At 46.1% G+C, this 144,179-nt stretch overlaps 1 protein-coding gene across 1 annotated transcript; it reads right to left on the bottom strand.

Annotated features, from left to right (window-relative positions):
* Positions 1-32,309: 32,309 nt before the first annotated feature.
* On the bottom strand, positions 32,310-118,178 carry LOC309546892 (uncharacterized protein). The gene is made up of 6 exons (XM_082246586.1): positions 118,097-118,178; positions 91,875-91,931; positions 76,856-76,957; positions 65,580-65,702; positions 46,785-46,904; positions 32,310-32,717 (listed from the first exon to the last, which is right to left on the bottom strand). Exons 1-6 carry the CDS (start codon positions 118,146-118,148, stop codon positions 32,602-32,604), a joined length of 570 nt encoding a protein of 189 aa, XP_082102712.1. The 5' UTR covers positions 118,149-118,178; the 3' UTR covers positions 32,310-32,601.
* Positions 118,179-144,179: the final 26,001 nt, after the last annotated feature.

Genomic DNA, 144,179 nt, shown 5'->3' on the forward strand with positions numbered 1-144,179 from the left:
GACAAAGGGGGTGCCGTATAGAACCCTGAAGAATAGGTACAAAGGGGGTGCCGTATAGAACCCTGAAGAATAGGAACAAAGGGGGTGCCAAGTTGGACCCTGAAGAGTGATTTGCAGTGCAGTACAGTTTTGTTAATTCTTCTTCACTATAGTGGCAAGGTGAAGCAGCCGCCTTGCCGCACTCAGCGTTGCACAGAAGTCCCAGCAATTGTGCATAGTTTGTTCAGTTGGAGTTTCCCACTCATCCCTTCTCCCATCCCAGTTCTCTAATAAAACAACAAAAACCCAAAACCCCTGGACTGTTTTCCGACCGAGCCGAGCACTTAGAATATACTATTTTGTCAAGTTGTTGCTATGGGTAACCCAGGGGAGTCCATAACCAGCAGCTCCTATGGGAGTAGTGCTACATAAAGTACTAAAATATTGGGTACAGCCAACCAAAAAATGGGCAGCAGGGGTCTTCCGCCTAATAATCGTTAAGAAAGAAAATCTGTTTTCTGGGGAGGAAAGGGCATAAGAGCCATGTCAGGGGAACTTCATTGTGAGAGAACACATTGGTCAGATCTACGTGACACTTATTGCAGCTGCTACATAGAGGCGAGGTGATGTTACAGTATATACACGGCGTTGTGGTGTCACCTTCCTGGAAATGAGGGTAGGAGGCCTGCAGTATAAGCGAAGACAATAAAGATGTGTCACACTTGCTACACTGAAAACAACTTCCTGAGCTCTGCAAAGAGGAAATAAAAGGTGACAATATCACAAGAAGTGTGTCTTGCAGAGAGCAATATGACTGGGGGTGAGAATACACAGAGCTTCTGTACATGAGTATTGGTATGATGGAAGTCGGGTTGGGGGACACAGGTTCTTAAAGGGTATGTAAACCCCAACATGGAACTTCTCATCTCTTTGCTGCCTTTGGATCTGTTAATCAGAGTGTAGCATCAGGTCAATTAAACTGCTGGGATATTGATCTGGTCAGTTAAGTAGCAGAGGTGGTTGTTAATCAGTTTCAGCTGCTTTGGTGTTAATGAAATTAACAACAGGTGCACTAGATGGGCAACATCAGTATTAGTCTCTGCACCAGAGGAGATTACACTCTAATGTCCGTAACCTACCCACCGTAACCTACTGTGTCTGTAACCTACCTTCCCAGGCGGATGGGTGGCTTAGGTATGGTCAACCCGGTGGTATTTTTTTCTCTGCTGTTTCTGAAACATAATTTTGGTAACATGCTGGCAGAGGAACCGCCTGGGTGGGTTGGTATTTTTCAGTCCTGGTATAGGCTTTTTCTGCGAAGTTGGGAGGTGGGCCTGGGGGTCTGACATGGTAAGCTCCCGGCTTATGGTGCTCCGTGTCTGAAGATGCTTCGGCAGTGGCGAGTGAAGATGGAGGAAATTAAGTCTCTTCCTAGGAAGGCCCTGGAGAAGAGGGTTGTTGAATCTGCCTTTAATGAGCCACTGGCCTTGAGGAATTGCCCAGGCCCTGTTATGAGGGAGGGTCTGCGTTTGATTAATCTGGAGAGAATCCCTTTGAATTTTCGGGATTTGGCCTGGCTCTCGTTCCATGGCAGACTCTATGTGAAGGTCAACTTGAAGCATCGCTCTGCGGAGAACCGTGGTTGTCCAAGAGTGGAGTGTGGAGGTGTGGAGGAGATGATGAACCATTTCTTGCTTCAGTACCCCTTCAATATAGAAGTCTATAAGGGGGTGGGTGGGGCTCTGGGTATCCCTTTCCTTTCCCGCTTAAGTTATGCGGAATGGTCCTATGGGTGTTTTGAGACACATTGGGATTTTGATTTCGAGACACTTTTTCTAGTTAGCTTAGAATGCACGGTGTCAGGTTTCCACTTGCAAAAAAGTCCTTCCTGTCGAGGTGGTGGTGCACAACGTTCGGGGTCTTGAGAAGGACAGGTGGCAGCCGGGAGCCTGGGCAAAGGCGTGGAGGAATGTCCGGTCCCCGTAGCTGCTGTCTGTCAGTCTCTGGGTGTGCGGCCTTTCTTTCTGTTCTTTCACGTCCTCTAGATTTTTATGAGATTGGATTTTTGAAAAAAGACTGCATGCACGGGATAAATGCGTAATCGTTTCATAGCCTGAGGGGGTGTTTAGGTGGTTAGGGCTTTGTTGAGTTTAGTCATAATAGTAACAATTTTCTGTTTCAATGCTGATGTAAGCTATTTTTGTTTATATATTTATTTATTTTGTATATAGGTAAATAGGTTTTTATTATGCTTGTGAGATTTTTAATAAACACTCTAATGTCCCCTCCCCCACAGTCACACACAATTATTATTATACATTTATATAGCTCTGACATATACTGCAGTGCTGTACAGAGAACACTGAGCCAATCACATCAGTCTCTCCACCAGGTGGTGCTGTTCTGCAAGGTGCTGCTGGTTCACTCTGCTGTGGTCTCAGCTGGGAGAAACATCAAGCCTGGGGCTTTCCTACAGGCTTCTTCCCAACCACAATGCAGCGGGTGGGGGAAGATAAAGGTGGAGGCACTTAGGCCTACACCATGTGTTTAAGCTGCAATGGATCCTGGGCTTGTCCCTATGGAAGGGGAATCCTTACCAGCCTTCCAGGATAGAGTGGTGAATAGACTTCGCTGTATTACTAAGGAGGAACAGAAGCTTGCTGTCCTGAAAGCAGATTTCAGGAAAAATAAATCTTTGCACCGTAAGGCAGGGAGCAGTAAGAGGGAAGACTTCAAGCTGAAGTCTCTGGAGGAGGCAATAAAAAAGCAGGAGAAGTTGGTTGCCTCTCTAAAGGAAAGCAGCGGTATGTTCAAAGAGGGGTAGGAGAATGAGGAGAGAGTCCAACAGATGAAAGAGAGTGCCAATGTGAGTACCAGCCAGAGGGTGGATGCCATAGCAATGGCGACAGTATGGATGGGGGGTAAGGAAGTGGCTTTACATGATGGCTCCAGTACTACCCCTGTCTCAGGATCTGTTGTGTCTGAGTCAGTATTGCACCCCTCCCTTCCCAGCAGCCTGGGTCATCTCAGGAGGAAGAAAATGGCAGATTGCTGCAAGCCATTGTGGAAATGGAATCTCTTTTATGTGACAGGAAGTTTCGGTTTTCCACCAACTCATCAGATAAAGATGGAGGAGGAGGATGTCGTCCCTCAGTCTGTAAGGGAGAAAGTTGTGCAAATTTTTTAAGTCTGATCAAAATGGCGGCAGTGCTACAGTGTCTGCAAATGGAGGACATGCTGGAACTGTTTGTGTTCAGAAAAATGCAGGTGAAGGAGTGCCTATGGAGAATCTCAGTGTGTGGAGGACTTTTCTGTGATTGCTGCTACAGACAAAGAGATTGCATCTGTCAATGGATCCTTGCAACCGGCAAGGAATGCAGGAAGAGATGGCAGGAAGCCAGACAAAGAAGTTCCTGTTGTCTGGGAGAACAAGGAGCAGGTGTCCCGCATGGACAGTAAGACTGCAGAGCAGGAGTGCCGTATGGACACTAAAACAGGTGGTGTTTTTTCTAAACAGAAGACTATACCTAATAACAGGACTGCTGGTATTTATGGTACTTCTGGGACTATGGTGAGCGACTGCAGTGCTGGAGGGTAGAAGGGAGGATCAGGTGGTGGGTAATTTACCAAACCTGATTGTAGAGGTTCCTAGGCAGCCACTAAATGTGTCTGAAGCCCCTAATTCTGTGCCATCTGTCCCGGGTAAGAGCTATGCTAGGGCTGTATTGGGACAAGTTCATGCTGCTGCTAGAAGGGAGCCAGTTGTGGGACTTTCACCTAACGCACCTTCCTTCCGCGGATGATCTTTGAGGTAATGTGGTACAGCTTAGATGGGAAGGAGGAGGTATTCCACCTATCAGGAAGGTGGTTGTGGATGGGATCCCAGCCATGGGATTTAAGACAGAGGATATTTATGCTCTCATTAGTCCTGCAGGTTCCTAAGAATATGAATTGTCATTTATGCATCCAGAATCACTGGGTCTGTTTTGGGAGCGGTATGAGCATGTATATAGGGGCCAGCCGGACTGGAAGGGGCTTGTCCCCAAAGTTACCTTACGACATCCATTGATAAAGAATGTCACTATCTTGACTAGGGCTGAACGATATTTGGTTTTCACATGGACATTGAGTGCAATGGTGTAGGGAAGTATCACAGGTTAAGAAGACAGTGTAGAAGACAGAGAAGTCGGGACTCACAGTGAGTAGAAGAACACGGCCTGACATCCGTCCCCTGACATGTTCAGTCTGCCCTGGAGCTAGTTCTCCTGACTGAGCAGTGAGCGCCATGCGCAGCGGCACAGCAAACCAATCACGCGTGCCTGCACACATGGTTCTGATTGTATGGTACAATCAGAAGGCTGCACTCAGTGGCGGCCGTTGCGTTGGGGGGGCGCAGGGGCGCGTCCCCCCATCCATGCATCCGACCCCCTAATCTACATGCGGGGCGCCGGACGCATGGAGTTCAATGGGGTTTTTTTCTCTCTGCATTGAATGGGGGCACACTGATCTCTGCATTGAAGGGGGCACACTGATCTCTCTGCATTGAAAGGGGGCACACTGATCTCTCTGCATTGAAGGGGGCACACTGATCTCTGTGCATTGAAAGGGGGCACACTGATCTCTCTGCATTGAATGGGGGCACACTGATCTCTCTGCATTGAAAGGGGACACGCTGATCTCTCTGCATTGAATGGGGGCACACTGATCTCTCTGCATTGAAAGGGGGCACACTGATCTCTCTGCATTGAAAGGGGCACACTGATCTTTCTGCATTGAATGGGGGCAAGATGATCTCTCAGCATTGAAAGGGGGCATGCTGGTCATTCTGCATTGAAAGGGGGCGCGCTGGACACTCTGCATTGAAAGGGGGCACGCTGGTCTCTGCATTGAAAGGGGGCATGCTGGTCATTCTGCATTGAAAGGGGGCACGCTGGACACTCTGCATTGAAAGGGGGCACACTGGACACTCTGCATTGAAAGGGGGCATGCTGGTCATTCTGCATTGAAAGGGGACATGCTGGTCATTCTGCATTGAAAGGGGGCACGCTGGTCATTCTACATTGAAAGGGGGAACGCTGGTCATTCTGCATTGAAAGGGGGCACGCTGGTCTCTCTGCATTGAAAGGGGGCCCGCTGGTCTCTCTGCATTGAAAGGGGGCACACTGTGCCTTGATTACTGAAGGCCCCGTTCACACTTTCGTGACCTCAAAGTCACGCAATTTTTACAGCATTTTTTGCCGCAAAGCAAGGCCTATTACATTTTTCTGTTTATAGTAATTGTTTACTGTAGCCTGGATTGATGGCTCTCAATATCGCAATATATATCGTTGGGAAAAAAATATTGCAATGTCATTTTTTTTCAATATCGTGCAGCCCTAATCTTGACAGGGAATGAGTCTATACCCCCCAAGGATTTATGGCTCTGATTGAGGAGTTGAGTTTTGGTAAAACGTTGTCCCCTAAAAAAGATTGTGGATGATAAAGGAATCTAGAAGGGTTGATGGTGTCAATGAGGTTGCGAGTGTGTGAGAATGTGGTCCAGTATTTTCTCTCCTCTGCCTTTATTGGTAGAGATAGGCTTACCATATTCTACCCTGGTCAACCTAAGCTGTGCCATTATTGTGGTGCCAAGGGACAATTCTCCTCTTCCTGTCCAAGTAGGGAGGGGGGTAAGCAGGCTTAGAAACGTCTACCTCAATCATCCTGATGGCAGTTCCCACTCCACTGAAGGTGGCGACCAATAATGTCACCAGCATAAAATCAGTAAGTGCTCGTAACATGGCCTTATTTTTGCTCAGCAGGTTTGATGCTGATATTTTCTTTTAGCAAGAGACTCAGTTGTCTAGTTCATCTGGCGAAGAAGGAGTGGAGGCGAGGACCCTCCTTCTGGTCTCTTGCGGCCGAGCCTTACACTGGAGTTGTGGTACTTTTTTCTGGCATGGTAACCTGTCTGCAGATTATTGAGGTAGAAATGGGGAGATGCATGGTCTTGGAGGTCTCCATGGGGGGCAGGATCTGCGCATGATTAACATCTATGGCCCCAGACAAAGTGGGACAGGAAATGCCTCTTCATGAAGATCAAGCCTTTTCTTTTTACAGCCCAGCAAGTTGTCATCAGTGGTGATTTCAACATCTTTATTAGGACTAAGGACAGGAAAGGAACCGGAGCCAGGCTGGACTGTGACGGCTTTTTTTTAAAATCAAATAGCTAGAGAGGCAGGTCTGGTTGATGTGCACATTCACTGCTGCCCAGACGACACGGGATTCGCTTTTCAGCGAGGTAGTAGTCAGAGTAGGATAGATAGGTTTTCTTTTTAAAGGGGAACTCTGCCTTATCGGCACCAGTGTATCAGGCGGTGGAGTTTTCCGATAACAGTATTCTGTCTGTGCTTCTGAATAACCATGATATACCACCTAGGGAAAGGGATACCTGGAAGCGTAATTCGGCACTCCTGGATGATGAGAAGGTGAGTCAATCCTTTGAGGATTTCTTTCAGGCACAGGGATCGATCATGGACTTTTGCAGCAGTAAGTCCGAGTGGTGGGAGCTTACAAAGCAAAGGATCGTTGGGTTTTTCAAGGCCATAGGAAGAAATAAACAGCTTGATAAGTATGTCACTTACGAGCGTCTACAGAGGAAGCTTGATAGGCTTGTCTCGAATAATGGAGATCCGGGGATGATCTCTGAGGTTAAACTTTTTCTCAGGGAGTGTCAATATGACAGGCATGCCTCTTGGTTCTAGAGAGGGATTATGGGAAATATCACTCGCCCGACCGTTACCAGAATTGCAAACAAGGTAGAGCAGTTAAGTCAGTTGTAGGCCTGGTTGACAGTACTACTAAGTCCAAGTCCAAGTCGGGGATCCTGGAAATCGCCAGGTCATATTATGCTGACCTCCTGGGCAGGAGGGACCTTGATCGGGCAGGCATGTCAGGTTTTTTGGATTCTATTCCAGGACTGGGAAATGGCAGTTCTCTGGTGAGTTTGGCAGAGGACATCACTGCAGATGAGGTGGTTAAGGCTGTTGATAAGCTTGCCATTAAGAAGTCGCCTGGGCCAGATGGATTGACAGCTGAGATTCATAAGCACTTTAAGGTTCCTCTGGTATTTTGTGGAGGTTTTTATTGGCTGTCTGAGAGAGGGTTCTCTCTCTCCCTCCATGCGACAATCTGTGGTGATTCTTCTGTCAAAGAGTAAAGATTCTTTAAGAATTGAGAATTGGCGGCCCATTAGCTTTCCTAATGTTGATAGGAAGATAATGGCAATAACCATTTTCTGGAATTTATCGTTTGTAGCGGGCAATCTACTTTCTCACCACCAGCACTGTTTGGTTCAGAGTAAAAGCACTTTTTCAGCGGTGTTCGCTGTCTAGGAGGCCCTGGAATGGTGCAGGGCTTCAGGCTGGAGAAAGTACTTGCTGGAATTGGATCAGGCTAAATCTTTTGAACAGGTCAATCATGAGTACCTATGGCTGGTTCTTGGCAAGTATGGCCTGGAGGGGGGCTTCATCAATTGGCTGAAGACTTTGTACAGAGGGGCTGAAAGCTTCATGCTTGTGAATGGTTGGATCAGACAGGCCTTTGAGGTTGGCTCAGATGTGTGTCAGGGGTGCCCTTTGAGTTCTCTGCTATACGCGTTTGCAAATGTTACCTTCATCAGGAGGTTAAAGAGCGGTTCGTTGTGTGTAGTGCCTTTGGGCATTCCTGATGAGCCTCCCTTGAGGGTTGTAGTCTATGCTGATGAAGTGTCTGTTTTCATCTCTTGAACAGAAGAAGCAGAGGAGGTGGTCTCTGTGATGAAGCAGTATGCTGAGGCATCTGGCTAAAAGATCAATCAGGATAAAAGTGAGGTTTTCTGGATGGGAGAGGAGGGCAATGGCCTTTAGTTTCCCAGAGCCCCGGCAGGAAATTAAAGTTTTAGGCATCAAATTTGGTCCCCGCGATTACAGCCTTGCAAATTGGGAAAGCAGGCTACAAGATGCCAAGGTTGCCAGTTGGAAGGAATGGAAACTCTCTTACAGGGAAAGGATTGACCTGATTAAAACTTAAGGCCCGTACACACGTACGGATCGTCGTCATACAAACGTCGGCGGACGAAAGATCTGCCGATTGTACGCGTGTTAGTATGGTGCCTCCGACAGCTGTCTGCGCACAATCCGCGGACAAGAGTCTTTCTTGCAAACATGAAAATTTTTGTCTACGGACACCAGAACGGACGATTGTTCGCCTGTCAGTACAGAATTCTGCCGACACACAGCTACAAATCCCAACACGCATGATCAAACCAAATGAGTTCCCGGAAGAATTTTCTCTAGTAAACTCAACATTTTATTCAGAAAGAGCTTTCGGCTCGCGGCAGTCCAAGAAATAGGTGAAATGCGGAGCACATGCTCATCTTGATAAATGTGAGAAGAAGGAAGATGCTGCTCATAATGCCATACTTTTTCTAATAAAAAGGCATGTGTTCTGTTATGATGAAGATAATGTTTGTCTATTCTATCTGTTCTATCAAAATTTATAATTAAATAATTTGAACTCTTCACCATTATTATTTTTTAAACAGCAAAGATCTAACTATTGATATGACACTTTATTCATGTATGAATTAATGTCTAAAACATATTTTTCAGGTTATGCACAATATTAAACATGTTAACAAATTCAGATAGGCCATTTTTTATTTTCAATTTTCTTTATTTTTTGTATCTCAGAAAAAAAAACATGAAAACATTAATACTTTCCGTATAATAAACTAAACATAAAAAAGGTCCATTTGGACAAAATTAAAATAGAAACTGGCAAACAGGGGTAAAATAAATAATAGGGGGTTACAAAAATTAAAGTTGCTGGTAACTGAAATCAGGTTGCCATGAGGGCAGGTTTGGATCCTGCTGGCCATATTGCCACTGGCCATGTGGCATTTGGCGAGGTGGTGGGTGTTGTGGAGGTGGAGGTGGAGGTGGAGGTGGAGGTGGAGGGCACGGGTGCTCCTGGCATGCATGGCTGTGCTCATTAAGGATCCCGTTTTCAGCCTTTTGCAGCACATCAAGAATAATTTTTCTGGCATACTGACACTGCCTGTGGTCCACCTTATCCAAAATTTTGGCAGTCATGTTGCCGAAGGACTCATTGGCCTCTGGTTTCCTACGGAGGGCTATGGTGGCCTCCTGTATGAATTCATCTGTGATGTCGTCGATGTGTTTCCTCTTTTGCCTCTGTTTGGCAGGAGGAGGTGGTGGTGGAAATAGTTCCACAGGCTCCTCAGGCTCCACAGGCTCCCCAGGCTCCTGGCTGCAACCTGGCTCCTCCTCAGTGACACTTCCCTGTTGATGAAATGAACAATTGATTAGAATGTTATAGTGTATATAAAAATGCATGTTTGTTATATTATTGTGAACAAATAGCAGACTTTACATACAGTGGCGTATCTAGGGTCTCCAGTGCCCTTGTTGAGAAGCTGTATTTGGCAACAACCCCCCCCCCCCCCCAAGATCAATGTAAAAATGTAACCCACCCCCAAAAAAAAAATTAAAGGGCATTAAAAGTTTCTCATTTGCCCCTTGTTTGCCCAGTGTAGAGCTCTCTAGTGGGCAATCATTGTCTCAGGTGTGAAAAACAAGAAAGAGAGGGTTGAGAGCTAGAGAGAGGGAGAGAAAGAGGGGGTGTGAGAGAGAGAGGAGGGGGGTTGCAGAGAGAGAGAGGGGCCTGAACTTGCAGAGTGCTTGATGTAGGGCATTGAGGGTGAAGCGGTGCAGGAAAACAGGAATAAGGGAGCCACCTGCCTGGATGGATCATTTGCAGGAGCTGTTAATTTTGTATTAAAAAAGGTTGAGCCAGAGGAATGCTGAGGCTCCAGCAGTGTTTGTTAGGACCAGAGGTGTGCTGGGGATGCAGCACTGTTTGTAAGACCGGAGGTGTGCTGGGGATGCAGTGAGAGGCAGTCTCAGTCTCCTGGTTTTTTGGCTCAGCTGCTCTCAATGTTTTACACCTGCATGAAGCTGCTCTCAATGTTTTACACCTGCATGAATCCGCCTGCAAACTGGGGGTTCTGGGGTGTGCAGGCTGAGTGGATTGTTCAAAAAAACAATAAACCAATGCCAATGTTTTTGTGACCCACCCCCCTTGGCCTGCGCCCCTGGCGGTTGCCTGTCATGCCAACCCCTTGCTATGTCCATTTACATAAAGGGTCAATTATGGTTTACCTTATAATTTTGTTACATGATTAAATTTTAGCAGACAATATATTGTGAAATGCCATACCTGAGTCAAACTCTCCTCCAGGAAATCCTCATCCTGGCTTGGATCTACAGACACTGAGCCCTCTGCCGATGTAGAAGGCAGTGTTGATATGGATGGCCTGGATTCCAAGGTGTCTGCCAGGAATCGCATGTTATCATAGTACCACAGCCGTGGTACATGTCTCTTCTGTGCACCTGCTCCAGACTGGGTGAAATCTTCTATTTTTTTTACCTCCCGCCTGTAGGCAGTGCGAATGCTGTTTATTTTTCGCCTTACATAATCAAAATTTGCCCCAGGACAGACGGGCTTGTAGAAGGCCACCAAATGTTCCATGGCCTGTTGTTTTAGTTTTTTATTTTTATAATCCGCGGACTTCACTTGCCACAAACACGGCAGTTGCCTGTACTCATCAATGAAACTGATGAGAAAGTTGTGGGTGGTGTAATTGTCCACCATATTGCAGGACAGTATATGCCTGCAAGACACAACACAACACAAAACATATTAAAATAGCATGTATTTTGGCACATAATAAAGATATTCCTAATAAAAGCTGTATAGGGCCCAAAACACACACTTTCTATTAAAATAGTCGTACCTTTGTTTGTGGGGAAAAGTCGTGATTCGCCGCTCGATCGTGCTCCAACCCTCGATATGTCCGCTAGCGAATCGTCGGCCGAACGATCCGGCGTCCTTTAAATACAGCGCAGGCGTCAACTCCTCCTCCAGTGGCGGGCTTGTGCAGGGGTGTGTACGTGCCGAAGATCAGGCCTACATGCGACACTCACACCTGAAGCAGTGGAACAATCGTTTTTTAATTACGAACCATGTCTCAACAATCTGGGAGCTCAATTAGTGTGGGCCGAAGTGATTGGGCCACCCGAAAATCAAGGGCTACACCCATGTCAAAGGCAGAAATGGTGGAGATGGTCTCCATTTTAGAAAAAATGGACTATGATGGAAAGTTGGCAAATTACGACCGGCCCAATGCCAGGAAAGATGGCATCATGGATAAGGTGGTGGCCTGTTTGCAAAAAAAATTCGGTGTGGAGCGATCGAAAGATCAGATTCGTAAACGGTGGTCCGACCTGAAACACCGTGAGCAGGATCAGCTTTCCCAAATCCATCGGATTTTGAAAAAAAGTACGTTTTATTTTTTCTTTATTTTTTTAATCATGCAATATGTTTTTTATAATTTGGTGTATGTTGTATTAACATGTCTAGATTATAATGTCTATGTAAAAAGTTAGATTACTCATTTTAGTTGTCATGTCATGATTAGATCGATCTATTGTTGATGTTTTAGTATATGACATTAAAAGTCAGGAAGCCATAGTTAAAAATATATGTATTGTGTTGCAACGAACGTTCTTTCCTGCACGAATCTTCTCAGCAAACATTCCTATTAATCACAGATTATTATTCAAACCTTTAAATAGGAGAAAAACGTAAACTCCGTGCCAAACAATGGGAAAGGAGGAGGAGAGGTTTGGCAGCTCCATCGGCAGTTGTGGAAGAAGATGAGGACATGGGCCCAGATGGTGGCACAGATTCGACTAAAGGTAATTGGTTCCTATGCACTGTCAAACATTAATGTACCATATTTTTCGTAGATAACCATGTACATGTCTTCATATTTGTTACTAAAAGAGCTATCAAGCAGGGCACCATGTCCTAACAAATGTACCTCTTGTGACTTTTATGATATGGCCAATGTTTTGTATTATGTAGATGAAGACATTATGCCTGAGGTTATTCTGGTGGAGCCAACAAGTGACCAGACACCAGAGCAACAAGAAGGTTGGTAGTCACAGATTTTTGTGTAGTGGGATCATAGAAATATGTGTATTTGCAATGATTGTTTAACCTTATATTCTTGTATTCCCTTACAAATTTACATTGCAGATGTTGCATCATGCCAGGATGTGGCATCCCCAGCCAGCTCAGAACTCAGATCTCCTGGCAACTTGCCAAGCAGCGTGGAAGCCACTTCCCAAAATGTTGAGGATCCAGGACCAAGTGTCAGAGAGCCAATTGTGTGCCCACGTAGGTTTTTTCAGAATGATTTTTATCAGTGTTATTTTTAGCCTCCAATTGACAACACTAGTTCCCTATGGGAGCCTCTTTATTTGAATGGAAGTCGCACCGTAAGTCGGATCAGGATGCTCTGACTTGCGGGGCCACTTGCGTTGTGAAGATTTTTGAGGGGGAACTACACCAAAAAATTGAATAACCCACCGTGGGTGTCCCCCCAAGTTCACAACCCGGCCTTTTGTGTGTGGTATTGAGTTTGAGGGTATGCCCACAACAAAAAGACAGCGTGGGTTACCCCCAAAACCCCTACCAGACCCTTATACAAGCATGCAGCTTGTCAGGCCAGGAAAGAGAACTAGCAAGCGGACCAAACACCCCCTGGACCACAGCAGGACACATGCCCTCAACATGGGGGGTTTTGTTGCTTTGGGCCAGGGGGCCTCTGCACCGCACACCCAAAAGCACCTTGCTCCCATGTAGAGGAGGACAAGGGCCTCATCCCCACAACCCTGTCTGGTGGTTTTGGGGGGTCATGCGGCCAGGGGGTTCCTAGGACTTTGGAAGCAACCTTCAACAAAGGGTGGCCCCCAGATCCCAGACCCCAATCACTATGTGAATGTGTATGGGGTACATAGTACCCCTACACATTAACCACATAAATGGAAGTGTATGTGAATAACGACAGGAGACGTTTATGAAATGTTCTTACATATCTTCATCCGGTCTTCTCCACTCTGCTCTTTGGATCTGCTCCTCTCCACTCTTCTGCTGTCCAATCTTCTGCTCTTATGTTGTCTGCTCTTTTGCCCTAGGCTCTTCTTCTTCCTCCTGTCCTCCTCCAATGCTGTTGCCGTGCATTTTGCCCGTCTCTGTTCTCTGTAGCTTAATATATATACATTACGACCATGCCCTCACAATGACGTCATCATGCGTTCACACCCCTAATGAATATATAGTAAGCTCAGGAGACCGGCAGAATCATCAGCAACAGGATCAGAGGAGGACAGGAGGAAGAAGAAGAGCCTAGGGCAAAAGAGCATAAGAACAGGGTAGGTATTAACTCGAGAGTAATTAAAAATAACCTGGACACCAAATGTTTCTCTATTATGACCTCATGTAGGTAATTCACATTGACTCAGTTGTATATTTTTTTACAGATCATGATTTACCTACTTGCACTTTAGCAAAACTAACCCGTGAGGCTCTCCAATGTTGCTCAGACCTCGAGCAAATCAAGGAAACAGCAACGGCATTGCAATCAAAAATGCGAGATTTTGTCGACATGATTGCCAAATTTTAAAAACTTTTAAATACATTTTTTATGTTTTTATTGGTTCCTTTTATTACAAATGTTTTGTAATCTTTTATGATATCTTGATGGCACTCAGTTGTTAAGAGTGTACCCACGTTTGGGAAAAAAACTTGAAAACACCCTAACCCTAACCCTAACCCTGTGAATGTTTCTTCAAAAAAATTTTGTACATTCAACAATGTGTGTTCCATTCTTTATTTGACTTTCGTTGGGGGGTCGAGATCTAAAGCTGTGTAAAGAAGCATTACATGTATGATGGCTGTCCTATTCCCATATTTACATGTTAATGAAAGCATTTTGGACACTGCCATATGCGAGTTGCTGGAGGTGTCAATGAAATGTTAAAGATCCCAACCGTTTATACGCATATCACAGTGCGATCTGACATTTCATACAGGATCGGATCATACAAGTGGGAACGACTGTGCAATCCTATCCTGATGCAGCTGAATAAATGCATCATGTGCGACTTTTGTGCGAGTGCAGTGCGAATTGAGACATACACTTTGTATGGCTACATTCACACTGAACACGCACACAAGTCGCACATGACCCTTTATTTCTGATGTATCAGGATTGGATGGCACAGTTCTTCAGACTTGTGTAATACAATCCTGTGGAAAAAGTAAGTGGCGGGTCACCCTTATGCGATGCAGGAAGGATGCAAAGTCGCAGACTTCCCGCATCGCATAAGTGTGACTCAACACTCAAGGTACTAGCAGTCCTAGGATTCAATATGGCATTGATATTGGCAGTAGAAATCAGTGTAGGGAGATCAGTGTAATCTATAGTGTATTGCTTGTTCGTTGCTCTAGTTCACTTTCCATTACTTATATATATTACACTTTGAGATGAACAATGATCAAGTTTCACATAACACTGACATATCCTAACATTGGTGGGCAGTGAGAAGGATGTCATAAATGAACACAACATAACAGGTGTAGGTACGTTGTTAATACCCTAATGTATTATATTAAATATATAGTATGGGCAACTTCTGGACAAGAACCACCAATGTAAGGTGACATTAGATGAACCTTGGGTGTGACCTAGTTCTCAATGTGACAGGGTTTGTGTAAATTTTGTGGGGTGCAGAAGGCCCTTGTATTTACACCACTGGCTCAAAAATAACACATGGCCATCATCACTTTGGATCAGCTGGTGAGAGACTACAGTAAAGAAACACACTGATGAATGTATTAACCCTTCCAAAGTCACACATATATAACACATGATTAACCCAAATAATTGTGTTTGGCATATGTGCCCAAATGATTAGAATCCACAATACAGAATCATTGCAATTTTGGTTTAATGTGTTGAAAAATAAGATATCTCTGACATTTATCTTGTGTGTCAAATCTTTAACAAGATTAATGTGTGTGTGACAGTGATTGCTGCCAGGACACAGCTCCTCTCCCCACGAAATAGTCCAGATATTCCTGGCGGATCTGACGGGCCCTGTGTGATGCCAATGCTGACCGTCGAACTTCCATTGACGTCATGGACTCCACTTGGTTAGAAGGTTGGGCCTCTCCACTTGTACCTGGCATAGCAGGGTCAATATCCAGTTGCTGCAATACATAATTTTGTGCATTCCTGCGTAGGAAGTTGTGCAAAATGCAGCAACACAAGACCACATTATCCACTTTGTACAGTGCCAGGTTTATGGACGTCAGGAATATCCGGAACCGGTTGGCCATTATCCCGAAGGCATTCTCCACAACTCTGCGAGCTCTGGACAACCGGTAGTTGTAAATCCTTTGGTCTGGGGTGAGGTTCCTCTGAGGGTAGGGCTTCATGAGATGCTCCCCAAGCACAAAAGCCTCATCTGCGATAAACACTAAGCTCATACCCTCAACAGTTTGCTCCCTGGATGGCAGGTTCAGAGTGCCGTTCTTTAGACGACGAGCGAACTCCGTCTGATCAATAACTCCCCCATCCGAATTGCGGCCATTTTTGCCAATATCCAAAAAAATAAACTCATAGTTTGCATTAACTATGGCTAGCATGACTATACTAAAAAAACCTTTATAATTATAAAAAAATGTGCCGGAATTCGGAGGGGGGACAATGCGGACGTGCTTCCCATCAATAGCACCCCCACAATTGGGAAAATTCCACTTCTCCAGAAATTGATCAGAAATCTCCAGCCATTGCTCTGCGTTTGAAGGAAACTGTGGGGAAAAAATAAAAATAAAATAATTAGTGCTTGAGCACATCACATTATTAATTACACACACAGTTGTCTGTTAAATGCTTATGCAACTTGTTAAAAAAATAAAAAACAGGAAGGCAAAGGTTTGGATTTGGGGATGTAACATCTACATACATTTATTTTCAACCTCCTATTGTTCTTATATTGTAAAGGGCCATACACACTATAAGATTCTCTGAAGACTTTTTCGTGCAGATTTACCTTTTCTATGTAGTGCAAGGGCCTACCAGATTGCATAGGATTTGAAAGTGTTTGTTGGACCTCATATTATTTGGTTTTGGTAAATCGGAAGGATAAATTGTTCTGACAATATTCTAGTGTGTATGGCCCATTATACTCACCAGCTAGAGCTGAGATTTACAAACTACGGCCCTCCAGCTGTTGCAGAACTACACATCCCATGAGGCCTTGTAATTCTCTGACATTCACAGACATGACTAGGCATGATGGAAATTGTAGTTCGTGAACAACTGGAGGGCCATAGTTTGAAGACCTCTGAGCTTGAGCTTTGGTATATGCTGACTTTGAGATTTAGCATGTGGGTGGGGGATGGGTAAGTAAAACTGGGCATTTATACATCAATAAGGGCTTGTGGTCAGTGAAGGTTTTAACATCATTACATAAACATAAACAATCATAGGTGGGAATGGATGGACTGATGTATTTTAGATAAATCATAAACTAGGTAATAAAACATTGGCCAAGGAATAATTGTTTGAGGGAAAGCAATAAAATTTGAAAAATTCGACATACTGTTAACAGGCAATGCGTTTAGGGACACATAGGAGAGAATGGTGGGGTGGTTAGTGGGTAATTTTACAAATGGTTAAAGATAATCTACATCTTTACTACTATGTGCATGCGGACAGAGGGTAGTTTACAAATAATGGCCTGTATCAATTGCTGTACATCCAAAAACATCATAATTCGGGTGAAACGACTAATACATGTAATGTAATGTAAAAAATCAAACATACCTTGATATAATCCTTCTGCAAGACCTTGATGATGGCAGAGCAGGTCTCAGGGATGATGATACCAAGTGCTTGGGGGGAGATGCCTGTGGTGAACTTCAGATCCTGCAGGCTTCTCCCTGTTGCAAGATACCTCAACGTCGCAATTAACCTTTGCTCAGGAGTAATTGCAAGCCGCATACAAGTATTCTGCTTCAGAATATAGGGGGACACCAGGGCAAGAAGACGGTAAAAGATGGGATCCGTCATCCTCAAATAATTCCTGAAGTCATCAGGATTATTTTCCTGGAGCTCCCTCAGCAAGGACATGAAAATTGATCACGGTTAAGCAACCAATTTTTCGTCCAGGAGGTCCGCTTCTTCTTCCTATTGCTCGTACGTCGTCTCAGAGCCAAAACTCCAACACTAACGACAGCAACGGACGAATTCACGGTCGCCATAATAAATTCTCGAACGATGTCTCGGAAAATAGCGAAATGTCGTCAACCAAACAAATGCTACCGAAATCAGCGCGAGATACCCAGAAGGGTCACGGCCAAACACTCACTTCCTCTTTTGTAGCGGCGAACGTGCGTGGAACGTAGTGACGTCATTTTCTGTCGGCAGACAAATGTCCTGGGCAAGTTTTGAGCACTTTTCAACAGACAAACAACAAACACGCCAGCCGCGAACATTTGTAGGACGTTCTGTCCGCCGACGATCGGTACGTGTGTACGGGGCTTTACTTGATCCCGGTTTTTCTGTATTCAGGGTCTTGAGAAGGACAGGTGGTGGCCGGGGGCCTGGACAAAGGTATGGAGGAATGTCAGGTCCCCATACCTGCTGTCTGTCAGTCTCTGGGTATGTGGCTTTTCTTTCTGTCCTTTCACACCCCTAGATTTTTTATAAGAATGTATTTTTGAATAAAAGCTGCAGGCATGGGATAAATGTGTAATCATTTCTTAGCCTGAGGAGGTGTTTAGGTGGAGGTTAGGGCTTTGTTGTGCATTATAATAATAATAATAATAATAATAATAATAATAATAATAATAATAATAATAATAACCTATATCTTGGTTTGTATATTTGGTTCTGTTTATGTTTTCTGGCAAAAAAGCTAGTTTTTTTATGCTGAAGTAAGCAACTTTTTGTTTGTTTATATATCATTTATTTATTCTGTATACAGTATCTCACAAAAGTGAGTACACCCCTCACTTTTTTTGTAAGTATTTGATTCTATCTTTTCATGTGACAACACTGAAGAAATGACACTTTGCTACAATGTAAAGTAGTGAGTGTACGGCTTGTATAACAGTGTAAATTTGCTGTCCCCTCAAAATAACTCAACACACAGCCATTAATGTCTAAACCACTGGCAACAAAAGTGAGTACACCCCTAAGTTAAAATGTCCAAGTTGGGCCTAATTAGCCATTTTCCCTCCCCTGCGTCATGTAATCATTAGTGATACAAGGTCTCAGGTGTGAATGGGGAGCAGGTGTGGTAAATTTGGTTTTATTGCTCTCACTCTCTCATACTGGTCATTAGAAATTCAACATGGCACCTCATGGCAAAGAACTCTCTGAGGATCTGAAAAAAAGATTTGTTGTTCTTCACAAAGATGGACTAGGCTATAAGAAGATTGCCAAGACCCTGAAACTGAGCTGCAGCACAGTGGCCAAGACCATAAAGTGGTTTAACAGAACAGGTTCCACTCAAAACAGGCCTCACCATGGTCGACCAAAGAAGTTGAGTGCACGTGCTCAGCGTCATATCCAGAGGTTGTCTTTAGGAAATAGATGTATGAGTGCTGCCAGTATTGTGGCAGAGGTTGAAGGGGTGGGGGGTTCAGCCTGTCAGTGCTCAGACCATACGCCGCACACTGCATCAAATTGGTCTGCATGGCTGTCGTCCCAGAAGGAAGCCTCTTCTAAAGATGATGCACAAGAAAGCCTGCAAACAGTTTGCTGAAGACAAGCAGACTAAGGACATGGATTACTGGAACCATGTCTTGTGGTCTGATGAGACCAAGATAAACTTAGTTGGTCCAGATGTTATCAAGCGTGTGTGGCGGCAACCAAGTCAGGAGTACAAAGACAAGTGTGTCTTGCCTACAGTCAAGCATGGTGGTGGGAGTGTCATGGTCTGGGGTTGCATGAGTGCTGCCACCACTGGGGAGCTACAGTTCATTGAGGGAACCATGAATGCCAACATGTACTGTGACATACTGAAGCAGAGCATTATCCCCTCCCTTCGGAGACTGGGCCGCAGGGCAGTATTCCAACACAACAACCCAAAACACACCTCCAAGATGACCACTGCCTTTCCTAAAGAAGCTGAGGGTAAAGGTGATGGACTTGCCAAGCATGTCTCCAGTAGGGATGATCGAACTTTTAAAAAGTTCGGTTCGACCAGAACACCCGAACTTCCCGAAAGTTCGGCCCGGATTTCAGAACCCCATTAAAATCAATGGGACCCGAACTTTGGTAATCAAAAAACACCATTTTGAAGCCCTAAAACCCAATAAATGCCCCTAAGTGCCTAGGGTTCTGGGTCATGCCCCAGGGACTATTAATCACACAAAAAAAGTTCTTAAAAATTGTCATTTTTGATAGAGATCCAATTATTGAAAAAATTATTGAAAAAAAAAAAATTTGATTTCTTTGGATTTAGTGTCTGGGGGGTCTAAAAAGTGTACCTGTGAAGTTTCAGCTCTGTAGCATGTCCAGAACCTGAAAAAAAGTTTGTTTGTATTAGAATTAATATAGAACAGGTTAGTAGCTTCGCTACTTTTACACCCGGCTTTTTGTTGCAGGCGTTTATAGGGCTTTTTTGAGGACATGTTTGGAGGCAGGCATAACATCAGAACTTCTGTGTAGGGGTATATATATATATACACACACACACACATGTATGTATGTATATATACACATACACATATATAGGTGTGAAAGTAGCAGAAACCTATGCTTGCGCTAATGAAATAATTAACAGGCATATGGCTTCTCTGCTATAACACCTATATGTGTGTATGTGTATAAATACATATAAGTGTGTGTGTATATATACCCCTATACACAAGTTCAGATGTTTTGCCTGCCTCCAAAGACCCCCAAAAAATGCCCAAAAAAACGCCTGCAATAACACACCTGGGCGTTTTTTTGGCGCAGGCATTTTTTTGGGCATTTTTTGGGTGTCTTTGGAGGCAGGCATAACATCAGAACTTCTGTGTAGGGGTATATATACACACACACATGTATGTATATATACACATACACATAAATAGGTGTGAAAGTAGCAGAAACCTATGCTTGCGCTAATTAAATAATTAACAGGCATATGTCTCCGCTCCTATCACACCTATATGTGTGTATGTGTATAAATACATATAAGAGTGTGTGTGTATATATACTCCTATACAGAAGTTCAGATGTTATGCCTGCCTCCAAAGACGTCCAAAAAATGCCCAAAAAAACGCCTGCGCCAAAAAAAAACGCCCAGGTGTGTTGTTGCAGGTGTTTTTTTTGGGCATTTTTTGGGGGTCTTTGGAGGCAGGCATAACATCTGAACTTCTGTATAGGGGTATATATACACACACACTTATATGTATTTATACACATACACATATATAGTTGTTATAGCAGAGAAGCCATATGCCTGTTAATTATTTCATTAGCGCAAGCATAGGTTTCTGCTACTTTCACACCTATATATGTGTATGTGTATATATACATACATGTGTGTGTGTATATATACCCCTACACAGAAGTTCTGATGTTATGCCTGCCTCCAAAGACGCCCAAAAAATGCCCAAAAAAACACCAGCTACAAAAACGCCCAGGTGTGTTTTTGCAGCAGGCGGTTTTTTGGGCATTTTTTGGGGGTCTTTGGAGGCAGGCATAACATCTGAACTTCTGTATAGGGGTATATATACACACACACTTATATGTATTTATACACATACACACATATAGGTGTTATAGCAGAGAAGTAATATGCCTGTTAATTATTTCATTAGCGCAAGCATAGGTTTCTACTACTTTCACACCTATATATATGTGTATGTGTATATATACATACATGTGTGTGTGTGTGTGTATATATACCCCTACACAGAAGTTCAGATGTCATGCCTGACTCCAAACATGTCCTCAAAAAAGCCCTATAAACGCCTGCAACAAAAAGCAGGGTGACAGGGGTGAAGCCAACATCCTGTTCTGTAAGTGTTCTAAGAGAAACAATCTTTTCTCTATAGCGGTCACCCTGACATGGAAGGGTTTTGTCACCCTGCCATAACAGTCAGAGTCAGTTAACCCTACACTACACTACGGTCCTCTGGCACTTAACACTTTCCCTACAGAAACTAGATTATTAAATCTAACTATAGTGGAAAATAGTACCCTAACTACACTAGATATCCCTTTCCTCACACTAATAATAGCTAAATGACACTTTGTAACAGAAGTCACAGAACTGCTTCCACTCTCTTCCATGTCACTGTATTACAATGCTAGAGATTTGGCGGGGGCGATCTTATATACTGGGGGGCGTATTCACTAATGATTGGCCTCTGGACCCCCTAGTCACTCCAATCACATTCCTAGCATTCTCCTGCCCCCTCAATTGGCTTTTACTGATAGTTCTGGTCCAATCACGGGCTTTTAAAGCCCAGTTCCTGTCCCATTACATTTTGGTCGGTTCTGGTTGCCGAATTCAAAACTTTTTCAGCAAAAAGTTCGGAATTCGACCGAATTTCGAACAGTCAATGTTCGGGTCGAACCGATGGTCGACCCGAACCGTTCGATCATTCCTAGTCTCCAGACCTAAACCCTATTGAGCATCTGTGGGACATCCTCAAACTGAAGGTGGAGAAGTGCAAGGTCTCTAACATCCACCAGCCCCGTGATGTCGTCATGGGGGAGGGGAAGAGGACTCCAGTGGCAACCTGTGAAGCTCTGGTGAACTCCATGCCCAAGAGGGTTAAGGCAGTGCTGGAAAATAATGGTGGCCACACAAAATATTTACACTTTGGGCCCAATTTGGACATTGTCACTTAGGGGTGTACTCACTTTTGTTGCCAGCGGTTTAGACATTAATGGCTGTGTGTTGAGTTATTTTGAGGGGACAGCAAATTTACACTGTTATACAAGCTGTACACTCACTACTTTACATTGTAGCAAAGTCTCATTTCTTCAGTGTTGTCACATGAAAAGATAGAATGTGAGGGGTGTACTTACTTTTTTGAGATACTGTATATGTAGATATGTTTTTATTATTAACCACTTGCCGACCGCCGCACGACTATCTACGTCGGCGGTCAGCCCCTCACAGGCAAACTAACGTAGGGCTACGTTGCTTGCTTGTGAGGGTCTAGGGAGCGAGCGCGCGCCCCCCGGGGCGCGCTCCCGCTCCCGCGTGGTCACGGACCCCCCCGCGCGTGTGACCAGCGGACCCGATGTCCGCCGGTCACTCGGCGATCGGCGGGGGAGAGGGAGAATGTCAGGCAGCTTGTGTAAACAAACTGCCTGTCATTCTCTTCGCTGCAAAGACACTGATAAAACGGATCTGGTATGTAGATCCGTTGATCAGTGTCTTTACAGCTAGAGCCACAGCCAATCACAGTAGAAACCACGCCCCTAGGGACACACACAGCCCCTCCCTTCCAAATAAAGTTAACCCCTTCACTACCAGTGTATTTTTACAGTAACAGTGCATATATATAGCACTGATTACTGTAGAAATGTCACTGGTAACCCCAAAAGTGTCAAAAATGTCAGTCAAGGGTCCGATCTGTCCGCCGCAATGTCGCAGTACCGCAAAAAAAATCGCAGATCGCCGCCATTACGCGTTAAAAAAAAAAACAACAAAAATGACAAAAATCTTTCCCTTTGTTAGTAAACGCGATAACTTTTGCGCAAACCAATCAAAATACGCTTTTTGCGATTTTTTTTACCAAACATAGGTAGCATAAAATAAATTGGCCGAAAATTTTTAAAAATTTTGATTTTTACATTTTTTTTTGGGGGAATTTCATATAAAAAAATGTGAAAAATATTGCTATTTTTGCAAAATTGACGCTCTTTTTTTGTTTATAGCGCGTGATCAAAAAATCGCACAGGTGATCAAATACCACCAAAAGAAAGCTCTGTTTGTGGGAAAAAAAGGACGTCAAATTCGTTTAGGTACAGCGTCGCACGACCGCGCAATTGTGCGTTAAATTCACGCAGTGCCGAATCGCAAAATACCCCCTGGTCGGAATGGGGGTAAAATCTTCCGGGGCTTAAGTGGTTAACACAAATTTACACTCTAATGTCCCCTCCCCCACAGTCACACACTATTATTATTATACATTTATATAGCTCTGACATATACTGCAGTGTTGTACAGAGATCACTGAGCCAATCACATCAGTCTCTGTACCAGAGGAGCTTACACTCTAATGTCCCCTCCCCCACAGTCACACACCATTATTATTAGTATACATTTATATAGCTCTGACATATTCCGCAGTGATGTACAGAGATCACTGTGTGAAATCACATTGCGGTATGAAGTATTGTCAGGCAGTTTGAGGTTTATTGTTTTTAATTGGAATGAAGCAGAACAGAATTATTTCCAGCAGAATCCATCCAATGAAGACAATTCATCATTTACGGGGCGCATTTATCAAGAGGTGAAATCAGGTTGCCTTCCGCTCTCACCTACACGTCCTGTTTGAAGATTTTCTGTATTTCGGTGTGGAAATTATCATTCAAACTTTGTCAAGCTTCTATTTTTAAAATTATTTCCTGTTAAACTGAATTGCTAACTCTAGCCAAGACTTTTTCTTTTGTTTTGTACGGAGTGGGGGAGGGGTCAGATCTTCTGGCAAGATTTTCAATCCTCTTTGGGCCGCAAAAACGAAAAAACACGATGTCTGTTCTTTTCTGTTCCAGTGACACCGACACTTCCCGTTCTTCTACAGGTGTCACAGGGACAGAAAGTCAGGGAATACCTCTAATGGGGTCAATGACAGATATAAAAGCCTTCCCTTCTCCATCAAAAAGTAAAATAAAATGGACTTTAACATTTTTTACCATTCAGAAGAGTGTTTTCTCCAACCTCCTAATGGGCACTATTGAGCCTTCATCCACTATTGGCCAATATTGTTTCCCACCCCCTGATGGGCATTATTAGACCCTTAACACTACTGGGAAGTATTCACCCCCTATTACTACTTACTACTGTTTTCCCTCATCCCCTGATGGGCAATATTGCTCCCCTTACCTCTTATTGGGCACTACTGTTTTCCCCACCCCCTGATGGGCACTATTGCTCCCCTTCAACCACCACTGGATGCTTCTGTTTTCTCCCACCCCCTGATGGGCACTATTTCTCCTCTTGATCCCCTATTGGAGACTATCACTTTCTCCTACACCCTGATGGGCACTATTTCTCCTCTTGATCCCCTATTGGAGACTATCGCTTTCTCCTACACCCTGATGGGCACTATTTCTCCTCTTGATCCCCTATTGGAGACTATCGTTTTCTCCCACCCCCTGATGGGCACTATTTCTCCTCTTGATCCCCTATTGGAGACTATCGTTTTCTCCCACCCCCTGATGGGCACTATTTCTCCTCTTGATTCCCTATTGGAGACTATCGCTTTCTCCCACCCCTTGATGGGCACTATTTCTCCTCTTGATCCCCTATTGGAGACTATCGCTTTCTCCTACACCCTGATGGGCACTATTTCTCCTCTTGATCCCCTATTGGAGACTATCGCTTTCTCCTACACCCTGATGGGCACTATTTCTCCTCTTGATCCCCTATTGGAGACTATCGTTTTCTCCCACCCCCTGATGGGCACTATTTCTCCTCTTGATTCCCTATTGGAGACTATCGCTTTCTCCCACCCCCTGATGGGCACTATTTCTCCTCTTGATCCCCTATTGGAGACTATCGTTTTCTCCTACACCCTGATGGGCACTATTTCTCCTCTTGATTCCCTATTGGAGACTATCACTTTCTCCCACCCCCTGATGGGCACTATTTCTCCTCTTGATCCCCTATTGGAGACTATCGTTTTCTCCCACCCCCTGATGGGCACTATTTCTCCTCTTGATTCCCTATTGGAGACTATCGCTTTCTCCCACCCCCTGATGGGCACTATTTCTCCTCTTGATTCCCTATTGGAGACTATCGCTTTCTCCCACCCCCTGATGGGCACTATTTCTCCTCTTGATCCCCTATTGGAGACTATCGCTTTCTCCTACACCCTGATGGGCACTATTTCTCCTCTTGATCCCCTATTGGAGACTATCGTTTTCTCCTACACCCTGATGGGCACTATTTCTCCTCTTGATCCCCTATTGGAGACTATCGTTTTCTCCTACACCCTGATGGGCACTATTTCTCCTCTTGATCCCCTATTGGAGACTATCGCTTTCTCCTACACCCTGATGGGCACTATTTCTCCTCTTGATCCCCTATTGGAGACTATCGTTTTCTCCTACACCCTGATGGGCACTTTTTCTCCTCTTGATCCCCTATTGGAGACTATCGCTTTCTCCTACACCCTGATGGGCACTATTTCTCCTCTTGATCCCCTATTGGAGACTATCGTTTTCTCCCACCCCCTGATGGGCACTATTTCTCCTCTTGATTCCCTATTGGAGACTATGGCTTTCTCCCACCCCCTGATGGGCACTATTTCTCCTCTTGATCCCCTATTGGAGACTATCGTTTTCTCCTACACCCTGATGGGCACTATTTCTCCTCTTGATTCCCTATTGGAGATTATCGTTTTCTCCCACCCCGTGATGGACACTATTTCTCCTCTTGATCCCCTATTGGGGACTATCGCTTTCTCCTACACCCTGATGGGCACTATTTCTCCTCTTGATCCCCTATTGGAGACCACTGTTTTCTCCTACCCCCTGATGGGCAATATTGCTTCCCTTCACCCCTCTATTGGGCACTATTGTTTTCTCTAACCCCCTGATGGGCAGCATTGAGCCTTCATCCATTTTGGGCAATATTGTTTCCCCCCACCCCCTGATGGACATTATTGCACCCCTAACGCTGCTAGGAATTATTATCTTCCCTCACCCTCTGATGGGCACTATTTATCCCCTTCAAACACTATTGGGCACTATTGTTTTCTATCATCCCCTGATGGGCTCTATTACTCCCCTTTACCTCCTATTGGACACTACTGTTCCACCCCCTGATGGGCACTATTGCTTCCCTTCCCCTCCTATTGGGCACTACTGTTTTTCCCCATCCCCTGATTGCCACTATTGCTCCCCTTCAACCACTACTGGATGCTACTGTTTTCTCCTACCCCCTGATGGGCACTATTTCTCCCCTTGATTCCCTATTGAAGATTATCGTTTTCTACCACCCTGTGATGGACACTATTTCTCCTCTTGATCCCCTATTGGAGACTATCACTTTCTCCCACCCCATGATATGCAGTATTGCTCCCCTTCAACAACCACTGGATGCTCCTGTTTTCTCCTACCCCCTGATGGGCACTATTTCTCCTCTTGGTCCCCTATTGGAGACTATCACTTTCTCCCACCCCCTGATGGGCACTATTTCTCCTCTTGATCCCCTATTGGAGACTACTGTTTTCTCCTACCCCCTGATGGGCAATATTGCTTCCCTTCATCCCCCCTATTGGGCACTATTGTTTTCTCTAACCCCCTGATGGGCACCATGGAGCCTTCATCCGTTTTGGGCAATATTGTTTCCCCCACCCCCTGATGGGCATTATTGCGCCCCTAACGCTACTAGGAATTGTTGTCTTCCCTCACCCTCTGATGGGCACTATTGCTCCCCTTCAACCACTATTGGGCACTATTGTTTTCTATAATCCCCTGATGGACTCTATTACTCCCCTTTACCTCCTATTGGGCACTACTGCTCCCCCCCCACCCCCTGATGGGCACTATTGCTTCCCTTCACCTTCAATTGGGCGCTACTGTTTTTCCCCACCCCCTGATGGCCACTATTGCTCCCCTTCACCCCCCTATTGGACACTATTGTTTTCTCCCACCCCCTGATGGGCACTATTGAGCCTTCATCCCCTATTGGGCAATATTGCTTTCCCCCACCCCCTAATGGACACTATTGCTTTCTTTTAACCACTACAGGGCAGTATGGTTTTCCCCCACCCGCTGATGGACATTATTGCACCTCTTAACACTACTGGGGAGTATTGTGATCCCTCACCCTCTGATGGGCAATATTGCTTCCCTTCAACCCCTATTGGGCAATATTGATTTCTATCATCCCCTGATGGGCTCGATTACTCCCCTTCACCTCATACTGGACACACCTTTTTCATATCACCCCCTCACTGGAAACTATGGTTCCCCCTAGGCACTATTGTTCACCCCCCCCCCCTCATCTCCCTCTAGGTACCATTGTTCCCCTCCACCCCTTCCTGTGCATTATTCCCCCACCTTCTCTGGGCATTATTGCTCCCCTCATCCCCCATTCATTAGTGTTATCCCTATCAATGGCCCCATCATGCCCCAATAACAAAAATGCATTTTTTTTTTTTGCACCTTGGTGACCACCAAAGTCAGAACATATATCCTTCCATGGACACAAATACTGGGCACATTTTTCCTTCTACTGACTACCAATACTGGGAATATTTCAGCCTGTTACACCAGGCATCCCCAACCCCAAACCCCCCCCCCCCCCCAACCGCCACCAACGAGATTTTTTTTCTTTTTCTTCCCACAGATTTGAGCATATCTTTCTTCCCAGGGACCACTAACTCTAGAGCATTGCTCCCTTTGATGGACCACGAGTCATTTTTACCCATAACTGACACTGGGGCATTTTTCCTCCCACTGACCAGCAATGTACGGGTCCCTAGGATACCTAGTCCTTACCGCTATACTTTGTATACCATGGTGTAGTCTTGATTGCTACACTTATTACACTGTGTAGTACTTTATAAAGATCTGACTCTTGTTGTGTAGTGAAAGTATTTTTTTGGGTAGGCTCAGAGGGTTAGCTCTCTGTGTATATTCTACTTTTAGTCTTTTTGTAGGCGAAACTTGCCTAGTATTTATGGAAAACTTTGTGGGCACAAGGTCTAAACAGTATGTAGGCTCAGACTCTATTCAACCATGCTCCTTTAGGCCCAATATTTAGTGAAATTTAGCTACACACATTTTCGGGATGGTTTGCTTCACGAACCCCAAGTCTTCTCCATCCCAAGGTGTTCGTATTTCTCAAGTTCCACAGTTAGAAGATATGTGAAAGGTTCTAGTGCTGAATATGATTCCCCACACCCCCAAAGTATGTTCTGAGTTTATAGCTATCATTTTCAAATCCATAACTGTAGCAATGTATACCTTTTGCTTTGGGACTTGGCTAAAAAAATTTCAGTAGTCATCTGAAGTTTCCTGATTTCATTTAAACTTGATAAATATGCGCCCCTTTTAAACCAACCAACATAAACATCATAAACAGAAACCTAATAATGAGAAAAATAATTCAACTTAAAAAAAGTATCAAAGTAAATTTTTTAATAAAAAAATACGGTAAAGCATTCACACATGGTCCAATGTCGGCTGTCTTAGATATCTTCCTATCATAGTACACAAATCTATCTCCTTACAATATTTTTTTTCCCACCAGTTTCCCCCACTGCAACCTAACCCCATTACACATTTTATCCCATCCCCAGCCTTACCCCATCCCCAGCCTTACCCATTCCCCAGTCTTACCCATTCCCCAGCCTTACCCCATCCCCAGCCTTACCCCAAGCCCAGCCTTACCCCAAGCCCAGCCTTGCCCCATCCCCAGCCTTGCCCCATCCCTAGCCTTGCCCCATCCCCAGCCTTGCCCCATCCCCAGCCTTGCCCCATCCCCAGCCTTACCCCATCCCCAGCCTTATCCCATCCCCAGCCTTGCCCCATCCCCAGCCTTGCCCCATCCCCATTCTTACCCCCATCCCCATCCTTACCCCATTCCCAACCACACCCAATTCCCAACCTCACCCAATTCCCAATCTAACCTAACTATCAATCTCACTCCATTATCACCTTTATCTAATTCCAAACCTAATTCCATTGCTAATATCACCCCATTTCCAGCCTTACTCCATTCCCAGCCTCACCCCATTTCCAGTCTTACTCCATTCCCAGCCTCACCCCATTTCCAGTCTTACTCCATTCCCAGCCTCACCCCATTTCCATTTCCAGCCTTACTCCATTCCCAGCCTCACCACATTCCCATTTCCAGCCTTACTCCATTCCCAACCTCACCCCATTTCCAGCCTCACTCCTTTCCAAACCACGCCACATTCCCAGCCTCACTTCTTTCCCAACCTCATCCCATTCACAACCTTATACTATTCCCAATCTCACTCCATTCCTAACCTAACCCCATTCTTAACCAAACCTCATTCTCAACCTCACCCCATTTCCAGCCTCACCCCATTCCTAATCTAGTCCCATTCCCAACCTCACCCAGCTTCCAACCTAATCTAATTACCAATCTCACCCTCTTCCAAACAGATCATTCTCAACCTAATCCCATCTCCAAGCTCCACCATTCTCAAGATAACCCTAGTCCCAGCCTCACCCTCTTCCCAGCCTAATTCAATTTGCAGCCTAACCAAGCCTAATCCTATTTGCAGCCAAACCCCATTCCCAACCTTTTCCCATTCTCAGCCTAATCCCCTTCCAGCCTAATCTCATTTGCAGTTTAACCGCATTCCCAACCTTACTCCGTTCTTAAAGTTCCTTCATCTCTAATCTAGCCCCCTGCACCTTGAACTGCATTCCTCCTGAAGCAGAACTGAGGGGATGAGTGACCAAATCTTTACATCAGAGCAACCATGTCAGTGCTGGCTCTAGGCTGAGTGAAGCTGAGTGTTTACAGCGTCACCTTCCTGAACCCGCAGTGTTACTTAACACACCAACTCTGTACAGATTGTAACAGCAATTCCTGGTCTCCCCCGAGTGCAGGGGGCTGATATACTTCTTATACCTGGAAACTGGGGTGTTAGGGTATAGGGGACCATTTATAAAATGTCCAAACTGACTTTACACAATGTTACATGTGTGCACAACACAAGGAATGTTTTCTCATGGTGGGGATGTTTTCTTCACATTTTTGACAACATTCTCAATTTTTTCATTGTTTTTTTCTCTGTTATCGCTAATTCATCTTCTTTACTTCCACATTCGGACTTCCCAGGTCAGGCTTTGAATAGCACAGTGAAATGTTTAGGAGTTATATTCCTGCTTGTGATCCACAGGGGAAAGAGCGACAGATTAGCTGTAAGATAATTCGCCAGGACTGGCCGCACCTGTGTGATAAGCATCTTTTATTCTCTCTTTGACTCCTGGCCTGTATACTGCATATGAATAGATCATGCCAAGGCAGAGCCATGATATTGTCCTGGGTCAGAGAGGGATCTCTGTCATACAGAACCAGTATACAATACAGTCCAGAGTCAGAGAGGGATCGCTGTCATGGAGAACCAGTATACAGTCCAGAGTCAGAGAGGGACCGCTGTCATGGAGAACCAGTATACAATCCAGAGTCAGAGTGGGATCGCTGTCATGGAGAACCAGTATACAGTCCAGAGTCAGAGAGGGATCGCTGTCATACAGAACCAGTATACAGTCCAGAGTCAGAGAGGGACCGCTGTCATGGAGAACCAGTATACAGTCCAGAGTCAGAGAGGGATCGCTGTCATGGAGAACCAGTATACAATCCAGAGTCAGAGAGGGACCACTGTCATACAGAACCAGTATACAGTCCAGAGTCAGAGAGGGATTGCTGTCATACAGAACCAGTATACAATCCAGAGTCAGAGAGGGACCGCTGTCATGGAGAACCAGTATACAATCCAGAGTCAGAGAGGGACCACTGTCATAAAGAACCAGTATACAATCCTGAGTCAGAGAGGGATCGCTGTCATACAGAACCAGTATACAATCCAGAGTCAGAGAGGGACCGCTGTCATGGAGAACCAGTATACAATCCAGAGTCAGAGAGGGACCACTGTCATAAAGAACCAGTATACAATCCTGAGTCAGAGAGGGATCGCTGTCATACAGAACCAGTATACAATCCTGAGTCAGAGAGGGATCGCTGTCATACAGAACCAGTATACAATCCTGAGTCAGAGAGGGATCGCTGTCATACAGAACCAGTATACAGTCCAGAGTCAGAGAGGGACCGCTGTCATGGAGAACCAGTATACAATCCAGAGTCAGAGAGGGACCACTGTCATAAAGAACCAGTATACAATCCTGAGTCAGAGAGGGATCGCTGTCATACAGAACCAGTATACAATCCAGAGTCAGAGAGGGATCTCTGTCATACAGAACCAGTATACAATCCTGAGTCAGAGAGGGATCTCTGTCATACAGAACCAGTATACAGTCCAGAGTCAGAGAGGGATCGCTGTCATGGAGAACCAGTATACAATCCAGAGTTAGAGAGGGATCGCTGTCATGGAGAACCAGTATAAAATCCAGAGTCAGAGAGGGATCGCTGTCATGGAGAACCAGTATAAAATCCAGAGTCAGAGAAGGACCACTGTCATGGAAGACTAGGATACTGTCCAGCATCAGCTAGGCCACTGTCAAGGAGAACCAGTATAGAATCTTGAGACAGAAAGGGGGGGGGATGTAATGGAGGACTAGTATACAGTCCAGTGTCAGATGGGCTGCTGTCATGGAGAACAGTCCAAAGTCAGAGAGGGGCTGCTGTTGTGGAGAATCAGTATACAGTCTGGAATCAAAGAGGAATTGCTGTAATTGAGAACCAGAGAGGGACAGTTGTAACAGAGAACCGGTATACAGTCCAGAGTCAAAGAGGAACTGCTGTCATGGAGAACCAGTATACAGGTCAGAGTTAGGGAGGGGCAGTTGTCATGAATAACCAGTATATAGTATGGAATCATGAGGAATTGCTGTAATGGAGAACCAGAAAGGGGCAGTTGTCACAGAGAACCAGTATTGAGTATGGTGTCAGAGAGGGACAGTTGTCATGGAAAATCAGTATACTGTCAAGAGTCAGGCAGGGGCAGTTGTCATGGAGAAGCAGTATACAGTCCAGAGTCAGAGAGGGGCAGTTGTCACGGAGAACCAGTATACAGTCCAGAGTTAGGGAGGGGCAGTTGTCATTAAGTACCAGTATACAGTTCAGAGTCAGAGAAAGCAGTTGTCATGGAGAACCAGTATACAGTCCAAAGTCAGAGAGGGGCAGTTGTCATGGAGAACCAGTATACAGTCCAAAGTCAGAGAGGGGCAGTTGTTATGGAGAACCAGTATACTGTTCAGAGTCAGAGAGGGGCAGTTGTCATGGAGAACCAGTATACAGTCCAGAGTCAGCGAGGGGCAGTTGTCATGGTGAACCAGTGTACAATCCAGAGTCAGAGAGGGGCAGTTGTCATGGAGAACCAGTATACAATCCAGAGTAAGCGAGGGGCAGTTGTCATGGTGAACCAGTGTACAATCCAGAGTCAGAGAGGGGCAGTTGTCATGGAGAACCAGTATACAGTCCAGAGTCAGAGAAAGCAGTTGTCATGGAGAACCAGTATACAGTCCAGAGTCAGAGAGGGGCAGTTGTCATGGAGAACCAGTATACAGTCCAGAGTCAGAGAGGGGCAGTTGTCATGGAGAACCAGTATACAGTCCAGAGTCATAGAGGGGCAGTTGTCATGGAGAACCAGTATACAGTCCAGAGTCATAGAGGGGCAGTTGTCATGGAGAACCAGTATACAGTCTGCAGTTATAGAGGGGCCATTGTTACGGGTTGACACCGCTTCTCCCACAGGTAGATGAATCGCAATGAGTCCTCAGATTGGGTGGTGCTCTGGAGAGGAGTGGATAATCTATTCCGCAGGTGGTGGCACATCAGGGAACTCCGGCAGATTGTCCTCAGGAGAGGGAAAATTGTTGGCCATGTCCTGGGCATCCTGGGTGGCCTTGGAAGTACAGTTCTCCACATCTGCGGATGATGGAAACCAAATTATAGATTGAAAGAAGAGCTTGACACAGAGAGGAAGGAAAAAAAATCAGAGCGACAGTGGGGTGGGGGGGATCATTTTAGGCATTAGAAGAATAAAATCAAGCAGGGGGCATGTTTGGATTACAGCAGGATGCCAGAGATTTCATAAACCTAAACTGAGGTGCAGCACAAAGATGTGTTAACATTTGTACAACAAGGTAAAATTTAACACACCCATCTTGTGAGGAGTTCTCACATATTCCATTGAAATGTGGCATCCCATTCCCAACCTAACCCTTCTCATTAAAATGTGGAACCCCATTCTCAAACCAGTCCTATGCTTCTGTAATGTTGCAGCCCATTTCCAGCCTAACCATGTACCATGAGATGTGCCACCCTATTCCCAACTTAGTCTTGTCCTGTTTTACTGTGGTAGTCCCTAATTATATTCCATTGAAATGTAGTACTCTATTCCTAGTTTAATCACATTCCAAACCTAATTCCATCCTATTGAAACGTGGCTCCCCATTCCCAGCATATTACATTCCACTGAAATGTGGCACCCAATTCTAAACCTAATCCCTTCTGAACTTAATCCCATTACCTTAAAATGTGGCATCCCATTCCAAGTCTAATTGTATTCCCAATCTAATTCCTTTCCATAACAATGGGTCACCCCATTCCCAGCCTAATCCTATTCCCATTCTAATTTAATTCCATTGATATACGGCACTCCATTCCCAACCTAATCCTATTCCAATGAAATCTGGCACCCTGTCCCCAGTCGATTCTGTTTATATTACAATGTGGCACCCCATTCCTAGCCTATATCTATTCCCAATCTAATCACATTCCAAATCTAATCCCATTCCACTGAAATATGGTACCCACTTCCACATCTAACCTCACTCTGAACCTCATGAAATTCCATTAACATTTGACAATCCATTCCAAGTCTAATCACATTCTAAACCTAATTCCTTTTCATGAAAAGGGGCGTCACTTTCCCAATCTCATTCCAATTAATTATGGCACTCCATTCCCAATCTAATCCCATTCCCAAAATAACTTTATTCTATTAAAATATGGCACACTATTCCCAACCTAATCTGGCTACATCTGGAATGTGGCACCCTGTTCACAGATTAATCTGTTTTCATTAAAATGTAGCACCTCATTCCCAGTCTAATGCCATTCCCAAACTACCCTGTTCCAACGAAATGTGGCATTACATGCCCAACCTAATCCTGTTCTCCTGAAATGTGCTAACCCATTCTCACCTAAATACTTTTCCTTATTATGTGGCACCCATTGCCAGTCTAATCCCATTAAATTAGTGTGGGTATGTGGCGCGCTTCGGAAGTGAAAATAATTTCATTATAAAACAGTGTGAATATATATATATATGATACTTGAATAAAACCGTGTTCTTATTTGCTGAAAATAGGTGATCACTTAAAAGTATAGCCGTGATTAATTGTATTGCAAAATATAAATAAATAAATTCAATATGCCTCTGTATTGTGCTGACTGTATATGACAAAGTGCTGGGTGCTTATTTTCCAATAAATAAATAAAATTCCTGTTAACAAAATATTATTATTTCTTCAAAATCACTCAAAAGTGCTGTGTGCTTTCACTCTTCAATTTAAAAATAATAAAGTGCAGTGTTCATATTGTCCTTATAAACGAATCCAGAATAAAGTGCAATTCAATTCAGTATCTTCAAACAGAATAAAAAGTGCTCTCATGCAAAATAAAGGTGTTGTGACTTGCTGCCTCCACCAGGTGTCACATCTAGGTGTTCTGGACTCTCACCTTAGTAAGGTGTATATTGCGCCTGTTATATATAGCTTAGCCTCCGGATGGATGGTTAAGAGCTTTTTTTCCGTTCCGAAATCCTGTTATAACCTCGGGGTATTTCCTGTCCTGTCCGTTTCTGGGGGGTTTTACACTTTCTGACGTCTTTAACTCCTTATCGTACCTCGGGCTCAGTAAGCATAAAGGGGCATCATGGTGCAGTATATCAAAACCAATTTATTGTTAAAAACGTATGTTGCACTTACATTTAGCAAGTCTTTTGTTCGCAAGCAGAGTGTAAATACAGCGTTGGGAGCGCTTCGCTCCGATCTCCAACGTCGCTTCCGGTAGTCTGGCGGCTCCTCCTACGCGTTACATCACGTCACGTGACTTCCTCAGGGAGTGGCCTATACTGGATGTGACGTTTATTTATATAGGTCGGGCCGGAAGTATCGCCGCGGCCATTTTGGAGGAACTTTTGGTCGAAGTTCCGGCGGATATACTAACTCCGCCATATTGCTCTTAATACCAAGTGTATTATTGCTGATTTTTCTTCAATGTTTACACCGGAAATGAGGTTGTGGATCATGTTTCCTGTCTAAACAAATACATGTACTGCGTACACCAAATGGTTCACAGTCTGCTGATATCTATTTCGTACAGATAGAATATGCATATTCACGAAACATACAGCGAAGATAATATACATAGAAGGATATAAATAATCATAGAAAGTATAAATTCCTGAATAATCATAAAAGGTATAAAATCCATAAATTGTGTATGTTCCGTCGATTAAATATCTTCACAAAATGTTTTTTTATGTATATACCTGGGGGGATAGGGGAATATTATTCATTCTTTACTAAAAAACAAGGAACTCTGACCTTTCATTATTGTTGAGAGTAAATTAAAGGTGTGTTTGGACGTATGCTTTTAAAAGATAGGGAGTAATTTCTTCTTTAAAACTTTAAAACTTTAAAACTTTAAAAGATTAAAAATCACTAATAAAACAGTTTAAGTCGAAATCTACGTTAAGACCATTGGGTGTAAAAGAGTCCATTTTAAAAATCCACTGTGATTCAAGTTTGCTCAGGGTGCGAACTTTATGACTCCCTCTCCAATGTCTTTTGTAGGGAGTTATCCCCCAAAAGGTCATTTTAGAGGGGTCTTTGTGGTGATGTTTTGCAAAGTGCCTTGATACGGTGTGCTTGTCACTTCCTTTAATTATATTTTGCACGTGTTCTTTAATGCGAATCCTTAACAGACGTTTTGTTCTACCTATGTATTGTAGTCCACAACTACACTGTAGGGCGTAGACTGCCCCCTCTGTATTGCAGCAGATAAAATCTTTAATTTTAAATTTTGTTCCATTACTGGTAGATGAGAACTCCGTTATTTTCTGCTTTGGTTTTTTTGTTTTTGTACATGCAAAACATCTTTTGCAAGGGTAAAATCCCTTTCCGGTAAAAAAGGAAAAGGGTTTTTTTGGGGGTTCTATGATTGTTTTCACTATCTTATTTTTTAGTGTGGGTGCCCTTTTGTATATGAAGTGTGGTTTCTCTGGAATGTGATTCTTCAGATGTCTGTCTATTTTTAATACATGCCAGTGTCTTTTGAATATTTTCTCCACTGCTTTATATTGTGAATTGTAGCTCAATATTATTGGGATTTTTTCTGTATAGGAATTTTCCTTTTTCTTTGTCTTCAAGAGTTCTTTTCTCTGTGTATTCTTTACTTCAATTATTTTATTTTCCATGAATTTCTGTTCATAGCCATATCCAGAAATCTTTGGGCTAACGATTTAGCTTGCTCTTCAAAGTCTTTATCCTCTGTACAGTTGCGTTTAAGTCTTAATAATTGTCCCTTCGGGATATTCCACAACCAGTTTTTATGGTGGCAACTGGTAATGGGGAGGTAACTATTGCGGTCTGTACCCTTAAAGTGAGTTTTTGTAGAAATTTTTCCATTGTTTTGCGAGATATGTAGATCCAGATAGGTAATTTCTTCTTCACTGATGTTCCATGTTAACTTTATGTTTTTATCGTTGTTATTCAGTTTTTCTAAAAATTCTTCGAGTGTGTTTCTTGTACCCTTCCAGAAGATTAATCCATCGTCTATGAATCTGTTGTATAGAATCAATTCTGGTGGTCTATTCTGATAAATCGTCTCTTCTTCCCATTGAGCCATGAATATATTGGCTATACTCGGCGCGAACTTCGCGCCCATTGCAACTCCGATGCTCTGGTGGTAATACGTGCTATTGTACCAGAAATAATTTTTCTTTAGGCAAAAGTCTAAACATTTTATTATGAATTTCCATTGTTTGCAAATCAATCCTGTATACTTCCTTAAGGCCCACTTCACAGCTTCGCATGCTTCATGATGCTTAATGATTGTGTATAGCGAAGCTACATCTATGGTAGCCATTTGGATTTTTTCCTCTTGTTGATTTTCTTCCAATATTTGCAAAAACGGAAAATTGATATCAAATACTTACCGTAATTTTCCTTTCCTGATGGACTCCATGGCAGCATACGTTTGGGTAGGCCCCGCCTCCTCTCCTACCTCATAGGACCCCACTCCCATAAATCTTTGCTCTCTTTCAGCATCAGTGTTCTGTAACTAGCCTACTCAGGAATTGGGAGGGGACTCCTGCTGCCATGGAGTCCATCAGGAAAGGAAAATTACGGTAAGTATTTGATATCAATTTTCCGTTTTCCTGACAGACTCCATGGCAGCATACATTTGGGAAATAACTCGCTATACACTCCCGGGTGGGAAGATGCTGAACAAAGAAAACTTTAATTGGCACTGTCAACTGACAAGACTTGAACGCCAAAATTAACGGAAGACAAAGCAGCAGGTTCAAAACAATAATGGGAAAGAAAAGTATTAACAGATGACCAAGATGCTGCCTTGCAGATCACGTCAGGTGCGACGTGCTTGGAAGCTGCCCAAGACGTAGCGACACTTCTTGTAGAGTGAGCTGTAATCGCCTCTGGAGGAGCCAAGCCCTTTGCTCTATACGCCCATTGGATAGCCTGAACGATCCACGCAGCCACTGCTCTGGAAGATGCACGCATTCCCTTCTTTTTGCCATGTAGCAGAACGAAAAGGAAGTCCGATTGGCGGAAGGAGGATGTGGCCTCCAAATATTGACTTAGAGTGTTGCCCACGTCTAGAGGATGGACTGAAGAATTCTCATCAGTTCTGAAGGTGGGAAGAACTATCTCAGCATTTTCGTGGAAGACAGAGGTCACTTTTGGATTTGACCCTAGCATAGGGATAAGGACCACCCTGTCTTGAAAAAAGGTCAAAAAAGGTTCTTTGTGACCCAGATTGTGTATCTCGGAGACCCTCTTAGCAGAGGAAATAGCCACCAAAAATGCTGTTTTCAACGTAAGTTCCTTGACAGACATGGAAGCAACATCCTTTGAAGAAAAAAAGTCCAAAACTAAAGGAAGATCCCATTTTGGGAATCTTGGCCTTCTCTGAGGCCTAAGCCTGACTGCTCCCTTAAAAAATTGCTGGATCAGATGATGACTTGCCCACTGAATTCCGGTAAAGGCTGAAATGGCGGATACTTGCACCCGGAGAGAACTAACCGAGAGGGGCAGATCCAGACCAGACTGCAAAAAACTTAAAATCTGCTGAACAGTAGGCGTACCTACTGGACCTGACCCCTGGGCCTGATGACTCATGAACCTGGCCCATATCCTTTCATATACCCTGTTGGTGCTGGGCTTTCTTGAACTCATGAGAGTCGGAATCACCTCCTCTGGACATCCGAGAGCTTCCAACCTCCCCCTCTCAAAAACCAAGCCCTGAGGTGCAGCCGTGCAGGGCATGGGTGCAGAGTAGGACCCTGAGCCAGAAGGTCCGACCTGAGAGGTAGAGGGATTGGATCCCTGAAGCTCAGAAGGGACAGCAGGGGAAACCATGGCCTGTTGGGCCAGAAGGGGATTATTGCCACGATCTCTACTTCCTCCATCTTCAGTCTCCGCAGGAATTGGAGTACTATTGGCACTGGTGGAAAGGCATAAGCAGACTGGAAGTTCCACCTGTCCGTGAGGGCATCCACTCCGAAAGCTTGAGGATCTCTGAATCTCGTGTAGTACTTCCGAAGCTTCCTGTTGCGTGGACTCGCAAACAGATCCACTTTGGGTGAAATCCCCAGAGATAACACCCAGTTGAACACCTCTTGGTGGAGGGACCACTCGTTGTTGTCTAGTTGGAAACGAGATAGGAAGTCTGCCTCCACATTCAACACTCCCGGGACAAAGACCGCTGAGAGATTGGCCAGATGATGCTGAGCCCATGTCATGATCGGTTCTGTTTCTTGGAGGAGAGACATACTGCGTGTTCCTCCCTGCCTCTTGACATAAGCCACTGCCGTGGTGTTGTCCATCCTTAACAGCACTGAAGCCCCCTGTGTTAGATGGTGAAAAGCCTGGAGTGCTTTGAGGGCGGCTCGAAGTTCTAGAACGTTGGACACTACTCCGTGACCTGGGAAGTTCCATCTGCCTTGTGCCACTTCGGTCAGACAGTGGGCTCCCCAACCGGTATTGCTGGCATCGGAGGTTATCGTTACCCAGGAAATCGGAGCGATTGAGTGGCAGTTGGTCAGATTTGTACGGCGTAACCACCAGGGAAGGCATCCCTTCATGAATGGAGTCAGGTGAATAACCTGTGACAAATTCTCCGTCGTCCACTGTTGGAGAAACCCCTTCTGGAAGGGTCTCAGCTTCCACATAGCCCACTTCACCATAGGTGAGGTGGCTACAAGCGTCCCTACTACCTTTAGACACTGGCGAGCAGTAAGACGAGAGGCAGCGAGAGCGTGAGACACCCTTCTCTGGACTACAGGAATTTTCTCTTCTGGCAGGGAAATGGTGCACTTCACCGTGTTGAACAGTGCCCCGAGAAACACCAGCGACTGCGTAGGCACCAGATGGCTCTTTTCTAGATTCAGAATCCAACCGAATTCCTGAAGCGTAGATGTCACTTGCTCCAGATGTAAGAGTAACTGATGCTTGTCCTGGGACAGAAGGAGGAGATCGTCCAGATAATGATGCAATCTGATGCCTCTGGTCCTGATGAGAGCAACAACTGCCAGCAAGGTCTTCGAGAACGTGCGAGGCGAAGTTGAGAGCCCGAAGGGAAGACACGTAAATTGCATGTGAGCATGACCTACAGCAAACCGGAGGAACTGATGGTACTCTTTTGCCACAGGAACGTGGAAGTATGCGTCTTTTAGGTCGATCGATGCCAACCAATCTCCTGGGAGAATCGAATGTTGAATGGTGACTAGGGACTCCATTTTGAACTTTTCTTGATGGATCGACCTGTTGAGATAAGTGAGGTCTATTACCGGACGCCAGGTGCCGTTCTTCTTCTGGACGAGAAACAGAGGTGAATAGACTCCGAAACCTCGTTCTGCCTCGGGAACTGGCACAACAGCTCGCTGAACCAGTAAGGAGTCCACGTAGGCAAGAAGAATCTTCTTTTTCTCTGCCGAAGGAGGAAGCGAGGTTGCGACAAACCTGGGTTTGGGAGCATTGTCGAACGCCCACGAATGTCCCTGGGACACGATGTTTAACACCCAGGGATCCTGAATTGAGGCCGCCCAGACATCCCGAAATTGGAGCAACCTGGCCCCTACCGGGAAGGCCTGGACGGGCCCAACCTCAAAAGGATTTGGTGGCCTCCCGGTCACCGGACGAAGAGCCTTTAGAGCCTTTCTGGAAGGTGGATTGCCTTGACTTCCAACCTCTTCCGTAGGACTTGCCTGGTTTGTAGCTGCGTGCTTCCCTGGCACGATTGGCAGTTTGTCTTCTCGGGAAAGAGCGCTTCTGAGCGTCTGGGCGTTTATCCTGAGGGAGGAAACCAGATTTTCCACCCGTGGCCCGAGTTATGGCTGCATCCAACTTGTTCCCAAAGAGGGAAGAACCCTCAAAGGGAATTCGGCACCACGCCTGTTTGGAAGCAGCATCAGCAACCCAAGGTCTAAGCCAAAGGGCGCGTTTGGCCGTAACCGAAGCCAGCATAACTCGAGCCAAAAGGCCAATGGTGTCTAGAGACGCCTCCCCCAGAAAACCCGCAGCCATCTTCAGCTCCTGGATTGGGGAGCTCTGGAGCACTTCCTCCGAAACTCCTCCAAGGGTACCCTCCAGGGCATTAATCCAGACTTCCATGGCCTTTGAAATCGTAGCCAAAGCCAAAGCTGGCTTACAGGCCATGCCGGCCGAAAGATATGCTCGTTTAAGATCAGCGTCGATCCTCCTATCCAACGGATCCCTAAAAGAGGCTGTATCCTCCATTGGAAGGGTGACATGCTTGACCAAACGCATCACCGCTGCATCCACACTTGGGGAAGATTCCAGATACTTCACCTTATCTTGTTTAAATGGATACAGCTTCGCCATTTTTGTGGTCAGAGAATTTTTCCTTTCCACTTTGCTCCACTCTTCTGTAATTATATCTCCCAGTTCCCCTAGAAATGGGAAGTCCAAGCGCTCTTTGCATAGCTGCTTGAAGTATTTTCGCTGTTTTGGGGAGGAGACAGCTGGGTCCTCCCATTCAAGAGCTTCTCTCACCGCCTTCACAAGAGAGGAGACCTGGCCGAACTCAAATCCTGAACCGGAGTCATCTGAATCAGATTTGGACTCTGACGGAAGGATAGAAGGATGGCTGGGTTGAGAGGACTCAAAAGGATCCTGAACCAGAAGATCTCTTTCCGGAGAGCGGGATGGTCCTGCAGAAGTACTTGGCTTTTGTAACCCAGCTAAAGAGTCTTTGAGGACTCTGCGCACAACCTCCTCAATATGATGGTCCGACTTCTCCCTTTCACCCGTGGCTTGGGTATAACAGGGTTTACACAGAGAGGAGCCATCAGTTACTATGGTACCACAACCCCAGCATTTCTTGCCATGCGGGTGCTCTGAACGGCCATGATGTGCTGAACCAGAAGATTTGCCATCACGTCCCCTATTGTGGGGGGAACTGCGTCTGGACCTAGACGAGGAGTGCCGGTGATGCGACTTAGAATGTCTGTCTTCGCTGCGTGCGCTAGGCTGGTGTTCAGACCTGGAAGAGCTGGGGACAGACACATGCAGCGATATGTAAGGGAAAGACACAAAAAACCCCCCCCCTTCAATGCCCAGCACATACCTGGTATGAGCGGGCTGGCCACTAGGGGGTGGAGAAGCGTCCATATCGAAGCAACCGAGGGAGCGAAGAAACTCTTCACCACTATGCAAAAGGTAAATACATAGAGCTAAGCCTAAGCATGAATCAAAAGAAACTGCCAAAAAGCCTATTAAGAGTACAATCTTACCTTACAAAACGACAGTCAGAGTCTGGGGGAGGCTGTATGTGTATGCCGACCTTCCCACCAGCTCTGACATACTGAGGGATTTAAATATGCCGCCTCGCGGCCGCCGAACCCTACCGCGCATGCGCGAGTGACGTCACGCGTCACTCCCGCGCATGCGCACCAAATCTAGTGCCCGGCGGCTACTGCGCATGCACAGAAGCGCCGCGCAACCCGGAAGCGGCGGCCGCGATCGCGGCCGCGGCAGGACCGGGAGCCACCGGACTATACAGAGAAGAAAAACACGGCAGACAACAGCAGCAGTAAGTAAAAACGGCCTGACATATGCTTAAACAATACCACAGACTAGCACACAAAAGGCACAACCAAAAGAAATAAACAAATAAAAAAGGTCCCATCACAGGGCTTACCACCCTGCCCAAGCAGAGAAGGGTCCCAGAGGCACACCACCGGACTGTGTCTTCAGGCAAAGATAGGCCACCCGCGGCAGCAGGGCTCTCTCGGCCAGACCACAGCGATCCTGCTGAGGGTCTCTTCCATTGCCCCCTCCATACCCTGCTAATAGCCAGGGCTTATCGGAGTCTCCACGACCCAATCTGCTTCAAGGTATAGGACTTGAAAATAGTAGGAACATAACACCGTATGTATGAGGAGGACGAAAAAACAACACTGATGCTGAAAGGGAGCAAAGATTTATGGGAGTGGGGTCCTATGAGGTAGGAGAGGAGGCGGGGCCTACCCAAACGTATGCTGCCATGGAGTCTGTCAGGAAATATGCTTTGTGTCCTTAGTAAAGGCTTTTGTTTGCGGAATTATTGGTTGTAGAAATATGTCAATATATTGTCCTAATCTCATAGTGAGTGAGTCTATACAGTTGACAATTGGCCTCGGCGGGGGGTTTTCTCCATCTTTATGTATTTTGGGTAATGTATATATTAAAGGTGTTCTACAAGCTTCTGGTATTAAAAATTTTGCTTCTTTTTTGTTTAGTATCTCTTTTTTGAGTCCTAAGTGAATTAGTTGTTCCAGTTCTTTTTTATGCTTGTAGATAATTCCATCCTAATTACATGTGATGACACAGGGCACCCCATTCCCAACCTAATCCTCTTCCACTGAAATGTGGGCTTCCCGTTCCCAACCTCATCCTCTTCCACTGAAATGTGGGTTTCCCATTCCCAACCTCATCCTCTTCCACTGAAATGTGGGCTTCTCATTCCCAACCTAATCCTCTTCCACTGAAATGTGGGCTTCGCATTCACAACCTAATCCTCTTCCACTGAAATGTGGGCTTCCCATTCCCAACGTAATCCTTTTCCACTGAAATGTGGGCTTCCCATTCCCAACCTCATCCTCTTCCACTAAAATGTTGGCTTCCCATTCCCAACCTAATCCTCTTCCACTGCAGTGTGGGCTTCCCATTCACAACCTAATCCTCTTCCACTGAAATGTGGGCTTCCCATTCCCAACGTAATCGTTTTCCACTGAAATGTGGGCTTCCCATTCCCAACCTAATCCTCTTCCACTGAAATGTGGGCTTCCCATTCACAACCTAATCCTCTTCCACTGAAATGTGGGCTTCCCATTCCCAATCCAATCTTCTTCCACTGAAATGTGGGCTTCCCATTCCCAACCTAATCCTCTTCCACTGAAATGTGGGCTTCCCATTCCCAACGTAATCCTTTTCCACTGAAATGTGGGCTTCCCATTCCCCACCTCATCCTCTTCCACTAAAATGTGGGCTTCTCATTCCCAACGTAATCCTCTTCCACTGAAATATGGGCTTCTCATTTCCAACCTCATCCTCTGCCACTAAAATGTGGGCTTCTCATTCCCAACCTAATCCTCTTCCACTGAAATGCGGGCTTCCCATTCCCAACCTCATCCTCTTCCACTGAAGTGTGGGTTTCCCATTCCCAACCTCATCCTCTTCTACTGAAATGAGGGCTTCCCATTCCCAACCTAATCCTCTTCCACTGAAGTGTGGGCTTCCCATTCCCAACCTCATCCTCTTCCACTGAAATGTGGGCTTCCCATTCCCAACCTAATCCTCTTCCACTGAAATGAGGGCTTCCCATTCCCAACCTAATCCTCTTCCACTGAAATGTGGGCTTCTCTTTCCCAACCTCATCCTCTTCCACTGACATGTGGGCTTCCCATTTCCAAGCTCATCCTCTTACCCTGAAAAGTGGGCTTCCCATTCCCAACCTAATCCTCTTCCACTGAAGTGTGGGCTTCCCATTCACAACCTAATCCTCTTCCACTGAAATGTGGGCTTCCCATTCCCAACCTAATTCTCTTCCACTAAAATGTGGGCTTCTCATTCCCAAACTAATCCTCATCCACTGAAGTGTGGGCTTCCCATTCCCAATCTCATCCTCTTCCACTGAAATGTGGGCTTCCCATTCACAACTTCATCCTCTTCCACTGAAATGTGGGCTTCCCATTCCCAACCTCATCCTCTTCCATTGAAATGTGGGCTTCCCATTCCCCACCTCATCCTCTTCCACTAAAATGTGGGCTTCTCATTCCCAACGTAATCCTCTTCCACTGAAATATGGGCTTCTCATTTCCAACCTCATCCTCTGCCACTAAAATGTCGGCTTCCCATTCCCAACCTAATCCTCTTCCACTGAAGTGTGGGCTTCCCATTCACAACCTAATCCTCTTCCACTGAAATGTGGGCTTCCCATTCCCAACCTAATTCTCTTCCACTAAAATGTGGGCTTCTCATTCCCAACCTAATCCTCATCCACTGAAGTGTGGGCTTCCCATTCCCAACCTCATCCTCTTCCACTGAAATGTGGGCTTCCCATTCACAACTTCATCCTCTTCCACTGAAATGTGGGTTTCCCATTCCCAACCTCATCCTCTTCCATTGAAATGTGGGCTTCCCATTCCCCACCTCATCCTCTTCCACTAAAATGTGGGCTTCTCATTCCCAACGTAATCCTCTTCCACTGAAATATGGGCTTCTCATTTCCAACCTCATCCTCTGCCACTAAAATATGGGCTTCTCATTCCCAACCTAATCCTCATCCACTGAAATGCAAGCTTCCCATTCCCAACCTCATCCTCTTCCACTGAAGTGTGGGTTTCCCATTCCCAACCTCATCCTCTTCCACTGAAATGAGGGCTTCCCATTCCCAACCTAATCCTCTTCCACTGAAGTGTGGGCTTCCCATTCCCAACCTCATCCTCTTCCACTGAAATGTGGGCTTCCCATTCCCAACCTAATCCTCTTCCACTGAAATGTGGGCTTCCCATTCCCAACCTAATCCTCTTCCACTGAAATGTGGGCTTCTCTTTCCCAACCTCATCCTCTTCCACTGACATGTGGGCTTCCCATTTCCAAGCTCATCCTCTTACCCTGAAAAGTGGGCTTCCCATTCCCAACCTAATCCTCTTCCACTGAAGTGTGGGCTTCCCATTCACAACCTAATCCTCTTCCACTGAAATGTGGGCTTCCCATTCCCAACCTAATTCTCTTCCACTAAAATGTGGGCTTCTCATTCCCAAACTAATCCTCATCCACTGAAGTGTGGGCTTCCCATTCCCAACCTCATCCTCTTCCAATGAAATGTGGGCTTCCCATTCACAACTTCATCCTCTTCCACTGAAATGTGGGCTTCCCATTCCCAACCTCATCCTCTTCCATTGAAATGTGGGCTTCCCATTCCCCACCTCATCCTCTTCCACTAAAATGTGGGCTTCTCATTCCCAACGTAATCCTCTTCCACTGAAATATGGGCTTCTCATTTCCAACCTCATCCTCTGCCACTAAAATATGGGCTTCTCATTCTCAACCTAATCCTCATCCACTGAAGTGTGGGCTTCCCATTCCCAACCTCATCCTCTTCCACTGAAATGCGGGCTTCCCATTCCCAACCTCATCCTCTTCCACTGAAGTGTGGGTTTCCCATTCCCAACCTCATCCTCTTCCACTGAAATGAGGGCTTCCCATTCCCAACCTAATCCTCTTTCACTGAAGTGTGGGCTTCCCATTCCCAACCTCATCCTCTTCCACTGAAATGTGGGCTTCCCATTCCCAACCTAATCCTCTTCCACTGAAATGTGGGCTTCCCATTCCCAACCTAATCCTCTTCCACTGAAATGTGGGCTTCTCTTTCCCAACCTCATCCTCTTCCACTGACATGTGGGCTTCCCATTTCCAAGCTCATCTTCTTCCCCTGAAACGTGGGCTTCTCTTTCCCAACTTAATTCTCTTCCACTGAAATGTGGGCTTCTCATTCCCAACCTAATTCTCTTCAACTGAAATGTGGGCTTCCCATTCCCAACCTAATTCTCTTCCACTGAAATGTGGGCTTCTCATTCCCAACCTAATTCTCTTCAACTGAAATGTGGGCTTCCCATTCCCAACGTAATCCTCTTCCACTAAAATGTGGCCTTCCCATTCCCAACCTGATTCTCTTCAACTGAAATTTGGGCTTCCCATTCCCAACCTAATCCTCTTCCACTGAAATGTGGGCTTCCCATTTCCAACATAATCCTCTTCCACTGAAATGTGAGCTTCCCATTCCCAACCTCATCCTCTTCCCCTGAAATGTGATCTTCCAATTTCCAACATAATCCTCTTCCACTGAAATGTGAGCTTCCCATTCCCAACCTCATCCTCTTCCCCTGAAATGTGGCCTTCCCATTCCCAACCTAATTCTCGTGAACTGAAATTTGGGCTTCCCATTCCCAACCTCATCCCCTTTTCAATACAACGCAGTACCCCATTCCCATCCTAATCCCTTTCCATTTAAATTTGCCCCTCGTTCCCAATTGATAAATAACAGAGAGGGAAAAAAAATTTATAATGATGAGTGAGAGGAGTCAGTGGAATCTCTGCTGTGTCTCCGGTGGACAGGAGGGGAAATGTCTGCAGTAAAGAGAAGGAGGAAAGGCTGAATTGTCAGAAGATATCTCACCGCAGATCCCGTTGTCGTTGGTAGTCAGAGGCTCTTTTTTCCCGGAGTCACCTGGAAGAGTCCCGCTGCATTCTGCTGTCACATTCTGTGTCAGGGCTTCCAGTTCCATTTCCATCATCACTGGAAGGACAGAGATTATTATACATAATGGGGAATGATACAATGTAACACTATGACATCACTGGAAGGACAGAGATTACTGTACATGACGGGGAATGATACAATGTAACACTATGACATCACTGGAAGGACGGAGAATAATGTACATGATGGGGAATGATACAATGTAACACTATGACATCACTGGAAGGACGGAGAATAATGTACATGATGGGGAATGATACAATGTAACACTATGACATCACTGGAAGGACGGAGAATAATGTACATGATGGGGAATGATACAATGTAACACTATGACATCACTGGAAGGACGGAGAATAATGTACATGATGGGGAATGATACAATGTAACACTATGGCATCACTGGAAGGACGGAGAATAATGTACATGATGGGGAATGATGCAATGTAACACTATGACATCACTGGAAGGACAGACATTATTATACATAATGGAGAATGATACAATGTAACACTATGGCATCACTGGAAGGACAGACATTATTATACATAATGGGGAATGATACAATGTAACACTATGACATCACTGGAAGGGCAGAGAATAATGTACATGACGGGGAATGATACAATGTAACACTATGACATCACTGGAAGGGCAGAGAATAATGTACATGACGGGGAATGATACAATATAACACTATGACATCACTGGAAGGACAGAGATTATTGTACATGATGGGGAATGATACAATGTAACACTATGACATCACTGGAAGGACAGAGAATAATGTACATGATGGGGAATGATACAATGTAACACTATGACATCATTGGAAGGACAGAGATTAATGTACATGATGGGGAATGATACAATGTAACACTATGACATCACTGGAAGGACGGAGAATAATGTACATGATGGGGAATGATACAATGTAACACTATGAGATCACTGGAAGGACAGAGATTATTGTACATGACGGGGAATGATAAAATGTAACACTGTGACATCACTGGAAGGACAGAGAATAATGTACATGATGGGGAATGATACAATGTAACACTATGACATCACTGGAAGGACAAAGAATAATGTACATGACAGGGAATGATACAATGTAACACTATGAGATCACTGGAAGGATGGAGAATAATGTACATGATGGGGAATGATACAATGTAACACTATGACATCACTGGAAGGACAGAGAATAATGTACATGATGGGGAATGATACAATGTAACACTATGACATCACTGGAAGGACAGAGAATAATGTACATGATGGGGAATGGTACAATGTAACATTATGATGTCACTGAAAGGACAGAGATTCATGTATATTACGGGGAATGATACAATGTAACACCATGTGACAAAAAAAATGATAAAATGTCCTCTGGGTACAGTGTTGCATACCTGAGTAATTGTCATTCAAAGTGTGACAGCGCTTTAAGCTGAAAATTGGCCAGGGCAGGAAGGAGGTGAATGTGTCCGGTATTGAAGTGGTTAAAATTGCTGGCAAATTACATTTTATTGACAGGCTTCTTTCTTTCTTTTCTCTTAACCGCACACAGACTTCTCCAGGGGTCTGTTGTGTATTTTGAGGGCCTTTGGAGGACTTTTTGCATTTTTTTCATTTATTTTTTACTTGCAATAAATGTAAATTTTAAGGGGGACTCCACACAAAAAAAAGCATGAATCCCCCTAAATATCCACACCAGACCCTTATCTGAGCATGCAGCATGGCTCGTCGGGAAAAGTGGAGGACGACCATGTGGTTACAAGCCTTCAGCATTCGGGGGTGCCTTGCCAGCCCCCCCTCCCTCCCCCCCGGCAAAGCACCATGACCTCATAGTGATGAAGAAAGGGTGCCCAGTAGTGGGGGGGGGGGGGGGGGAGGGGCTTGTCTGAACCTGGAAGCCACCTTTAACCCTTTCACTGCCAGGTCCGTACAACATACAGACCTGACAGTGGGGGGGGGGGGGGGGCTTACACATCATCCTATGGCTGCATCTACCAGGATGGTGTGTGAAATTTGCCCATCTGTGGGCCCCCGGAGCTACATGGCGGGGTAGGAGGAGAGCTCTCCTCCCCTGCTTGCTGTGTCAATGATGTCACTTCCTGGTCCGCCTCCCGGTGTCCCCAGCTAGCATGGCTGGGAAGGGATGTATTGGGTGCGATCTGCATTGCAAAACATTGAGTAGAGCCCAGAGGAGACATTGGGGAGTATTTTAGACCCTGCATGTCTCATTAAAGAGAACCTGTTACCTAAAAAACATTACATAGGGGACTTTTTTGTCCCCCTAAAGTGCATCCAGAAAGTATTCACAGCACTTCACTTTTTCCACGTTTTGCTATGTTACAACCCTACCATGGATCCTGCTGGGTCCTTTGGACCAAGGCAGAACTTTGAAAAGGGCAGCAAAATTAAGCCAAAGATTTTTTTTGTCCAGCCGTTTTGTGTGTGACGGCTGAGTGGCCCAGACATGAACCCGATTGAACATCTCTGGAGAGATCTGAAAATGGCTGTGCACCGACCCTCCCCCATCCAACCTGATGGAGCTTGAGAGGTCCTGCAAAGAAGAATGGGAGAAACTGCCCAAAAATAGGAGAGCCAAGCTTGTAGCATCATACTCAGAAATACTGGAGGCTGTAATTGGTGCCAAAGGAGCTTCACCAAAGTATTGAGCAAAGGGTGTGAATACTTATGTACATGGGATTTATTCATTTTTTATTTTTAATAAATTTGCAAAGATTTCAAACAAACTTCTCTCACGTTGTCATTATGGGGATTGTTTGTAGAAATTTGAGGGAAATAATGAATTGAATCCATTTTGGAATAAGGCTGTAATATAACAACATGTGGGAAAAGTGAGGCGCTGAGAATACTTTGTGGATGCTCTGTATGCAATGAAAATATAAAAGTTAAGTAAAAAACGACCCCCACATAAACGCACATACGAACATAAACTCAGGCGTCGGGAGCGCCTACGCGTGAAAACGTTGATTGCAAAACACGTTACAAATCGCAGCGCACGCCGGAGTGAGAGCAAGAAATCCAGGACCAAACCTCCTCCGTAACACTAAACTGATGACCTATAGGGGGCTTTTGAAGCGCCACCTATAGAAAATATAGGGTACTGAAGTTTTCACCATTTCAGGAGCGCAAACAATGTTGGGTATCTATTTACTCATCTTTTATATTTTACTAAAAATGTAGGTAGTTTATTGCGCTTGTTTTCCCTAAAAAATCACTTCAGTGTGCTTTTTACCAGACCTTTGTGTTAATAACCTGTGACTTAAAAAAATTGGAACTACCACTATTTTATTCTCTAGGGCAGGGATTCCCAAAATACGGCCCTCCAGTTGTTCAGGAACTACAATTCCCATCATGCCTGGTCATGTATTTGAATGTCAGAGTTTTAGACCCCGTTCACACTGGGGCGACCTGTCAGGCGACCTGGTCGCTTGACAAGTTGCCGTAGGTCACCTGCCATAGAGAAGCTGTGGACCCGTTCTAATAGGAGCGACACAAGTCGCTCCGACTTAGAAAAAGGGTGCGGAGCTTCTTTGGGGCGACCCGGAGCGACCTGCATAGACTTCAATGATATGAAGTCCGTGCCGGCCGCTCCGAGGTCACGGTGCGAGCTGCGCACCGCGACCTGTGAGGTCGCCCCGGCAAGTAGCGTCGCCCCAGTGTGAACGGGGTCTTACAATGCCTCATGGGATGTGTAGTTCTGCAACAGCTGCAGGGCCTTAGTTTGGGAATCCCTGCTCTAGGGCTGTGATGGGGAACGTTGAGCACCCCAGATGTTTTGGAACTACAATTCCCACCATGCTCATGCACTCTGCAGTGTAGTTGAGCATCATGGGAAATGTAGTTCCGAAACATCTGGGGTGCCAAGGTTCCCCATCACTGCTCTAGGGTGTCTGCTTTCAGACAAAAAAAATGATAAAATGTCCTCTGGGTAAAGTGTTGCATACCTGAGTAATTGTCATTTAAAGTGTGACAGCGCTGTAAGCTGAAAATTGGCCAGGGCAGGAAGGGGGTGAATGTGTCCGGTATTGAAGTGGTTAAAATTGCTGGCAAATTACATTTTATTGACAGGCTTCTTTCTTTCTTTTCTCTTAACCGCACACAGACTTCTCCAGGGGTCTGCTGTGTATTTTGAGGGCCTTTGGAGGACTTTTTGCATTTTTTTCATTTATTTTTTACTTGCAATAAATGTAAATTTTAAGGGGGACTCCACACAAAAAAAAGCATGAATCCCCCTAAATATCCACACCAGACCCTTATCTGAGCATGCAGCATGGCTCGTCGGGAAAAGTGGAGGACGACCATGTGGTTACAAGCCTTCAGCATTCGGGGGTGCCTTGCCAGCCCCCCCTCCCTCCCCCCCGGCAAAGCACCATGACCTCATAGTGATGAAGAAAGGGTGCCCAGTAGTGGGGGGGGGGGGGGCAGGGGCTTGTCTGAACCTGGAAGCCACCTTTAACCCTTTCACTGCCAGGTCCGTACAACATACAGACCTGACAGTGGGGGGGGGGGGGGGCTTACACATCATCCTATGGCTGCATCTACCAGGATGGTGTGTGAAATTTGCCCATCTGTGGGCCCCCGGAGCTACATGGCGGGGTAGGAGGAGAGCTCTCCTCCCCTGCTTGCTGTGTCAATGATGTCACTTCCTGGTCCGCCTCCCGGTGTCCCCAGCTAGCACGGCTGGGAAGGGATGTATTGGGTGCGATCTGCATTGCAAAACATTGAGTAGAGCCCAGAGGAGACATTGGGGAGTATTTTAGACCCTGCATGTCTCATTAAAGAGAACCTGTTACCTAAAAAACATTACATAGGGGACTTTTTTGTCCCCCTAAAGTGCATCCAGAAAGTATTCACAGCACTTCACTTTTTCCACGTTTTGCTATGTTACAACCCTACCATGGATCCTGCTGGGTCCTTTGGACCAAGGCAGAACTTTGAAAAGGGCAGCAAAATTAAGCCAAAGATTTTTTTTGTCCAGCCGTTTTGTGTGTGACGGCTGAGTGGCCCAGACATGAACCCGATTGAACATCTCTGGAGAGATCTGAAAATGGCTGTGCACCGACCCTCCCCCATCCAACCTGATTGAGCTTGAGAGGTCCTGCAAAGAAGAATGGGAGAAACTGCCCAAAAATAGGAGTGCCAAGCTTGTAGCATCATACTCAGAAATACTGGAGGCTGTAATTGGTGCCAAAGGAGCTTCACCAAAGTATTGAGCAAAGGGTGTGAATACTTATGTACATGGGATTTATTCATTTTTTATTTTTAATAAATTTGCAAAGATTTCAAACAAACTTCTCTCACGTTGTCATTATGGGGATTGTTTGTAGAAATTTGAGGGAAATAATGAATTGAATCCATTTTGGAATAAGGCTGTAATATAACAACATGTGGGAAAAGTGAGGCGCTGAGAATACTTTGTGGATGCTCTGTATGCAATGAAAATATAAAAGTTAAGTAAAAAACGACCCCCACATAAACGCACATACGAACATAAACTCAGGCGTCGGGAGCGCCTACGCGTGAAAACGTTGATTGCAAAACACGTTACAAATCGCAGCGCACGCCGGAGTGAGAGCAAGAAATCCAGGACCAAACCTCCTCCGTAACACTAAACTGATGACCTATAGGGGGCTTTTGAAGCGCCACCTATAGAAAATATAGGGTACTGAAGTTTTCACCATTTCAGGAGCGCAAACAATGTTGGGTATCTATTTACTCATCTTTTATATTTTACTAAAAATGTAGGTAGTTTATTGCGCTTGTTTTCCCTAAAAAATCACTTCAGTGTGCTTTTTACCAGACCTTTGTGTTAATAACCTGTGACTTAAAAAAATTGGAACTACCACTATTTTATTCTCTAGGGCAGGGATTCCCAAAATACGGCCCTCCAGTTGTTCAGGAACTACAATTCCCATCATGCCTGGTCATGTATTTGAATGTCAGAGTTTTAGACCCCGTTCACACTGGGGCGACCTGTCAGGCGACCTGGTCGCTTGACAAGTTGCCGTAGGTCACCTGCCATAGAGAAGCTGTGGACCCGTTCTAATAGGAGCGACACAAGTCGCTCCGACTTAGAAAAAGGGTGCGGAGCTTCTTTGGGGCGACCCGGAGCGACCTGCATAGACTTCAATGATATGAAGTCCGTGCCGGCCGCTCCGAGGTCACGGTGCGAGCTGCGCACCGCGACCTGTGAGGTCGCCCCGGCAAGTAGCGTCGCCCCAGTGTGAACGGGGTCTTACAATGCCTCATGGGATGTGTAGTTCTGCAACAGCTGCAGGGCCTTAGTTTGGGAATCCCTGCTCTAGGGCTGTGATGGGGAACGTTGGCACCCCAGATGTTTTGGAACTACAATTCCCACCATGCTCATGCACTCTGCAGTGTAGTTGAGCATCATGGGAAATGTAGTTCCGAAACATCTGGGGTGCCAAGGTTCCCCATCACTGCTCTAGGGTGTCTGCTTTCAGACAAAAAAAATGATAAAATGTCCTCTGGGTAAAGTGTTGCATACCTGAGTAATTGTCATTTAAAGTGTGACAGCGCTGTAAGCTGAAAATTGGCCAGGGCAGGAAGGGGGTGAATGTGTCCGGTATTGAAGTGGTTAAAATTGCTGGCAAATTACATTTTATTGACAGGCTTCTTTCTTTCTTTTCTCTTAACCGCACACAGACTTCTCCAGGGGTCTGCTGTGTATTTTGAGGGCCTTTGGAGGACTTTTTGCATTTTTTTCATTTATTTTTTACTTGCAATAAATGTAAATTTTAAGGGGGACTCCACACAAAAAAAAGCATGAATCCCCCTAAATATCCACACCAGACCCTTATCTGAGCATGCAGCATGGCTCGTCGGGAAAAGTGGAGGACGACCATGTGGTTACAAGCCTTCAGCATTCGGGGGTGCCTTGCCAGCCCCCCCTCCCTCCCCCCCGGCAAAGCACCATGACCTCATAGTGATGAAGAAAGGGTGCCCAGTAGTGGGGGGGGGGGGGGCAGGGGCTTGTCTGAACCTGGAAGCCACCTTTAACCCTTTCACTGCCAGGTCCGTACAACATACAGACCTGACAGTGGGGGGGGGGGGGGGCTTACACATCATCCTATGGCTGCATCTACCAGGATGGTGTGTGAAATTTGCCCATCTGTGGGCCCCCGGAGCTACATGGCGGGGTAGGAGGAGAGCTCTCCTCCCCTGCTTGCTGTGTCAATGATGTCACTTCCTGGTCCGCCTCCCGGTGTCCCCAGCTAGCACGGCTGGGAAGGGATGTATTGGGTGCGATCTGCATTGCAAAACATTGAGTAGAGCCCAGAGGAGACATTGGGGAGTATTTTAGACCCTGCATGTCTCATTAAAGAGAACCTGTTACCTAAAAAACATTACATAGGGGACTTTTTTGTCCCCCTAAAGTGCATCCAGAAAGTATTCACAGCACTTCACTTTTTCCACGTTTTGCTATGTTACAACCCTACCATGGATCCTGCTGGGTCCTTTGGACCAAGGCAGAACTTTGAAAAGGGCAGCAAAATTAAGCCAAAGATTTTTTTTGTCCAGCCGTTTTGTGTGTGACGGCTGAGTGGCCCAGACATGAACCCGATTGAACATCTCTGGAGAGATCTGAAAATGGCTGTGCACCGACCCTCCCCCATCCAACCTGATTGAGCTTGAGAGGTCCTGCAAAGAAGAATGGGAGAAACTGCCCAAAAATAGGAGTGCCAAGCTTGTAGCATCATACTCAGAAATACTGGAGGCTGGAATTGGTGCCAAAGGAGCTTCACCAAAGTATTGAGCAAAGGGTGTGAATACTTATGTACATGGGATTTATTCATTTTTTATTTTTAATAAATTTGCAAAGATTTCAAACAAACTTCTCTCACGTTGTCATTATGGGGATTGTTTGTAGAAATTTGAGGGAAATAATGAATTGAATCCATTTTGGAATAAGGCTGTAATATAACAACATGTGGGAAAAGTGAGGCGCTGAGAATACTTTGTGGATGCTCTGTATGCAATGAAAATATAAAAGTTAAGTAAAAAACGACCCCCACATAAACGCACATACGAACATAAACTCAGGCGTCGGGAGCGCCTACGCGTGAAAACGTTGATTGCAAAACACATTACAAATCGCAGCGCACGCCGGAGTGAGAGCAAGAAATCCAGGACCAAACCTCCTCCGTAACACTAAACTGATGACCTATAGGGGGCTTTTGAAGCGCCACCTATAGAAAATATAGGGTACTGAAGTTTTCACCATTTCAGGAGCGCAAACAATGTTGGGTATCTATTTACTCATCTTTTATATTTTACTAAAAATGTAGGTAGTTTATTGCGCTTGTTTTCCCTAAAAAATCACTTCAGTGTGCTTTTTACCAGACCTTTGTGTTAATAACGTGTGACTTAAAAAAATTGGAACTACCACTATTTTATTCTCTAGGGCAGGGATTCCCAAAATACGGCCCTCCAGTTGTTCAGGAACTACAATTCCCATCATGCCTGGTCATGTATTTGAATGTCAGAGTTTTAGACCCCGTTCACACTGGGGCGACCTGTCAGGCGACCTGGTCGCTTGACAAGTTGCCGTAGGTCACCTGCCATAGAGAAGCTGTGGACCCGTTCTAATAGGAGCGACACAAGTCGCTCCGACTTAGAAAAAGGGTCCGGAGCTTCTTTGGGGCGACCCGGAGCGACCTGCATAGACTTCAATGATATGAAGTCCGTGCCGGCCGCTCCGAGGTCACGGTGCGAGCTGCGCACCGCGACCTGTGAGGTCGCCCCAGCAAGTAGCGTCGCCCCAGTGTGAACGGGGTCTTACAATGCCTCATGGGATGTGTAGTTCTGCAACAGCTGCAGGGCCTTAGTTTGGGAATCCCTGCTCTAGGGCTGTGATGGGGAACGTTGGCACCCCAGATGTTTTGGAACTACAATTCCCACCATGCTCATGCACTCTGCAGTGTAGTTGAGCATCATGGGAAATGTAGTTCCGAAACATCTGGGGTGCCAAGGTTCCCCATCACTGCTCTAGGGTGTCTGCTTTCAGGAAAATATATAATTTCCTGACAAACTCCATGGCAGCATACGTTCGGGTAGGCTCCGCCTCCTCTCCTACCTCATAGGACCCCACTCCCATAAATCTTTGCTCCCTTTCAGCATCAGTGTTCTTTTTTCGTCCTTCTCATACATATGTCTGATGTTCCTACTATCTGGTCCTGTATATCGATGGCAGACTGAGTTTTGGAGTCTCCGATAAGCCCTGGCTCTTAGCGGGGTATGGAGGGGGCAATGGAAGAGACCCTCAGCTGGAGCTGTGTGGTTTGGCCTAGAGAGCCCTGCTGCTGCGGGTGGCCCTTTATTGCCTGAAGGTACAATCCGGTGTTGCGTCTCCTGGACTCGGTTATGCTATCGGAGGGTGGTAAGCCCTTATATGGGACCATTTCTTTTTCCTCATTTTTATGCTTGTCTCTTGTTTACAATGCCTTTTCTTGTCTATGCTCATGTCTAGGGTGTTTTATGTTAGTATTGCTCAGGTTTCGCTAGTTCTGTGGCTTAGTACTTACTTATGGCGTTTCTTGGCCGCCGCCACGGTCCTTGCCGCTACTTCCGGGTCGTTCGGCGCTTCTGGGCATGCGCAGTACGCTCCTAGTTTCAGAGTCGTCGCGCATGCGCAGTGGTGCGGTCTGACGTCACGCGCGGTTGCGCAATACGGCGTGTCACGGCCCGGCGGTCTATTTAAACTTAGGGTTAGACCGGAGCTGGTGGGAAGGTCGGCATATCGGTAGCCTCCCCGAGACTCCGGTCCTGTGGTTAAGGTAAGAGTATTTCTTCCCCTGGGGGTCTTGTTTTTCTGGGTAATGGGACTGATGGTACTGTCCTCCTTCCTATTAGGATTCCTATTCCTAACTAGTGCATCTTGAGTTTACTCGAGCAATGGACTCGTCGCCGCCCCCCAGTGGCCAGCCTGCTCTTTCTAGGTACGTGCTGGTTTTAACAGTTTAATGCCCTGTTTCTCCTTTCATCTTTCTTATGGCTTGTTGTATATGTCTGTCTCAGCTCTCTTAGGTCTGATCAACAGCCCCGCTCACGCAGCGAAGATAGTCATGCAAATACGCAACACCAGCGCTCCTCATCTAAGTCTAAGCGCAGCTCCTCCCACAGCAAGGGACGTGAGCACCAATCCTCCTCGCACCATGGCAGCTCAGAACGCCCGCAGGGGAAAAAATGCTGGGGTTGCCGCACCCTGATACCAGATGGTTCCTCTTTGTGCAAACCCTGTTATACCCAAGCTACGGGTGAAAGGGAAGAATCGGACAAACATATTGAGGAGGTGGTACGCAGAGTTTTAAAGGACTCTCTTGCTGAATTGCATTAGCCAAGCACTTCTGCAGGTCCGTCACGCTCTCCTGACAGAGAGTTGTCGGTTCAGGATCCGTTCGAGTCCTCCCAACCCAGCCATACATCCATCCTCCCGTCTGAGTCCGATTCCGATTCGGAAGACTCCGGTACTGGATTTGAATTTTCCCTCGTGTCTCCGTTAGTTAAAGCGGTGAGAGAGGCCCTTGACTGGGAGGATCCTGCTGTCTCTTCTCCTAAGCAGAAGAAGTATTTCAAGCAGTTATGCAAAGAGCGTTTAAATTTCCCATTTCTAGAGGAACTGGGAGACATAATGTCGGAAGAATGGAGCAAAGTGGAAAGGAAAAATTCCATGACCACTAAAGTAGCGAAGCTCTATCCTTTTAAACAGGAAAAGGTGAAATATCTGGAGTCATCTCCTAGTGTGGATGCAGCAGTGATGCGTCTGGCGAAACACGTCACTCTCCCAATGGAGGATACAGCATCATTTAGAGATCCTTTGGATCGGAGGATTGACGCTGATCTTAAGCGAGCATACCTATCGGCCGGCATGGCCTGTAAGCCAGCAATGGCTTTGGCTACAATTTCCAAGGCCATGGAGGTTTGGGTTAATGCTCTCGAAGATACTCTCGGTGGAGTTTCGGAGGAAGTGCTCCAAAGTTCTCCTATACAGGAGCTGAAGATGGCTGCGGGCTTCTTGGGGAGGCTTCCTTGGATACTATTCGCCTTTTGGCCCGGGTTATGCTGGCCTCTGTTACGGCCAAACGTGCCCTTTGGCTTAGGCCCTGGGTTGCCGATGCTGCCTCTAAACAGGCTTGGTGTAGGATTCCCTTTGAGGGCTCTTCCCTCTTTGGGAATAAACTAGATGCAGCCATAACCCGGGCCACGGGTGGAAAATCTGGGTTCTTTCCCCAGGATAAACGCCCAAGCAATCAGAAGCGCTCTTTCCCAAGGAGGCAAAACACTAATCGTTCTAGGGAAGCGCGCAGCTACAAACCAGGAAAATCCTATGGGAGAAGCTGGAAGTCAAGACAGTCCTCCTTTCAGAAAGGCCCCAAGGGCTCTTCGTCCGGTGACCGGGAGGCCACCAAATCCTTTTGAGGTTTGTTCCGTCCAGTCTGTTCCGGTAGGGGCCAGGTTGCTCCAATTTCGGGACGTCTGGGCGGCCTCAATCCAGGATCCCTGGGTTCTGAAGGTTGTGTCGCAAGGGCACTCGTGGAAGTTCAACAACGTTCCCAAACCCAGGTTCATAGCAACTTCCCTTCCTCCTGCAGCAGAAAAGAAGAAGGTTCTTCTCAGTTATGTAGATACCCTACTGGATCAACGAGCTGTCGTACTAGTTCCCGAAGAGGAAAGGGGTCAAGGAGTATATTCGCCTCTTTTTCTTGTCCAGAAAAAGAACGGCACTTGGCGCCCGGTAATAGATCTAACTTATCTCAACAGATCTATACGTCGAGAGAGGTTCAAGATGGAGTCCCTAATTACAATACAGCACTCGGTTCTCCCAGGAGATTGGTTGGCATCAATAGACCTAAAAGATGCGTACTTCCACGTTCCTGTGGCAAAAGAGTACCATCAGTTCCTCCGATTTGCTGTCAATCATGTCCACATGCAATTTACATGTCTTCCCTTTGGGCTCTCGACTTCGCCTCGCACCTTCTCCAAGACGCTATTGGCAATCGTGGCTCTCATCAGAACCAGAGGTATCAGATTACATCATTACCTGGACGATCTCCTTCTTCTGTCCCAGGACAGGTCCCAGCTACTGCTACATCTGGAGCAGGTGATTCGTACTCTTCAAGAGTTCGGGTGGATTCTCAATCTGGAGAAGAGCCATCTGGTGCCCACGCAGTCCCTGGTTTTTCTCGGAGCACTGTTCAATAGGGTGAATTGCACCATATCTCTACCAGAGGAGAAGATTCCAGTGGTCCAGAGCAGGGTGGTTCTCGCCCTCGCTGCCTCCCAGCTCACTGCTCGTCAGTGTCTAAAGGTGGTAGGGACTCTAGTGGCTACCTCACCCATGGTGAAGTGGGCTCTGTGGAGGCTGAGACCCTTTCAGAAAGGGTTTCTCCACCAATGGACGACAGAGAACCTGTCACAGATTATTTATCTAACACCATTCATGAAGGGGTGTCTTCCTTGGTGGCTACGCCGTGCAAATCTAACCAACTGCCACTCTATTGCTCCAATTTCGTGGGTGACGATAACCTCCGACGCCAGCAGTACAGGCTGGGGAGCTCACTGCCAGTCAGAAGTGGCACAGGGCAGGTGGAATTTTGCCAGTCACGGAGTGGTGTCCAACATCCTAGAGCTACGAGCCGCCTTCAAAGCCCTCCAGGCTTTTCACCATCTGACTCAAGGGGCCTCAGTGTTACTCAGGATGGACAACACCACGGCAGTGGCATACGTCAAGAGGCAAGGTGGAACCCGCAGCATGTCTCTACTCCAGGAGACAGATCCAATTATGTCTTGGGCCCAGCAACACCTGGCCAACCTTTCAGCGGTCTTTGTCCCGGGGGTATTGAATACACAAGCAGACTTCCTGTCCAGATTCCAGTTGGACAACAACGAATGGTCCCTCCATCAGGAGGTGTTCAATTGGGTTCTGTCTCTAGGAGTCTCACCGGAGGTGGATCTTTTTGTGAGTCCACACAACAAAAAACTTCAGAGGTATTACACGAGGTTCAGGGATCCTCGAGCCTTCGGGGTGGATGCCCTCACGGACAGTTGGAACTTCCAAGTTGCCTATGCCTTTCCACCGGTGCCAATAGTACTCCAATTCCTTCGAAGACTGAAGATGGAGGAAGTAGAGGTCATAGCGATAGTTCCCTTCTGGCCCAACAGGCCTTGGTTTCCTCTGCTGTCCCTTCTCAGCTTCAGGGATCCGATCCCTCTGCCTCTCAGGCCAGACCTTCTATCGCAGGGGCCTACTCTACATCCGTGCCCTGCGCGTCTACACCTCAAGGTCTGGTTCTTGAGAGGGAGAGGCTGGAGGCCCTCGGATGTCCAGAAGAGGTGATTCCCACTCTTATGAGCTCGAGGAGGGCTAGCACCAACAGAGTGTATGAGAGAATCTGGGCAAGGTTTCTGAGTCATCAAGCCCAGAGTCTGGGTCCAGCAGGGGCACCTACCATTCAGCAAGTATTGAGTTTCCTACAATCTGGGCTAGATCTGTCCCTCTCGGTTCCTTCTCTCCGGGTGCAAGTTTCTGCCATCTCAGCCTTCACCGGAATTCAGTGGGCAAGACATCAACTGATCCAACAGTTTTTTAAGGGCGCAGTCAGGCTCAGGCCTCAGAGAAAACCTAGATTCCCGAAATGGGATCTTCCGTTGGTCCTGGACTTCTTTGCTTCGAAAGAGGTGGCTTCCATGTCCATCAGGGAGCTTACGTTGAAGACGGTATTTCTGGTGGCTATCACCTCTGCCAAGAGGGTCTCAGAGATACACAATTTGGGCTGCAAAGAGCCTTTTCTGACCTTTTTTCAGGACAGGGTGGTCCTAATCCCTATGTTGGGGTCAAACCCTAAAGTTACATCTGTCTTCCACGAAAATTCTGAGATAGTTCTGCCCACCTTCAGAACAGGTGAAGAATCCTTAGTCCATCCTTTAGATGTGGGAGATACTCTGAATCAATACTTGGAGGCCACATCCTCCTTCCGGCAATCGGATTTCCTGTTTGTTCTTCTCCACGGGAATAAGAAAGGTTCACGTGCATCTTCAAGAGCGGTGGCTGCATGGATTGTCCAGGCTATACAATGGGCATATAGAGCAAAAGGCTTGGCTCCCCCAGAGGCGATTACAGCTCATTCTACCAGAAGCATTGCTACATCCTGGGCAGTTTCTAAACACGTCGCGCCTGATGTGATCTGCAAAGCAGCCGCTTGGTCATCTGTGAATACCTTCCTTACACATTACTGTGTTGAACCTGCTGCCTTATCTTCAGTTAACTTTGGCGTTCAAGTTTTGTCAGTTGACAGTGCCAATTAAAGTTTTCTTTGTTCAGCATCTTCCCACCCGGGAGTGTATAGCGAGTTATTTCCCGAACGTATGCTGCCATGGAGTCTGTCAGGAAAACGGAAAATTGATATCAAATACTTACCGTAATTTTCCTTTCCTGATGGACTCCATGGCAGCAGGAGTCCCCTCCCAATTCCTGAGTAGGCTAGTTTTAGAACACTGATGCTGAAAGGGAGCAAAGATTTATGGGAGTGGGGTCCTATGAGGTAGGAGAGGAGGCGGAGCCTACCCGAACGTATGCTGCCATGGAGTCCATCAGGAAAGGAAAATTACGGTAAGTATTTGATATCAATTTTCCGTTATTTGGGAGTTTTGTGAAATCTTCAGGCCTAAAATGATTTTTTAAATATGTGTGCAAAAAAACACAACGCAAAATTGGCTCTGGCAGCGAAAGGGTTAAAAATAAGGGGCACTCAGAAACCGGCCTCCTTACGTGAATGGATATGGGTATAGAGTACCCCTACTCATTCACAAAACAAGTGTTGTAGAGTAGAAGTAATGACACTAAAACTTTGGACAAGTCCTTTGTTTAAAAAGAAAATCCCCCAAAAATGTCCCTCATTGTAAATCCATCGTCACTCACAATGTCCACCACCGCAGACTCACACAAACCCCACCACCATTCTTCACAGTATCACTAAATGTCAGCTACCTGAAATGTTATCAGCAACATAAAGGAAGTGGTGGAGATAGCGGTGACCAGTGGTCATTTTTAGGCAGTGATGTCACCGTGTCCCTGGGCCCATTAAGTGGCTGAGGATTCCCGGCCATGTAAGAGAATGGGCCGGGTGACGTCCAGTGGTTGGTAAGGATGTGGCAGCTGCCAGCAACCATCGCTTCCTTAACAACCATTAACAGCATTGTCCAAATATGGCAATCTGGGCTTATTTAGGCAGTGATGTCACCGCTGCCTCTGCCTATTTGCTTACATGGCCAGGGATTCCCAGCCAGGTACAGTATGTGACTAGGCCAAGGACTCCAATGGTTGGAAAAGATGCAGTGACTGCAAGCAACCTCTGCTTCCTTATCAATCATTGACATCCAGAAGCTTTCATGTTCATCCACCCCGAATGCCCTAAATCAGAGATGGTGAACCTTGGCACCCCAGTGCATCATGGGAAATGTAGTACCAAAACATCTGGGGTGCCAAGGTTGGCCATCACTGCCCTAAATCATTGGTGCGCAACCTGTGGCCCTCCAGGTGTTGCAGAACTACCAGTCCCATGATGCATTGCACAGCTGACAGTTACAAGCAAGTCACAACAGCTGGAGGGCCACGGGTTGAGCACCCATTCCCTAAATGCTCAGCGTTCAGACAAACATATAAACAGCCAGTGTTCACTCCACATGTAACTGATCCCTACTCCATAGAGACACAACAATACATGAAGGTTGTCACCCTAGGAAGGAGGTGTGTTACTGGCAGGATCACTGAATGAAAAAGGAAAAACAACTGAAAATGGAAAATGAATGCAGCCACTATCAATGCAGGTCTGTAAGGTGCAATATATTATGTTTTGGGATTCAGATAAACTTTACTGTACCCAATATAGCCCTGAAAAATAAAACTCTTTTTTTAAGGTGCAAAGCTTCTGAAAGAGCTTAGTATACTGCCGCCCCCTGCTGTACAGTTCTGGTATGGTAATACACTGCTGTCCCCTGCTGTACAATTCTTGTATGGCAAAACAATGCTGCCCCCTGCTGTACAATTACTGTACTGTATGGCAAAACAATGCTGCCCCCTGCTATACAGTTCTGGTATGGTAACACACTGCTGTCCCCTGCTGTACAATTCTTGTATGGCAAAACAATGCTGCCCCCTGCTGTACAGTTCTGGTATGGTAACAAACTGCATCCTCTGCTGTACAATTACTGTACTGTATGGCAAAATAATACCGCCCCCCACTATACAGTTCTGGTATGGTAACACATTGCTGTCCCCTACTGTATAATTCTTGTATGGCAGAACAATGCTTCCCCCTGCTGTACAGTTCTGGTATGGTAACACACTGCTGTCCCCAGCTGTACAATTCTTGTATGGCAAAACAATGCTGCCCCCTGCTGTACAGTTCTGGTATGGTAACACGCTGCTGCCCCCTGCTTTACAATTCTTGTATGGCAGAACAATGCTTCCCCCTGCTGTACAGTTCTGGTATGGAAATGCATTGCTGCCCCCTGCTGTACAATTCTGGTATGGTAACGCATTGCTGCCCCTTACTGTACTGTATGGCAAAACAATACTGCCCCCTGCTGTACAGTTCTGGTATGGTAACACGCTGCTGCCCCCTGCTTTACAATTCTTGTATGGCAAAACAATGCTGCCCCCTTCTGTACAGTTCTGGTATGGTAACACCCTGCTGCCCCCTGCTATTCAATTATTGTATAGCAAAACAATGCTGCCCCCTGCTGTACAATTCTGGTATGGTAACGCATTGCTATCCCCTGCTGTACAATTCTTGTATGGTAACGCATTGCTATCCCCTACTGTACAATTCTTGTATGGCAGAACAATGTTTCCCCCTGCTGTACAGTTCTGGTATGGTAACACGCTGCTGCCCCCTGCTTTACAATTCTTGTATGGCAAAACAATGCTGCCCCCTTCTGTACAGTTCTGGTATGGTAACACCCTGCTGCCCCCTGCTATTCAATTATTGTATAGCAAAACAATGCTGCCCCCTGCTGTACAATTCTGGTATGGTAACGCATTGCTATCCCCTGCTGTACAATTCTTGTATGGTAACGCATTGCTATCCCCTACTGTACAATTCTTGTATGGCAGAACAATGTTTCCCTCTGCTGTAAAGTTCTGGTATGGTAATGCATTGCTGCCCCCTGCTGTACAATTACTGTACTGTATGGCAAAACAATGCTGCCCCCTGCTGTACAGTTCTGGTATGGTAACACACTGCTGTCCCCTGCTGTACAATTCTTGTATGGCAGAACAATGCTGTCCCCTGCTGTTAAGTTCTGGTATGGTAACACACTGCTGCCCCCTGCTGTACAATTACTGTACTGTATGGCAAAACAATGCTGCCCCCTTCTGTACAGTTCTGGTATGGTAACACACTGCTGTCCTCTGCTGTACAATTCTTGTATGGCAGAACAATGCTGCCCCCTGCTGTACAGTTCTGGTATGTTAACACACTGCTGTCCCCTGCTGTACAATTATTGTGTAGCAAAACAATGCCACTCCCAGCTGTACAGTTCTAGTATGGTGACACACTGCTGCCCCCCGCTGTACAATTATTGTATTGAAAACAATGCTGACCCTGTTGTACAGTTCTGGTATGGTAACACACTGCTGTCCCCTGCTGTACAATTACTTTACTGTATGGCAAAACAATGCTGCCCCCTGCTGTACAGTTCTGCTATGGTAACACACTGCTGCCCCCTGCTGTTCAATTATTGTATAGCAAAACAATGCTGCCCCCTGCCGTACAGTTCTGATATGGTGACCCACTGCTGCCCCCTGCTGTACAATTCTTGTATGCAGAACAATGCTGCCCCCTGCTGTACAGTTCTGGTATGGTAACACACTGCTGCCCCCTGCTGTACAATTATTGCATTGAAAGCAATGCTGCCCCCTGCTGTACAGATCTGGTATGGTAACACACTGCTGTCCCCTGCTGTACAATTATTGTATTGAAAACAATGCTGCCCCCTGCTGTACAGTTCTGCTATGGTAATACACTGCTGCCCCCTGCTGTACAATTATTGTATAGCAAAACAATGCTGCCCCCTGCTGTACAGTTCTGATATGGTGACACTGCTGTCCCCTGCTGTACAATGTTTGTATGGCAGAACAATGTTGCCCCCTGCTGTACAGTTCTGGTATGTTAACACACTGCTGTCCCCTGCTGTACAATTATTGTATAGCAAAACAATGCCACCCCCCGCTGTACATTTCTGGTATGGTAAAATACTGCTGTGCATGGCTGTACAATTCTTGTATGGCAAAACAGTGCCGACCACACAGGTGTCAGCTCTAATCCGGGTGTCACCCCCTCCACAGACATCATACACCATACAGGTGTCAGCTATCACCTGTGTGTCACCCCCTCCACAGACATCATACAACATACAGGTATCAGCTCTCACCTGGGTGTGACCACTTCTATAGGCATCATACATCATACAGGTATCAGCTCTCACCTGGGTGTCACTCCCTCAACAGACATCATACCCCATACACGTGTCAGCTCTCACCTGGGTGTGACCCCTTCTATAGGCATCATACACCATACAGGTGTCAGCTTTCACCTGGGTGTCACCCCCTCCACAGACATCATACACCATACAGGTGTCAGCTCTCACCTGGGTGTGACCTCCTCCTCTTCCACAGACAGCAGCTGACAGCGCACATGATGACAGAGATTAGGAAAATTGCTCCCAGTCCTGCAGCAATGCCGATTCCCATGGTTTTATCGCACCACCATGCTGAAAAATAAGAATGAAGAGCATTGTCTATCAGGAGCACAACACAGGAAAGTGCAGACCTGGAAACATCATGGGGACATTTCTCCAGATGGGGAGCAGACAGGAGTAAAATTCTAAAAAACGCTTTACCCCCCCCCCCCTCCACAAACACACACACTCTGACCAAAACTATAAAATAATTTGACTGGAGTTCTACTTTAAAGTATCAACAGCTACAAAAAAAAAGAATTCTAATATCCAGTTTCATACAATGATGTCTTGGCTAGGAATGATCTAACGGTTCGGGTCGACCATCGGTTCGACCCGAACATTAGCTGTTCGAGGATCGGCCGAATTTAGAACTATTTGCCCAAAAAGTTCGGAATTCTGCAACCAGAACTGACCAAAATGCAATGGTTCAGGAAATGAGCTTTAAAAGTCTGTGATTGGACCAGAACCATCAGTAAAAGCCAATTGAGGGGGCAGGAGAATGCTAGGAATGTGATTGGAGTGACTAGGGGGTCCAGAGGCCAATCATTAGTGAATGCGCCCCCCAGTATATAAGATAGCCCCCGCCAAATTGTAATATTGTAATACAGGGACATGGAAGAGAGTGGAAGCAGTTCTGTGACTTCTGCTACAAAGTGTCATTTAGCAATTTTTAGTGTGAGGAAAGGGATATCTAGTGTAGTTAGGGTGCAATTTTCCACTATAGTTAGCTTTAATTATTCAGTTTCTGTAGGGAAAGTGTTAAGTGTAAGGGGACCGTAGTGTAGTGTAGGGTTACCTGACTGGGACTGCTATGGAAGGGTGACAAAACCCTTCCATGTCAGGGTGACCGCTATAGAGAAAAGATTGTTTCTCTTGTGTCACTTTCACTGCACTAATATGGCTTCGCCCCTGTCACCCTGCTTTTTGGCTGCAGGCGTTGATAGTGCTTTTTTGAGGACATGTTTGGAGTCAGGCATGACATCTGAACATGTGTATAGGGGTACATATACACACACATGTCTGTATATATACACCTGCACATATATAGGTGTGAAAAGAGCACATCTGAACTTCTGTATAGGGGTATATATACACACACACTTATATGTATATATACCCATACACATATATAGAGAGCTGATGTGCGCGGTCGCAGAATATATCACATAGGACACCATCTGAGATTCCTATTGGACTGCAGGAATGTTTGGATCCGGTCATCCAGTGTGCATATTTTAATCCTTTATGCCTTCACTCCATTACCCTCCTGTAAGTAGACATCTGGAGGGGAGAGGGGCTTTATTGTGTGTGGTTTTAATAAAAATTTGCAGAATTACACTATTGTTGCCCCCACTTTGTTCAATTACATGAACTTTGAGCGGAGGAATATTGGAGGAAGGAGGAGTGTGGTGCAGCCCAGCAGTGATCATTACACCCGTTGATTGGTGGATTTGATTGAAGGCTATATATTCACCAGGCTCTGGTGAGTGTTTTATTCAAAGGGGGGAGCACTAGAGTGTGGTGGTACCTTTGGAACAATAGACAAGACCCTTCACTCCCCTACCCTGGTGGATGGATTGTGCCTGATGTATCGCTGTATGGACACCTGTGTTAATATATAGGTGTGAAAGTAACAGAACACTATACTTGCGCTAATGAAATAATTAGCACTAATATGGCTCCGCTCCTATCACACCTATATATGTGTAAGTGTAAAATACATATAAGTGTGTGTGTATATATATACCCCTATACAGAAGTTCAGATGTTTTGCCTGCCTCCAAAGAACCCAAAAAAATGCCCAAAAAAATGCCGGCGCCAAAAAAAAAATGCCCAGGTTTGTTCTTGCAGGTGTTTTTTTGGGCACTTTTTTTAGCTTCTTTGGAGGCAGGCAAAACATCTGAACTTCTGTATAGGGGTATATATATATACACACACACTTATATGTATTTTACACTTACACATATATAGGTGTGTTAGGAGCGGAGCCATATTAGTGCAAATTATTTCATTAGCAAAAGTATAGTGTTCTGCTACTTTCACACCTATATATGTGTAGGTGTGTATATATACCCCTATTCAGAAGTTCAGATGTCATGCCTGCCTCCAAAGAACCCAAAAAAATGCCCAAAAAAAAACGCCTGCAAGAACAAACCTGGCCATTTTTTTTGGCATTTTTTTGGGTTCTTTGGAGGCAGGCAAAACATCTGAACTTCTGTATAGGGGTATATATACACACACACTTATATGTATATATACCCATACACATATATAGGTGTGAAAGTAGCAGAACACTATACTTGCGCTAATTAAATAATTAACACCAATATGGCTCCGCTCCTATCACACCTATATATGTGTAAGTGTAAAATACATATCAGTGTGTGTGTGTATATATATATATACCCCTATACAGAAGTTCAGATGTTTTGCCTGCCTCCGAAGAACCCCAAAAAATGCCAGCACCAAAAAAAAAATGCCCAGGTTTGTTCTTGCAGGCATTTTTTTGGGCATTTTTTTGGGTTCTTTGGAGACAGGCAAAACATCTGAACTTCTGTATAGGGGTATATATATATATATATACACACACACACTTATATGTATTTTTCACTTACACATATATAGGTGTGTTAGGAGCGGAGCCATATTAGTGCAGATTATTTCATTTGCAAAAGTATAGTGCTCTGCTACTTTCACACCTATATATGTGTAAGTGAAAAATACATATAAGTGTGTGTGTATATATACCCCTACACAGATGTTCTGATGTTTTGCCTGCCTCCAATAACCCCCAAAAAACACCCAAAAAAATTCTTGATACTAAACCGGCAAGGTGTGAAAATAGCGGAGCCATATCCCTGTTCTATAAGTGCCAAAATACAAACAATCTTTTTTTTCTGGTTCTGGACATGCTACAGAGCTGAAACTTCACAGGTACACTTTTTAGACCCCCCAGACACTAAATCCAAAATCTCATTTTTTTATTTTTTTTATTTTTTCAATAATTGGCTCTCTATCAAAAATGACAATTTTTAAGAACTTTTTTTTGTGTGATTCATAGTCCCTGGGGCATGACCCAGAACCCTAGGCACTTTTTAGGGACATTTATTGGGTTTTAGGGCTTTAAAATGGTGTTTTTTGATTACCGAAGTTCGGGTCCCATTGATTTCAATGGGGTTCTAAAAAACCGGGCCGAACTTTCGGGAAGTTCGGATGTTCTGGCCGAACCGAACTTTTGAAAAGTTCGATCATCCCAAGTCTTGTCCCTCCATCTCATATTTCCTCTATTTTCCATTTGTCTTCCCTTTATTACTCCTCCGTGTCTATCTGTCTTCCCTCCATCTCCCTAATCCATTGTTCTTCCATCTCCCTTCCATACTGTATGGCTTCTGTCTTCTATTCGTCTTCCATCTTTCTTCCACAATCTCTTCTCCATCTACCCTCTGTTTTCCATCCATCCATCTTCCCTCTGTCTCTCTTGTATCCCCCTCCATCTCCCTTCCACCACCCATCCATCTTCCCCCATCTACCTCCGTCTTCTATTCATCTGCCCTCTGTGCCTTTGGCACCCATCTACCTTCTCTCAGTCTACCTTCCATCAACTCTCTGTCTCCCCTCCATCTCCATTTGTCTTCCCTCCATCTCTCCTCTATCTCCCATATATCTTCTGTCCATCTACCCTCCATATGGCTTCTGTCTTCCATCTGTCTCCCATCTTTCTCCCACTATCTCTTCTCCATCTACTCTCTGTCTATCCTCTGTTTTCCATCTATCTTCCCTCTGTCTCCCCTGTGTCCCCCTCCATCTCCCTTTCACCTCCCATCCATCTTCCCTCATCTATCTCCGTCTCCTATCCATCTGCCCCCTGTCTCTCCATCTGCCCCCTGTCTCTCCATCTACCCTCTGTCTCTCCATCTGCCCTCTTTCTCTCCATCTGCCCTCTGTCTCCCCTCCGTCTCCTACCCATCTGCCCTCTGTCCCTCATCCATTTCCCATCCATCTACCACACATCTCCCCCCTGTGGTCCCCCTCCATATGGCTCATGTCTTCCCTCCCTCCCTGTGTCTCCCAATCACCCCTTCATCCCTATCCATCTTCCCTCCATCTACCCTCCATAAACCTTCTGTCTTCCCTTCATCTCCCACCCATTCACCTTCAGTCTCCCCTCTGTCTCCAATCCATTTGCTGTCTGGCTCTCTCGATCTCCCCTCCTTCTGTCATCCACCCCTCCCCCTGAGTATTCACCCCCTCTGGTTCCTGTCTCCCCTCTGTCTACTATCAATTGACCCTCTATCTCCCATTCATCTGCCCTCTGTCTCTCTCTCATATTCCCTCCATCTCCCATTCATCATCCCTCTAACTCTCTGCCATCTGTCCTCTGTCTCCCCTTCATATTCCCTCCGTCTCACATCCATCTTCCCTCTACTTCTCTGCCATCTGTCTTCCCTCTGTCTCCCACCCATCTTCCCTCTCTCTATCTCTCCACCATCTGTCCTCCATACATCTTCCCTCTTTCTCTCCACCATTTGTCTCCCCTCTGTCTCCCATCCATCTTTCCTCTATCTTTCCACCATTTGCCATCTGTCTTCCCTCTGTCTCCCATCCATCTTTCCTCTATCTTTCCACCATTTGCCATCTGTCTTCCCTCTGTCTCCCATCCATCTTTCCTCTATCTTTCCACCATTTGCCATCTGTCTTCCCTCTGTCTCCCATCCATCTATCTCTCCGCCATCTTCCATCTGTCTTCCTTCTGTCTCCCACCCATCTTCCTTCTACTTCTCTGCCATCTGTCTTCCCTCTGTCTCCCACCCATCTTCCTTCTACTTCTCTGCCATCTGTCTTCCCTCTGTCTCCCATCCATCTTCCCTCTATCTCTCCAACATCTGCCATTTGTCTTCCCTCTGTCTCCTACCCATCTATCTCTCCTCCATCTGCCACCTGTCTTCCTTCTGTCTCCCACCCATCTTCCTTCTACTTCTCTGCCACCTGTCTTCCTTCTGTCTCCCACCCATCTTCCTTCTACTTCTCTGTCATCTGTCTTCCCTCTATCTCCTATCCATTTCCCCTCCATCTAAGTTCCCTTCACCCTCTTTCTTCCCTCAATATCCTATTCATCTGCTTCTTTCTCCCCTTTGTCTCCTCCCACCTCCCCTTCGTCCGCCATCTTCCATCTGTCTTCCCTCCATCTCCCATCCATATCCCCTTCATATACCCTCTGTCTCCCCTCCATCCCTAATCCATCTCCCCCTTCATATACCCTCTGTCTCCCCTCCATCTCCCATCCATCTCCCCCTTCATATACCCTCTGTCTCCCCTCCATCCCTCATCCATCTCCCCCTTCATATACCCTTTGTCCCCCCTCCATTCCTCATCCATCTCCACTTAATATAACCTCTGCCTCCCCTCCATCTCCCATCCATCTCCCTTTCATATACCATCTCTCTTCCCTCCATCTCCTCTTCATATACCCTCTGTCTCCCCTCCATCTCCCATTCATCTCCCCTTCATATACCATCTCTCTTCCCTCCATCTTTCATCCATCTACCCTTCATATACCCTCTGCCTCCCCTCCATCTCCCATCCATCTGCCCTCTATCTCCACTCCATCTGCCATCTGTCTTTCCTTCATCTCCCCTCAATTTGCCATCCATCTCCCCTCTGTCCCCAATCCATCTCCCATCCATCTAACCTCTTCCATCCGTCAGTCTCCCATTTATCTACTCTCTGTCACCCCTCCATCACCCCCCACGTCACCTTCTTCCATTCATCCTCCCTCCGTCTGCCATCTGTCTTTCCTCTGTCTCCCCTCCATCTCCCCCCCCCCTCATTTCCCCTCCGTCTTCTCTCCTTCTTCCATCTATCTGCCCTCTGTCTTCCCTCAGTCTTTTCCCCATCTGCCCTCTAACTCCCCTCCATCTTCCGTCCATCTGCCCTCTGACTCACCTTCATTTCCTCTCCTTCTGTCATTCATCTTCCCTCCATCTCCTCTCCATCTTCCAGCTGTCTCCCCTCAATCTTCCTTCACTCTTGCCTCTGACTTCCCATCCATCAGCCCTCTTTCCCCCTTCCGTCTCTTACCCATCTGCCCTCTGTCTCCCATCTACTGTATTTCCCATCCATCTACCCTGCATTTCCTGTCTGTCTTCCCTCCATCTACCATACATCTACCCCCTGTCTTCCCTCCATTTGGCTCCTGTCTTCTCTCCCTCCCTGTGTCTCCCCCATCACCCCTTCGTCCCCATCCATCTTCCCTCCATCTACCCTCCATAAACTCTCTGTCTTCCCTTCATCTCCCACCCATTCACCCTCTGTTTCCATTATGTCTCCCATCCATCCGCTGTCCGACTCTCTCCGTCTCCCACCCATCTGTCATCCATCTCCCCTCTGTCTATCCTCCATCTCCTATCTGTCTCCCATCCATCTACCTCCTATTTTGCCTCTGTCTTCCCTCCATTTTCACTCTGTTTCCCCTCTGTCTTCCCCCCATCTGGTTCCTGTCTCCCCTCTGTCTACTATCCATTGACCCTCTATTTCTCATTCATCTGCCCTCTGTCTCCCCCTCCTATCCCCTCCATCTCCCATCCATTATCCCTCTAACTCTCTGCTATCTGCCCTCTATCTCCCCCTCATATTCCCTCCGTCTCCCTTCCATCTTCCCTCTACTTCTCTGCCATCTGTCTTCCCTTTGTCTCCCATCCATCTTTCCTCAATCTCTCCACCATCTGCCATCTGTCTTCCCTCTGTCTCCCATCCTTTTTCCTTCTATCTCTCCACCATCTGCCATCTGTCTTCCCTCTGTCTCCCATCCATCTTCCCTCCATTTCCCCTCCATCTAACTTCCGTCTACCCTCTTTCTTCCCTCAATCTCCAATTCATCTGCTTTCTTTCTCCCCTTTGTCTTCTCCCACCTCTCCTTCGTCCACCATCTTCCATCTGTCTCCCCCCTATCTCCCCTTCATATACCCTGTCTCCCCTCCATCACCCCTTCATATACCCTTTGTCTCGCCTCCATCTCCCATCCATCTCCCCTTCATGTACCCACTGTCTCCCCTCCATCTCCCCTTCATATACCCTTTGTCTCGCCTCCATCTCCCATCCATCTCCCCTTCATATACCCCCTGTCTCCCCTCCATCTCCCCTTCATATACCCTCTGTCTCCCCTCCATCTCCCATCCATCTCCCTCTCATATACCCTTTGTCTCGTCTCCATCTCCCATCCATCTCCCCTTCATATACCCTCTGTCTCGCCTCCATTTGCCCTTCATATACCTTCTGCCTCCCCTTCATCTCTAATCCATCTCACCTTCGTGTACCCTCTGTCTCCCCTTTGTCTCCCATCCATCTTTTCTCTATCTCCCCTCCATCTGCCATCTGTCTTTCCTTCATCTCCCCTCCATCTCCCCTCTGTCTCCCATCCATCTTTCCTCTATCTTTCCACCATTTGCCATCTGTCTTCCCTCTGTCTCCCATCCATCTTTCCTCTATCTTTCCACCATTTGCCATCTGTCTTCCCTCTGTCTCCCATCCATCTATCTCTCCGCCATCTTCCATCTGTCTTCCTTCTGTCTCCCACCCATCTTCCTTCTACTTCTCTGCCATCTGTCTTCCCTCTGTCTCCCACCCATCTTCCTTCTACTTCTCTGCCATCTGTCTTCCCTCTGTCTCCCATCCATCTTCCCTCTATCTCTCCAACATCTGCCATTTGTCTTCCCTCTGTCTCCTACCCATCTATCTCTCCTCCATCTGCCACCTGTCTTCCTTCTGTCTCCCACCCATCTTCCTTCTACTTCTCTGCCACCTGTCTTCCTTCTGTCTCCCACCCATCTTCCTTCTACTTCTCTGTCATCTGTCTTCCCTCTATCTCCTATCCATTTCCCCTCCATCTAAGTTCCCTTCACCCTCTTTCTTCCCTCAATATCCTATTCATCTGCTTCTTTCTCCCCTTTGTCTCCTCCCACCTCCCCTTCGTCCGCCATCTTCCATCTGTTTTCCCTCCATCTCCCATCCATATCCCCTTCATATACCCTCTGTCTCCCCTCCATCCCTAATCCATCTCCCCCTTCATATACCCTCTGTCTCCCCTCCATCTCCCATCCATCTCCCCCTTCATATACCCTCTGTCTCCCCTCCATCCCTCATCCATCTCCCCCTTCATATACCCTTTGTCCCCCCTCCATTCCTCATCCATCTCCACTTAATATACCCTCTGCCTCCCCTCCATCTCCCATCCATCTCCCTTTCATATACCATCTCTCTTCCCTCCATCTCCTCTTCATATACCCTCTGTCTCCCCTCCATCTCCCATTCATCTCCCCTTCATATACCATCTCTCTTCCCTCCATCTTTCATCCATCTACCCTTCATATACCCTCTGCCTCCCCTCCATCTCCCATCCATCTGCCCTCTATCTCCACTCCATCTGCCATCTGTCTTTCCCTCATCTCCCCTCAATTTGCCATCCATCTCCCCTCTGTCCCCAATCCATCTCCCATCCATCTAACCTCTTCCATCCGTCAGTCTCCCATTTATCTACTCTCTGTCACCCCTCCATCACCCCCCACGTCACCTTCTTCCATTCATCCTCCCTCCGTCTGCCATCTGTCTTTCCTCTGTCTCCCCTCCATCTCCCCCCCCCTCATTTCCCCTCCGTCTTCTCTCCTTCTTCCATCTATCTGCCCTCTGTCTTCCCTCAGTCTTTTCCCCATCTGCCCTCTAACTCCCCTCCATCTTCCGTCCATCTGCCCTCTGACTCACCTTCATTTCCTCTCCTTCTGTCATTCATCTTCCCTCCATCTCCTCTCCATCTTCCAGCTGTCTCCCCTCAATCTTCCTTCACTCTTGCCTCTGACTTCCCATCCATCAGCCCTCTTTCCCCCTTCCGTCTCTTACCCATCTGCCCTCTGTCTCCCATCTACTGTATTTCCCATCCATCTACCCTGCATTTCCTGTCTGTCTTCCCTCCATCTACCATACATCTACCCCCTGTCTTCCCTCCATATGGCTCCTGTCTTCTCTCCCTCCCTGTGTCTCCCCCATCACCCCTTCGTCCCCATCCATCTTCCCTCCATCTACCCTCCATAAACTCTCTGTCTTCCCTTCATCTCCCACCCATTCACCCTCTGTTTCCATTATGTCTCCCATCCATCCGCTGTCCGACTCTCTCCGTCTCCCACCCATCTGTCATCCATCTCCCCTCTGTCTATCCTCCATCTCCTATCTGTCTCCCATCCATCTACCTCCTATTTTGCCTCTGTCTTCCCTCCATTTTCACTCTGTTTCCCCTCTGTCTTCCCCCCATCTGGTTCCTGTCTCCCCTCTGTCTACTATCCATTGACCCTCTATTTCTCATTCATCTGCCCTCTGTCTCCCCCTCCTATCCCCTCCATCTCCCATCCATTATCCCTATAACTCTCTGCTATCTGCCCTCTATCTCCCCTTCATATTCCCTCCGTCTCCCATCCATCTTCCCTCTACTTCTCTGCCATCTGTCTTCCCTTTGTCTCCCATCCATCTTTCCTCAATCTCTCCACCATCTGCCATCTGTCTTCCCTCTGTCTCCCATCCTTTTTCCTTCTATCTCTCCACCATCTGCCATCTGTCTTCCCTCTGTCTCCTATCCATCTTCCCTCCATTTCCCCTCCATCTAACTTCCGTCTACCCTCTTTCTTCCCTCAATCTCCAATTCATCTGCTTTCTTTCTCCCCTTTGTCTTCTCCCACCTCTCCTTCGTCCACCATCTTCCATCTGTCTCCCCCCTATCTCCCCTTCATATACCCTTTGTCTCGCCTCCATCTCCCATCCATCTCCCCTTCATATACCCTGTCTCCCCTCCATCTCCCCTTCATATACCCTTTGTCTCGCCTCCATCTCCCATCCATCTCCCCTTCATATACCCTCTGTCTCCCCTTTGTCTCCCATCCATCTTTCCTCTATCTTCACTCCATCTGCCATCTGTGTTTCCTTCATCTCCCATCCGTCTCCTACCCATCTCCCCTCTGTCTCCAATCCATCTCCCATCTATTTCTCCTCCATCTAACCTCTTCCTTCCATCAATCTCCCATTTATCTACTCTCTGTCTCCCTTCCGTCACCCCCTATGTCACCTTCACCTTCCATCCATTCTTCCTCCGTCTGCTGTGTGTCTTTCCTCTGTCCCCCCTCCATCTCCCCTTCATTTCCCCTCCATCTTCTCTCCTTCTCCCATGTATCTGCGCTCTGTCTTCCCTCCATCTCCTCTCCATCTCCCAGCTGTCTCCCCTCCTTCTACCCTCTGATGCTCCTCCATCTACCATCCATCTGCCCACTGACTCACCTTCATTTCCCCTCTTTCTGTCATCTATCTTCCCTCCATCTCCTCTTTATCTTCTAGCTGTTTCCCCTCCATCTTCCTTCACTCTTCCCTCTGCCTCCCCTCCATCCCCCATCCATCTGTCCTCCGACTTACCTTAATTTCCCCTCCTTCTTTCATCCATCTTCCCTCCTTCTCCTCTCCATCTTCCAACCATCTCCCCTCCATCTTCCTTCACTCTTCCCTCTGACTCCCTTCCATCTCCCATCTATCTGTCCTCTGACTTACCTTCATTTCCCCTATTTCTGTCTTCCATCTACCCTCCATCTTCCCTCTATCTCCTATCTTTCAACCCTCTACCTACCCTCCATCTCCTTTTTGTCTTCCCTCTCTCTGCCCTCTTTTTCCTTCGATCTCCCATCCATCTCCCCTCAATCTGGCTTCTGTCTTCCCATCAATCTCCCATTTGTCTCCATTCCATCTACCCTCCATCTACCAACTGCCCTTTTTCCATCTCCCTTCCTTCTCCTCATCTTCCCTCCATCTCCTATGTTTCACTCCTCTACCTACCCTCCATCTCCTTTTTGTCTTCCCTCTATCTGCCCTCTTTTTCCTTCAATCTCCCATACATCTCCCGTCTATCTACCTTCAATCTGTCTTCTGTCTTCCTAACAATCTCCCATTTGTCTCCATTCCATCTACCCTCCATCTAGCAACTGTCATTCTTCCATCTCCGCTCCTTCTCCTTATCTTCCCTCCATCTCCTTTCATTATACACTCCCTCTCCCCACCCAGAGAGGTAGATAAGCTGTGGGATGAGCTCTGTATTCCCGTCAGGTAAGTTTAATGATTTAAGTCGTTATCACTAGCACATAATACGATTCGGAGTCTCTCACCACATTGCCCATTATTGCTCATCTGCTTCGTCCCTTCGTTTCTCTCCAAGGCCGTGGCCTGGCCATCGGGTACAGCAGTTCTTGATGTGACAGAAATTGATCCTGAAAAGAAAACAGAATATATGAAGTGTAAGTGGTGGAGGAGGAAGATATAATCCTCATAGTACAGCCTCAGGACGCCCATACAAGAGTATGGAGGTTCAAAGTTTTCACTCCTACTCTCATCCTCCCATATTACCATCTTTCAATGGGTGTCTGTGGAGCGCTGGTCTCCTCCATGGTGAAAGGAAGTTTCTGGGGGATTCAGAGGTTGTCAGAGATATGTGGTGCTCTGCAGACTAAAAATGATGGTTGTCATGGAGATGAGTGGTGCTCTGCAGACCAATACTGATGGTTGTCATAGAGATGAGTGGTGCTCTGCAGACTAAAAATGATGGTTGTCATAGAGATTAGTGGTGCTCTGGAGACCAACACTGATGGTTGTCATAGAGATGAGTGGTGCTCTGCAGACCAATACTGATAGTTGTCATAGAGATGAGTGGTGCTCTGCAGACCAATACTGATAGTTGTCATAGAGATGAGTGGTGCACTGCCGACTGAAACTGATAGTTGTCATAGAGATGAGTGGTGCTCTGCCAACTGAAACTGATGGTTGTCATAGAGATGAGTGGTGCTCTGCCAACTGAAACTGATGGTTGTCATAGAGATGAGTGGTGCTCTGCCGACTGAAACTGATGGTTGTCATAGAGATGAGTGGTGCTCTGCAGACTAAAAATGATGGTTGTCATAGAGATGAGTGGTGCTCTGGAGACCAACACTGATGGTTGTCATAGAGATAAGTGGTGCTCTGCAGACCAATACTGATGGTTGTCATAGAGATGAGTGGTGCACTGCAGACCAATACTGATGGTTGTCATAGAGATGAGTGGTGCTCTGCAGACCAATACTGATGGTTATCATAGAGATGAGTGGTGCTCCGCAGACCAACACTGATGGTTGTCATAGAGATGAGTGGTGCTCTGCTGACTGTAACTGATAGTTGTCATGGAGATGAGTGGTACTCTGCAGAGTGAAACTGATGGTTGTCATAGAGATGAGTGGCGCTCTGAAGACCAATCCTGATGGTTGCTCTGAATACTGACGCTGATGGTTGTCAAGGAACTGAGAGGTGCTACACAGACCGATGCTGATGGTTGTCGTAGAGATGGGTGGTGTTCTGCAGACTAAAACTGATAGTTGTCAAGGAGCTGAGTTGTTCTTCACAGACTTATGCAGATTTTCTTTTCATGGGGATGAGTGGTGCTCTTCAGGCCGATAATGAGAGTTGCCATAGGGATGAGCGGTGCTCTGCAGACCGATGATTATAATCGCCATAGGGATGAGTGTTGCTCTTCAGACCGATGATGATAGTTGCCATAGGGATGAGTGTTGCTCTGCAGACCAATAATGATATTCGCCATAGGGATGAGTGGTGCTCTGCAGACTGATGATGATAGTCACCATTGGGATGAGTGGTGCTCTTCAGACCGATGATGATAGTCGCCATAGGGATGAATGGTGTTCTTCAGACCGATAATGATAGTCGCCATAGGGATGAGTGTTGCTCTTTAGACCGATAATGATAGTCGCCATAGGGATGAGTGGTGCTCTTCAGACCGATAATGATAGTCGCCATAGGGATGAGTGGTGCTCTGCAGACTGAGGATGATATTCGCCATAGGGATGAGTGTTGCTCTGCAGACTGATGATGATAGTCGCCATAGGGATGAGCGGTGCTCTGCAGACCGATAATGATAGTCGCCATAGGGATGAGTGTTGCTCTTCAGACCGATAATGATAGTCGCCATAGGGATGAGTGGTGCTCTGCAGACCGATGATGATAGTCGCCATAGGGATGAGTGGTGCTCTTCAGACCGATAATGATAGTCGCCATAGGGATGAGTGGTGCTCTTCAGACTGATGATGATATTCGCCATAGGGATGAGTGTTGCTCTGCAGACCGATAATGATTGTTGCCATAGGGATGAGTGGTGCTCTTCAGACCGATGATGATAGTCGCCATAGGGATGAGTGGTGCTCTGCAGACTGATAATGAGAGTCGCCATAGGGATGAGCGGTGCTCTGCAGACTGAGGATGATATTCGCCATAGGGATGAGTGGTGCTCTGCAGACTGAGGATGATATTCGCCATAGGGATGAGTGTTGCTCTGCAGACTGATGATGATAGTCGCCATAGGGATGAGCGGTGCTCTGCAGACGGATGATGAGAGTCGCCATAGGGATGAGTGTTGCTCTGCAGACTGATGATGATAGTCGCCATAGGGATGAGCGGTGCTCTGCAGACCGATAATGATAGTCGCCATAGGGATCAGTTTTGCTCTGCAGACCAATGATGATAGTCGCCATAGGGATGAGTGGTGCTCTTCAGACCAATGATGATAGTCGCCATAGGGATGAGTGGTGCTCTGCAGACTGATAATGAGAGTCGCCATAGGGATGAGCGGTGCTCTGCAGACTGAGGATGATAGTCGCCATAGGAATGAGCGGTTCTCTGCAGACCAATGATGATAGTCGCCATAGAGATGAGTGTTACTCTTCAGACTGATGATGATAGTCGCCTTAGGGATGAGTGGTGCTCTGCAGACCGATGATGATAGTCGCCATAGGGATGAGTGTTGCTCTGCAGACCAATGCTGATGATAGCTGTCATAGGGATGAGTGGTGCTCTGCAGACTGATGATGAGAGTCGCCATAGGGATGAGTGGTGCTCTGCAGACCGATGATGATAGTCGCCATAGGGATGAGTGGTGCTTTGCAGACCGATGATGAGAGTCGCCATAGGGATGAGTGGTGCTCTTCAGACTGATGATGAGAGTCGCCATAGGGATGAGTGGTGCTCTGCAGACCGATGATGAGAGTTGCCATAGGGATGAGTGGTGCTCTGCAGACCGATGATGATAGTCGCCATAGGGATGAGTGGTGCTCTGCAGACCGATGATGAGAGTTGCCATAGGGATGAGTGGTGCTCTGCAGACCGATGATGATAGTCGCCATAGGGATGAGTGGTGCTCTGCAGACCGATGATGATAGTCGCCATAGGGATGAGTGGTGCTTTGCAGACCGATGATGAGAGTCGCCATAGGGATGAGTGGTGCTCTGCAGACCGATGATGATAGTCGCCATAGGGATGAGTGGTGCTCTGCAGACCGATGATGAGAGTTGCCATAGGGATGAGTGGTGCTCTGCAGACCGATGATGATAGTCGCCATAGGGATGAGTGGTGCTCTGCAGACCAATACTGATGATATTCATCATAGGGATGAGTAATGCTCTGCAGACCGATGAGGATGGTTGTCATAGGGATGAGTGGCCCTCCACAGACCAGCGCTGACCGTCTTTGTGGAAGTTGTCAGTTGAGTGCAGGATGAAAATCTCCAATATTCATGTGAGGGCAAACTTAAATCAAAACTGTGTTGGCTGTTAGATGTTTTAGATACACTTTATACTTTACATTGCAGCGCCATATACAGCCAGCAGGTGGAGAGAAAATGTTATTTCCCCGGAAATATAAAGTTATCAGACAGTTCAGCATCTTTTTAGAAAAAGAAACATGATTGCGTTCTGTTTTGTTGTCCCTCACTTAATATCACCCTGTGGCTCCACCCTCACCACTGAAGCTTCACCCACCAACTGGAAGAGCAGGAGGACACTGGTTGTTGTGCAGCCTGGGAAAAGAAAAGACTTCTGGAAGTCATTTGGAGGATGTAGTCCCAAGAGACATCCTCCATCAAGCCAAGTACTGGAAGGGACTACAAGGCCAAGGTGGACAGAGAGCATCAGGAGAAGGAAAAAGCAAAGAGAAGCCTGGGGCTTAGGACCATGGCTTTTTTTCGCAGAGAATAGGTGCAGGAACTCCTCCTTTCTGAGTCACCCTTTGTCTCTGCCCCCTACCTCTGAAAACCATTCCTTGGTTCCATACCCTACCCACCTCCCTCTACCGCCCCTTTTAGAGAATACGGAACCAAGTATCATTTTGTGCTACTAAATAATTTGTATGGAATTCGATAGACCCCACCCCAGCAACAATAGACCCCAACACAACAACAGAACTCCCCAGCAACAATAGACCCTCAGCAGCAACAACAGTTCTCTCAACGGCCAGCATCAATAGACCCTTCATGAGTCAGCCGCAATAGACCTTTCCCTCGATAGTAGATTCCTCCCAGCAACAACTGACCCCCCAGCAATATCCACCCACTCCAGCAACAATAGATCCTCGCACAAAAAAAAAGATCCCCAGCAGCGAACAAAAGATCCCCCATCAGGCAGCATTAATAGACCCTCCAGCACACTCCAGCACTCCTTGCCATAAAATACATTCAGTGCTGGAGGTGCCGGATCTGCGTTCCCCCGCATTCGCGCTGAAAAAAAGCCCTGCTTAGGACAATCCCATGTGGGATTCGAGAGGTGACCAGGGACTGGGCTGCTTAATTAGAGGAGCTGTTCATCACGAGTGTTCGCTAAGATGATGGGCTGCCACATCTGCATGGAGGGTGGAGCTGTTGTAGAGGCCCAGCAAGCTGGACAAAAGGTCCACCACTGGTTCCATGAGAGGTCACCATTACAAAGTCTCGGATAACTGCCAATGCCACTGGTTCCAGACACCAGAGAGCAGGAGCAGGCTCAACAGCTGACTTCAAAATGGTGAGAGGCCACAGACCACAACTGCCTTACCCATTTACTAAAGGGACAGTGTCACCTTGTCTTGTTTCGGGGACACAATTTGGGTATTAAGCCCTATTACACAAATAGAAATAGGGGGGGCGTGACCGGAAGCCGAGCTCTATGGACGCTTTCCCTGAGAGCTCCGTCTCCATAGCCGGCTAATCTGCTGCCATCCACCTCTCTGATCCCCTGTTACCACCCCTGCAACAGCACAATCGACCATCTGAGACCCCCTGCACAGGCCGGTCCAAGAATTTCCGATCTGGGGGCCGTGGATCCAGAGATACGATCTCGGGCCTAGTCCTGCACTGAAGCCGCGGTCTTTCCTAGCGGGCTCCTTGGCCCGCCGTCCGCCGTATCGGCCGCTCCTGGGGCCTCCACGGACCCGCCACTTCTCCTCCGCAGCCAGCCTCTTACTGATTGAGCCCCCAGGGCCCGCCATCCATCTCCTGGTACACAATAGTTGGCTGTAGGAGGACGCCCAAGATTGCGGCCTAGACGTCCTGGAAGCCGCGGCCTTTCCTAAAGCTCTCATCCCAGTCTGCCTTCTGGAACCACCAGCCTTCAGTGGATTCCCTGCAGGATCCTGGATTTGGAAGCAGAGGACTTGAGGCCTATTTTCGCGGCCAAGACCGCGGTCTTTCCTAGGCCGACGATGCGACACCCGGCCCTGGGCGGAAGGTAGGAAGCACATCTTCATACTCATAGACTTCCTAGGGCCCTAATACCTTCCCTATAAAGCGGCACCACGGTCAGCGGTCCCAAACCATCCCTTCTCCCCACCGCTGGCAGCCATCTTGACTTCGGCCTGATACATCCTAGCAACTGCCATACACTGCTATCAACAGACCCCAGAAAACGGCCTAAATAAAGTCAACATAAAGCTCCACCCTGGGCATATATTACAGCATCTCTTCCATTAGCATTGCCCCAGGAGGCGGGGCCTACTGCTAAATAGATATGACAGCCTAATAACAATGCTCCCGGTCAGAGAGAGGATAGAGCTACAATCAGATATAGCCATCCACATCCACACTTCTGAATCATCAAAAATGAGCAAATCTTCTGCCGCAAACTCCCCGACGAGATCGCGCTCTCCGAGAGCAAACAAAACACAGGGCAGCCGCAGTATCCCGGAATTATTCCGACAACCACCGCGTGAGACCCCAGCTCCAAACCGGGCCTATGCGGATGTCGCAAGAGTGGGATCTTCCGCTTCACAACCAGCAGACCCAACATCTGCAATTTCTCAGATTGCTCAGGTTCAAGATCAGCCTACACAAGTATACACGCAACAACCTCTAAATATGCAAGATCTACGAACCATTGCAGAAGATATCAAATCCCATTTTGCCATTGCTTTAGCGGATCTGAGAAGAGACCTACAATCCACTACATTGAGAATTGAAGAAGTGGAAGAAAGAACAGAAATTCAGGGTGCTTCTATCCAAAACCTGCATGCAGCCACCAGATCCCACAATATACAATTAAGAGACCTCCACAGACACATGGAGGATCTGGATAATCGTGGCAGACGTCACAACCTGAGACTGAGAGGACTACCAGAATCGGTAGAACCCAATCGGATTGAACAAGCCACTGCGACCATATTCAACGAAATCCTTGGAAGACCACCGGACACCCCAATTGACTTTGAGCGTATACACAGAGCCCTGAGGCCCAGGGCGAGAGACACTGACCCACCGAGAGACGTCATATGTTGTCTTGTAAACTTCAGGATCAAAGAAGACATCCTAAGAAGGTCCAGAAACAACCGAAACATATCATATCAGGGAGCTGATATAAAAATCTTTCAAGACTTATCTCCGATAACGTTGCAAAGAAGAAGAGATCTTCGCCCCCTATTAGAGCTTCTCCAAAGCAGAGACATACAATATAGATGGAAATTTTCATTCTGCCTCTCTGCTTCTGCTCAAGGTCGAACCGCAAATCTGAGAGTGCCCGAAGACCTAGTCTCATTCTGCAACATACTTAACATACCATGCGTTGAACTCCCTGACTGGTACAGGTGTCTACAACCCCCACAACTGGGAAGAACCAACTCAATGGACACAATTCCAGAGAGGGAAGATTTTCACATCAGGAGACCAAGATCTACTTCCCCTAGAAGGCCTTCCTCAACGCAAGAAAGAACCCGCAACAACGGAAGCCCCACAGCCTCTCCAGTTCACAGAAGATCTAGGCAAGACTGATCGGAGTGGTCGTGCTCTTAACTCAGACTTCTATTCCTTTATATTCCCCCTGCCCCTTTTCTCTTCCTTTCTCCCCCCTTCTAGGTCCGTACCCGTCCCTCCGCCTTGAAAGAATGGATCATCCACATCCGCAACAGGCCTAACTACTTATTGAAGACACCTATCCATTACTACTCCTCGATCTCTCCAGGTAACTCATCCAGCCAACGACGACTTTCCACGACCGCATGCAAAAAGCCAATAGAACTATCTCCTCCGTCCCTCCTGATCCGATACCACCTTTGGTCCGGTAAAGTATTTCTACATATTCTCATGACATTACATTGACACCCTGAGGACCGCTAACACTAGCTCCTGAGCAGAGACACCATACTCTAACTTTAGAGAAAGTCGCTTGATTAGACTAGTGACCAGAAAACTTCTCAGGATTATCTGTGAGAATAGACCTCACTTTCTGCCCCCCCCCCCCCACATACAAAGAAGAAGATTATATCTGATTATAGACTTCATCCCCATGCTATGAAACCGAACCACTAATTGTTGCAACCAGTGATTACGTTACCTGAAAGAAACTCTTCTGCGCATCACCAGGATAGCAAAACATGAGAAGAATTCACCTTTTATAAATGCATACCTTATAGTTTAAATGTTATGATAAGACTCTGGTAGTCAATTTTTTATGCACATACGACTGGCATGGATGGTGGAAGTCGACTCTCTAGGGCCGAGCCTCCTCCTCAAGAAGATAGAAGACAGGAAGAGATCAGGGGAAGAAGGAACTAGATGAGAGAGTTAGCAAGAGGGATACAATTATCTAAGTGGGTTTGAAGGGAGAGAGATATTTAAATAACAATAATATCTAATCCCCGCTCAGGCTCGACCTTACTGAGTAATTTTACTCATTAACTGATAGATTTCCCATCAACAATCTAAGACCAACTCGATCGTTTTTTCCGAAAGCTGGGAAAGGCCCCGGAGAGTTGACTTCTGCCGCCATAGGATATTTGAGACCACCCTCCCCCTTCCCAGAACCCATATGGCTCACATAACTCCAATCCAATTACACACGAAAGATCCCCTGTGAGTATAATTGATAAACCTTGATTAACACTTCTAGAAACCTGGAGAAGTACGATTAGGACCTATTACACTTCTTGCCAACTCCTCATACCTGAGACAACTAGGTCAATACAATAACTTTGACTCAACCTACTTTAGACATGATCCTAAGTGTTTACTTAAGCTGACCGTGGAGAAATTCTCACACTTCTTTGACTAAAGAAACACCCTAAAATATATAGGCGAAGTAAAAGACCTCCGTTTCTTTTAAAATACTGCCTACTTGAAGATAGTAGACGGCCCCTTCTACTCCCTATAAAACAATACTCTACCCTCATTCACCTAACATGACTTCTTTCCTCCACTATGGAAATAACATTTCAACGGTTTTAAATGTTATAGTTGGTTATCTTTCTTTCAATTATGATTGATTGTTCTACGTGATAATTTCATGCTTCAAAACTCTCAAATGACATACTTATAGCTCTCCTCTCACAGCTATAAAATATTCAAACTAGACTCTTATACCCCCCACAGACCAATTTTAGCACGCACCCTGCCATATTGGCTACCCCATTCTCTAACTGAATCCGTTCCTCTCCTGACCGGGATTATGCTACACGTCAAACTTACCTATTTCTAACACAATTCGCCCCCCCCCCCAAAAGAAAATAAAAAAAAGAGACGGGAATTGCTAACGCTTTTCCTTTGTCGATCATTTCCGAACTGTTAATACTTGGCTAGGTCGGAGTTCTTTACTCCTCCCTAGGTTCGGTCCTTTCCTTTCATCCTCCTCCCCTACCCATCCCTCCCTCTCCTCCTCCCCTATTCTACGCTCCTCCTCCCCTTTCCACCCTCTCCACCCTCCCAATCTCCCCTTTATATCTCCCAGTCTCTGTCCTCCAATTTTCATAATTGGAAAACACCAAATATTATCCGGAAATTATTAATTTTTAGCCCCGCCCTTTGTCAAATAATAAAATACACTATTCTGGAATAAAAATGCCCAGCACACAACAAACTGACAATGCCACTAGACTTAAAGTGGTATCGCTAAACGTCAAAGGCTTGAACATCCCAGAGAAGCGCAGTCAAATTCTTGATCTTATGTCCAAGCTAAAGGCGGATATTGTGTACTTGCAGGAAACTCATTTTAGATCTAAAGACACACCAAAGCTCTCTAATCGATCCTATCCCATCTCGTACCACTCTACGAATCCTTTAGCAAAAACTAAAGGAGTCTCCATCTTAATATCTAAAAATGTGAATTGGTCTATACTGGACTCAAGTGTCGACCCAGAGGGAAGATTTATCTTCTTAAAAGGCACAATAGCAAACAAACCCTTCACTCTGGCGAACATTTATAGCCCGAACACGGCCCAGGTCACATTCTTTAGAAAAATTGCTACTAATCTTGCGGAATTTAAAAAAGGTATAACTATCCTGGGTGGAGACTTCAACGTGGCACTCTGCCCCATCCTAGATACTTCAACGGGTACCTCCTCCCTCCCGTATAGAGCTCTAAAACAGATAAAACTACAACTGCAAGAACTCCTTCTCCATGATACCTGGCGAACACTCTATCCATCTACCAAGGATTGCACCTTTTTCTCTCCCCCACACAACAAATATTCTCGCATAGACTATCTCTTCATGTCACAAACTGATTTACCTATACTACGCAATGCATCAATCGAGCCAATGTTATTGTCAGATCACCATCCAATAGCTATCACACTCTTGCTCCCTCCGACTCCTACAAGACCTCATTTCTGGAGACTTGATCCCACCCTTTTGACCACAGAGTCGAACGTACAATCCAATCACAAGGACATTAATGATTTCTTTACCGATAACACTCATCCAGATATCAATTCCATCACATTATGGGAAACTCACAAATGTGTACTTAGGGGAAAACTTATTTCCCTTAAAGCCTCTAGGCGAAAAGCCCAACAAGCAGAACTGCAAAACCTAGTACAAAAAATTAAAAAGCTTGAGACCGCTCATAAAAGCACTCAAGCACACCAAACATATCAGGAACTCATAAATTACAGACAGCTCCTATTGGAAACTCTGAACGTCAAGACCAAACGTAAATTCATTCTACAGCAAAAGCTGTTCTATGAATTCAACAATAAAAGTAGCAAATATTTGGCGAGAGCCCTACAGGCAAAAAAGGCTAATCTCACCATTCATAGTATCAAAGATAACCAAAACCGAATTCTACATGTCACTCCAGATATCGCAACCCAATTTGAAAAATATTATTCAAAACTATACAATTTACACCCTACAATTCCGCATGCTGACAAACACCTACTCATACAAAACTTTTTACAAAAACATTGCCCCAAACCTATCTCGCAATCACAATCTGTTCTCCTAGAACAACCCATGAATCACGACGAACTCAAGACAGCCATATCCCAACTCAAAGCAGGCAAGAGCCCTGGACCAGATGGTTTCACAGCCCCATACTACAAGACATTTATAGATATACTCTCAGGACCACTACTACAAACATTTAATGCTCTGTCCAACCCCCCTTTGCCACTAAACAGACTTCTGGATGCCCAGATTACGGTCATCCCCAAGGAAGGAAAAGATGCCACCTGCGTTACAAATTACAGACCCATATCCTTACTGAATGTTGATATTAAATTGTATGCCAAAATACTAGCAAACAGAATTCTCCCCCTCTTACCAAGTATAATCGATAAAGACCAAGTAGGATTTGTCCCGGGACGAGAAGCCCGAGACAACACCATCAAGACACTCAATGTACACCATTGGCTGACAGCCAACAAACAAGAGGGCTTTCTGCTCTCACTGGACGCTGAGAAGGCGTTTGACAGGTTGGATTGGACATACATGACATCTGTTTTACAGTACTTGGGTTTCCAAGATAAGATGATCAACTATATTATGTCACTCTACTCTACTCCATCAGCCAGTGTAAGGGTAAATGGCCACCTGTCAGACGCCTTCTCTGTGTCCAACGGAACGAGACAGGGCTGTCCGCTCTCTCCCATACTCTTTATCCTCACGCTAGAACCATTCCTCCGATCATTAACTAACAATCCAGATATCCGGGGCATCAAAATTAATTCACGCACATATAAAGTCGCAGCATTCGCAGACGATATTCTACTGTTTCTCTGTGAACCGCTACTATCTATCCCATCCCTACTGAAAGAGTTTCAAAATTTCCAAAAAATGTCAAATTTCAAGATCAACTTTTCAAAATCCCAAGCCCTTAATGTCTCCTTGCCTCAAGATAAAGTCTCCCATTGCAAGCAAAATTTCCCATTCCAATGGGCGTCTTATGCTATTAAATACCTAGGCATTCATATACCGACTAATCTATCTGACATTTACCAAAAAAACTTTATTCCTATTCTCCAAACTATAAAAGACGACATCAAAAAATGGAATAAACCTCATTTTTCATGGTTCGGGAGAGCCGCAATCATAAAAATGAACATTTTGCCCCGAATATTGTATCTACTCCAAACTATTCCGATTAAAATCCCACTGTCCTTCTTCAAAACCTTCAAATCTGCCTGCATACAATTCTTGTGGTGTCATAAACGCCCCAGACTTGCTTACGATGTCTTAACAAAACCGAAATCGATGGGGGGAATTGGTTTCCCAGATCTTAAAAAATATTACTGGGCTTGCCACATCACAAGACTGGTAGATTGGCATATACATAGATCCAATAAAGACTGGATAACGCTGGAAGACTCGTTTTCTGCAATACCTCTATATATTGTCCCCTGGATAGATTGCACTCATACTCCTACTTCATTAAAGAAGCACCCTTTGATCAACACCACATTGACCTGCTTTAAAGACACATGCAAATATGCAAATATATCCTCTACTCCAGGACCGCTATCTCCCCTAAACCTCAACCCTGACTTTAGCCCGGGACTGACAGAGAATTTTCTCATAGACATACAAAAAGGCAACTCCATTAGAGCGTATCAATTCTACAACCGCGGAGTTCTCTTGGATCGTACTGCACTTAAACCCGATGATGCTTATCCCCCTATTCCATACTGGATATACTTCCAAATACGCCATTTCCTCTTCTCTCTAAACAAAACCGGAGCTCTTTGTAGAGATCTAACACCCTTTGAAAAATTGTGTACCTCAACGTCTCCACAAAGACACCTAATATCTACAGTCTACAACTTGCTCTTCAATACAACCCCTACAGCCTCCGACAAAACACGCATAGCATGGGAAAATGATCTCCTCATCTCTATCTCTGATCAACAATGGGAAAACATCTGCACCAACACACATAAAAGCTCTTTAAATGTTTCCCTGCAAGAAAATTGCTATAAGATCTTGACCCGTTGGTACAGAACACCCTTCGTTATTAACAAATTCTACCCAGAAGTTTCCAATGAATGTTGGAGATGTGGTGAAGAACCTGGTACGTTAATTCACCTACTCTGGTCGTGTCCCATGCTTCAACCATTTTGGAAGCAAGTACACAGCATAGCATCTTCGCTGACTCTCTCACCCATTCCGTTTACTCCGGCACAATTTCTTCTCCACCACTCGGATATGCCCCCACATAGATATCGCAAAAGCCTTCTCCCATATCTCCTTAATGCAGCCAAGATCTGTATTCCTACTCATTGGAAATCACACACCCCACCGTCCTTTAAGTAATGGCTGCTCAGAATCGAGAAAATAGCAAAAATGGAAGAACTAATTTCCATAGCACGAGATACCACTAAAAAATATACACAAATATGGAACGCTTGGACGGTGTATAGTCATTCTGAGGCATATTTCAATCTCTGTAAAGAACCACAACGAAACAATACACAACCCTCATCTGCCATATAATCTCTACTACTCTCTCCATATCATCACAGTCCGGACAGAAACAAATAACCTTACCCCCTACTTCAAAGTGAGTTCCTCTCACCCCTAGAAAAGGGCTGAGTGTGAGAGGCGCTCACTTCCCCTTTTTTTTTTTTTATTTTATCTTATCCCCACTCTCAACCGCCATATCCCTAAACCAACGTTTCATACTCAGCTATACTTGCATTGGTCCCTCTTCATTCCTCCCTCTGAGGACAGAGACTGGGATCCCCCCCCCCCCTACACCTGCCCTTCTTCCCCCCCTTCCCTCCCTCCCCCTCTCTCCTCTCCCTTCCTCCAAGTGCCTCCCCTTCTATTGCAATTTTTCCTTTAGTCAATTAAGACGCTCCCTCTATGGAGGGGGGGATAAGCATCCTACATCCGGTGAGATGTGGGAGGCGAACCCCCCTTTTCCATTCTGGGAACTGCGACATACAGCAGACTATATTATCCCACTTGAATGAGTCTTGTTAACACCCCCTCATTTATTACCATGTCCTTCTATACTCCAAACCGACAACGAAATTAAAGAAATCATAATCCTGATTCTCCTTTGAAATTCTGTATGCCTACCCACAATTACCTACCTATTGTTATCTATGTTATGCATCACTTGTTCTTGACCCCCTCAAGACTTAAAGGCATTCTTTTGAATAGACTTATTCCCTACATTTCTCAACTTTCAATGCAAATTAATAAGAGCTAGTGTACTCTCTTGAACCGTGTTTTATCAACTATTGTTATTGTTTTTGAATTCATACAGTATTCTTGATGTTAGAATATGACTGTAACCTTATGATACTCGTTAACACAGACGTTACTTTGAATTTGCTGTATGTAAGTTTCTTTATATATTGATCCTCAATAAAGATATTTTGGAAAAAAAAAAAAAGAAATAGGCAACCGCACTCCAGCTTGAAGGTATGAAACGATAAAATCCTTTTATTGAAGATCCAAATAATCCAAACAATCCATGGTGACAAAATCAGAGACAGGGGACAAACACAGTTGACGCGTTTCATGAAATTACCTTCGCTTAATCATAACCGTGTGAATACATGAGAAGACGCTGCCTGAATAGTAAAATACAATCCAAGAACCAATCTCCTTTAACCACTTGCCGACTGTTCACTAGAGCTCTACTGCGGCAAAGTGGTTAGACACTCCCCTTTCTCGGCGGCGCGCGCACCGCCGGAGGTTCGTTACCGCTCTATTCAGTCACAGCGGGAGTCGGGCCAGGGGAGGAGCGGCGGTGATCACTGCTGCTCTTCCCCGATCGTCGGGGAATCGAGTGTGGAGATCCGCCTGCTTGTGTAAACAAAGCGGGCGGATCTCCTAAGTGACAGGCAGGGACAGATTGCAGTGTTCAGCATAGCTCAACCTGCGATCTGTCCCTGTGTCACTCAGTCACCTCCCCCCACACACGTCAGTAAGCACCAGGCATACATTAACCCCTCCCTCTCCAATAAAATGAACCCCTTCCCTGCCAGTGTCATTTTTACAGTAACAGTGCATATATATAGCACTGATTACTGTAGTAGAGTCACTGGTAACCCCAAAAGTGTCAAAAATGTCAGTCAAGGGTCCGATAGGAATGTTGCAGTCCCGCAAAAAAAAAAAAAAATCGCAGATCGCCGCCATTACTCGTTAAAAAAAAACCACCAAAAATGACAAACATATTTCCCTTAGTTAGTAAACGCAATAACTTTTGCGCAAACCAATCAAAATATGCTCATTGTGATTTTTTTTTACCAAACATAGGTAGCAGAAAACAAATTGGCCAAAAATTGAAAAAAATTTTGATTTTTACATTTTATTGCGGGGGAATTTCATATAAAAAAAATGTGAAAAATATTGTTATTTTTTCAAAAATAAACGCTCTTTTTTTGTTTATAGCGCAAAAAGTAAAAATCGCACAGGTGATCAAATACCACCAAAAGAAAGCTCTGTTTGTGGGAAAAAAAGGACGTCAGATTCGTTTAGGTACAGCGTCGCACGACCGCGCAATTGTCCGTTAAATTCACGCAGTAAAAAAATCGCAAAAAACCCCCTGGTCAAGAAGGGGGTAAAATCTTCCGGGACTTAAGTGGTTAAGATAGCAATAAATGGAAATGAGTTGTCGAATTACTCACCGGAGGTATGAAGTGCATCAGTGGAGTTGACCGTTTCATTATCAGCTACTATATTGCCTATAAACAGAATAAACAAAGTGTCAGTATGTGCAATAAAGAAACATGAAATCATTCTATAGGAAGAGTCATTATTACAATGTATAGAGATGTATGGACAGAGACGTGGCATCATTCTATAGGAAGAGTCATTATTACAATGTATAGAGATGTACGGACAGAGACGTGACATCATTCTATAGGAAGAGTCATTATTACAATGTATAGAGATGTACGGACAGAGACGTGACATCATTCTATAGGAAGAGTCATTATTACAATGTATAGAGATGTACGGACAGAGACGTGACATCATTCTATAGGAAGAGTCATTATTACAATGTATAGAGATGTACGGACAGAGACGTGACATCATTCTATAGGAAGAGTCATTATTACAATGTATAGAGATATACGGACAGAGACGTGACATCATTCTATAGGAAGAGTCATTATTACAATGTATAGAGATGTACGGACAGAGACGTGACATCATTCTATAGGAAGAGTCATTATTACAATGTATAGAGATGTACGGACAGAGACGTGACATCATTCTATAGGAAGAGTCATTATTACAATGTATAGAGATGTACGGACAGAGACGTGACATCATTCTATAGGAAGAGTCATTATTACAATGTATAGAGATATACGGACAGAGACGTGACATCATTCTATAGGAAGAGTCATTATTACAATGTATAGAGATGTACGGACAGAGACGTGACATCATTCTATAGGAAGAGTCATTATTACAATGTATAGAGATGTACGGACAGAGACGTGACATCATTCTATAGGAAGAGTCATTATTACAATGTATACAGATGTACGGACAGAGACGTGACATCATTCTATAGGAAGAGTCATTATTACAATGTATAGAGATGTACGGACAGAGACATGACATCATTCTATAGGAAGAGTCATTATTACAATGTATAGAGATATACGGACAGAGACGTGACATCATTCTATAGGAAGAGTCATTATTATAACAATGTATAGAGATGTACGGACAGAGACGTGACATCATTCTATAGGAAGAGTCATTATTACAATGTATAGAGATATACGGACAGAGACGTGACATCATTCTATAGGAAGAGTCATTATTACAATGTATAGAGATGTACGGACAGAGACGTGACATCATTCTATAGGAAGAGTCATTATTACAATGTATAGAGATGTACGGACAGAGACGTGACATCATTCTATAGGAAGAGTCATTATTACAATGTATAGAGATGTACGGACAGAGACATGACATCATTCTATAGGAAGAGTCATTATTACAATGTATAGAGATATACGGACAGAGACGTGACATCATTCTATAGGAAGAGTCATTATTACAATGTATAGAGATGTACGGAGAGAGACGTGACATCATTCTATAGGAAGAGTCATTATTACAATGTATAGAGATGTACGGACAGAGACGTGACATCATTCTATAGGAAGAGTCATTATTACAATGTATAGAGATGTACGGACAGAGACGTGACATCATTCTATAGGAAGAGTCATTATTACAATGTATAGAGATGTACGGACAGAGACGTGACATCATTCTATAGGAAGAGTCATTATTACAATATATAGAGATGTACGGACAGAGACGTGACATCATTCTATAGGAAGAGTCATTATTACAATGTATAGAGATGTACGGACAGAGACATGACGTCATTCTATAGGAAGAGTCATTATTACAATGTATAGAGATGTACGGACAGAGACGTGACATCATTCTATAGGAAGAGTCATTATTACAATGTATAGAGATGTACGGACAGAGACGTGACATCATTCTATAGGAAGAGTCATTATTACAATATATAGAGATGTACGGACAGAGACGTGACATCATTCTATAGGAAGAGTCATTATTACAATGTATAGAGATGTACGGACAGAGACATGACGTCATTCTATAGGAAGAGTCATTATTACAATGTATAGAGATGTACGGACAGAGACGTGACATCATTCTATAGGAAGAGTCATTATTACATTGTATAGAGATGTACGGACAGAGACGTGACATCATTCTATAGGAAGAGTCATTATTACAATGTATAGAGATGTACGGACAGAGACGTGACATCATTCTATAGGAAGAGTCATTATTACAATGTATAGAGATGTACGGACAGAGACGTGACATCATTCTATAGGAAGAGTCATTATTACAATGTATAGAGATATACGGACAGAGACGTGACATCATTCTATAGGAAGAGTCGTTATTACAATGTATAGAGATATACGGACAGAGACGTGACATCATTCTATAGGAAGAGTCATTATTACAATGTATAGAGATGTACGGACAGAGACGTGACATCATTCTATAGGAAGAGTCATTATTACAATGTATAGAGATGTACGGACAGAGACGTGACATCATTCTATAGGAAGAGTCGTTATTACAATGTATAGAGATATACGGACAGAGACGTGACATCATTCTATAGGAAGAGTCATTATTACAATGTATAGAGATGTACGGACAGAGACGTGACATCATTCTATAGGAAGAGTCATTATTACAATGTATAGAGATGTACGGACAGAGACGTGACATCATTCTATAGGAAGAGTCATTATTACAATGTATACAGATGTACGGACAGAGACATGACATCATTCTATAGGAAGAGTCATTATTACAATGTATAGAGATGTACGGACAGAGACGTGACATCATTCTATAGGAAGAGTCGTTATTACAATGTATAGAGATATACGGACAGAGACGTGACATCATTCTATAGGAAGAGTCATTATTACAATGTATAGAGATGTACGGACAGAGACGTGACATCATTCTATAGGAAGAGTCATTATTACAATGTATAGAGATGTACGGACAGAGACGTGACATCATTCTATAGGAAGAGTCATTATTACAATGTATACAGATGTACGGACAGAGACGTGACATCATTCTATAGGAAGAGTCATTATTACAATGTATAGAGATGTACGGACAGAGACGTGACATCATTCTATAGGAAGAGTCATTATTACAATGTATAGAGATGTACGGACAGAGACGTGACATCATTCTATAGGAAGAGTCATTATTACAATGTATAGAGATGTACGGACAGAGACGTGACATCATTCTATAGGAAGAGTCATTATTACAATGTATAGAGATGTACGGACAGAGACGTGACATCATTCTATAGGAAGAGTCATTATTACAATGTATGGAGATGTACGGACAGAGACGTGACATCATTCTACACGAAGAGTCATTATTACAATGTATAGAGATGTACGGACAGAGACGTGACATCATTCTATAGGAAGAGTCATTATTACAATGTATAGAGATGTACGGACAGAGACGTGACATCATTCTATAGGAAGAGTCATTATTACAATGTATAGAGATGTATGGACAGAGACGTGACATCATTCTATAGGAAGAGTCATTATTACAATGTATAGAGATGTACGGACAGAGACGTGACATCATTCTATAGGAAGAGTCATTATTACAATGTATAGAGATATACGGACAGAGACGTGACATCATTCTATAGGAAGAGTCATTATTACAATGTATAGAGATGTACGGACAGAGACGTGACATCATTCTATAGGAAGAGTCATTATTACAATGTATAGAGATGTACGGACAGAGACGTGACATCATTCTATAGGAAGAGTCATTATTACAATGTATAGAGATGTACGGACAGAGACGTGACATCATTCTATAGGAAGAGTCATTATTACAATGTATAGAGATATACGGACAGAGACGTGACATCATTCTATAGGAAGAGTCATTATTACAATGTATAGAGATGTACGGACAGAGACGTGACATCATTCTATAGGAAGAGTCATTATTACAATGTATAGAGATGTACGGACAGAGACGTGACATCATTCTATAGGAAGAGTCATTATTACAATGTATAGAGATGTACGGACAGAGACGTGACATCATTCTATAGGAAGAGTCATTATTACAATGTATAGAGATGTACGGACAGAGACGTGACATCATTCTATAGGAAGAGTCATTATTACAATGTATAGAGATGTACGGACAGAGACGTGACATCATTCTATAGGAAGAGTCATTATTACAATGTATAGAGATGTACGGACAGAGACGTGACATCATTCTATAGGAAGAGTCATTATTACAATGTATAGAGATGTACGGACAGAGACGTGACATCATTCTATAGGAAGAGTCATTATTACAATGTATAGAGATATACGGACAGAGACGTGACATCATTCTATAGGAAGAGTCATTATTACAATGTATAGAGATGTACGGACAGAGACGTGACATCATTCTATAGGAAGAGTCATTATTACAATCATTCTATAGGAAGAGTCATTATTACAATGTATAGAGATATACGGACAGAGACGTGACATCATTCTATAGGAAGAGTCATTATTACAATGTATAGAGATATACGGACAGAGACGTGACATCATTCTATAGGAAGAGTCATTATTACAATGTATAGAGATATACGGACAGAGACGTGACATCATTCTATAGGAAGAGTCATTATTACAATGTATAGAGATGTACGGACAGAGACGTGACATCATTCTATAGGAAGAGTCATTATTACAATGTATAGAGATGTACGGACAGAGACGTGACATCATTCTATAGGAAGAGTCATTATTACAATGTATAGAGATGTACGGACAGAGACGTGACATCATTCTATAGGAAGAGTCATTATTACAATGTATAGAGATGTACGGACAGAGACGTGACATCATTCTATAGGAAGAGTCATTATTACAATGTATAGAGATGTACGGACAGAGACGTGACATCATTCTATAGGAAGAGTCATTATTACAATGTATAGAGATGTACGGACAGAGACGTGACATCATTCTATAGGAAGAGTCATTATTACAATGTATAGAGATGTACGGACAGAGACGTGACATCATTCTATAGGAAGAGTCATTATTACAATGTATAGAGATGTACGGACAGAGACGTGACATCATTCTATAGGAAGAGTCATTATTACAATGTATAGAGATGTACGGACAGAGACGTGACATCATTCTATAGGAAGAGTCATTATTACAATGTATAGAGATGTACGGACAGAGACATGACATCATTCTATAGGAAGAGTCATTATTACAATGTATAGAGATGTACGGACAGAGACATGACATCATTCTATAGGAAGAGTCATTATTACAATATATAGAGATGTACGGACAGAGACGTGACATCATTCTATAGGAAGAGTCATTATTACAATGTATAGAGATGTACGGACAGAGACGTGACATCATTCTATAGGAAGAGTCATTATTACAATCATTCTATAGGAAGAGTCATTATTACAATGTATAGAGATGTACGGACAGAGACGTGACATCATTCTATAGGAAGAGTCATTATTACAATGTATAGAGATGTACGGACAGAGACGTGACATCATTCTATAGGAAGAGTCATTATTACAATGTATAGAGATGTACGGACAGAGACGTGACATCATTCTATAGGAAGAGTCATTATTACAATGTATAGAGATGTACGGACAGAGACGTGACATCATTCTATAGGAAGAGTCATTATTACAATGTATAGAGATGTACGGACAGAGACATGACATCATTCTATAGGAAGAGTCATTATTACAATGTATAGAGATGTACGGACAGAGACATGACATCATTCTATAGGAAGAGTCATTATTACAATATATAGAGATGTACGGACAGAGACGTGACATCATTCTATAGGAAGAGTCATTATTACAATGTATAGAGATGTACGGACAGAGACGTGACATCATTCTATAGGAAGAGTCATTATTACAATCATTCTATAGGAAGAGTCATTATTACAATGTATAGAGATGTACGGACAGAGACGTGACATCATTCTATAGGAAGAGTCATTATTACAATGTATAGAGATGTACGGACAGAGACGTGACATCATTCTATAGGAAGAGTCATTATTACAATGTATAGAGATGTACGGACAGAGACGTGACATCATTCTATAGAGAGTTTCATATATAATCTGTGGTTATGTTTTGGGAGTTAAAGGACTGAAGGGGAGGAACTGAATGAACGCGGTGCATGGAGGAGTTCCACTATGAGAACACTTTTCTGAACTGAACATACAGTTTATGTTGTACGTCTTTAGGAGAGAAGATGAATTACATGGATATTACAGAGAGGTTACACAAAAACATGATAGAGTTTGCATGTAGAATGAATAGAGCTTACACAGGGACTGGTTAGAGCTTACACAGGGACTGGTCAGAGTTTACACAGGGACTGGTCAGAGCTTACACAGGGACTGGTCAGAGCATACACAGGGACTGGTTAGTGCATACACAGGGACAGGTCAGAGCTTACACACAGACTGGTCAGAGCATACACAGGGACTGGTTAGAGCTTACAGAGGGACTGGTCAGAGCTTACACAGGGACTGATTAGAGCATACACAGGGACTGGTCAGAGCAAACACAGGGACTGGTCAGAGCTTACACAGGGACTGGTCAGAGCTTACACAGGGACTGGTCAGAGTTTACACACGACTGGTCAGAGCTTACACAGGGACTGGTCAGAGCTTACACACAGACTGGTAAGAGCATACACATGGACTGGTCAGAGCATACACAGGGACTGGTTAGAGCTTACACAGGGACTGGTCAGAGCTTACACAGGGACTGATTAGAGCATACACAGGGACTGGTTAGAGCTTACACACAGACTGGTCAGAGCATACACATGGAATGGTTAGAGCTTACACAGGGACTGATTAGAGCATACACAGGGACTGGTCAGAGCTTACACACAGACTGGTGAGAGCATACACAGGGACTAGTTAGAGCATACACAGGGACTGGTCAGAGCTTACACAGGGACTGGTCAGAGCTTACACAGGGACTGGTCAGAGCTTACACAGGGACTGGTTAGAGCATACACAGACTGGTCAGAGCTTACACAGGGACTGGTCAGAGCTTACACAGGGACTGGTTAGAGCTTACATAGACTGGTCAGAGCATACACAGGGACTGGTCAGAGCATACACAGGGATTGGTCAGAGCTTACACAGGGATTGGTCAGAGCTTACACAGGGATTGGTCAGAGCTTACACAGGGATTGGTCAGAGCTTACACAGGGATTGGTCAGAGCTTACACAGGGACTGGTCAGAGCATACACAGGGACTGGTCAGAGCTTACACAGGGACTGGTCAGAGCTTACACAGGGATTGGTTAGAGCTTACACAGGGATTGGTCAGAGCTTACACAGGGATTGGTCAGAGCTTACACAGGGACTGGTCAGAGCTTACACATGGACTGGTCAGAGCTTACACAGGGATTGGTCAGAGCTTACACAGGGATTGGTCAGAGCTTACACAGGGATTGGTTAGAGCTTACACAGGGATTGGTCAGAGCTTACACAGTAGCAGTAGATGTTGTGCCGTTCGGAGGTGAAGGGATTACAAAATGTCCTCCTGGAAGATGTTATGTGAGACTGAGAAATGTTATCTCATACTGCAGCCTGAAGACCGTAGAAGGACACATCTATTGTGAAGGAGTTTCTACCAGAAAAGGGGAAGTGAGAGATACGAGGATGAACTGAAAATATCCCCCATTATACCACACCTGCAACTCGGTAAACATCATTGTGTGAGAGTGGAACGATGGGTGGTGGGGGAGGGGATGGACCCTGTAATGGAGATGGGTGGTAGACATTGTCTCTTCTATGAATGAGGATTTAATATATTACAATGTAGGCCTACACTAACCCTGTGCCTCCATACTCTGTACATTAGGTGCTAGGAGGTATGGTAAGTTCGGTAAAGATTTTACTTTCTTTGGGTGCCACCATCCTTAGCAGCCAGTGATGTCATGCGGCCCCATTCTTTTTCTGGTCGGGAACCCACGGCCAGCAAACAAAGGGACTTTCACTGATCAATTATGGGTGTGTCCATATTTGGTCAATGATGTCGCCCAGGAGACCCGCCCCTTTGTTTATACTCAGCTCTCAAACACTGGGTCTATCATTCGTGGACGGGCAGTCGCTGGGTTGGGGACAGTGGTTGGCTGGACACACTGGTATGGTTCAGAAGGGGGGACACCCTGGTATTGTTCAGAAGGGGGGACACGCTGGTATGGTTCAGAAGGGGGGACACGCTGGTATTGTTCAGAAGTGGGGACACGCTGGTATTGTTCAGAAGTGGGGACACGATGGTACTGTTCAGAAGGGGGGACACCCTGGTATGGTTCAGAAGGGGGGACACGCTGGTATGGTTCAGAAGGGGGAACACGCTGGTATGGTTCAGAAGTGGGGACACGCTGGTATTGTTCAGAAGGGGGGACACGCTGGTATGGTTCAGAAGGGGGGACACGCTGGTATTGTTCAGAAGGGGGGACACGCTGGTATGGTTCAGAAGGGGGGACACGCTGGTATTGTTCAGAAGGGGGGACACGCTGGTATGGTTCAGAAGGGGGGACACGCTGGTATTGTTCAGAAGGGGGGACACGCTGGTATGGTTCAGAAGGGGGACACGCTGGTATTGTTCAGAAGGGGGGACACGCTGGTATGGTTCAGAAGGGGGGACACGCTGGTATTGTTCAGAAGGGGGAACACGCTGGTATGGTTCAGAAGGGGGGACACGCTGGTATGGTTCAGAAGGGGGGACACGCTGGTATTGTTCAGAAGGGGGAACACGCTGGTATGGTTCAGAAGGGGGGGACACGCTGGTATTGTTCAGAAGGGGGGACACGCTGGTATTGTTCAGAAGTGGGGACACGCTGGTATTGTTCAGAAGGGGGGACACGCTGGTATGGTTCAGAAGGGGGGACACGCTGGTATGGTTCAGAAGGGGGGGGACACGCTGGTATGGTTCAGAAGGGGGGACACGCTGGTATTGTTCAGAAGGGGGGACACGCTGGTATGGTTCAGAAGGGGGGACACGCTGGTATGGTTCAGAAGTGGGGACACGCTGGTATTGTTCAGAAGGGGGGACACGCTGGTATGGTTCAGAAGGGGGGGACACGCTGGTATGGTTCAGAAGGGGGGGGACACGCTGGTATGGTTCAGAAGTGGGGACACGCTGGTATTGTTCAGAAGGGGGGACACGCTGGTATTGTTCAGAAGGGGGGACACCCTGGTATGGTTCAGAAGGGGGGACACGCTGGTATTGTTCAGAAGGGGGGACACCCTGGTATGGTTCAGAAGGGGGGACACGCTGGTATGGTTCAGAAGTGGGGACACGCTGGTATGGTTCAGAAGGGGGGACACGCTGGTATGGTTCAGAAGGGGGGACACGCTGGTATGGTTCAGAAGGGGGGACACGCTGGTATGGTTCAGAAGGGGGGATAAGTGCCAGCTACTAGTTTTAGGGGAACCCCATGCTTTTTTCTTAAATTTTGCATGGGGTTCCCTCTTAAATTAGTATTTGGAGGTCTCCATTCCATTTTTCTGGTTTTATTTTTGCGTGGGTTCCACCTTGACATTCATTTCAGCCCTCCATGCTATGTGTTTTATATCCCTTGCCTATTAGCCTAGAAAATAAATTGATATAATTGTTTTCTAACTTTTGTCTCCCATCGACTTCAACGAGGTTCAGATTCGGCACCCCAGCTTCAGTAATTTTCAATGAACCCGCCTCCAACTGAACTCAGGTACCTTTGCCTCATCCCTGCTAGGGGGTTAGGTTGTAAGAAAATTAGGAGCAGAGGGCTGGCTCTATTCAGGGAGGGATACAACAACTCCTGGTACAGCAGCGCCACCTCCAGGGGATTATGGGAAGTAACGCAACAGCTGTAGCTGGGCTTCTACAGTTCTACAGCTTTATCCTAATAAAAGATAATGGGTACTTGAAAAATTCCAGGAACTCTTTGATTGACATTTGCCATCAGCATCATGAACAGTTATGAGCCTCATAGAGACCCTCTCCATGCTGCTGCCCAAGCCTCCAATAAACAAACAAACAAATAGGATGTTTGTCCAAAATCTCTCATAATTTGATGAAAAAAACAGTAATTCAGAGCTGGATAGGAATGCCTTGGAGGCGGGGCCTAATAATACCCCTGCTCATTAGCAGGGCAATGTCTACTGTGCCCACCCTCCTGGTTCTTTGAGCTAACAGTCTCTCCGATGGCTTGGGAAAAGGGAACTCCAACTACATATATTATGGATGGCCAGAGGAATCCTGGGTAATGATATGAGCCAATCAGCTCAGTCTGAACCCACATTAGCTTAATACTACCCCTCCCCATTTGCATGCCAATGTCTACCATCCCCATCCTCCTGCATCTTTAAGCAAAAGCTTGGGAGATCAACTCCAACTCTTTAAGGAAAGGGAACCCCAACTACTTATAGATGGCCAGATGAATACTGGGTAATGATGTGAGCCAATCAGCTCAGCCTAATCCCGCAATGGGCTTCATGCTACCCCTTTCCATTAACAGGGCATTGTCTGCTATTTCTATCCGACAGTTTCTTTTAGCTTTTTGTCTCTCCAAAGGCTTGGGAGATCACCCCCAACCCTTAATAGAAAGAGATCCCCTACTACGGAACTACCTATAGATGGCCAGATGAATCCTGGCAAGCCTGGACCCACATTGGGCTTAATACTACCCCTTCCCTTTAGCAGGGCAATGTCTGCTATTCTCATTCATCTGCTTCCTTTTTGAGCTAATTGTCTCTTCAAAGGCTTGGGAAAAGGGAAGCCCAACTATGCATAGATAGCCAGATAGCCTTGGGTAATGATGTGAGATGATAAGCTCAGCATGAACCCACAGTGGGCTTAATACTTCTCCTCCTCATTAGCAGGCCAATGTCTGCCATCCCCAAGCACCTTCTTCTTTGAGCTAATTGTCTCTCCTAAGCCTTGAGAGGTCAACTCCAACCCTTCAAGGAAAGGGAACCCCAACTACCTATAGATGGCCAGATGCAGTAAGTCCTGGCCAGCCTGGACCAACATTGGGCTTAATACTAGCCCTTTCCATTAGCAGGGCAATGTCTGCCATTCTCATCCACTTGCTTCTTTGAGATAATTGTCTCTTAAAAGGCTTGGGAAAAGAGAAGCCCAGCTATGTATAGATGGCCAGATGAATCTTCAGTGATGATGTGAGATGATAAGCTCAGCATGAACCTACATTGGGTTTATTACTACCCCTTCCCATAAGCAGGGCAATGTCTGCTATCCATAACCACCTGCTTCTTTGAACTAATTGTCTCTTCTAAGGTTGGGGAGGTCACCTCCACCCCTTCAAGGAAAGAGATCCTCAACTACCTATAGATGGTCAGATGAACCCTGGCCAGCCTGGACCCACACTGGGCTTAATACTAACCCTTCCTATTAGCAGGGCAATCTTCCATTCCCATCCACCTGCTTCTTAGAGCTAATTGTTTCTTCAAAGGGTTGGGGAAAGGGAAGCCCAACTATGTATAGATGGCTAGATAAATCCTGAGCAATGATGTGAGATGATAAGCTCCGCATGAACCCACTTTGGCTTTAATACTACCACTCCTCATTAGCAGGGCAATGTCTGCTATTCCCTACCACCTGCTTCTTTGAGCTAATTATCTCTCCTAAGGCAGTGGAGGTCACCTCCAACCCTTCAAGGAAAGAGATCCCCAACTACCTATAGAAGGTCAGATGAATCCTTGGTAATAATATGAAATAATCTGCTCAGAATTAATCTAAATTTGGGCTGCATACTACCTGTCGGCCTTGGGAGATCATTTCCAACCCTTCAAGGAAAGGTAACCCCAACTACCTATAGATGGCTTTCTATGGCATCTACACTAGTTCCAATCAGTTCACTGGGGTTCCTTGTTTGACTGATTGAGTGATATGTGGTGGTATCTTCTATCAAATTTACCAATTCAGTCGCAGCATATATTGACCAGACATGTACAAGAAAAATAATGTAGTTGACCACTGCAATGAATCAACCAGCACCCTGACCGGGTACCTCCGTTGTCAGATGCTCCTAGTACTTCCCAAGGGCTCCAAGCACTCCACCAGACACCGTAACCACTTCAGACCCCACAAACCGCCGCAGCTTGGTTAGGGTCTCGCCATCTCCTACCCACCCTGGACCTACGACAAGGCTCCAGGTTCCCGTGGGTGAACCTCTTTCCCCAGAGAGTGCAGCAGAACAAGCTCTTACACAAGCTCTTACAAGAGCTTAGTGATTATCTCAGGGAGTCTGGAAGACCATAGCAATCCCTTGTCCCATTCTCTGCTGACAACCCAGTCCTTCTCCGACGCTGTGTCTTGTGATTATGCCAAGTTCACTCTCTGCCTGTTCTTATATAGCCATGGGGTGTGGCCATCCTGTGAAGTTACCAGGAGACCCTGACCCTTGTATTGTCACGTGATGTCACAAGGGGCGGGGTCTCCTGGTGATGTCACCAGATGGCCATGTCCCATGGCTATATAAGAGCCGGCAGAGAGTGGACTTAGCATAATCACGGGACATAGCATCAGAGGAGGACCGGGTTGGCGACAGGGAAGACAACAGCGGCGGAGAAGTCCAGAGGCAGATAGGACTAGAGGCAGAAGACCAGAGGAAGCACACCGGAGGGAGAAGATTGGAAGGGGAAGATCGGAGGAAAAAGACCAGAGGGAGAAGATCAGAGGAAGATTTTTAATAAAGGACTTCTCAGAACAGTCTCTTGTCTTTACACTACACTGCCTTTTTTGGCGGTGAATGGGTAGGGGTACAATGTACCCCATACTCATTCACATGGGGGACCAGTATCTGGGGGCCCCCTTGTTAAGGGGAACTTCCAGATTCCTATAAGCTCCCTGCATGCAGACCCCTACAACCACCGCCCAGGGTTGTTAACAGAGCAGAGCCCCCCTGCCTCAGAGGTCAGGCTGCTCGCTTGTTTCCTCCCCTTTCCTGACCCGCCCGGCTGCATGCTCGGCTAAGGGTCCGGTATCGATTTTGAAAGGGGCCCCTACGCCATTTTTTTTTTACATTTTGGTGTGTGGCTCCCCTTTAAGATCTTTAGAGCAAAAATCACATCAGAAGTCGGATCATCATGATCCGACTTGGATGCGACTTCTAATCAAATATTTGACCGTAGGGTTGGTGTTCTAAGGGTCATAGTCAGCATTTTTCTTCCTCTAAATATGGCAAGTCAAGTTAATGTCAAAGAGCTCAATTTTGGTCTCATCTGACCACAGCACTTTCTCCCAATCCTTCTCTGAATCATTTAGATGTTCATTTGATTGAACATATGACTTCTTGAGGAAGGGGACTCGCCGTGTTTGGAGGAAGAAAAATGGTGACTATGACCCTAAGAACACCATCACTACAGTTGAGGTGGAAACATTATGCTTTGGGGCTGTTTCTCTGCTAAAGGTACAGGCCAACTTTGCTGCATTGAGGGGCCAATGGATGAGACCATGTATTGTAAAATATTGGATGAGAACCTTCTTCCCTCAACCAGAACACTGAAGATGGGTTGTGAATGGGTCTTCCAGCATGACAATGACCCAAAACATACCACCAAGGCAACAAATAGTGGCTCAAGACAAAGCATATTAAGACCATGGATTGGACTAGCCAGTCTCCAGACCTTAATCCTATAGAAATTTATGGTGGGAGCTGAAAACTTTGAGGTGCCAAGAGACAGTCAAGAAACCTTAAGGATTTAGAGAAGATCTGTAAAGAAGAGTGGACCTAAATCTCTCCTGGGAAGTGTGCAAAGCTGGTCACTAACTGCGAGAAACCCCTTATCTCTGTGCTTGCCAACAAGGGTTTCTCCACCAGCTACTAAGTCATGTTTTGCTTGGGGATCAAATACTTAATTTTACTCATTGAACTGCTACTACATTTATAACATTTGTATCGTGTTTTTTCTGGATTTTTTTTGGTTGATATTCTGTCTCTATCATATAAAATACACCTATGTTAAAAATTAAACACCCGCCATTTCTTTGTAAGTGGGAAAACTTACACAATCTGCAGGGAGTCATGAGCTAGATGCATAGAACCTATGACAGTCAGAGCCAGCTAAGTACTAAGGGAAGGAGAGAGACTGTGCACAGGGGAAGATATCTTAACAGTGATGTGTAATGTGCTGATTTCACATCATGACTGCTATGGTTTGCCAATGGGGAGCCAATTGTGGAGAAGGATCTGGGGGAGTCAATGGCGGAGAAGGATCTGGGGGAGTCAATGGTGGAGAAGGATCTGGGGGAGGAAATGGTGGAGAAGGATCTGGGGGAGCCAATGGTGAAGAAGGATCTGGGGGAGTCAATGGTGGAGAAAGATCTGTGGGAATCAATGGTGGAGGAGGATCTGGGGGCATCAATGGTGGAAATGGATCTGGGGGAGTCAATGGTGGAGAAGGATCTGGGGGAGTCAATGGTGGAGAAGGATCTGGGGGAGTCAATGGTGGAGAAGGATCTGGGGGAGTCAATGGTGGAGAAGGATCTGGGGAGCCAATGGTGGAGAAGGATCTGGGGGAGTCAATGGTGGAGAAGGATCTGTGGGAGTCAATGGTGGAGGAGGATCTGGGGGAATCAATGGTGGAAATGCATCTGGGGGAGTCAATGGTGGAGAATGATCTGGGGGAGTCAGTGGTGGAGAAGGATCTGGGGGAGTCAATGTTGGAGAAGGATCCGTGGGAGCCAATGGTGGAGAAGCATCTGGGGGAGTCAATGGTGGAGAAGGATCTGGGGGAATCAATGGTGGAGAAGGATCTGGGGGAATCAATGGTGGAAAATAATCTGGGGGAGTCAATGGTGGAGAAGGATCTGGGGAATCAATGGTGGGGAAGGATCTGGGGGAATCAATGGTGGAAAAGGACTTGGGTGAGTCCATGGGGGAGAAGGATCTGGAGGAATCAATGGTGGAGAAGGATCTGGGGGAGTCAATGTTGGAGAAGGATCCGTGGGAGCCAATGGTGGAGAAGCATCTGGGGGAGTCAATGGTGGAGAAGGATCTGGGGGAATCAATGGTGGAGAAGGATCTGGGGGAATCAATGGTGGAAAATGATCTGGGGGAGTCAATGGTGGAGAAGGATCTGGGAAAATCAATGGTGGAAAAGGATCTCGGGGAGTCAATGGTGGAGAAGGATCTGGGAGAATCAATGGTGGGGAAGGATCTGGGGGAGTCAATGGTGGAGAAGGATCTGGGGGAGTCAATGGTTGAGAAGGATCTGGGGGAATCAATGGCGGAGAAGGATCTGGGGGGAATCAATGGTGGAGAAGGATCTGGGGGAGTCAATGGTGGAGAAGGATCTGGGGGAGCCAATGGTGGAGAAGGATCTGGGGGAGTCAATGGTGGAGAAGGATCTGGGGGAGGAAATGGTGGAGAAGGATCTGGGGGAGTCAATGGTGGAGAAGGATCTGGGGGAGTCAATCGTGGAGAAAGATCTGTGGGAATCAATGTTGGAGGAGGATCTGGGGGCATCAATGGTGGAAATGGATCTGGGGGAGTCAATGGTGGAGAAGGATCTGGGGGAGTCAATGGTGGAGAAGGATCTGGGGGAGTCAATGGTGGAGAAGGATCTGGGGAGCCAATAGTGGAGAAGGATCTGGGGGAGTGAATGGTGGAGAAGGATCTGTGGGAGTCAATGGTGGAGGAGGATCTGGGGGAATCAATGGTGGAAATGCATCTGGGGGAGTCAATGGTGGAGAATGATCTGGGGGAGTCAGTGGTGGAGAAGGATCTGGGGGAGTCAATGTTGGAGAAGGATCCGTGGGAGCCAATGGTGGAGAAGCATCTGGGGGAGTCAATGGTGGAGAAGGATCTGGGGGAATCAATGGTGGAGAAGGATCTGGGGGAATCAATGGTGGAAAATGATCTGGGGGAGTCAATGGTGGAGAAGGATCTGGGGAATCAATGGTGGGGAAGGATCTGGGGGAATCAATGGTTGAAAAGGACTTGGGTGAGTCCATGGGGGAGAGGGATCTGGAGGAATCAATGGTGGAGAAGGATCTGGGGGAGTCAATGTTGGAGAAGGATCCGTGGGAGCCAATGGTGGAGAAGCATCTGGGGGAGTCAATGGTGGAGAAGGATCTGGGGGAATCAATGGTGGAGAAGGATCTGGGGGAATCAATGGTGGAAAATGATCTGGGGGAGTCAATGGTGGAGAAGGATCTGAGAAAATCAATGGTGGAAAAGGATCTCGGGGAGTCAATGGTGGAGAAGGATCTGGGGGAATCAATGGTGGGGAAGGATCTGGGGGAGTCAATGGTGGAGAAGGATCTGGGGGAGTCAATTGTTGAGAAGGATCTGGGGGAATCAATGGCGGAGAAGGATCTGGGGGGAATCAATGGTGGAGAAGGATCTGGGGGAGTCAATGGTGGAGAAGGATCTGGGGGAGACAATGGTGGAGAAGGATCTGGGGGAGCCAATGGTGGAGAAGGATCTGGGGGAGTCAATGGTGGAGAAGGATCTGGGGGAATCAATGGTGGAAAATGATCTGGGGGAGTCAATAGTGGAGAAGGATCTGGGAAAATCAATGGTGGAAAAGGATCTCGGGGAGTCAATGGTGGAGAAGGATCTGGGGGAGTCAATGGTGGAGAAGGATCTGGGGGAGTCAATGGTTGAGAAGGATCTGGGGGAATCAATGGCGGAGAAGGATCTGGGGGGAATCAATGGCGGAGAAGGATCTGGGGGAGTCAATGGAGGAGAAGGATCTGGGGGAGCCAATGGTGGAGAAGGATCTGGGGGAGCCAATGGTGGAGAAGGATCTGTGGGAATCAATGGTGGAGGAGGATCTGGGGGAGCCAATGGTGGAGAAGGATCTGGGGGAGTCAATGGTGGAGAAGGATCTGGGGGAGTAAATGGTGGAGAAGGATCTGGGGGAGTCAATGGTGGAGAAGGATCTGGGGGAGTCAATGGTGGAGAAGGATCTGGGGGAGTCAATGGTGGAGAAGGATCTGGAGGAGTCAATGGTGGAGAAGGATCTGGGGGAGTCAATGGTGGAGAAGGATCTGGGGGAGCCAATGGTGGAGAAGGATCTGGGGGAGTCAATGGTGAAGAAGGATTTGGAGGAGTCAATGGTGAAGAAGGATTTGGAGGAGTCAGTGGTGGAGAAGGATCTGAGTGTTCTGGTAGATCATAAGCTTAATAATAGCATGCAATGCCAAGCTGCGGTTTCCAAATCAAGCAAAGTCCTTTCTCGTATTAACAGAGGCATGGACTCTAGAGAGATAGACATCATCTGTACAAATCATTGGTAAGACCTCATCTGGAATATACAGTTCAGTTTTGGGCACCAGTTCTCAAAAAGGATATCAGGGAACTGGAGAAAGTGCAGAGAAGGGCAACCAAACTGATAAGAGGCATTGAGGAGCTCAGCTATGAGGAGAGATTAGAGGAACTGAATTTATTCTCTCTTGAGAAGAGGAGATTAAGGGGGGATATGATCACTATGTATAAATACATAAGGGGTATATGATAACTGTGTATAAATACAAAAGGGGGGGATATGATCTCCATGTATAAATACATAAGGGGTCCATATAGTGAACTTGGTGTTGAGTTATTCACTTTAAGAATAAGGAAAGGTTTCTTCACAGTAAGAGCTGTGAAAATGTGGAATAGACTCCCTCAAGAGGTGGTTCTGGCCAGCTCAGTAGATTGCTATAAAAAAGTCCTGGATTCTTTCCTGGGTATACATAATATAACTGGGTACTAATATTTATAGGTAAAGTTGATCCACCCCCACCACACTACCCAACCCCCACCCATACCCACACTATCCAAACCCCACCCACTGTACTAATCACCATCCACACCCATACCCACACTACCCAACCCCCACCCACTGTACTAATCACCATCCACACCCATACCCACACTACCCAACCCCCACCCACTGTACTAATCACCATCCACACCCATACCCACACTACCCAACCCCCACCCATACTCACACTAGCCAACCCCCACCCACTGTACTAATCACCATCCACACCCATACCCATACTGTACCCATCACCACACCACCCAACCCCCACCCACCGTAATCATCACCATCCACACTCATACCCGTTCTGTACTCATCACCACACCACCCAACCCTCACCCACCCTACTAATCAGCACCCTCATACCAACACACTACCCAACCCCCACTCACCAAACTCATCACCATCCACACCCATACCCATTCTGTATCCATCGCCCTCATATCACCACATTACCCATCCCCCACCCACCATACTCATCACCATCCACACCCTTACCCATACTGTACCCATTACCACACTACCCAACCCCCACCCACCATACTCATCCCCATTGACACCCTTACCCACACTGTACTCATCACCACACCACCCATCCCCCACCCACCATACTCATCACTATTCTCACTCATACCCGTTCTGTACTCATCACCACACCACCCAACCCTCACCCACCGTACTCATCACCATCCACACCAATATCCTATACTGTACTCATCACCACCCAACCCCCACCCACCGTACTCCTCACCATCCACACCCATACCAATACTATACCCATCACCACACCACCCAACCCCCACCCACCATACTCATCACCATCCACATTCATACACGCACCTTACCTATCACCTCCCACTTCCATACCCACCATACCAGCACTGTATTCATCATCCCCACCCACCGTCATCATCCTCATCTATACTCATCACCCCCCACCCACCGTACTTTTCACCATCCACACCCATACATGCACCTTACCTATCACTTCCATACCCACCCATACCCACACTATACCTATCATCCCTCACCTACCCTACTCATTCACATCCATACCCACACTGTGCCCATCACCCACCATACTCATCTCTTCCATGCTCACACCATGCCCATCACCCCCACCCACCATACTCATCTTCTTCCATACCCAAACTGTGCCCATCAACCCCCACCCACCATACTCATCTCTTTCATACTCACACTGTGCCCATCACCCCCCACGCACCATACTCATCCCCTTCCATACCCACACTGTGCCCATCAACCCCCACCCACCATACTCATCTCTTTCATACTCACACCGTGCCCATCACCCACCATACTCATCCCCTTCCATACCCACACTGTACCCATCACCCCCCACCCACCCTACTCATCCCCTTCCATACCCACAATGTGCCCATCACCCCCCCACCCACCATACTCATACACTTCCATACCCATACTGTGCCCATCACCCCCCCCCCACCCACCCTTCTCATCCTCTTCCATACCCACACTGTGCCCACCACCCCCCACCCACCCTACTCATCCACTTCCATACCTACACTATACCTATCATCCCTCACCTACCCTACTCATTCACATCACACTGTGCCCATTACCCCCCACCCACCATACTCATCTCTTCCATACTCACACCGTGCCCATCACCCCCCACCCACTCTACTCATCCCCTTCCATACCCACACTGAGCCCATCAAACCCTCAACCAACCTTCTCATCCCCTTCCATACCCAAACTGTGCCAATTACCCCCCCCCCCCACCCACCATACTCATCTCTTCCATACTCACACTTTGCCCATCACCCCCACCCATCATACTCATCCCCTTCCATACCCACACTGTGCCCATCACTCCCCACCCACTGTAATCCTGTACTCATCCACATCCATACCCACACTGTGCCAATCACCTTCCACCCACCAATGTCATCACCATCCATACCCACATTATATCCATCACTCTCCAGCCTTTGTACTCATCCCATTCCATACCCACACTGTGCCCATCACCCCCCACCCACCGTACTCACTCCCTTCCATACCCACACTGTGCCCATCACCCACCCTACTCATCCACATCCATACCCACACTGTGCACATCACCTCCCACCCACCGTACTCATCACCTTACATACCTACACTGTGCCCTTCACCCCCCACCCACCCTACTCATTCACATCCATACCCACACTGTGCACATCACCCCCCACCCACTGTACTCATCCACATCCATACTCACACTGTGCCCATCACCTCCCACCTACCGCACTTATCTTCATCTATACCCACACTGTGCCCATCACCCCCCCCACCTACCGCACTTATCTTCATCTATACCCACACTGTGCCCATCACCCCCCCACCTACCGCACTTATCTTCATCTATACCCACACTGTGCCCATCACCCCCCACCCACTGTACTCATCCACATCCATACTCACACTGTGCTCATCACCCCCCACCTACCGCACTTATCTTCATCTATACCCACACTGTGCCCATCACCCCCCACCCACTGTACTCATCCACATCCATACCCACACTGTGCCCATTACCCCCCACCCACTGTACTCATCCACATCCAAACTCACACTGTGCCCATCACCTCCCAGCCACTGTACTCATCCCCTTCTATACCCACACTGTGCCCATCACACCCCATCCACTATACTGATTCCCTTCCATACCCACAATGTGCCCATCACCCCCCACCTACCGCACTTATCTTCATCTATACCCACACTGTGCCATTCACCCCCACCCACTCTACTCATCCCCTTCCATACCCACACTGTGCCCATCACACCCCATCCACTATACTAATCCCCTGCCACACCCACACTGTGCCCATCACCCCCCAGCTACTGCACTTATCTTCATCTATAACCACACTGTGCCCATCAACCCCACCCACTGTACTCATCCACATACATACCCACACTGTGCCCATCACCCCACACCCACTATACTCATCCACATCCATACCCACACTGTGCCCATCACACCCCATCCACTATACTAATCCCCTTCCATACCCACACTGTGCTCATCACCCCCCACCTACCGCACTTATCTTCATCTATACCCACACTGTGCCCATCACCCCCACCCACTCTACTCATCCCCTTCCATACCCACACTGTGCCCATCACACCCCATCCACTATACTAATCCCCTGCCACACCCACACTGTGCCCATCACCCCCCAGCTACTGCACTTATCTTCATCTATAACCACACTGTGCCCATCACCCCCACCCACTGTACTCATCCACATACATACCCACACTGTGCCCATCACCCCTCACGCACTGTACTCATCCACATCCATACCCACACTGTGCCCCTCACACCCCATCCACTATACTAATTCCTTTCCATACCCACACTGTGCCCATCACCCCCCACCTACCGCACTTATCTTCATCTATAACCACACTGTGCCCATCACACCCCACCCACTGTACTCATCCACATCCATACCCACACTGTGCCCATCACCCCTCACCCACTGTACTCATCCACATCCATACCCACACTGTGCCCATCACACCCATCCACTATACTAATTCCCTTCCATACCCACACTGTGCCATCACCCTCCACCTACCGCACTTATCTTCATCTATACCCACACTGTGCCCATCACCCCCACCCACTCTACTCATCCCCTTCCATACCCACACTGTGCCCATCACACCCCATCCACTATACTAATCCCCTGCCACACCCACACTGTGCCCATCACCCCCCAGCTACTGCACTTATCTTCATCTATAACCACACTGTGCCCATCACCCCCCACCCACTGTACTCATCCACATACATACCCACACTGTGCCCATCACCCCCCACCCACTGTACTCATCCACATCCATACCCACACTGTGCCCATCACCCCTCACCCACTGTACTCATCCACATCCATACCCACACTGTGCCCATCACACCCATCCACTATACTAATTCCCTTCCATACCCACACTGTGCCATCACCCTCCACCTACCGCACTTATCTTCATCTATACCCACACTGTGCCCATCACCCCCACCCACTCTACTCATCCCCTTCCATACCCACACTGTGCCCATCACACCCCATCCACTATACTAATCCCCTGCCACACCCACACTGTGCCCATCACCCTCCACCTACCACACTTATCTTCATCTATACCCACATTGTGCCCATCACCCCCCACCCACTCTACTCATCCACATCCATACTCACCCTGTGCACATCACCTCCCACCCACTGTTCTCATCCCCTTCTATACCCACGCTGTGCCCATCACACCCCATCCACTATACTAATCCCCTTCCATACCGACACTGTGCCCATAACCCCCACCCACTCTACTCATCCCCTTCCATACCCACACTGTGCCCATCACACCCCATCCACTATACTAATCCCCTGCCACACCCACACTGTGCCCATCACCCCCCAGCTACTGCACTTATCTTCATCTATAACCACACTGTGCCCATCACCCCCCACCCACTGTACTCATCCACATACATACCCACATTGTGCCCATCACCCCCCACCCACTGTACTCATCCACATCCATACCCACACTGTGCCCATCACCCCTCACCCACTGTACTCATCCACATCCATACCCACACTGTGCCCATCACACCCATCCACTATACTAATTCCCTTCCATACCCACACTGTGCCATCACCCTCCACCTACCGCACTTATCTTCATCTATACCCACACTGTGCCCATCACCCTCACCCACTCTTCTCATCCCCTTCCATACCCACACTGTGCCCATCACACCCCATCCACTATACTAATCCCCTGCCACACCCACACTGTGCCCATCACCCCCCAGCTACTGCACTTATCTTCATCTATAACCACACTGTGCCCATCACCCCCCACCCACTGTACTCATCCACATCCATACCCACACTGTGCCCATCACCCCTCACCCACTGTACTCATCCACATCCATACCCACACTGTGCCCATCACACCCCATCCACTATACTAATTCCCTTCCATACCCACACTGTGCCCATCACCCCCCACCTACCGCACTTATCTTCATCTATACCCACACTGTGCCCATCACCCCCACCCACTCTACTCATCCACATCCATACTTACCCTGTGCCCATCACCTCCCACCCACTGTTCTCATCCCCTTCTATACCTACACTATACCTATCATCCCTCACCTACCCTACTCATTCACATCACACTGTGCCCATTACCCCCCACCCACCATACTCATCTCTTCCATACTCACACCGTGCCCATCACCCCCCACCCACTCTACTCATCCCCTTCCATATCCACACTGAGCCCATCAAACCCTCAACCAACCTTCTCATCCCCTTCCATACCCAAACTGTGCCAATTACCCCCCCCCCCCACCCACCATACTCATCTCTTCCATACTCACACTGTGCCCATCACCCCCCACCCATCATACTCATCCCCTTCCATACCCACACTGTGCCCATCACTCCCCACCCACTGTAATCCTGTACTCATCCACATCCATACCCACACTGTGCCAATCACCTTCCACCCACCAATGTCATCACCATCCATACCCACATTATATCCATCACTCTCCAGCCTTTGTACTCATCCCATTCCATACCCACACTGTGCCCATCACCCCCCACCCACCGTAATCACTCCCTTCCATACCCACACTGTGCCCATCACCCACCCTACTCATCCACATCCATACCCACACTGTGCACATCACCTCCCACCCACCGTACTCATCACCTTACATACCTACACTGTGCCCTTCACCCCCCACCCACCCTACTCATTCACATCCATACCCACACTGTGCACATCACCCCCCACCCACTGTACTCATCCACATCCATACTCACACTGTGCCCATCACCTCCCACCTACCGCACTTATCTTCATCTATACCCACACTGTGCCCATCACCCCCCCCCCCCACCTACCGCACTTATCTTCATCTATACCCACACTGTGCCCATCACCCCCCCCACCTACCGCACTTATCTTCATCTATACCCACACTGTGCCCATCACCCCCCACCCACTGTACTCATCCACATCCATACTCACACTGTGCTCATCACCCCCCACCTACCGCACTTATCTTCATCTATACCCACACTGTGCCCATCACCCCCCACCCACTGTACTCATCCACATCCATACCCACACTGTGCCCATTACCCCCCACCCACTGTACTCATCCACATCCAAACTCACACTGTGCCCATCACCTCCCAGCCACTGTACTCATCCCCTTCTATACCCACACTGTGCCCATCACACCCCATCCACTATACTGATTCCCTTCCATACCCACAATGTGCCCATCACCCCCACCTACCGCACTTATCTTCATCTATACCCACACTGTGCCCATCACCCCCACCCACTCTACTCATCCCCTTCCATACCCACACTGTGCCCATCACACCCCATCCACTATACTAATCCCCTGCCACACCCACACTGTGCCCATCACCCCCCAGCTACTGCACTTATCTTCATCTATAACCACACTGTGCCCATCAACCCCACCCACTGTACTCATCCACATACATACCCACACTGTGCCCATCACCCCACACCCACTATACTCATCCACATCCATACCCACACTGTGCCCATCACACCCCATCCACTATACTAATTCCCTTCCATACCCACACTGTGCCCATCACCCCCCACCTACCGCACTTATCTTCATCTATAACCACACTGTGCCCATCACCCCCCACCCACTGTACTCATCCACATCCATACCCACACTGTGCCCATCACCCCTCACCCACTGTACTCATCCACATCCATACCCACACTGTGCCCATCATACCCATCCACTATACTAATTCCCTTCCATACCCACACTGTGCCATCACCCTCCACCTACCGCACTTATCTTCATCTATACCCACACTGTGCCCATCACCCCCACCCACTCTACTCATCCCCTTCCATACCCACACTGTGCCCATCACACCCCATCCACTATACTAATCCCCTGCCACACCCACACTGTGCCCATCACCCCCCAGCTACTGCACTTATCTTCATCTATAACCACACTGTGCCCATCACACCCCACCCACTGTACTCATCCACATACATACCCACACTGTGCCCATCACCCCCCACCCACTGTACTCATCCACATCCATACCCACACTGTGCCCATCACCCCTCACCCACTGTACTCATCCACATCCATACCCACACTGTGCCCATCACACCCATCCACTATACTAATTCCCTTCCATACCCACACTGTGCCATCACCCTCCACCTACCGCACTTATCTTCATCTATACCCACACTGTGCCCATCACCCCCACCCACTCTACTCATCCCCTTCCATACCCACACTGTGCCCATCACACCCCATCCACTATACTAATCCCCTGCCACACCCACACTGTGCCCATCACCCTCCACCTACCACACTTATCTTCATCTATACCCACATTGTGCCCATCACCCCCCACCCACTCTACTCATCCACATCCATACTCACCCTGTGCACATCACCTCCCACCCACTGTTCTCATCCCCTTCTATACCCACGCTGTGCCCATCACACCCCATCCACTATACTAATCCCCTTCCATACCCACACTGTGCCCATAACCCCCCACCCACTGTACTCATCCACATCCATACCGACACTATGCCCATCACCCACCGTTCTCATCCACATCCAAACCCACTCTATACCTATCGCCCCCTCACCCACCCTACTCATCTTCATCCATACCCACACTGTGCACATCACCCCCCACCCACCGTACTCATCCCCTTACATACCCATACTGTGTCCATCAGCCACCACCCACCCTACTCATTCACATTCATACCCACACTGTGCCCAACACCCCCACCCACTGTACCCATCCCCTTCCATACCCACATTATACCTATCATCCCTCACCCACCCTACTCATCCCCATCCATGCGCACACTGTGCCTATCACCCCCCCCCCCTACACCCCCCCCCCGTACTCATTCCCTTCCATACCCACACTGTGCCCATCACCCACCATACTCCTCCCCATTCATACCCTGACTGTGCCCATCACCCCCCACCCACCCTACTCATCTTCTTCCAGACCCACACTGTGCCCATCACTCCCCACTCACCGTACTCAACCCCTTCCATACCCACACTATGCCTATCATCCCTCACCCACCCTACTCATCCACATATATACCCACACTGTGCCCACCCCACCCACTGTACTCATCCACATCTATACCCACACTGTACCCATCACCCCCCACCCACCGTACTCATCCCCTTCCATACCCACACTGTGCCCATCACCCTCCCCCACCCACCCTACTCATCCACATCTATACCCACGCTGTACCCATCACCCCCCACCCACCGTACTTATCCCCATCCATATGCACACTTTGCCGGCTCTCTTACCCCAGACTAGCTGAAGGCTGAGGATTAGGCTGAGGATTCTGAGGAGGGACATGTCTTCGAGTGTCCTCCTGGTCCTGTATGACAGCAGTCTGTCACCACATCCTGCACCTCTCTCTATACAGGGATAAAAATATCTCATGTAAATCTGCCTGGTGACGTGCTTAAAGTAAGGGAAGCAATTACTGAAAATGACATCTAGAAGCGTCACCTGTGGTCTGTATGGTGAAAGGACCAATCCATGTGTCCGTGACAGGAGGCCACACAGCATCATGTGCCCACAGGACCAATCACTAAAGCAGAACTCTGACCTGGATAAAAGATAATGATAAAGAATTAGAAGTTTCTGCACTGATGGAAAGTTATCAGTTTTAGGCAGCTGTATGCAGGAGTGCCCCCCTCATATGTATGTGTAGCACTACTCCCTGGGGAGCTGCATGAAGCGGGTTCCCCTGGGTTACCCATAGCAACAACTGATGAATTCTTAGTACTTTAAATACTTAAGCCCCGGGAGATTTTACCCCCTTCCTGATCAGGCCCTACTTTGCGATTCGGGTCCGCCGGGCACACGTGCGGGGGTGTCCGTGGACGAGCGGGGGCGGGAGCGCACCTCCGGCGGCGCGTGCTCGCCCCCTATTGGCTCGTAGGCGAGTGACGTACCCATACATCACGTTGCCTGCACGGGGCTGACCGCCGCAGTATATGTACTTGCAGCGGTCGGCAAGCAGTTAAGGGTTTTGCTCAGTCGGGAAACAGTCCAGAGGATTTGTTTTTTTTTGTTGTTTCTATTTTAGAACTTGGGATGGGAGAAGGGATGAGTGGGATACTCCAACTTTATGAACTATGCACAACTGGAGGACTTCTAGCTAAGTTGAGTGCGGCAAGGCCGCTGCTTCACCTTGCCACTGAAGTGAAGTATTTGAAAGGCGAACTATGTAGTAGAATACTCTTCAGGGCCCCACTTGGCACCCCCTTTACTCTTACTCTTCAGGGTTCTACTTGTCACCCCCTTTACTCTTACTCTTCATGGTTCTACTTGGTACCCCCTTTACTCTTACTCTTCATGGTTCTACTTGGCACCCCCTTTACTCTTACTCTTCAGGGTTCTACTTGGCACCCCCTTTACTCTTACTCTTCAGGGTTCTACTTGGTACCCCCTTTACTCTTACTCTTCAGGGCCCAACTTGGCACCCCCTTTACCCTTACTCTTCAGGGTTCTACTTGGCGCCCCCTTTACTCTTACTCTTCAGGGTTCTACTTGGCACCCCCTTTACTCTTCAGGGTTCTACTTAGCACCCCCTTTACTCTTACTCTTCAGGGTTCTACTTGGCACCCCCTTTACTGTTACTCTTCAGGGCCCCACTTGGCACCCCCCTTTACTCTTACTCTTCAGGGTTCTATTTGGCACCCCCTTTACTCTTACTCTTCAGGGTTCTACTTGGCACCCCCTTTACTCTTACTCTTCAGGGTTCTACTTGGCACCCCCTTTACTGTTACTCTTCAGGGCCCCACTTGGCACCCCCTTTACTCTTACTCTTCAGGGTTCTACTTGGCACACCCTTTACTCTTACTCTTCAGGGTTCTACTTGGCACCCCCTTTACTCTCACTCTTCAGGGTTCTACTTGGCACCCCCTTTACTCTTACTCTTCAGGGTTCTACTTGGCACCCCCTTTAGTCTTACTCTTCAGGGCCCCACTTGGCACCCCCTTTACTCTTACTCTTCAGGGTTCTACTTGGCACCCCCTTTACTCTCACTCTTCAGGGTTCTACTTGGCACCCCCTTTACTCTTACTCTTCAGGGTTCTACTTGGCACCCCCTTTAGTCTTACTCTTCAGGGTTCTACTTGGCACCCCCTTTACTCTTACTCTTCAGGGTTCTACTTGGCACCCCCTTTACTCTTACTCTTGATTGTTCTACTTGGCACCCCCTTTACTCTTACTCTTCAGGGTTCTACTTGGCACCCCCTTTACTCTTACTCTTCAGGGTTCTACTTGGCACCCCCTTTACTCTTACTCTTCAGGGTTCTACTTGGCACCCCCTTTAGTCTTACTCTTCAGGGCCCCACTTGGCACCCCCTTTACTCTTACTCTTCAGGGTTCTACTTGGCACCCCCTTTACTCTTACTCTTCAGGGTTCTACTTGGTACCCCCTTTACTCTTACTCTTCAGGGTTCTACTTGGTACCCCCTTTACTCTTACTCTTCAGGGTTCTACTTGGCACCCCTTTACTCTAATTCTTCAGGGTTCTACTTGGCACCCCCTTTACTCTTACTCTTCGGGGCCCCACTTGGCACCCCCTTTACTCTTACTCTTCAGGGTTCTACTTGGCACCCCCTTTACTCTTACTCTTCAGGGTTCTACTTGGCACCCCCTTTACTCTTGCTAACTGTGTGAGCTGACCTTCTGTCCTCTGACCTCACTAGAGTGGTCCCATTCCTAGGCAGACCCCTTGGCAAGCCCCCTGGAACTCACGGGCACTGTTCTTCCCAGTTGACTCTGCCAGCAGCTCCACCGTCAGCTTTCCAGGACCCTCAAGGCTCAGCTCCACACCTGGCTCACTAGGCCGACTGCCTGTGACCACCTTCCTCAGACTATAGGAGGAGAGACAGCCGTCACCTTCCTCCTGGGACTCTGCTTCCCACCAAAGATGCCCTGTCACATGTGTCCGCTTTTTGGGTCAATCCCAGGATGCACTGCTGTGGTGCCCTCCCACTGGAATTGCCACAAAAGCCCGTGTGCCACTGACTGGGTTTCCTCCACTGTCCAACAGGCTCCCCTATTGGATACAGTGGGGACACTCTCTCAGACCAAGTGATTCACACCTGGACACATGCAGCAGGCATAACTAACAGATCCGGCTCCACTGATAAGCAGATGGAGCATAACAATGCTTTTATCCTGGCACCTATCTAGGAGGGTGCTACATATGGATGTGGGTCCAACGCGGGACCAGATGACTGACGCTGTGCTCAGTGCTCATTCCTGTCCTCAGAACACAAGCTTCTCTTATGCCTAAAAACCCAAAATTATGTGGAGAACTTTATCTTCCAAATTCTGCACCAAACCAGCTTTGGCCATTTCTGGGCTGATAGGCTAAGGATTGTAGAAACAAATGGTATGGGGGCAGGGCATTACCCTGGGGAACATATACAAAATTGAAAAAAATTGTTTTTAATTCTAGTTGGTTGGAAGCAGGGAGTTTAATAATGCTTAAAGGACACCATTAAAAATACAATATGCTTAGGGCAAAACTGAAAGCATAGGAGACTCTGCCTTTTGTCCTTATTAGGCCGTATAAATTTGATTAAAATTAAAATTCTCCCAAAATTTGCATATTTATTTTGTATTTCCCCATAATGGCTACCTAAATCCCTTTTTACACATCTACACGGCATTTTCTCCTCCTTTCTATGGGGTCTCCAAGGTATAAATTGTCCACCCTTATGCGCCCTACATTTCAAGGGGGATTAGCTCTTCCAGACTGCCATAAATATTTCCTGGCTACGGAATTAGTCACGGCTGTATGGTGGTTGAACCCCAAAAAATAGAATTCCTCAACAGGGGTGTCAAACTCAATTTTCATTGGGGATTGCATCAGCAGTGTGGTTGCTCTCAAAGGGCCGGTTGTATCTGGGGTGCGCTATATACAGAGCGCAAAGTTCAGAATTACACTACATACAGAGTTCAGAATTACACTACATACAGAGTTCAGAATTACACTACATACAGAGTTCAGAAGTCTGTTATACAGAGAGTACAGGGTTCAGGGGTGCGCTATGTACAGGGTGCAGTTCCAGCGGTGTCCTATGCACAGACTACAGAGTTTAGGGGTGCACTATGTACAGAGTGCAGAGTTCAGGGGTGTGCTGTGTACAGAGTGCAGAGTTCAGGAGTGTGCTGTGCACAGAGTACAGAGTTCAGGGGTGTGCTGTGTACAGAGTACAGAGTTCAGGAGTGTGCTGTGTACAGAGTGTAGAGTTTAGGAGTGTGCTGTGTACAGGATGCAGAGTTCAGGGGTGCGCTGTGTATAGAGTGCAGAGTTCAGGAATGTACTATGAACAGAGTGCAGAGTTCAGGGGTGCACTATATACAGAGTGCAGAGTTCAGGAGTGTGCTGTGTACAGAGTGCAGAGTTCAGGGGTTCACTGTGTACAGAGTGTAGAGTTCAGGGGTGCACTGTATACAGAGTGCAGAGTTCATGGGTGCACTGTGTGCAGAGTGCAGAGTTCAGTAGTGTGCTGTGTACAGAATGCAGAGTTCAGGGGTGTGCTACCCCAACTAACCCCCCTCCCCCCCAAAGCTTCCTTGAATCTCTCTCCTACCTGGTTGGCTCTAGTACCTCCCCGTGTAGGAGGCTTAGCCTCCCCTTACAGGGAGATTGTTTTCTTTCTCAGATCTGTTCCCACTGTGAGTGCGTGTAGGGATCTGTTACTCCTGGATGCCACTGAGAGCAAAGCTGTCCCTTGTAAACACAGAGGACTTGTGTGTTTACTATTGACAGCGGGGACAAGGAGCACTAAAGTCGAAGGTGGAGGAATGGAGTTCCGCCACGTTAAGCCTGCAAAACTGGGTGCGATTCCTGGCGGGCCGAATTCGGCCCACGGGTCTTGTGTTTGACACATGTGCTCTACAATGTTAAAGGCCTTTTGGTTCATTCAACTGAGGCTTTTCAGTTCCTGCTATTTCGAGGTTCTAAGGCCCCTCACCTCTTGACTCCCTCTATGGCTACCACTATTCGGGCCTGGAAGACAGGTCTAGCGTGTGAACAATGCCCTAAGCTAGCTATATCTCCGAATGCCCCCCTACGGTGCAATCCTTTTATTGCCTCACCTAAACATGATTCCTGACCCGGGAGCGCAGGTTAAGTATAAAATAAAAACAATCTTTTAAGTAGTGCAATGTGGCTCTCTACTTTCCCTGCCACAACTCTCCTCAGAATTTAATGTTCAACTATTTCTTTCATTACATACAACTCTCCCATGCTTTACTTAGCCAATTTCCTCAGGATACTCCCCAAATTGTGGAGTCCGCCCTGAACCAGCTTCTACGAACTGATTGTGCTGAAAAACCAACTTTGCCCTTATTTGCCCATCTTCTCCTGGTATCCCTGCCTGACATGGAGGGGCTCCGGGCTTGGTGGCTGCGAGACATCTCAGAATTATGCCTCGTTTCCACTGAGCGGTACGGTTCGGTTCGGTACGGTACGCAATTTTTGCCATTTCCATTGTCAAAAGTTGTGAATGGTACCCTAATTCCAAACCGTACTGTACCACTTTTTTGGGACACTTTCGTTGGGGTACCAAGCCCATTAGTACCGTACCAAAAGGGTGGAGCTACACTGTTGAGGTACTGTTGAGCTGAGGTACTGTTGGAGGTGGAAACGCAAGCCTGATCAAGGTGTACCGTTCCGAACCGTACTGAACTGTACCAAACCAAACCGTACCGCTCAGTGGAAACGAGGCATTAGATCATGATGATTAGGAGGATATCTGGGACCTTCCTTTCCGTGTTTTGGTGTCCTTGCGGGATCGGATTATTCAAATCAAAATAGTCTACAGAGCCCATTATACTTCTTATATACTCCACAAAATGAGTTCCTTGAATTTGCAGGAATGTTGGACATGTGGTCACCCTCTTGGGGATTTTCCCCATATCTTGTAGACCTGTCCCACCATCACCAGGTTTTGGAAAGAGGTGCTAGATATGATCGATTCTGTTACATCTATCTGCCTGAGACTTTCTATGACAAGTTGCCTATTAGGGCTGGTGGAAAATGCCATCCCCATGGTTGCTGGGAGAACTCATGGCAGCTTGCTTCTCTTTTATGCTAGAAAGACAATCACATTGTATTTGAAAAAAATTGGACCCTCCTACTCCTGATTTTTGGAAACAATTAGTAAATAATCATTTACCATTATATAAGGATACTTTATATACGTATACATACATACGTATACGTGATGTTTGGTTTTCGCCAAATGAGTAAATGTTTGAGCGTTCATCGGAACACCAGAGTAGCCAAGGTTGATTGCTTTCACAATGTTCCTGACACTTTCATTCCATGACTGAGGAGGTATTGTTATGATGGTTCTCACTCTTTTCCTGAGGGGTCATTGATATGGTGGCTTTTACTTCACCCCCAGTGAGTCATTGATTTTTACTCTCACTCTACCTTCTGAGGACTTATTGTTATGGTGGCTCCCACTCCACCCTTGAAGGTCATTGTTATAGTAGCTCTCACTCCACCCTTTAGGAGTTATGGTTTTGGTGGCTTTCACTTCACCCTTGAGGGGGATCATTGTTTTGGTGCCTCTCAATTCACCCTTGAGGGGTTATTGTTATGGTGGCTCCCACTCCACCCTTGAGGGGTCATAGTTATGGTGGCTTTCACTTCACCCATGAGAGGTAATTGATATGGTGGCAATTTCTTCACCCTTCAGGGGTCATTGTTAAGGTGGCCCTCGCTCAACCCTTGAAGAGTCATAGTTACGGTGGCTTTCACTTTACCCTTGAGGGGTCATTGTTACAGTGTCTCTCACTCCACCCTTGAAGGGTCATTGTTATGGTAGCTTTCCCTTAAACCCTTGAGGGGTCGTTGTTGAGATGGCCCCCACTCCACCCTTGAGTGGTCATTGTTATGAGGGCTTTCACTTTACACTTGAGTGGACATTGGTATGGGGGCTCTCACTCCACCCTTTAAGGACCATTATTATGGTGGCTGTCATTTCACCCTTGAGGGGTCATTGTTGAGGTTGCCCTCACTCCCTTCTTGAGGGGTCATAGTTATGGTGGCTTTCACTTCACCCATGAGAGGTAATTGATATGGTGGCAATTTCTTCACCCTTGAGGGGTCATTGTTAAGGTGGCCCTCGCTCAACCCTTGAAGAGTCATAGTTACAGTGGCTTTCACTTTACCCTTGAGGGGTCATTGTTACAGTGTCTCTCACTCCACCCTTGAAGGGTCATTGTTATGATAGCTTTCCCTTAAACCCTTGAGGGGTCGTTGTTGAGATTGCCCCCACTCCACCCTTGAGTGGTCATTCTTATGAGGGCTTTCACTTTACACTTCAGTGGATATTGGTATGTGGGCTCTCACTCCACCCTTTAAGGACCATTGTTATGGTGGCTGTCATTTCACCCTTTAGGGGTCATTGTTAAGGGTTGCCCTCACTCCCTTCTTGAGGGATCATTGTTATGGGGGCTTTCACTTTACCCTTCTGGGGGACAATGTTATGGGGCTCTCACTCCACCTCCGAAGGGTCATTGTTATGGTGACACTCACCCACTGACCATCTCTATTTACTGTAGCAATTCTACTGACTTTAAGAAATGTCTTTACTAGTCTCCCAGGGCAAATAGAAGTTTGGAAAGGGGCGAGATTACGCAGCACCAGAGAGTTTGATGCATTAAAACTAGAGAAAAGAAAACGAGCACAAAGTGAAGTTGTTGTGAAAGTTTTATTACTTTTTCTATAAAATGAAAAATGAAATCTGCCTGTTTGCATTTTTAAAATACAACGGCATTTCTGTTCTCAATTTTTTCCAGATAAAACTCCAAATCAGAATCTTCGTGTTACAATTACTGTCAGGGTAAATTCGTGTCCATCCTTATTTTTTGCAGTAAGCAAAATGTTATAACTGAGGAACTGAGCAGAGGGCAGTAACACACTGGACACTGTGGAGTTGATTTACTAAAACTGGAGAGTGCAAAATCTGGTGCAGCTTTGCATAGGAACCAATCGGTTTCTAGGTTTTATTGTCAAAACATAATTGAACAAGCTGAAGTTAGAAGCTGATTAGCCACCATGCACAGCTGCACCAGATTATGCACTCTCCAGTTTTAGTAAATCACTCTATAGGCACCATGTACACTATTTAGGCCAACAGTCATTGGACATGTCGTCACCCATTACCGATGGTGCTGCTGCACTTACTCTTACAGTTGTTTTGCTTTTATCTGTTGAATAAAATGTATTTCATTATGGACAAGTCTTTCTCCATTTCCGTTACTCTAGTTGATATGAGATTATTGGGCATATATTTGCTCTTCATCGTTGTCTTTGGAGTTCTTATTAGGGATGTACCGATATATCATCCGCCGAAAACCTTCAAAAACTGTCTTTTTCAGTTTCGGTTTTCAGGCCAAGTGGATCCTGAATTTTTGGTTTCAGTCCAGAATTTTAATTTCAGTGCACCTCTAGTTTTTATGAATTTTCTGTCAGGAGAGGACTTTATCCTGTGTCGTGGGGTGTGAGTTAGAGAAATGAAGGTCATGGTCATACTCATTCTGAATACCACAGTGCTGTAATTGTTTATCTTTGCATTTATTTTACTACTTTTGTTCCCTGGATTATGCTTGTGTAGGGATGTGTTCCCAATCAGACGCACCGTGTTTTGTTTTACTTTCGCTTTTTTCAGGTTACCTTGCACAGATTTGCATTCAGTTATTGTGACGGAATCCGGACACCACCGACTGGGTATCTCCGCCAGTAACCTGCTTCCTAAGCTCTGTAACACGGGATCCGTGATTCTGGCTATAGTTACCCCAAGAACTAGACAGTACAAGCTTTGGAGTCATCCAGAATCAAACTGTTTATTCAAACACAAAGCACATGGAGATGAACACTTCTGGGACAACCCCTCCCCCTTAGTCAACCCACACAACATACCCATCCCATAATAACAATATAACAATGGAATGCAGGTATTCAACAACAACAAACCCCCACCCCCACTAGCAAGAGTCTGATTAGTGCAGAGCCGGCCTGACTGGGGTTTTTGGGCACCCTGTGCCCCTTTTAGACACAGGGTGACTTACACATAAGAGGGACTGGGGATGCGGGACAAGGAGTCTCCCAACCTCCCTAAAGCAATTGGGGTTCCACAAGCCCCCCAACCAAAGTGTCTCACGTCACATATCTCCCCTTTCGGCAGGAGACTAACACAGGAGACCCCAAACGGGTTGACTTTGAAGTTAGTCCGTAGTTCCAGTCCCCCAATGTCTGCACCCACCCACTACCCCAAACAAATTGTCCAGAACAGAATGTTACTCACCCAGCCAACCTCTGCCTCTCTTGTAGAACACAACCCCTGCTGTGGAGAAGTGTGGACTGGTCCTTCTCCCTGGAGTCCATTTAGCCGCTGGAGAGAAGACAGGGTGGTTGGGATCACTCCATCATGCTGTTGGGGATCTGGGCAGACTACCCAGCATCCCTGGGGTACACAGGTGGAGACAGTAGTCTCATATACTTTTTCTGTATGAAAATCCCTCAGTGATTGTACAACAAGGCTGACATCCTCCTGTCCCAATGCCAGACCTTTTTCTGGGGTTGTGTAAGTGGAAACCGAAGTCCCATCCACTACTACAGGAAATCCCTCTTCTATTAGTTGGGGGCAGAGGCCAGCAGCACTCTGCCCTGTTGCCAGCTCTTCTGCTTGATTGCTGTCATTGAATACCACAGTCCCATCCACTGATATCAGCTCAAGCTGCAGTTGTGAGATGCCGATTGCATTCTCACCCTGGAGCTCCTGCAAAGGTGATTGTTGTGGGCAGAGGCCAGTAGCGTTCTGCCCAGCTTCCAGCTGTTCCAATGGGAAGTAAAGTAAAACATTGGTGACCTTGCACAAATCCTCCAGGCCCACTGATTGTTGTATGCAAGGCTCCACAGCACCATGCTCTGAAGTCAGCTCTTCTGCAGGAGGCTCACCGGGTTGTTCCTCCTCAATAGAAAAGTCTATTAAATCCCCGGTCTCTGGTGGTGTCTGGGGATCAGGATTTACCATCTCCTGTCTGTGGAATCTAGAAGATGTTAGTGGTGCTGGGCAGAGGCTAGCAGAGCTCTGTCCTGTTGTCAGCACTTCAGCTTTGGGAACAGCAATCTCCGGAGTTTCCACTGCCGACTCATAGGCATGTTGCTGAACGCGTTCTAGCAGTTTCCTGTATGCCCTTTCCAGATGCTGTTCTTTCCTTAGCAAGTGTTCTAGATCAGATTGAAGCTCTGAGACCCCTGTGAGACGGAGCATAGCCTCTCTGTATTCTCGCAGGTCCTCAAGGGTAGGTTCCCCTTCGTCACCAAACACAAAAGCATCTGTAAGGCTCTCCCACAGCAATCCAGGGCCACCAAAGTCATATCCCTCCGGAGAGCATTCTGAAGTCTCTCCTAAATATTTCTGCTCTGTGTGCCATTGCAGAGCCCGATATTGATTGTCTAGCCCAGCTCCCGCTGGACCAGCCTGTCCGACTCGGATTGCTCCTGGGACTGCTCTCCCAGGAATGCCATCCGCAACTTCCGTTGAACACTGGCCTGTTCCCCCAGGGGTGGAAAGCACTTGCCCTGGTATATACCAGCAAGCTGGAGGGCGCCACTCCAGAGCCCCACCCGAATCTGCTGCCTGATCTCCAGGTATTGATCCGCAGACACCGTCCTGGGGTATACTGAAAGGGCGATCCGCAGCACCCCCTCGAACTCTGATGCCAGGTCCATATCTCCGTTGGGTTGACCAGAGTCTGCTATCCAGATCTTGGATCCCGGTGGAGGTTTGGATGTCCCAGACTGCAGGAAGCATCCCACCGCTTGCCACCAATGTGACGGAATCTGGACACCACCGACTGGGTATCTCCGCCAGTAACCTGCTTCCTAAGCTCTGTAACACGGGATCCGTGATTCTGGCTATAGTTACCCCAAGAACTCGACAGTACAAGCTTTGGAGTCATCCAGAATCAAACTGTTTATTCAAACACAAAGCACATGGAGATGAACACTTCTGGGACAACCCCCCCCCCCCTTAGTCAATCCACACAATATACACATCCCATAATAACAATATAACAATAGAATGCAGATATTCAACAATAACAAACCCCCACCCACACTAGCAAGAGTCTGATTAGTGCAGAGCCGGCCTGACTGGGGTTTTTGGTCACCCTGTGCCCCTTATAGACACAGGGTGACTTACACATAAGATGGACTGGGCATGCGGGACATTGAGTCTCCCAACCTCCCTAAAGCAATTGGGGTTCCACAAGCCCCCCAACAAAAGTGACTCACGTCACAGTTATTATCTGTATCATATTACCTCCCAGTCATTCTGCTAAGAAGGATCCAGAGTGTAAGGCGTGGATACAGAGGGTCTTCTGGGTTTACTTGGCCAACCCCTACTGAGCTTGTTATTAGTGGGTAGACTTAGCTTTGACAAAACAGGAAGGCAATGTTCTTAAAGTGTCCATAGCTAGGCCACCCTCTTTGGGAGAAGTTTCTGATAGCTCTTCCCTTTTGGGGACACAGGATCTGTAAGAGGGTTTTTTGCCTGGTCTGAGGCCTCAGAGCTGGAGCTTGGTCCTAGAGTGTATCTGACACAGACCCGGCTGGAGGCTGAGGTGACGAGAGGGGTCCTCCTGCGGCTGAGTGCAGAGTATCCCTCAAGATGGCAACAGAGGGTACTATGCCTAAAGAAGCATGGGTTGCCTGAAGATGAAATTGCCTGATGATTCCAGATGTGAGGACACCCAAGAGCATAAAAGTGATCACAGTAGATGATTCTGCGGAGGTGCTGGCAGGTCTTGACAGGTGGGTGAGGCAGGAAGCACGGTCACAAGCCAGGCCGGGGGTCAAACACAGGCAGTCAGTCAGGAGCAGAGGCAGAAGCATGGTTGAGATCAAGCCGGGGCCAAACACAGGAAGTCAATTAGGAATAAGGAAGGAGCAGGTCCGTGGAGCAAGCTGGGTTCAGAGCTAAATGAAAAGCCAGAGCAGGTCAGGGGCAAGTCAGGTCGGTAATGGGTAATCAAGCAGAAGCAGAAGTAGAAGGCACAGGAACACAAGATGCAAGGCTGACGATAATCCAGCAATTGGTGAGATCAAATTGCGTATGACGGTTCGCTGTCGCACATGCAGATTCGCTGTTGCGTGCCGTTCATTAATGCGCATTAGCAAATTAGTGTGACCATATTGGACATTGGCATATTTGCCAGTTCTTCTCGGGATTCTTTCTGACAGTATCTCCCCACATTGTGAGAAGACTGTGGGCCTTGTGATGATTATGAGGTCTGATGAACCCTTTGTGAGGAAAGAATGGGAGAGTCTTAATAAACACAATGCCACCCTCATTCTCCCCAGTAGTCACAAGCTGGTAACAAAAACAGCCAGATTTAAACCACATGTCTGTTGTCCGCAGCCAGAGAAGGTGACATATTTGATAAGCTACAGACCAGCTTTAAGCACCTTCAAGAGAACACAGCCCAGCTAAGAAGTAATTTAGAGGTGTTATAAAGCCTTCATTAGCCAAGGTCTGCAAAAGACTCCTGTGACGGAACTGACCCACAGTGTGCTTGTGTGCTTCCATTAGTTTAACGCTTCCTCCAGTCTCAGCATAGATATCAGATATTAGTGCTGTAATATAAAAGACTAGCCGAGAATAGCTTGTATAAGATCTGGAACTCTTTATTGAACAAACTCACACAGAATATATACGCCACCAGGTCAGGTGAGCCTGATTACATTATCGTATGCAGATGAAATTGTATACAGAAATAGAATTAACATATCTAATGAACAACCAACACAAACAGTATTCTACTTCCCCTCTAGCAACTAATAGCTGAATGTATTTTAATGAACATGCTAATTAGCTCAGCACCTAAACCAGCCTGGGTGACCAGACTGCCAGCAACAAGGTTAAAACAAAGTACATTACACATTATCACAAGTATAAACACAGAACACCTTATTAAACAGACAATAGCAGGAGACCCCAGTAGTAGACTGGCCGTCTCCTACATTGAAGAACATGGAACAGAGGCCAATGTGACCAGCTCTTTCAATGAACATGTTCAGAATCAAACGAATCAGGAATAGTCTTCATATATTTCTTGAGAAATATTGTTGATAAATATTACTGTGTATTGGGGGGTGGGTGCGCTGATAGATCATTGAAGCTGCTCCCGGTATTCAGTGCTTTGTGAATATATGAAATAAATGTGATAAATAATGGGGTGCGCTAAAACAACAATAATGAAGACCCAAATGAATGGGATGACAAAAGTTCAATAAACATGAATATGATCATATGTAAATAAAATTATCATAAACTGGTGACACTCGTGTGTTACCGTTCCTCTCTGGCTTGGGAGCGAGTGGAGACAGATCCGCATCAGCTGTTCACAATACTGGCGTCGGGGTGGCCGCGTGCTCACGCCCTGACATGTTTTGTCATCACACTGACTTCTACTGACGCCCTCCGTAGAAGTGATTGCTATCTGGTAAGAGACCAATTCAGGTGTTTCACAAGGCGATTTGGAGCACTGTGGGATTTCCATTTAGTTTTCGGCACATTTATTATGTTTTGGCACTTTACTTCTTCCGTTGTTTTGAATTTCCAGTTTATTCATCACTTCATTTATGGACACTTATGAACTTTTTGTTTATGTTGATTTATTATGCAACACACGAGTGTCACCAGTTTATGATAATTTTATTTACATATGATCATATTCATGTTTATTGAATTTTTGTCATCCCATTCATTTGGGTCTTCATTATTGTTGTTTTAGCGCACCCCATTATTTATCAGATAAATATTACTGTCCAATTTGAACTAATCCAAATCATATTCTTATTGTGCATTAAGTAGTTGTCCATCATTTTTCACAGTCACCCTGTGCCCCTAATAGACACAGGGTAACTTACACATAAGAGGGACCTGGGGAGCTGAGACAGGGATTTCCCAACCTCTCTAAGGTAAGCTGGGTTTCACAGGCCCCCCAACCAAAGTGACTCCCGTCACAACTCCTAATGGCGCCTGTCCTAAATATTCAGGTCGTACACATTCTGCAGAACTGTTTGGGCAATACACATCTGTGAGTCTTATTTTGCAACTACCAGAGTTAAAATGTATTCATATTCTATAACTTCTGCTGTAATAGATTTACTCATTAAAAGGGGTCACAAAAATGTACAGGAAGATTCCAATCTGTTGAATACCTGTAAGTAGGTGATAGAGCAGGTCCCCCTCTAACCAGTTGCCAACCACCTGCCGCAGTTTTACTGCCGCAAAGTAGCTCGGCTGCACGAACCAACGTAACTGTACCTCAGTCGCAAGGGGGCGCACGCGCACCCCTTCCATTCCCACGATGTGCTGATGTTCAGAACCAATCAGTCATCAGTTCCAGGCCAATGATTTGTGCCCTGGACCTAGTGATCGGTTCTAACCAATTGCAGAATGTCCTGTGCCCATGTAATGTAAACACAGGCACAGGAAATTAGGCAATCTTCTCTCCTGGAGCCCTTTTCGGTTCCAGCGTGAGAGAAGAGAACATCAACTGTGAGTGCACAAGCACTACACTGATACCAGTACACATAGGCACATTTGTCACCCCCTGATCACCCACCAGTAAACCCTTTCCCTCCCTGTCACAGTGTCACTATATACAGTATACAGATATTTTACTGATTACTGTATTAGTGTCACTTGTGATATCAGTTAGTTTGAGAGGCAGTTAGTGGTAGTTAGTGGCAGTCCCAGACAGGTTTAGGTTACCTACCATACTTCTTATAATAAAGATGTAACCTCCTGATTACTCCCAGTTAACCCCTTCATTGCCCTGTCACAGTGTCACTATTATAAAAATCAGGATACATCTACATAGCTGCCTGCAGAACACTGCGCTCAAATGCAGACTTCTTCTGGGTCCTAAAATCCACTTGATAGAATCTAGTGAACCAATGTACCGAAGACCAAGTAGCGGCTTTGCAAATCTGAGCCATAGAAGCTTGATGGCGAACTGCCCAAGAAGCACCTACTCTTCTGGTAGAGTGTGCCTTTACCGGAAAAGGTGGAACCTTCCTTTTTAAGCCATATGCCTGAATAATAACCTGGCTAATCCATTGAGAAATTGTAGAGTTAGATGCTGCCTGCCCTTTCCTGAGCCCTTCTGGCAGCACAACAAAAGCTCGGTCTTACGAATCTGAGCTGACCTTTTCAAATAAGTGGAAGAACCCAGGACCTTGCCACTACCAAATTTAGAATTTGTGCGTACCAAAACCTCCTGGGCCATGCTGGAGTCACCAGGATTAATGATTTCCTCTCTACCTGGATCCTGCGTAGAAGACGTAGCAGCAGCTGAACTGAAGGAAAGGCATTGATCATGGAAAACTCCTCCCAAGGAGTCACCAAGGCATCCACTCCGACTTCGAGTGGATCCCTGGTCCTGATGACCCCTTTTTTCAACTTGTTGTTGAACCTGGATGCCAACAGACCTACATCCAGTACCCCCCAGCATTGGCAGATCAATGCAAAGATCATGGGATGTAAGGAACACTCCCCCGGAAACATCTGCTGACGACTCAGAAAGTCTGCCTGACAGTTTTCTATTCCCAAAATGTAAACCGCCGATAGATATGGAACTAATTTTTCTGCCCAGGATAGGATGAGATCCACCTCATTCTGGGCTGACTGACACTTGGTGCCTCAGTGATGGTTGATATAAGCCACATCTGTGGCATTGTCAGATTGTACCCTGACAGGGTAACCCCGAAGTGTGGGCGTCCAGTACTTTAATGCCTGCCAAACTGTTCGGATTTCCAGGATATTGATGGGAAGACTCCTTTCTACCCAAGACCACTTTCCGTGGACAGGCTTTCTCCAGAACCGCTCCCCAGACGGAGAGACTGGCATCTGTTGTCACTACCTTCCAGACTACCGGAAGAAAGGATTTCCCTCTTTTCAAATTCCTGGCCATTAACTATCAACTTAGACTCTGACGTACCCTCGGTACCAGAGACATGCACCAATCTAAGCCCTAGATCTTTCTGCTCCAGGCTGACAGAATGTTGTTCTGTAAAGGTCTGGCATGGAATTGAGCATATAGAAATGCTTCGAATGAGGACACCATTTTCCCTAATAACCTCATGCAAAGACGTACAGAAGGATACTTTTTCCTTCTTACAGACCAAACCAGATCCTTCAGGTCTACGACTTTTCATGATGGAAAGCATTACCTTTGCCTGTACTGTGTCCACAAGAAAACCCAGATATTCCAGACGCTGGACCGGCTGTAATGATGACTTTGCAAATTTCAGAATCCAACCCAGCCATTCTAAGAATTGAACTGTCCGGAACCTAATACAAGTTGGTGAGGCCAACATAGAGTCAGTTTGGGTTACGTTGCAGTTTGCTAATCATGCAGTAACTCGTGTAGGTGTGATATATAGACCACCTGGTCAAGTTAAAGAACTAGATGATCTACTAGTTGAAGAAATAGCTAAAATGACAATGAAAGGAGAAGTTATCATTATGGGAGATTTCAATCTTCCAGATATAAACTGGAAAACCAAAATAGCAAGTTCTACCAGGAGTACAGATATTCTAAATTCCCTACTGGGGTTGTCTCTGCAACAAGTGGCTGAGGAGCCAACCCGGAGGGAGGCCATTTTGGATTTGGTATTCACAAATGGGGATTCGGTATATGATGTCATTGTAGGCGAAACCTTGGGATCTAGTGATCACCAGTCAGTATGGTTTAATATAAGAACTGTGAAAGAGTCACACCACACAAAAACAAAAGTTTTAGATTTTAGAAAAACAGACTTTTCAAAAATGAAATTAGTCATAAATGAGTCCTTATCAGACTGGAACGGATTACATGGAGTCCAGGAGAAATGGGACTACTTAAAAGGTGCATTATTGAAGGCAACAGAAAATTGCATTAGACTTGTCAGTAAAAGCAAAAAAAGGAAGAGACCACTGTGGTACTCAGCAGAAGTGGCCCAAATCATTAAAAATAAAAAGCTAGCATTTTGTAATTATAAAAAAACCCAGAGCAATGAAGATAAGGAAATCTACAAGATTAGGCAGAAAGAGGCCAAGCAAGTTATAAGAACTTCTAAAGCGCAGGCAGAAGAAAAACTAGCTCAGTCTATGAAAAAGGGGGATAAGACATTCTTCAGATATATAAATGAAAAAAGGAAATTAAAACAAGGAATAACTAAATTAAAAACAAAGGACGGAAGGTATGTAGAAGAGAATAAAGGGCTAGCCGACTGCCTTAATGAATACTTCTGTTCAGTTTTTACAGAAGAAGGAAAAGGACCTCCACTTGAAAGGATGACTAATGAATCGTTTGATGCATGTGTCTTTACAGAGGAAGACGTTCTAAGATTGCTGTCTAAAGTGAAGACAAATAAGTCACAGGGTCCTGATGAGATACACCCAAAATTATTAAAAGAGCTTAGTGGTGAGCTGGCAAAACCATTAACAGATTTATTTAACCAATCATTAGTAACAGGAGTTGTCCCGGAAGATTGGAAATTGGCAAATGTCGTGCCCATTCACAAGAAAGGTAGTAGGGAGGAATCGAGCAACTATAGACCAGTGAGTCTGACATCAATAGTAGGCAAATTAATGGAAACCCTATAAAAGGATAGAATTGTGGAACATCTTAAATCCCATGGATTGCAAGATGAAAAACAACATGGGTTTACTTCAGGGAGATCATGTCAAACAAATCTTATAGATTTTTTTGACTGGGTGACTAAAATAATAGACGGTGGAGGTGCAGTAGACATTGCATATCTAGATTTTAGTAAGGCTTTTGACACTGTCCCACATAGAAGACTTATCAATAAACTACAGTCATTGAGCATGGACTCCCATATTTTTGAGTGGATTAGGCAGTGGCTGAGTGACAGACAACAGAGGATTGTAGTCAATGGAGAACATTCAGAACAAGGTCATGTTACCAGTGGGGTACCTCAGGGATCTGTACTGGGACCAATTTTGTTTAATATCTTCATAAGTGATATTGCAAAAGGCCTCGATGGTAAGGTTTGTCTTTTTGCTGATGACACAAAGATATGTAACAGGGTTGATGTTCCTGGAGGGAAACGCCAAATGGAAAAGGATTTAGGAAAACTAGAAGAATGGTCAGAACTCTGGCAACTGAAATTTAATGTGGATAAGTGCAAGATAATGCACCTGGGGCGTAAAAACCCAAGGGCAGAATATAGAATATTTGACACAGTCCTGACCTCAGTATCTGAGGAAAGGGATTTAGGAGTAATTATTTCAGAAGACTTAAAGGTGGGAGGACAATGTAATAGAGCAGCACGAAATGCCAGCAGAATGCTTGGATGTATAGGAAGAGGTATAAGCAGTAGAAAGAGAGAAGTGCTTATGCCGCTGTACAGAACACTGGTGAGACCTCACTTGGAGTATTGTGCGCAGTACTGGAGGCCATATCTCCAGAAGGATATAGATACTCTAGAGAGAGTTCAGAGAAGAGCTACTAAACTAGTACATGGATTGCAGGAAAAAACTTACCAGGAAAGGTTAAAGGACCTTAACATGTATAGCTTGGAAGAAAGAAGAGACAGAGGGGATATGATAGAAACTTTTAAATACATAAAGGGAATCAACTCGGTAAAGGAGGAGAGCATATTTAAAAGAAGAAAAACTACCACAAGAGGACACCGTTTTAAACTAGAGGGGCAAAGGTTTAAAAGTAATATGAGGAAGTATTACTTTACTGAGAGAGTAGTGGATGCATGGAATAACCTTCCTGCAGAAGTGGTAGCTGCAAATACAGTGAAGGAGTTTAAGCATGCATGGGATAGGCATAAGGCTATCCTTCATATAAGATAGGGCCAGGGACTATTCATAGGATTCAGATATATTGGGCAGACTAGATGGGCCAAATGGTTCTTATCTGCCGACACATTCTATGTTTCTATGTTTCTATGTTTCATTCTGGCTTAGAGCCAAAGCCGATCGGTCTATTAGTAATAGATGGTCTAGATATCCTACCACTACTATTCCTTGAAACCAATACTGGGGCTAGGAGCTTTGTGAACACTCGTAAAGCCGTGGCCAGCTCAAAGGGCAGGGCCACAAACTGAAAATTCCGGTTTTCTACTGCAAAGTGTAAAAACCTTTGATGGGCCTGAAAGATAAGCACGTGAACGTATGCATCCTTGATGTCTATGGATGCCAGAAATTATCCTCCCTGTAGAGAGGCCATGACTGAGCGAATTGACTCCATTCGGAAAGTGGAGAGGCCGCAGGATTCTGCGTAAAACAAGAACCCAATCTTTACCCATCACAGGCTCGATAGTGTGATATCGCTTTAACACCTTTATTCAGATCAGTACATAGAAGATGGGTACTCACATTTAAAAAGTCAGTTCAGAGCAAGATAATGGCATCCTGGAACGCAATGCGTTCCACCAGGATACCGGAAAAGAAGTGATGTGACGGCGCTGTACGCGTTTCGTCATCCAACGTCTTCTGCAGCGTTGGCTATTCACTATGATTGCACTATATTTATTGTCCATTGTATATTAATTTCATTTGTACACTATTTATTTATTATTGATTCATTTTACATATCACTATTTTTGTGTAAACCTCACACCATAGGTTTTACACTTATTTATTTAACTGTTTGCACTTTATAGATTGGCAGCGCCAATACCCCAATTTTTATACACCCCTTGTTTTTGAGGGGGCACTCCCTTGGAAGTGTAGAGTACCCTGCCGGAACGCCTTTGGGGTTGGTTTTTACCAAGGGTCCGGATCCCAGGGTCCAGTGCCTAAAAAGGTGACATTACAGGCAAAACCTAATATCTCCTTTACCGAGGCTCAAGTACCATCCTTTTAGTCTTCCACTTTCAGATGGATCTGATTGCTAACCCCTTTAGATTTAAATATCTTGATCGGGGTTTGTAGCAAAATCTTCTTCTTCTTTGAAAAAAACATAAAAACATGGAGAGCTTCTCCAATCTGTGACCATCACCTTTATGACACTGGCGAAAAAACTGAGGTACTTCTGGTATAAGAGGAGTTGTATAGGTGGACTTCCTATCTGAATTGGTTGCCAGTGTCCATTAACCTATGAATATGGCTGCTCTGTGTCCCGTTATGTACGATAAAGAAATACTCACCTAGCCTCTCAGCAAATAGCTTAAGGTGTCTACTTTACGAAAAGGGGGAATTTGGGGGGGTTTTGTGCTGTCTTGGCATTTCATGGCCTCCGAAACTCTAATAGGTCGTGAGGAATGAAATCATCAATTTACGCCCTTAGAAAACCTTAATGCAGTGATTGGTTTTCGGGGTCCTGTACGTGGCTAGGCTGCCAAAAAGTCTCACACGGGGGATATTCCCGTATTCAGAAGAAGCAGCAGAATGTATCTTGGGGTGTAATTCCATATATACCCATGGAATGCGTGAGCAATATATCATTTCAATGACAACTTTGTGTAAAAAAAAAAAAAAATATATATATATATATATATATATATATTTTTTTTTTTTGTTATTTTTCAAACCCCTGTGACAAAAAAATTAAATATTCAATGGGCTCAACATGCCTCTCAGGGAATTCCTTGAGGTGTCTACTTTCCAAAAAGGGGTAATTTGGGAGTGGTTTGTACTGCCCTGCAATTTTAGCACTTCAAGAAATGAAATAGGCAGTCAGAAAGTAAAGATCAAAAAGGAAAAAAAACTGCGCTAAATATCTATAGAAAAAGGTAGCAGCAACTTGTATGCGACAAACATCAAAGAAACAATATAAAGGGAAAAGCTGCGCTAAGTGACAGTGACCATAAGTGATGAGGTCAAAAAATAATAATAATAATGTCCCAAGAAAAGTCCCAAAATATTGAATATTGGGTGAACAAATAAAGTCCAAAATTTCATTCACACTTCACAGATACAATCAATGCGTGTAGATACTGCTTACCAGATGTAGCAGTAAGATGAGCCTTATGTATATGAAACCAAGCCAGATAGAAATCTGCAGAGAATTCCTCCCAGACAATATCCAACTCAGAGGTGTAAATTGATGAATTTTGAAATAAAAAATATAAAAGAAAACATAGCGTGATACTGTATACAAATATTAATATCTCCCGTGTGAATCCAGGGAAAAGTGCTATTAAACACCACCACCAACACAGGCTGCTTACCAGAGGTAAGAATATATGAGCAAATAAACAGATCACAGATAGATGGATGGAATGAAAAGAACCACCACCGTAATTCCAATCAAATTACCAGATTCATGCAGGTAAATCATGTGATAAATATCGCTTGAGTTGTGAACCACAAGGACCATCACCAAAATTCCCCGCTTACCGGATAGAGATAATATGATTGCATGTATCCAATCAGGATGGCACTGGTGAATGGCAATCCAGTAGGAATAATCGCTCCCTTATCAGTGAGGCTGACCCGCATAAAAACTCTGATGATCACATGAAATTAATGATAAGAGAAATTCCCATAGCGTAAAAACATTTATTAAAAAACATAGGTAAAAGGAATGCACTTACAAGAAAGTACGTGAACTAGCGCTGAATCAAAGCCGCCGGCCAGTCAGCTTCAAACACCCGCCTGAGCGTCTCGTAGAGGTGACGTCAGCACGTCACCAGGTGACGGTCGCGGCGTGCTGACGTCACCTCTACGAGACGCTCAGGCGGTTGTTTGAAGCTGACCGGCCGGCGGCTTCGATTCAACGCTAGTTCACGTACTTTCTTGTAAGTGCATTCCTTTTACCTATGTTTTTTAATAAATGGTTTTACGCTATAGGAATTTCTCTTATCATTAATTTCATGTGATCATCAGAGTTTTTATGCGGGTCAGCCTCACTGATAAGGGAGCGATTATTCCTACTGGATTGCCATTCACCAGTGCCATCCTGATTGGATACATGCAATCATATTATCTCTATCCGGTAAGCGGGGAATTTTGGTGATGGTCCTTGTGGTTCACAACTCAAGCGATATTTATCACATGATTTACCTGCATGAATCTGGTAATTTGATTGGGATCACGGTGGTGGTTCTTTTCATTCCATCCATCTATCTGTGATCTGTTTATTTGCTCATATATTCTTACCTCTGGTAAGCAGCCTGTGTTAGTTGTGGTGTTTAACAGCACTTTTCCCTGGATTCACACGGGAGATATTAATATTTGTATACAGTATCACGCTATGTTTTCTTTTATATTTTTTATTTCAAAATTCATCAATTTACACCTCTGAGTTGGATATCGTCTGGGAGGAATTCTCTGCAGATTTCTATCTGGCTTGGTTTCATATACATAAGGCTCATCTTACTGCTACATTTGGTAAGCAGTATCTACACGCATTGATTGTATCTGTGAAGTGTGAATGAAATTTTGGACTTTATTTGTTCACCCAATATTCAATATTTTGGGACTTTTCTTGGGACATTATTATTATTATTTTTTGACCTCATCACTTATGGTCACTGTCACTTAGCGCAGCTTTTCCCTTTATATAGTCAGAAAGTAAAAGCTGTGTAAATTCCAGGATATACGCCATAGTTTGTAGACGCTATAACTTTTGTGCAAACCAATAGATATACGCTAATTGAGATTTTGAGACATGTAGCTAAATACATTTTGGCCTAAATGTACGAAAAAAGTTGAGTTAATTGGATATTTTTTTTATAGGAAAAAGAAGAAAATGTAATTTTTTCTCAAAAGTTTAGGTCTTTTTTTCATTTATATTTAAAAAATACTGCAGAGGTGATCAAATACCACCAAAAGAAAGCTATATTTGTGGGGGAAAAGGACATAAATTTAATTCGGGTACAGCGTTGCATGACTGCTCATTTACCAGTTAAAGTCATGCAGTACCAAATTGCAAAAAATGGCCTGGTCATTAAGGGGGTAAAACCTTCCAGTCCTTAAGTGGTTAAGGTGTCCCCTCCCCCTGTAGGAGACAAGGAGTATAGGCAGGACCAGAAAGGGAGGTGGGGATGAGTGAAGAGTGAGAGGAAGGGGCAACATCTAGTTGGTGTGCTCCTGCTCTTCCCCCTCTGGGGGAGGGCAAAGTGCCCTGGGTTTGCCCCTGTATAGGCCCTACAAGAGTAGGAGGAGTGAAGCTATAGGGAGAAAGCTTGTAGAAGACTCGAACAGCCTCTGGCTGGGCCCAGGTCAGATGTTTCTAACATTCTGTCTTTGAATCTGTGTTGGGGTCTGTGACCTGAGAGAGATACTGTATGTCACTGTTGGAGGTTTACAGTAAAGAACTTACCTACACCCAGCCTCAGTGTACCTTTGCAAGATCATGAATGCAGCTCTGAAGAGAGTGTGAGAGTCCGATTGATGTCAACCTGGCTGTTGATCCAGAGAGAGGTGAGCCGTGCATCTGGAACCCCTGGGAGTGAGGAGGAGAAGCGGCACAGCCAGGAGGGTGGAGAGGGGGTCCGGTCTCAGGCTGCCACTAAAACATCAGGAACAGTCATTGGGCAAAGGTATAGTGTTGCCCAGAAGGTCAGTTTACATTGGTGGTCAGCTTGGCTAATTGAGATGTGCATGTACCACCTCCCGCTAACATACTGTATAAAACATACTCCATTATATTCTTCCCCTATTTGGTGTCTAACAAATCATAATTTCATTTTGGTAAATAATAATAAACACTTCAGCCCAGCTATTGTCATACCCCTTGCACCTTTTGATTGGATGTAGCTAGTTCTGTATCCTCCTCTCCAGGACAACAAAATGCTGCTGCAATTGGCAGCTTCAGCTCTTGTCTTACCCTTAAAGCTTTGAAGTCATTTTTGAGGGCCAGTGACTCTGATACATCAGATTGGACTTACTCTACAAGTTAACAAGACTCTGTAAAAAACTACAGACAAAAGATCATGCAAACTTTATTGAATATCATTTACTTTTAATTCCATTTATTTTACTGTTATTAAGGTTTGTGATAGGTTTTCTGTGAGGCTCCATGAACTTTAGCTTAAACAAACGCCAGTGCTCTTGGCAGAAACAAATGCTAATTTTGAGCATTTATTTGCTAGCGTTTTAGGAGTGTTTAGAAGCATTTAGGAGTGTTCCATTTTTTTTCTGCCAGAAAAAAACTCTCTTAAAAACATAAAGCAGAAGGTTTCTTTTTGCCTAGAAAAACGCTGAGCTTAAAAAACACCTATAGACTACCTAATGTGCATGGACACATAGGATAACATTAGTTGCTTCTACAGGCAAAACGCTAAACTCCTCTGGCAGCAGAGTTTTTTCAAGCCAGTGTGCATGGAACCTAAATACCGACAACATTTTTCTCTTCTATTTATTAACCAAATATCTATAAATCCTTAAATTAAATCTTTGAATACTGTAATGAGAAATGAAAAAACTTTTGCCTCTTTAAAGAAGCTACAGTAGTGTAAACTCTGTTACATTCTGTCAGGGAAGGCATGTCCGTGGTGCTGCTGGTATCTCTCGGCACACACCTATGCACATGCACAGACCGGCAAATGCCCAGGAAGATGTGCATATTTGTGAGCAAAGACCCGCGCATGCGTACTCGCGCATCTATGCATGCATCTGTCACTAATACTGCTGCCAAGCGGGCTATTTAAACAGGCTTTAGTATGGGCTCATTGCTGTTTTGTCTGCAGCTTCTGTGTGTTGGTCCTGATTCTGTGAGACCTCTGATCTTAAACCGACAAAAGCCTTATACACACGCACCGATTGTTGGCCGACCGATCGGCCGTCTTTTGTCCAGTGTTGTGTTGGTTGAAATGTGCTCTAGACTGCACATGAATTTTGTCGGCCAACAACAACCAACTGCAGAAGTGATGTCATGTTCTGGTCTACTCTCCGTGTGTTTTCTCTTCTCTGAGCATGCCCAGTCTTGCTCATCTGACTTTTGTCGGCCGAAATCTGTACTGACTGACGAACAATCGGCCGTTCTGGTGACGGCCAACAAAAATTTTATAGCATGCACACCAGATTCTGTTCGGCCGAAAAGTCGCAGTCGATTGTCGGAAGCATCATACTAACAAGCCGACAATCGGCCGATCAGACGTTGGCCGAAAATTTACGGCCAACAATCGGTGCGTGTGTACAGGGCTTTACCCTCTCACCTGTGTTTGTCTGCTATCTGACCCAACCCTGCCTTGTCTTTGGATTCTGCTCCTGCCTCCTTTTTCTGCTTGATTGATCTCCCAGTGCTGACTTGGCTTGTTACCTGACTTCTGTCTGCCATCTATGCCTGATCTGCCCGCTCGGCTTGTCTGATCCTGCACCTTTTTCATCCAGCCTGCTACAGCTTCCAGTCCAGCAAGCTCCCATCTGTTTCCTGCTTCCAGCTGCCTTTTACAGTCTGCCTCCAGCCATGCATTGTGCCAGTCTGCTCTGCTGCCCTTCTACCTGACTGCTGCCATGCTGACTACTGGACTGATTACAAGCCCTCATACCTCGCCAAGCTCCTATGACTGCTGTCTCACTACCAGTGGCCCTCAAGCCGGGGCTGTACGAGAGGCCTTCCTCTACAGGTCAGGCTTACTGATCAGGTACATGACACATTCCTATCTGGGCATGGCAGCAGGCAATACAGATGTTTTCTTATTTAAAGGTGAGACGTGTAACAGCATACAGTATGCTGTGCGGTTCGTGTTTCTGTTAAATCATATGGTGGCTAGCGTTTGTGCATGTCAAAGGTTAACTGCACAGGTGACCTTACTCAGTGATGAACATCTTAATCTGCTGGGGCTGAGATTATTGTTTCAGAGCTCCACCTATGTGTCCTGTTTTGTGTGACTGATGTGGACTAGAAGAAGTTCCGTGTGATGCCTTTGAATCCCGAGACCCTTCCAGCAACTTCTAGCCAAGGAGTTCTAGGAGCCTAATGTGAGCTTTGGATATTCCAGTTCCTCTGTCCTCCTGCCCTACTAAGTAAAGAAGTGAAGCTACTCCAAATATGGACCTATTTTCCTTCAAAGGGCAAATAAGTATAATCTAACATCAGGACCAAACTAAGAGGGAGTCTCTAGGACCAAACTAAGAGGGAGTCTCTCCTGTATCTGCAGGACCCCTTTAGGCGGAGTTTTTTTTTTTTTTTTTAGGCATGTGACTTTTATTTCTAAATATCATTTGACCAAGTCCTTATCCTGAGGATTTAGCTCTGTTAACATATGGGATGTATGAAAAATGGAGGATGGTTCATAGCAGGGTATCCCTGGGGTTGCTGTCCCTCATCCACAATCCTCCTGTCAGGGCCTGGACTTGAACCTGGGACCTCTGCTGTGTCTGGTAATGGCTTGCTGAGCTACCAGGAATA

Source organism: Pelophylax lessonae, assembly GCF_965119305.1.
Source record: "Pelophylax lessonae genome assembly, chromosome: 2".
Classification (NCBI taxonomy): domain Eukaryota; kingdom Metazoa; phylum Chordata; class Amphibia; order Anura; family Ranidae; genus Pelophylax; species Pelophylax lessonae.

Bases quoted from the DNA above. Each gene is read 5' to 3' on its own strand.
- LOC309546892 (XM_082246586.1), bottom strand. From the start codon at position 118,148: ATGTCCCTCCTCAGAATCCTCAGCCTAATCCTCAGCCTTCAGCTAGTC. The intron at 91,932-118,096 runs GTAAGAGAGCCG...TTCTGTTTATAG, and splicing joins CAGCCTTCAGCTAGTCTGGG to GCAATATAGTAGCTGATAAT. The intron at 46,905-65,579 runs GTGAGAGCTGAC...CTGTCCTTCCAG, and splicing joins GAGGAGGAGGTCACACCCAG to TGATGATGGAAATGGAACTG.